The sequence below is a fragment of the Hyalella azteca genome, unplaced genomic scaffold (assembly GCF_000764305.2).
Source record: "Hyalella azteca isolate HAZT.00-mixed unplaced genomic scaffold, Hazt_2.0.2 contig2100, whole genome shotgun sequence".
NCBI lineage: Eukaryota > Metazoa > Arthropoda > Malacostraca > Amphipoda > Hyalellidae > Hyalella > Hyalella azteca.
The window spans coordinates 343,999-471,200 of record NW_025932387.1 but is presented as its reverse complement, the minus strand read 5'-3'; the positions used below and the strand labels follow the sequence as shown (position 1 = coordinate 471,200).

The window sequence follows — 127,202 nt, the reverse complement described above, 5'->3', positions numbered from 1 at the left end:
AAAGCTATGGAAAAATATATGTTCAGATTTGAAATGCCTAGCTCCTTATCGAACCCGGTGGAAGTCTAGTAGCTTCTTCAAACTATCGCCAGTCATGAAAAGATCCGGTCAAATGACACGAGTTTAGATCTATGAACAAGGCACGAAATAGAAAAGAATCGGCGACAGGCCACATCAGGCCTACACTTCAGAGCCGACATCACTATGTTATGTTTATGTTATGTTATTTACTAATTTGACTTCAACAGGTTAGACTAGTATTTGATCAGTCATGATGATATGTTATCATGACAAATGATTTTTTCAGTAAATTCCCTTGGACTCGGAAGGTGTAGGAATTACTTGAGTTACATTACTATAAAGTACTCCGCTCCAAGTTGTGTTAGGCAATATATTATTTTTTTGTGAGCGCTTGAAAGTTTTTGATAAATTATTAGGATGGACTTTTAATGTTCACCTTACTCTTGCAGTAACAACATCATCTTTCTAATGCAGAAATGAGTTTGCAATAAATCGATTTCATCGTTTGCGTATAAATATTCTACAGCCATTGCCATTAATTTCGCCACATTACTTTTGTCACCGGACTTCAAATAAATCGATCAATATTATCGATGAAATTAAGCCACAACTTTCTAGGGCTTTCTAGTTGTTAGGTGGCCATTTTCTTAATTAGGTGGCCTTTCTAATTTGGCCTTTTTCTATTGGTTCCATCTGGCAACCCTACCCTGGGACGTGGATACTGTTCCAGTGAACTCTAAACGTACAGTCCCATTACACCCCAAACCACCATTTTGGAATCATTTGGCCGTCATGTTAATATTGATATACCAACAGACATATTTGTTTTAATTAATTAATTTTGAAGGTATTATGCAGCAATCAATCACACAGAAAAGCATTAGCTCGCAAAGTAGGCTCACTTATCACATTAAATGCCCGAAGAAAAATATATTGTTTCCTCACCTCGAAACAGAATTTTTCTGACTTATGACTGCAGGACAGGACGACACGTCATTCTGCCACGTCAATCAAAGCACTAACTTTTAAGCTATTACCACCTTATGCTGCTGTTCAATATTATTTTTTATTATATAAAAGCCAATAAGTCCTATGTCTCACTGTGCCCCACTTTCCCCTATGGCCCTACATACTTATAACGCAGTTAATAAACCTAATACTTACATTCATGCACAAGTAAATGTTGAAAGAATTTAGTTCCATATAGTCCAGGCATGAACTATTGGGCAGGTGACAAAAAACACAAACACATTTTGATTTTTCCCTACTACATGGCTGGCTAACCGGTTTTTGTGTGTCAGCTGAGGCTTGTCACATCCAATAAAATAGGGTACGTTTAGTTTCCTCATGCACGGCTGCACGTAATAACTACAAATAAAATAATATTGTCCGGTATTGCTTATTTTCTTGCCCTATATATTAGCATTTCAGTCCATATTAGAACATACCTGTTTTCCTACTTGTCTTTTCCGGTATTGCTTATTTTCTTGCCCTATATATTAGCATTTCAGTCCATATATGAACATACCTGTTTGTCCTACTTGTGTCTTACGTCCTACTTTATCAAAACAGTTCTTTATAACTCTTCTACTTTCCTACCAATCCTCTCTCGTATCCACGTCTCAGAAGCCCGGGCAAACTTCGTAATTTGATGCCTGAGAGGCAGAGGGAAACAATAAAGTCAATTCTGAGAGGGCTATTACTACCGCTGCCCCTTGTTTACGTCTGTATTAACTTTCCCTCAACGCCCCGAGGTTCCTCTAAAGCTAACATGCAATATTGGGGCACACTTTACTATTATGGCAGGCACGCAAGTGCATTTGCGACTTGTATCCGTTTGCACAACAATTTCGTTTCAGAGGAATTTGCAATTTCTTAATTCAATTTCAGGGCGCAGGAACCTGGAGCAGAGAGAACAAATTTACGCATGTAGGATAAATAATTATTTAGTATCCCACCTAGAACTACAATATAGCCAGGATCATTATTACACATCATGTATTCCTTAAAAGTCCGCTCGAACGATTTATTTATACCGTTCACGACGATAATATTGATATTTTACTATCAGAAATAATTTTTCATGCATCCATGTATGCATGAACTGGTATTCATAATTTTCAATGACTAACCCACAATTTTTCCTGGATGGTCATAAGAAATGGTCTGATGATCATGTCGTCAACGTGAATTACTGAGCGTTGCTGAGCTAGAAACTGCGTCGCATTAATGCATTTCCGGTGCACAGGTCCGCATATAGAGCAACAGGACTGCATATCACAGTACATACGGCACAGGTCCGCATACGGAACAGGTCCGCATACGGCACAGGTCCGCATACGGCACAGGTCCGCATACGGCACAGGTCCGCATACGGCACAGGTCCGCATACGGCATTTCCGGTGCAGAGGTCCGCATATAGCAACGCTTCTGCACCGGGCGCTCCTTCGCGACCAGTGTTGGCTGCACCAGTGGTGGATGCACATTGTGCAGTGTACAATACACGCGGTGAAGGTGTATTGATGGGACGTGTGGTGGATGTACATTGTGCAGTGTACAATACACGCGGTGAAGGTGCATTGTTGGCACGTGTGGTGGATGTACATTGTGCAGTGTACAATACACACGGTGAAGGTGCATTGTTGGCACGTGTGGTGGATGCACAGTGTACAGTACACGCAGTGTAGGTACATTGTTCGGACATGTTGTGGATGTACAGTGTAGCACAAAAGCGCTACATGTAATATTGCTGCCAGTCATTCTCCATAGGAATAATATTGATATACATGACGTTAAAGAAGCCAGGTGCGGGTGGCTACCAAACACTGGGCAGAAGTGGTAGCTGTTTTTTCATCATTCCTTATTTGATATATCTATGGATTTTTCGAAAATTTTGACATTATGCAGTTTTAAAAGTTGATCCTCTAAATGAGTGTGATGTGTCTGTCATGCGGAAGAATGAGAGGAGTCGGAAAAACTTTTCGAAACGACAAAGACCAGTGAAAAGCCTATTGATGCTCATGCGGACGGTCGAGCTCAAAAATACTGGAAGAGATAGCAAGAGTTAAGAGTTGTTTGTGTGAGAACCAAGAATCTGCAAATTATGAAAGTATATAAAGTATAGTATAAATGAAAATTAATGTTTATTCGAAAAGTTATGATTTCTATAAGGAAATTTTTGCTATAAAATTAGAGGTATAGGGGAGAAAAATTATGAACAGGCTTTGGTACTCGGGTAAGTCATTGTATTGAATTTGGTTACGTTATCGTAGAGCTCGATTTGAGCAGTTCGCTTCTAGTTATTCGATTATATTCCAAAGCAGTTTATTCGATTATATTCCAAAAATTGTGTACTTTCATAATTGTGATGAGCCGGCTTACAAACAAAGTTTCAGGAAACGAAAGATCAGATTGGTACATCAAAATGAATATATCAGATACTTTACGTTTGTTGATGGGGATAATTTAAACTTATCTGTGGTAGGTCTAATGAATCATTTATTTTCGAATGAATTTATCCTTTGGATTGTATATATCCTGTTGCGTAAATATGTAGGGTCTGAATATTGTGTAATGTCGTCAGCAAATGCTGTGTAGTCTGTGTTGAGTAGTGGCGGTGGGAGGTTGTGGGTGTGTAAGTTGTAAAGGGTGGGTGAACGCATATGTGCAGTAGTATGCAGGAGCTACATATGTGGTTGCATATTATGATGGATGCTCTTCTGTTTTTGCAGTAGCCTGCCTATACTTTGTGAAAGATGGGCCGAGATTATGTAGCAAAAATTTGCATTGGAGCATGGTGTGTCAGACCTTGTCGAAGGTACGTGTACTATGTCTGCAGTGTGTCTAGCTTTGCACTCGGTGTCTGGTGAGTGTTAGTGGAATGTGGCAATTGCTGTTTGAGTCCCTCTGTGTTTCCATAAACCGTGTTGTCTTGTGTTGTGTGTATAGTGACTGGTGAGTTCTTCGCATGTTTATTAATTTCTCCAAGAGTTTCCCATGTACGTTAAATTGATAATTGTGTCTGTAGTTTCGGACTTGGCGTTGAGCTTAGGGAGGAATATCATTATGGCATATTTGAGCAAGTCTGATAATTATTTGGTCGCATTCGAGTACGTTTATATGTAGAACAGGTAATTTATCATTTTTAGGGGAGATGTTTGAGCTGGGAGGTTGTGATGCCAGATTGCCAGTGGAGCCCGGTGCTTTCTATCTGACTGTTTTCAAAGGGTGCTGAAGATCTCCAATAGTGTAAATGTGTCATTTTGTCGAGCAAGGCCACCACAATTATTGCATGGATATTTGATTCTGTATATTGTTTACGTGGTCTTGTACGGTGTAGATGTGTTTGATGTCAAATTCTTCGTTGTCTGTTTTGTCCTGAGTGAACATGTCGTGCCAGTGTTTGTTGAGGATGAATTCTTTCTGTTCTGTCGTGTTGTATATTTTGTGTTGTATATTTTTGTGTTTGCGGTATGAGACGGCTCGTTATATGTTGGAACCTTGCTGCGTGACGTGGCAGACGGCAGTAACTTCGCTTCTCCATAGTTTCAGCATGCATTTCGTGGAAGAAAGAACTCGGATCTTTTCTAGTTATCAAGCCATGTAATTTGAATTCCTAATCTTACAGCTACTGGTATTGTGCACATTAACCATTAACCACTTGATAACAAAATCTATAAATGTCATCTATCATCGCGGCTATCAAGAACATTGCTTTCATTTTACCATCTACCCTATTCGTATTGTTTGTGTTTTCTTAGGTATTTCGTTTTTTAAACTTTATTGCACCAGTGTGGCATTATTCGAGCATGCAGGACATTTTTAAATTTTCAATCAGAGAGCATCTCTTCTTGTTCTAACTCGATTTGAATTGTGTACCCAAGTGCACTCGAGTTGCAGTTGTTGGAATCAGTTTGATAGGGTGTCTGCTGATATTAGGGCCGTTAACCCTGAATAATATTTCATTCATGCTAAATCTCCTTGAATGAAAGCTCTAGAATTTTCATGAATGGATAAAATTCGCTTAGATTGCCAGCACTGTTCAAGACAATGCACCTAACTACCATGGCAGATACAGTGCAGTGTGAACTCAGAGGAGGACGTTGTTTTCGGACGCTTTTACTTAATGAAAGAAATCTTCCACTCAATTTCACACTGTTAGAAAAAACGGTGAAAAAATGGTCCACTGGCATTCTAGTGGCCGGTCGCCCCGTGAAAATAAACTGTTTCGCCGTTTTTATTAGATGTTTTACGGATTTATTGTGTTAAATTAGAATAAAAACGGCGACACGGTGTTTCTTATCACGTGGCGACCGGCCACTGAAACGCCGGTAATACCGTTAACGGTAAATTTTCTAACAGTGCATTCTGTACAAGACGCGTTTAACCAAATTAGTTTTTAAACTCTCCCGCAATAACCCTGGCGAATAATTGCACTCGTACAGCGGGATCCCTATAGTCTGTCGGGAAGCCGACGTTTACCTTGAATTCTGCCCCACATTGTTGCGGGATGCCATCATCAATATTATATTTCTTCTCATACGGAAGTGAGCTATAGGGTAGAGTAGTCTGTGAAATTGAGTGCTCAAACCCGTAGCACCGCAAGTCAAAATATTAGCCGTAAACCCATATACCCATATCGCCGTAACCACTTACTCAATGAATTGAAATTTCATCAATTTTCCCCCAGCTGTCATAAAATGTCAAGAACCCGAATAATTTTACCGTGGGTGTTTTTGGTGTGCATGTCACTCTTACCATGGACGTCACAGTCGCTCAGAGTCAAGTCGTCAACAGGTGATAATGTCTTGATCATTGCGAACACTTTCGTGCCAACCACGAATGACAGCAGTACGCGTGAAATTGAACGTATGTCAAACGGGACACACGAATCTTCGGAAAATCATACAGTCCCAAAATCAGCCCAAGCCGTGAATCTTCGACCTGTGATAGGTGGGAACTTTGAACTAGGTGTGATGTTCGTAGGTGAAATCCTGCGTTTGATCAAGTCAAAGTAATAGTATGAAAATATTTAGATGAATTATCTGAATTTTTTCTGAATTATTGAATCAATTTCCGGATTGATCGTATTTATATGATAATAGCTGCGCGTGCACAGACCGTTAACTTTTGTCTTATTTATCACAGGAATCTTGTCTCAAGAACCTAGTCGGTCTCTACAGCGAGCTCTGCAGAGACACAACATGAGCTCCTACACCTCGTACATCGCCGCCTCTTACGTGAAAACCGTAGAAGCAGCTGGGGCTAGGGTCGTCCCCATCATGTGAGAAAATTTGAGCTAGGTCTGGCCTTAAGAGCTGGAGTCTGGCCTCCGTCGGGTTATGAGCTAAGGTCTGGAATCCGTCGGGTGAGGAGCTAGGGCCTGGTCTCCGTCGGGTTAAGCGCTAGGGCCTGGTCCTTGTCGGCTAAGGAACTAGGTTTTAATCCAAATCTGATGAAGAGCTAGGGCCTGGGCACCGTCGGGTCAGGAGCAAGAGCTTGGTCTCCGCCAGGAGAGACGAGATGGCCTGGTCCTCGACATATGAGCAACTAGGGGCTCAATATGAATTTGATCGTGTCTGTTCGTTTTATGTTAATAATATGAATACATAATGACCACAGAATGTGGTCGCGTTTAGTCGTGTCTCCTCATTAATCTAGGATACATATAATGACCACGGAATGTAGGCGTGTGTGTTCGTGTCGCCTCTATAATATTGGATAGATATAATAACAACAGAATCTACTCGGGTGTGGTCGTGTCACCTCAATTACGATAACAATAATGACATTAGAATACGAGGCTGACAGACTCGGGACTAATATGCGTAGGATATACATACATATCTTACAGCTGGCCACTGGAGTGGACGGCGAAAACGAATCCCTTTGTTTGCTGCGACTTTCATTCATTATGCGTGTAAAAAAATGATTATATTTTATGATGCATCTATCCATCTTTGCAGGATAAACAAGGACGCCGAATATTATAAAAAGCTTGCAACTTCTCTCAATGGGTGAGTTTTTTGAATAATAATATAGTTTATTTCGAATAAATATTTTCTCATAATGTTCTATCGAAAAATTTTTTGAACAGCCATTCCGGAGAGACAATAATAAGAGACAATAATTAATTAGAGCCGGACAATTTCTCTTGTTTACCAATTGGCTAAGCAGATTAATTGTATCCACATTTTAACTGAGCATATTAACATCTAGCAAATATGTTGTTCATAGAACTCGAAACTTATGGGTTGCAGGCAAGTTAGGGGTATTCGCTCAGGTCCGTTAGCGATCGAATAAACAATACTGATTTATATCTACAATATTTTTAATCTCGTTTGTTAAATAAACTATATTGGTGTTACAATTAAATTCAATGGAAACTTTTCCTAAACACGACAGCCCTCAAATATAATATTTTCGTTGCTGAACATCAATAAATTTCCAGGATATTGTTCCCTGGCGGTGCCGTGAGTGTCACCAACTCGAGCGGCTACGGGGCAGCGGGTGACGCGCTCTACCAGGTACGAAATTCGAGGTCCCCGCCAAACTTTGTCAAAGTTCGAACATTTTTCAGGTTTAAATCTTTGACTTCACGTTATATAGTTTGTTTTTCGTATAGTGGCATAATTTAATTTCATTTGTAGCTGCAGTCCGTTGAATAAACAGTAATCTGTAACTGGTTGTTTTGAGCTGATCGCCGAATCATTGCCATTGTCCAGTTCGTTGGTATGACGATCATTGGCCTCTCCTAAAAATAAATATCAAGGTCTATAGGATAAATAGTCCCAGTATTATTGCCGTTACGAGATTAACAGTAGATGCAACCATTGGCAGATGGTTATGGCTTCGAACGCTCGAGGGCAGCCGATGCCGCTGTGGGCAACTTGTTTGGGTTTCGAAATGTTGGTCTACCTCGCGGCTGGCAGGAAGAATAATCTTCTAACCTCGTGTGCAGCAATCGACCGTGCCGTCCCTCTGCACCTGCAACCCGGTATGTCTTGACATTATATAACTTAACAATAACTTAATAATAACAATAACAATTGTATAACATTATCTAACTTAACAATAATAAGAGTAATAACAGAGTGTCGTAAGTGACAGGGGTTTGAAGTGGCAAATGTTGTAACAACAATGATACCAAAAACAGTGATAACAATACCATTGAAACAATAATAGTGATAGCAGCAGCAATGATGTATACCTTGTATCGGGTTGTGTGCGACGGTGGTGCATTTGTGATAATTGGCAATCGGCCGTTGCCACGACGGCAGCCACCTGTGCTAGACTGTACGTCGGATGATCCTTCTGCTGCTGAACGTGGACCTGTGTCTGCTCGCAGGCCTCATAACCTGCGCAGCGTCCATGTCGATCGTCACTCCGCGCAATCGTGTCGCCGGTTAATGTTCGGCAGCCTAAACATCCGTTCACTAAACAACAAAGTTGATGAGTTCCTTCACATCCGCCGCTCGCGCTCTCTGGATGTCGTCTTCTTGACCGAGACCTGGCATGATGCTGACTCGGTTTCCATCGCGCGTCTTCGGGCTGAGGGACTCCAAGTGGTCGAGCGTGCGCGGCCTCGCGCGCAGCCGAACACCCTAGCGACGAATCACGGCGGACTAGCGACCGTCGCCTGCGGCGTGAATCTGACCAGGCTCGACATCGGCTCCCGACCCACCACCTTTGAGCTGCTGTGTGTCACGGTCGCTTGCGGCTCGTTCGCATGTGTTGCTGTCGTCATCTATCGTCCCGGATCAGTTGCTGTCACACGTGATTTTTTTGTTGAATTAAGCGATGTTTTAACTAGACTTGTGACCCTCACCGGTCACGTTTTTATCACTGGTGATCTTAATGTTCGACTGGATCGTGCCGACGACCAATGGGCGCGTCAGCTGAACGATCTGCTGTCTGCCTTCGGCATGGTCTGTCACGTTACCTTACCAACCCATGATCTTGGCGGGTTGCTGGATGTTGTCATCACGCGTACCGACATTCAGTTGCTGCCCGTTGACATCATCGAAATCGTAATATCTGACCACCGACTACTCCAGTGGACGGTGCCATGTGTTCGCCCAGCGTTAACGTACAGATCCGTCACCTGTCGCCCGTGGCGCGATCTCGACGGCGATGTTTTGAGCAGGAGACTTCAGTCGTCCCGACTTGGTCGGCCGGACTCATGGTCGGAGCTGTCGGTGGATGATCTAGCAAAACTCTACGATATCGAATTGACATCTTTGCTCGACGACCTCATTCCTGCACGAACTGTTCGTGTCCCCCAGCGAGCCTCCGACCCGTNGTGTCGGATCTGCCTTCTAGAAGGCGACTGCGTTCCTCGTCGAAGGCTGACCTCGTCGTCCCGTCCTCACGTCTGTCCACCGTCGGCGACAGAGCGTTCCCGGTCGCTGCGGCCAGAACATGGAATGGTCTGCCAGCATCGGTGACATCTGCTTCTTCGCTGACGTTGTTTCGTCGATGCCTAAAAAAAGAACTTTTCCGTAGAGCCTTTGAATTTTAGTAATATCATGGATATTACTGGTTTAGCATAGGTGTTATTTGTTCTAATATAGACGTCATCAGTCTTGGCATATGTCCTCTGTTTTAGCATAGATGTCATCTGTTTTTATCATCTTGTGTTTTTTTAGCCGCTTGTAACGTGCCCTCGAAGTTCGATCTGAACGAGACGCCACGACAATCTCTTCGTGGAATAATAATAATAATAATCTTGTATACCTGCATTCCGGTGGGTGCGTTTAAATGTTTCTACAGCCTGGTATATGATCATGACATTGTATACCAGTAACCTGATGTGGGTGTGTTAACCTTCACCTTGTATACCTGCAGTCCGGTTGGTGTGTTGGTATATGATATACATACAGGACAGTTTATTTTTTTTGTGATATTTGGTGTCAGTTTCGGCAGCTCGCACAAACAAGTGTCGTAAATCGAGATCTAATTTTATTGATCGCCCAATTGAAGTTCCAGGTATTTATTTTTTCCACAACTCTAACTCTTTCCTGGAAGGCTGGCAAGAATCTAAGTTGTGGAAAGATGCATCGCCAGAGCTGCTACAGGCCGTGCAGTCCCAGAACATCACCTATAACTTCCACAAGTTCTGCGTTACTCCGGAGGCGAGTGTTCGGAAATTCAGAAACGAATGAGATTTGGATTAGGGACATTTTTTTCGCTTTAGAAATGGAAGCTACAATGGAAGCTTTTATTCTTTATTCAAGGATTCATTTATATGTTCATTCTTCATTGTGTTCGGAAATTGTTTTGCTCTGACGTTTGCCTTTATTTTTCTGTTACTAACGTTCTGAAGGAGTCAATCCATGCACCCAATGGATTTACTTCCAATAACCTGGATTTTTTCCCGCAGACGTTCCGGAAGCTCGACGTCAACGACTCGTATTACGTCTCGTCGTTGAACACCGACGACAACTCACTGCCGTACGTGTCCACGATAGAGCATAAGACGTATCCTATCTACGGCACTCAGTGGCATCCCGAGAAGAATTCCTACGAGTGGAGAAGCGATGCTAAGATACCTCACTCCCCTGTCGCTGTTGATCTGGAGCGCCACGTGTCCAAAGTCTTCGTACAAGAAGGTAATTTGTTTTGCAATATTTCAAAGGATAATTGACAAAAAGTTTTTATTTTTTTTTTTGAGGAAACTTAGATCGAGGCTCTTTGAATTAGTTTTAAGATGAGTTCTATCTGACAACTGAAGGGGGCTACTGATCTGCTACACTAGTCGCGCTGTAATGCATGATGACTGAATGTAGCCTTGAGATAGATAAACTGATGCGAACTCACATTAAGGCAATAGTGCAATGTACTTCTTTCTCATTGAAATTTTTGTGACGATAATTTGGCACCTATATGAGTCATCTATCGCAAAAATAGAGTCTGAAAATAAAACAGAAAAATATTTATCGTGTACGTTAGTCTTGTGGAAAAAATCCGCCAGAAAATAATTAAATGAATTACTTTCTGAAGTACAGAGAAGAAGAAGGTCAATTAGGAATTTTTTTGTATAGGTGGGGCTGGCAGGGCTTCCTGTGAATACATATTCTTCACAGAAATTTCTAATGTTTCTTCGGTCTGTACATCAGTGAACAAACTAGTGACATCCAGTGAAGCTAGTAGGCCGGAAGGGTTCGTGGCATGAAAAATTTCCAAGAAGTAATCTCTACTTCTAGATTTCAGAGAGTATTCTAAGGGATAGTATTTTTTAGGGTTTAATTATAGAGCGAATAAAAAAATCTGATCTTCCACTAAACTTGCGCAAAGGGAAGGAAGGCTTCAGCTGAATTACACCAATGTCCATGTTTTGGATGCATGTAAATGTGTACCACAAGATAGTAAAGCAATTCGTAGTGAAAGAAATTCGGTGTGCACAGTTATGTATATTATGAAACTCGGTTTTGTGAAATTGGCAAAATTTTTTTGAAACAAGTATCTCAAAAAATTATGACACTGATATTTAACTTTGCAGCTCGAAGTAACAACAACAGTTTCAACTCTGAAGCCGAGCTGGAGTCGTACTTGATATACAACTACAGCCCCGTGTACATGGCAAAGCTCTACAAGTCCTCCTTCCAACAGTGCTACCTCTTCAAATAATCTACCTCGTTCAGCGTGCCTCTACAGTGCCTTATCCTTAGTATTTGGATCGGACGTGTAGCAGTCCCAGGCCACGATTGATCGCCGCTTCTGACTATCGCGCATCCGCCCTCATTTGGGCCAGCTGATGCACGATGCTGTTGCTTGCTTCTCGCCGTTGGTAGTGGTGCAGGGGAGGTCGATCAGGGATTGTGCCCAGGAACAAGTCCAATCGTCTCCTGAAGGTCTCCAAGGTGATCTCTCCCTCTCTTAGATCCTTTTGTAGGACGTTAAGCAGCCGCGGCCCTGCCAAGGAAAGGGATCTTTCCAGCAGGGATTGAAATATGGCGGCAGATCTGTAACGCAGTGGGGGGATCCTGCACAGTTTCCCCCCTTCTTTCGTTATGGTATGTCACAATGCTGAAGGTCTCGCTTTCGAAGTTTGGTGCCATTCCGGTTATCATTTTCTATGTGTACGGAATGACATACCTCTCCCGTCTAATCTGCAGTGAGTACAGACTCAGTCGCTACAACCTCTCCTGTACTGTAGTTCAACTACTCCATCTCTCTGATCCTGGAAGGGAAGGTTCGTTGGACCTCTTCCAGTTGCCGCACTGCGCCGAGTGTGAACGTGGCCCAAAGCTGGCAGTAGTATTCAAGGATAGGTATTACAAGGGCTCTGAAGAGTGTAATCATCGGTTCCGCTTCTCTCGTTCTGAACGTCCGCCAGATCCATTCCATCTGTCGCCTACCTCTTGCGGTTATTGCCGCTATAAATTGCTGCTCCTAATCTTACTGTAATAACTTGAAACGAGTTTTTATTCAAGTCAGCGTTACATGTCACAATATGATTAAAACTACGCCCGTTTAATGATTATAGACTACGCCCCTTTAATTTAATAGAGTGAACCCTTTATAACAACACCTGAATACAAGTCAGTGAGTTCGACCTATCTCGGGAAGAAGGTCCTCTTGAGGTAAAGCTGGGGCCTATCGGCTACCTCGATCTCCTGTCCCAAGTATAGTTAGTAGTTAGCTCATGTCAAGCCTTTCCTAATTATCGACATATCCGCTATTTTGTCTTCTTTAAGCCAAATCCTTTACACTTCCTAATTTTTAGCTTGTAACGTGTTGCTTTTTTTCCGGGAAAGTGTTTACGGACACCTCAGTTGCGCTCGAGATATCATCCTTATTCGAATTATTTATTTTATTCCGGCTTTTTTAGATCCAATTTACCGATAATTTGTTTTGTTTCCTATTTAAAGACAAAAACCTGCAATTACGAGAGTATTTTTTTTAACCCTATGATTATTTTTTCATGTGGTTTCATTTTCTCAGATTTTTCTCATTTATCAAAATTTTTTACAAGAATTGCTAGCAAAAATTTGCTTATAAGTAAATATATCAATTATAAACACTGTCTTTCCAATTACCTGGGTTTACGGTGTTACTTTTAATCCAGTACAATTATTTTTTAATGGATCGAAATTAAAAAATATTCAATCAAATTGTGTTTAAAAAGTATGAAGTTATTTTTCTATGATGCTCCGCTCTTCTTCGTCGATTACTGTATGTAATAGTATACTATAGGATGTCCGTCAATCGTGAATAAGTTGCTCGAAGCTAGAGGATGCTCTTTAAGGATAATATGCTGGAGGATATTCTCCGTGGATTATTTGTTCGGAATTATCAGATTTTTTTTCTATTATGGGTTAAAATAACCATAATTTTTTTAAGAAATTATATATTCAAAGTCTCCATGATGCTCGTGACGGATTTTATGTTACTCATTTCAGCAGCAATTAACACCAAATGCATGACTAGAAACCGTTGATATGAAATCGAACTTCGATTATAAAATTTCCAGAGAAGTCTCCGACGAAAAAGCAGATTAATGTAAAGTTGTTGTCCTAATCAGACTTCCAACTTGGTGAAATTTATTTCAAATTTACTGCAAGGATCCTATATTGCAGTAACACTGTTCTACGGTCGTAAACGTCTACAAATTTTGACTAAGAAGGAATGAAATCTGCAAGAAACATCAAACCGTGATCTGGCAAGAGATTGCCATCCACGCTGGTACTTTTTAAGTTCATTATTATCATTGATATGTCTGCGTCTTGTTTTATTGTACTATCTGACGCCCGCCTGCAATAAATATAATTATATAAGGTTTTTATAATATTGAAGATTAAAAGCTAGTCAAATTTCCTGCGCTCATTACACCTATCACCATGCAGAATATTTAAATTTAATTAACTATGTAAACAACTTTTAGACTGTCAGTTGGAACCGGCCATGTTCATTATAATATTACAGTGACACCGTCAGCATCAGGAAATAAGGTAATGGTGAGTCTGCGCAATGAACGAAATAATGACTTTAATTGATAACTAATTAACTTATTTTCAGTGCATAATTAGCAGCTCTATAGAGCTATACCCAAGTCATGGCACTTCCAAAGCTGGCATCAAAGCCGCAGTCTTGCACATCACCGCTCCGTAGATTGCCTAGCAGCTCCAAACAAAAGGCCTCGGAGCGTCTTAACTCCACGGAGCGATACGCCGCTTATCGCGCTGCTTCAGGCTCTGACTGAGCTGGATAACAGCCTTTCAGTAACTCGCTGGGTCAGGATTAGATAGTTAATATCTTAATAACACAGTTTCGAAGCAACGTGTCTTATCCCAATAATAACCTTAGTTAATGAACCGATATCTGTTATGTAATTTCACTAACGTTATGTTGTATATATCCATATTGCAGCATAGGAAATTTATTCATGAAATTGAGTGCTCGCAATCCTTCGTTTTTTTTTTTCATTGCTGAAAATGTAGAATTTATTTCTTTTGATTTTGGATTTTCGTACTTAATTTCCGTACTACTTAATAACTGAAATGTTTACTAACTGAATTGTAACCGAATAAGAACACGCATAAAATAATATCGCCAGATGCAAGGCAATGAAGGCAAGTAACGATCGAATGGTGGTCTGCTTTTCGCTGATATTGGAGATTTTTTCATCCATATTGATTATATCAGGCAAATTTTTCTCCTAAAATGTTCCTGTAGGTTTCCAATTTCCAATAATTTCAATGTAAATATCTTTAATAACAAATGCTTTATTACAAAATTGAATTTTCTTATGTAAAAAAATTGAGGTTATCTCTCGTTGGTCTTGATGGAAAAATATTCAATTAACTCTGAAGTGCAACATCTATTAACTGCAGATTGTAGCTTAATTATTTAGGGTGAGTGTAAATATTTTTAGCGAACCTTTTGTTAGCTTAGTTTTTAATAGTATATTTTTTATGCGCTCCTACGATTTACTTGTTCATCAGACCTTTAGAGTGTAAAACCTAGTCAACGACGTATCAAATAGTTTCTTGTCAGATCAGTTGTTCGTAGCCCGCGTCAAAACTGCCCACAATATTTCGGTGCGTTGATTTATGCCTTTATATAACTTATTTATAGTTTTGATGATCATTTGTTATATCTGAATATTATAAGCATACTTTGAAGTATATAGGGTTAATATATTTATGTTTGTTCTTACAGATACAATTTTTCATTCAATAAAAAGGAAATTTGTTGTTGAAACCGTGGTTATCCTAAAACCTGAACGCGGACTTACGGCAACCCAAACTCAAAAACGGAAAGCGTTTTTACAGTGAGTATGCTGGTACTTGGGGTTTCTCAAGTGAGTGAACACGGCATGGTCTTACCGAAAGAAAAGCGGGATTTGTCCCGTCCTGTTTTACTCTTTTTACTTTATGCTTCCAACTCCCGAACTCCCTGATATGAGCGAATATTTCTGAGTTAAAGGTTGAAATGAGTCCACTCTATCAAATCATTCATTTAATTTTCATGTGTTTATAATAAATGGCCAGAAGGAAAGATCTTCATTGCCTTAGATTTTCTTTAATATAATTTCCAACGATTGAAATCATTTGTGATGGGAGATTCAGTTGCGAACTTCGAGTGCGTTTTGTTGATGAGCGCACGGCATAAAATAATCTTTCGTGCTCGAAGAATGAAGCAAAAAAATACATCTACCTCGTATACAATGAAAACTGTCTTTAAAAAATTTAAAAGTACGTCATTGCGGATGAATACATTCCCAAATTGCATTGTTTTTCTTCTGCTCCTCAATTTTGAAGGTTCGAAAAAGATATCATCATGAATATTACGTAATCGGTCAGTGGGTATAAATAAATCTGGACAGAACTGAAGCGGCAAGTACAAAACAACCTTATACAAAAACAGATCAACCAGCGCCTTCTTAGCCGCTGAGGCACGCAGGCCTGGGCTACGTATTTGGTTAAGACGCAGTGAGAAGAAAATAAATCCTATGTCATTGTAAATGACCGTGAACTTGAGGTGCAAGCTATATAGTAGCTTCTTCAGAACCTGCAATAAAAACTGTCCATAAATGCTTAATAAATTCTGGTACATACTAACATACTAACAAGAATTCATTTGATAAATTCTTGTTTAGATAGATCTCAAATATGATTTTTTTTTGTCGCATATGTATAAAACAGCTAAAAAACGTCTGAAAATTAGATGAAAAATCATCAGATTTTAAGACACTCATCGTAACGATTAAGAGTCACTGTGAAAATTTAACACCCTCCTAATTATCTTAAATATGCAAAACTCAGTTGATTTCATTAAATGGACGATTTTATGGAAACCTGGTGCAGAATTTGTTGCATCAAATCGTTGAGTTCGAAACCAGTTGAAACTTTTTTTCTGTGACTCAACACTGGAAGCGAAGTACGAGCTTTTTAACGTATATATTAATTCGGTGATAAATTCTAGTCAATAGAAATAGATTCTGTCACCCTGTACTTAGTGGACGGCTTCAAGCAGAGTTCGATGGACTAAACTTCAATATGGTTTCGCGACCACGACTATTTTTTGTCATTAAATGGTAAATTGTGTTAATGGGTTAGACAGCGGGTGGAAGAGGTCATTGACTCCGTGGTTAGAGTTGAAAGTACTAAATTGAAGTTATGGATGCGATCCAATCTAGTCAAACCGATTCTGGTCAAAATCAGCAATGTGGCGCGTGGTTAAGAACAGCGGGATCAGAGAAGGGGGTTATGGTCATATTGAACAAATAATATTTAACAAGTTGCACATATACGTGTTTTGTCGTGTCAAACTTGCTCAGGATGTCACAGACATGTGGAACAGCCTCCCCGATTACATCGTTGACGCTCCAAGTATGAACGCGTTCAAGAACAGACTAGATGTAGCTATGGAAAAATATATGTTCAGATTTGAAATGCCTAGCACCATATCTAACCCGGTGGATGTCGAGTAGCTACTTCAAACTATCGTCAGTCGTGAAAAACTCCGGTCAAAAGACTTTTTTTTAGTACCCCTCGGGACAAGTCACGGAAAGTACAAGAATCGGTGACAGGCCGAATCGGCGACTCTACTATGTTATGTTATGTTATGTTATGTTATGTTATGTTATGTTATGTTATTTTATGTTATGTTATGTTATGTTATGTTATGTTATGTTATGTTATGTTATGTTATGTTATGTTATGTTATGTTATGTTATGTTATGTTATGTTAAAATGGCCCACTCTTGGACAGAAAAGTGCGGGTCATCTTTTTATTGGGGCAAGTTGATTTTTATACTTAGCGAAGGCTCCCGTCAATATAATAATTATTTTCTGGAGCACAGTTCATTTTTTATAATATTAATGCCCTGACTATATTAAAAGAAAACGCAGTCAGAAAATTTCGAATGAACTTGATGTAATAACATAACATAGTGATCTCGGCGCTGAAGTGTAGGCCTGATGTGGCCTGTCGCCGACTCTTTTCCTTTTCGTGCCTTGTTCACAGAAGATCTAAAATCGTGTCATTTGACCGGATCTTTTTTTTATTAAATTTTCATTCAGTCCTGCACAGAAGTGAATCATCAGAAGCTGTATTGATGAAATGTCGCCAGTTTCCAGTACGCCCCATTTTATTTCTATGTGCCGAATGCCCTTAATAATACGCGTAATAATAGGTTTGCTGGAAATTTATAACAAATGATTATTCATATTATTGGAGCGTTTCTTTTTTAATTTCGGGCTAGCAGAACAAAATTAAACAAAAAACCACGGCCTAATCCACGGCCATTTAAGTAATATACTTATGTGAAGTTTGCATCGGAACGACAAATATTTAAGAATTTTTTTAACATTTTGTGGCGGTTCACCCATACAGTTCAGTCGAAGAGTTTCAGAGATCTTTCCTGCCTACGTTTGCCTTTTGGAGCCGCCACATGGAAATTCGGGTATCAATCAGGTCCCATACTTTCAAAAAAAGTTAAGAGATCGTAAGTTCATCAGCCAATTATTGACGGCCTTTCAAGCAAAATCCACCAATCATAGACAAGAAAATAAAGCGTAAGTACTTACGTTCACTATACTTTCAAAAAAAGTTAAGAGATCGTAAGTTCATCAGCCAATTATTGACGGCCTTTCAAGCAAAATCCACCAATCATAGACAAGAAAATAGAGCGTAAGTACTTACGTTCACTTAGCGAGTTTTGAAAGTATGGGCCCAGGACTGCAGGCAAATTGGACCTTTCTGCAGTCATCAGCAAGGCAGCTTGTATTGAACGCAAAAGAACGAAAAACTACGCAGGAGCTGCAGATATTCTTAGAGACCTAAAGTCAAATTAGCATGAATTATTATTATAAAGTTGGGTAAATTAAATAAACTTGTAAATAAATAAAAATGAACTTAAATAAAACTTGTAAATCAAATAAACTTGTAGTTAAAATTGTAAAATTCAAAAAATGATATTCGCAATGCGGTGGCGTTTTAGGATAATTTTTTTCCTCAAATATTTATTCTTGTGAATTACAGTCGGTAGTTTTCTCTTAAAAACAATTATTATTCGTTAAACTTGGCCTTTATTATGCAGAAATAAGGTCTCTAGTTAGCAAATCTTGTTCTACATGAATACTTCATTACATATTTATGCAATTTACTGTAGATTATCTGCAGTCTTAGAAATTTTTTTATTATTAAAAGTGTGGTTAAAGCTCAATTTTTCTGAAAGTCATTTCATTGCGTCAGAAGTAGTTTTTCGAAAATTTCTCAGTTCATTGAAAGTTCATTGACCGAATAATAGATTTGTTCGTGCATCCATGAATCAATATTACATTTTTATTCAGTCCTGAACAGAAGTGAATCAGCTGAAGCTGCATTCATTACATATAACCGGTTTCCAGATAGCGCCCCATTTTATCTCTATATGTGCTGAATTATTCATATACAAGTTTGCAGGAAACTTCCTAGGATGCACTCATTTTGTCTGCTCTTCCTCCCTGAACTGATGTCTAATAATAACAATGGCTCTATGAATAATCGAAGTTCTTAACTGGACAGTTGGAAAATAAAGCCTCCTACGTACGTATGTCCTGCATTCATTTTTCCACATATTTCGTGAAATATCACACTAGAAGTCGCCTGGCAATACAGCTCAGCTGAAAATAGTTTATTATTATTAATCCAGAAAGCGATTTTAAAACTATTGTTTGTTATTTGTTGTGATTCGTTAGTTTAATTTTTTTAAATTTTACGAAACCCATTTTGCTTCTCAGTCATTAATATTTTAAATTTGTTATCAAATTCCACATGCACACGTAATGCTGCTCCACTATTTGAAGCATTGCAAGCTCAGGTATATAAGACGCTGCTTTTGAGAGAATTTTGTACCACTCCAGCTATAGTTACTTATTTCCACAAAACATTTTAGACCGCCGAAGTCATTTTTTCTGCAGCTTCAAGAACTGCTCGTTATTTTCCCGTGTATCTCGAAGAATTTTTACGGAATTTTCTTGCCTCCTCCGTCAAGTTTAGTGTCCAGGAAGGGCTGGCGGTATGCAAACTTATTATAATACTTCACCCGTAAATGGGGCGCAGGGTTTCAGAAATTGATCTCCTGGGTCCATACTTTCAAAAAAAGTTAAGAAATAGTAAGTTCATCAGCCAATTATTGACGGCCTTTCAAGCAAAATCCCCCAATCATAGACAATAAAATAGAGCGTAAGTACTTACGTTCACTTAGCCAGTTTTGAAAGTATGGCCCCAGGACGGGCTGGCGGTATGCAAACTTATTATAATACTTCACCCGTAAATGGGGCGCAGGGTTTCAGAAATTGATCTCCTGATGGCGATCAAGTTTAAGGGCCTGGGGTCATACTTTCAAAACTCGCTAAGTGAACGTAAGTACTTACACTCTATTTTCTTGTCTATGATTGGTGGATTTTGCTTGAAAGGCCGTCAATGATTGGCTGATTGTACTTACGGTCTCTTAACTTTTTTTGAAAGTTTAAGGACGAGGTCGAAGGCCCTTGCATTGCAGCGACAACGACGTGTGTCTATTTCATGGAGACCTGAAATTCGTAAATAAAGTATTATTTTCTACAGATATGTACATGTCATATAAGCGAATAAAGTAGAATTTTCTACGGGAAAGTGGAATTCGTAAATAATGTGACATTTCATTCGTGATTTAAGGAGTAATTATCAATTATTGGAACATGAAATGAGTGGAGAACGTGCCATGTTCTACGGTAACGTATAATATGTGAATAAAGTTCAATTTCTACGATAACATAGAATAAGCGAATACTGTGCTTCATTCTGCAGTAACATGAAATGCATTAATAATATGAAACTTTTATCTATAATATTGAATACGTGAGTAATGGGCAATTTTTTGTGGAACAATGAATAGGTGAATAAATAATGAAGAATTTCCGACGGGAACATCGAAAAATTTTATTTACTTCTATAAAATTGTGATAGCGCATCCACTTATAGAAATAATTTGGAATTACACAAGTGTACAAATATGAGTATAGCCTTATAATTAAGCCTTGGAATATCTTTTATTTACATTCTAATTGGTCAGCATACCAATTCAAGTGAAATAAACATTAACAAACTAAGTAAGAAATACACCTTACACAAACGCACTCCCTTAACGCACATTTGCTGCTGATCGATTCATCGATTAGCCAGAAAAATTAATTTTTAATAAATCTAAATCATCATTATCTAATTAATTACATAAATTTCACCTTAATGATATAACAGCAAGTTAAACGTCCTCAATATAAAGCGGAGACTTCCACTTGGTATCCTTTTATAATGACAATCAGTCCTCACAGCATGACAGGGGGCCATTACTTTCAAAACTTGCTGAGTTACGTAAGTACTTACTTACGTTAACGTAAGTACTTACGCTCTATTTTCTTGTCTATGATTGGTGGATTTGGCTTGACAGGCCGTCAATGATTGGCTGATGAACTTACGATCTCTTAACTCTTTTTGAAAGTATAGGCCAGGGTCAGCAGGTCTGTATTATGGATCCTTCCCAGCCCTGACGATTGCTTCACAAACTCATTTATGAACTACAAATATTGGATGGCAGGGCCAGCGCGGCCTACGATCGATGTCGTTCATCAAATTAAGTTGCCTGCCATGCATTTCTGCGTCCCATTAACGCGCCTTTATTCTTTCTCTTTAGAATGTATATTATTTTGGAGTTAGAACCTTTTGACACCCATTGTTTGTGTCTGCATGTGCTATCGAAAAAATATAACTATGTACTCACTGCAGTGAGTGACAAAGAGCGCATTTTATCGTCGACGAAAACTTGAAGTCATGGACAGACGGACGGACAGACGGACATGACGAGCACGATAGCGTCTTTTCCCCATAAACGAGAAAATGCGCTAAAAATACTCGCAGTAGAAAATAAATTGTATGATAGCTGAATATTATTTGCGACATTAGTGCATAATTCGTCTCCGTCAAGTCCGAAACTTTTAAAAATGTTAATTATTTTCTTACCGCCATTCACGCTTGTCCAATGATGATCTTTTCCAAATTCAAATGATTAAAATTGAGTTTTTATTTTGTTCGTGGGAAACACGAATATTGTTAAGCTATTATCACAGTGAATTATAATTGGTCCCTATCAGTGCAATCTAATGCAATTGCTCGAATAATTTGTTGTCATTAAATATGAATATGCAAAGTACTATATGACCCTGTCTATTTAGAAAAAATTCCAGCATAATAATACATATTTTTTAGGTTCCATCACATTTATACCACATTTCATAAAAGCCCGACGAATTGCATCGACATTTTTTGGAGGACGATAAAATCACAATACTGAGTGGAACGATTTGCAGCAACGGTCTGAAGCAATGGCCAAGCCTAGCACATGCCCCGGAAAACAATCGTTGTCTGCAGATCAGCCCATCACACAGAAACAATTTGCTCTACGGACTTGTTTGTTCTGAAGATGAACAGGGCGCGTCATCAATAAAAATCGAGGCATCAATCATCGTCAGGCCCCTGAACAAACAAAGAATGCGTCATCGAGCTGCAGGAACCCAAGATTATTCTCATCGGGCCATCCAGCAAAATAAATTCAAAGCTGCTGATGTAAGACCGACGATTCATGGAGATTTCGAGATTTTATATCCTATGTAAAAATATTAGAAAAAGGGTATTGTGAAATCGTTTCTGTAAGCATTTCAAAACTTGGGTTTGATCGCCAGCTTATCAGTAATGGCTTCCAATAAGCTGGAAAATATTTGGGATAGGGCAGAGAATGGTTGGTGAATTGTGATTCCATTGTTCAGAGGAGACGATGAAGCGTGATAGGTAACGTTTCACTTCGTGTTAAATATCTCAGCTGCCGTTCCTGGACTTTACTACTTATTTGTTCTTCATAGAGATGAATTTATACGTTTTGGCAATAAATTTATACGTTTTAACAATCGCTAGGATTCTGATGATGATAAAATGTCATGAAATTTGACGTTGCTATTCTCAAACGTCTGCCTCATCGATTTATATCACCAGGTTTCTATCTCTAAGAAAGCAAAGTTTTTATTATCGAGCTTACGCCAGACTCGTCGCTGCGTTTCTGACCCTTGCAGTTCGAGGTGATGGACTTGTTGTAAGAAAAGACATTCTGTTCTCACTCAAATTCCAACTCTAAACGCTGAGGTTTAACTTGCTACACGACAACTACCCGCAATTTATATTATTAGTCTGCTTATATCGCAAGTTCACAAGGAATTTAAAAGCAAAGAAAACGCCAAGAAAATTCACCATATCGATATTGAAAACGTTTTCAATATCGATATGGTGAATTTTCTTGGCTTTTTCTTTGCTTTTAAATTCCTTCTACCCGCAATTGTTATGCTGCGGCTGACTTTGAAACGACGTTGCCCGTACGACGTTGTTCGATAAAGTGCGTTCAACACGAAGACGTTGAATTGTATCTGAATGATAGCACCATCATCCCAGCCTTCATATTGTACTGATTGATTGTATGAAAGGGCTGGAAAAGAACGTCGGTGTTCAAACAATCCAATTTATAATGTTGATTTGTTTCTAAAAAATTAGGTGGTGTGACTGAATACGAGCGTCGTTGTTCAATCACTTAAATTATTAATAATTTATACCGGGAAAATGTTGTGCTGAAGCTGAATATCAGCACCACCAACCAGTTTTTTTAGTTATTCAGTTTTGATGACGGGAAAATGTTGTGTTTTTCTTCATGAATACAAGGGCCTGCCATCCATCCTCCTATAATATTCATATTTTATGTTTGGAAATGTGGTTTTGTGATTGAATACAAGTATTGACGTTCAGCCTATTCTATTATTCATTTTTTGTAACAGGAAAATGTGGTTTGCGACTGGATACGAGTATTTTATTCATTTTAGAGATTTGGAAACTCTTGTCATTATTCGGCGGCCGCTGTCCTAACAAGCGCCGTTGCAACGAAGCAGAAGGCGATTCAAAAGCCACGCTCTTCAATGGATTTGCACAGAATAGTTTCGAAAATCTTGATGTTTCTAGGCATCCTTTTGGCTCTGAAAATTGAGCCGTAGAAGAGTTTCTTAGTATCGTGTAATGTAGCTTCATGCCATTAATTCTGAGATGTTTGTTTGTTATTTCCTATGCGTATAAAATTTCTATTTCTTCCTGAGATCGTTTACAGTGAGCAAAGACACTACGAACATTACGAATATTACTTCCTGAACATTACGAACATTCTTATTTATATTAACCTTATTTTCGAAAGAAAATAAATGCTCGAACGCCGGGTTACTGCCCCGGCTTCAGCTATGCATTCTATAACGTATTTATAAGACGGAGTGTGAATCAAATAAATTGTTCTGGTGCCTTTATACGCAAAAGGGAGAAGTGTTCTTAAACAACGTGGTCAGTGGGTGTTATTTATTTCCTGTCTGTAGATACCAGGAGGATGCAAGCGTTGATCTTCAATATTTTCCTATGAATAAAAAAACAGTAATGAAATGGAATAACATCAGTCATTATGAACATAAATTAATAAAGTTGAATTGATGATGCAGTAGAATTTAATTAATACCCAACTAACCTTTTTCGCAATCTATTCACATTTGGTATTATAAATAATTACAATTTATAAATTAAAACTATTTGATTGTGAAGATCAATTCATGAAAAAATCAATCATGCAATGAGGTAATTTCAATAGATTTATCAAATAATCGTATTAAATTAAACGTATGACAAATTAGAAATTAGGAGGTACGTTGTCTAAAATGGTTATCAACGTCGTGAAGAGCCTCTCAGATAAAGATATTTCATTTGTTATATAATAGTGAACTCTGTGTCGATGGTGAGATATAGGTTATCGATAATGGAAATTAAAACCTATTGCTTAGCAAAAAACGGGTGAAGATGTTACTAAATTAAGAGCAGCTTCTACGTGATAAAATCACGATCCACGTTCCAAAATATTTTTCAAAATTAAGATTAACGAATCCGGCATTTACAGTTTATTGTGTTGTGTATTAATAAAAGTAATTCCCTTTGAATTAAACATGTTATTGTGAAGGCTATTCTAGTAATTTTTACATTAGAACTAATCTTTGCAGTGGCTACAGAAGCTTCCCTCGACGCACACGGCTCTTCCAGCCCCCGAGTTTTAAATGAGTTCAATAAGCGATGCAGTTTTTCAAGCGTCCCTTTCAATTCTAAGGGCCATAAATAGCGAGGGTTGCACCGGCATTCCAAGAAACTGAGAGGGAGTTAGACGTGAATTTTTTCTCCGCTTATTCCCTCTTATCAGTGACAAAACAAACGAGCAAGCGAGGACGCCTTGTAGTGACACCCGTTCTTGTCAAGTGCCGGCACCCGCTCCTGCAATTTTTTAACGTCACCTACTAGCAACCGTTGGGACACGAGGGAGCTGCAGAGTGCAGAGGGCCTAGCCAAGCATGTGAGTATTGGATAATCTTAAGGTGGCCGCAAGGATTCTTCCAGAGCTAAGCTAGACCCAGAGGGATTCTTGGAGGTCCTGCTGGTCCTCTAAGGAGTCTTTGAAGACGAAAGCTTTTGGGAGTGACTCTTAATTGAAGTGCCTGGGTACACACTGTCTTGTAGAGTGGGTCGCATGAGTTTGTCTTAAAAGGCCAAGGCTCATGAGTACACACTGTCTTTTAAAGGGTGGCTCATGCAATTTCGAAAGATTAATGTGTCGTAGAATCTGTATTTATCCCGATTATTTTCATGGTTCTTAAGATCAAGTTAGCAATTTTTAATTAGTATACTGCATCTGAAACATTTATTAATAAGTAGATGTAAAATTTGGCAGAAGCGGTTTTCCAGGAAATAGTGAAAATATTTTGTACGTGAAAACTTATTTTGCGAATAAAATATCAGAGAAGTAAAACGGATCAAAATAAGTGAATAAAACAACCACAAAGCGACTCACGAGAAATGACGGGAAATATAAAAATGGAAAAGTAATAGCTGCAATTCAGAAATAATAAACGACGCTGAAAATCCAACAGAATTTATGGCACCTTAGTATAGGCGACCAATAAGAAACTAGTCAACAACATTAATGGTGCGTCCAATTGGAGGCCCCAGCCGTCGACTAACGTAAGCACACAGATGACAATCAACGGCGATTGCAGAGCCAGCAATTGGAACAAGGTCGTTACTTCTCGCAAATCTATTGGAGATCGAGTGAGTGAAACTCAACCTAAAATGATTGCGGTTCAGGCAAGGACAGCGGCGGCAACGGGCGCATCGATCCGTACATTCAAGAAAGTTGTCGGCATCTATTGTTGGTGCTCTGGCATCTATTGTTGGTGCTGTTGTGCCAGCCATTACCGAGTTTGCAGATCAAAGGCCAAAGCGCTGAAGTTGGCGACCTGGAGCCACTCTTGTGACTTCCACGAGGAGTTAGGCCCGTAAAATGCGAGCTTCCAATGCGGCGGTGCCTCCCGAAACCTTCACCGCAACAATTCCTTGTAAAATCTATTTTCCAAACTGAGGTAGGAATTTCATGAGTAGCTTGATGAGCTTTCACTCCGAATATGATTGATTTGTTCTGATCTGATTTGTTAAATCAATTCGAATTTAATTTGTTTAGTGGAGGGGTTCTTACTGATGTTTGAACTAAGCAATAGGCCTACATGGTATAATCGCAAACTAATCACTTGCAGCTAGAAGAAGCATTTGTTCCTAGCACTATATATAGTACACCTAGTTTAAAATTCTGTTCATCTTTATCAATGTGTTGACCATGCGTGCGTACCTAAGGGTCGATATTAAATCTGGAAAGATCGAAGACTAATTTGCCACGAGCAGTCAAAGGTTGGTCTGTCAGTTGCCCATAGGGTAAATCATTCAATCCGGGGTAACTTCAATCAAAACTTATCTGGACTTTGTAATTGGATTATTACTTAAATTGCTGCCACCACTGCACGGCAATTCAGAGTATTTACTGCCCACTGTAGTGCAACGTAGTTAACTGACATTGACGTCTTCTTTCATGAGATCCATTTATTTCCTGACCTGGTAATTATAGTTAGAGCCAATCGCAATGGATGTGAATTGTATTTGCTGAACAGTCACAATCCAATATCCCAGTGAAAATTTACAGTCGGTGCAGCTTCTGATTTGGATTACCAGAAGCTGGGGCGACTCTAAATTTTTTTAGGGAATGCTTATTGTATTAATTTTCCTCAATAACAGCATAATAAATTTCTGGTTTTACACTACACTATTGCTGCCGTAGAAAGACTGAACAGGCATCTCTATAATTTGAAAAATTGAAACATATTATTCATAATTTTGCAATATTGAAATATTTTATTCGTGATTCGGTCACAAAAAAAAGCTATCAATGTATACTGGATGTGGACCGACAGCTTTTGAAGGGGCATTGGACAAAAATTAACGGCTGGGAAAATGACGTCAGAAGCTCCGAATCAATGGCCATAATGAGACTAAAATATGTTTATTCATTAGACGCACATGTGTAGATGGGATGCGTAATAGCAAGGCCTGTGAGCTTCAAATAGGTATTGTTTTATAATTGTTCTCACCCTGTGTTATCTGTTATTCATCCTAAGTTATTTATTCGAAAGTTTCATATACTTCCTTATGCAGTTTCAAATGCTCCCATTCAATATTCATCTGATAATAATTTCAATCTGTTATTAATATTGAGAAGAATATTTAATTTCCGAAACATTCATTCAAGTAAATAAAAAATTCTTCAATTTTTCATCCTAATCTGATTACTATGGCGAAATATTCTCTTTATAAAATATGTTAGTTTTTTTGTCTATTTGATTGCTGTACTAAATACTTTGTCTTTTAATTGCTGTACTAAATACTTTGTCTTTCAATTGCTGTACTAAATACTTTGTCTTTCAATTGCTGTACTAAATACTTTGTCTGTCAATTGCTGTACTAAATACTTCGTCTTTCAATTGCTGTACTAAATACTTTGTCTTTTGATTGGTGTACTAAATACTTTGTCTTTTATTTAGTCCTGTGATAGTTGTATCGAAATTTGACTCGCACGAATACGAGACCAAAGAAGCTACAGAACAGAACACGGCGCTGGCTCGCAGGCTGACATTCGGAGTCTCATCGACGTATCGAGTTCGGCGGACGCGTTTGCTGATAGCGAAGAACTTCTTTCACGAAACTCGGGAAAACCTTTACAAAATGAAAACTGTTTCCACACGAAAAGGGTAATTTTTTGTGCTGTGTTTTCGTTGCTCTGATAGTTTGGTTGTATTGTTTCTCAACACAAATATATGAATAATGAGAAGTGAATTATGAAGGGAAAATCTTCGCAGAATTTTTTTTCCACGCGAAAAGGGTAATTTTTTTGTGCTGTGTTTTCGTTGCTCTGATAGTTTGGTTGTATTGTTTCTCAACACAAATATATGAATAATGAGAAGTGAATTATGAAGGGAAAATCTTCACAGAATCTTTTTCCCACACGAAAAGGGTGATTTTTTGTGCTGTATTGTCTGTTGCTCTGATAGTTTTGGTCGTATTGTTTCGCAGACCCATTACTTGAACAATGAGAATTAATAATTTATTAAAAATATTCAATTTAATTTGTCACTACGATCGTGTGTTTAAGAAAACTGCAGAAATTTTAGTAGAGTGATCATCTTGGATTATATAAAAATGAGAATCTGACAAATTATTTACTTTATCTTATATTTTCAATATAATTAATTCATTTGAGGTTATTAGTAATTTTTTTTAAAACGATGAATTGGTCACAAAGTGCCAGAACAAAACTCGAGATTTATAATAATTAGAAAGATTACCGCGTGAAGAAAATTATCTTCATCAACAGTCCACAACAATCTACGTGTGCCTCACCATGTATAGAGGGTCACAATACTCCATAATAAGTCCTCTATCAACAGTCCTCAGCATCCCACAACGCTCCACAAGTCCTCTATCAACAGTCCTTAACATCCCACAATGCACCACAAGTCCTCTATCAACAGTCCTCAACACTACACAAGACTCCAAAGTCCACGATCAACAGTCCTCAACATCCCACAACGCTCCACAAGTCCTCTATCAACAGTCCTCAGCATCCCACAACGCTCTACAAGTCCTCAACATCCTACAACGCTCCAAAGTCCTCTATCAACAGTCCTCAACATCCCACAACGATCCAAAGTCCTCTATCAACAGTCTTAACATCCCACAACGCTCTAAAAGTCCTCTATTAACAGTCCTCAACACCCCACAACGCTCTACAAGTCCTCAACATCCTACAACGCTCTACAAGTCCTCTATCAACAGTCCTCAACATCCCACAACGCTCCACAAGTCCTATATCAACAGTCCTCAACATCCCACAAGACTCTAGAAGTCCTCTATCAACAGTCCACAACATCCCACAACGTTCTACAAGTCCTCAACATCCTACAACGCTCTAAAAGTCCTCTATCAACAGTCCTCAAGACTCCACAAGACTCTAAGTCCACGATCATCTGCTGTATGGGTTGAAGCCGCGGCATTCGCCAGAGCATCTTTGGCTCGTAGTAACTTTGGCCGGAGTTCACACAGGTGATCCGGAGCAAGATCTCTGGCAGACTTAATGCGTCTCGCTAAGTCCAGAGTAATCTCCTCTAAGCCTGGTTTAACTTAATGAGCGATGCTGCCGGGGCGCGCGGGTTCAGGAAATAAACGTTTTTGCGTGGCAATCTTGGCCTGCTAGTAAGAGTGTTCTCGGCAGAATGAAATTGGATGAGGGATTTGGGCTTGAAATGCAGGGATTGATGAGGTTATGGTCCGAAACGAAGGAATTCTAAACCGTCGGGCTTGATTCAGTATTCGTGGTTTGCCGGGAAATGAATGGCTGTTCACTTTATATTGAATGAGATGAACTGCACTAGTGAAGAAATGTTTGATGAGCTCCTGACAATTTTATTTAGAAATGAAATCAACTTTGGTAATAATCATTATTATTTTTGTTGATTATCAGTAATCAAAAAAGGCTAGATTTTGCAAATTAAATTTGCGATGAGAGCTGTCCGAATATCTCAATAATTAATAAATATGTAACAGGTTATTTAACAATCAGCATTCTGAACAACTGTTATATAGGAAGTAAAGTTATTTAAAAATTTTTGGGTGTCGTTTTAATAACCTAACCTAACCTAATTCAGATTACGGAGTAAATTAATTAAGGCTTCTCAGTCAATCAAATCAATTGAATTTTAAATTTTTAAAAATACCATAAATGTGTAACTTTTTATCAGAGTCGAGACTTTAAAGTTTTTTCATATTCACTTTCGGGTTTAGGTTCCAACGTTAATCCAATAAACTAGAATGATGCTGCAGTCCTCTTCAAATTCCAATTGGACCTTCCTGTTCATTCGTTTCAACATCGTTTTCATTAGTTACGCCAAAATGCACACGTGCAACCAATTCAATTTCCATTCATCACTATTCACGAATTTTTCATCACTTTGTTTGTACGGGTAAAAAATATATCCATCAAACTTGTCATTTCTTCTGTTTCGACGAATTTATATATATTTCACTAATAGCTAATATTGGCTTGACAATACTTGCATTTTTTGCACCTAAAGATGCAGTCTTCATTCCCGTACTACCCTAATGATGCCGGATTCTAAAATCTCGGTCGTCGCAGCCTTAGGTCAAATACAGCTTGCGCTCAAACAGAGCGTCAAGTTTTCGGTTTTTGTTGGGTCCTCAATCATGTGATGAATTCCACCTTTCGTATGCAAATTCGTCTTGCTAGCGAGGCTCAGAGTTACCGGAGTTTAGTCGCAGAGATGTTGTCTTCTGAGTTTTTGCCACTTGTTGCGGATATTCTTTTAAGAACAACCATAAATCTCTCGAGATGAGAAAATGTTTCGTCCGATCTCCATCTCTTGAAAAGCTTTTGCTGTCCCTTCGTCACTCGACAAATTTTTCGCCAAAAAAAGAAAGACGATGTTCATTTGCATTCAGATTTCGCGATAAAAAAGTGTGAAACTTAGAAGTTGGCGCAATGAGTGTGCTTGAGAAATTTGACCGACTTGTTTGCAATTTTCAAATTTCAAGTTTAAACATATGAAGCTCTAATACTCAGTTATACTCATATACTTTTCTCTTTAAGCCATTTTCGATTCCAAAAATAAACTACACTTATACAAAGAAAATTTACTCAGATTAAAGCGTGCACTAAGTCATTTTGTCCATAATTACCTTTATTCTAACTTGTAACAATTCATAACCATGCAAATAAAATATAAAACTGAGCGTTTGTTTCGTTTGACAGTTGCTTGAAAAGAATATAACTGACTGTACACGCTGTTCATGGTCACACAGCGTTACATTAAATCGTTGTTTGCGTTCCAGTCGACACAACAGTACACGGTATATAGAGCAGCCTCTTGACGACGCTGGAGCTCAGTTAAATTGGAAATTGAGAATTTAAGACAAATTACCGTGATTTAGTGAACCATAAGTAATCCCAAAATCAGAGCTGCATGAATGTAATGCGAGCAAAGTGTTAACATACTTCATGGTGCTTTGATACGATCTGATTAAAGATAGATCATGGAAAGCTCTATTACGATGTGGCGTCAGCCTGGTGAACATGCAACGTGCTGGAGTGACGTGGTTTGAGCAACTAACACGACACACAAGAAACGTAATAAAACTCGCGCGATGATATGATTTTAGAAAACTAACATCACAAAACTATATTTTTTATATGTGAAAAGGGAATCAACTATTAATGATTTAACGTTCTGAGGAAATGCAAGCAATTCAGAATGAAATTACCCATTCGTAGGGTAAAAAAATGAAACGGAATACGCCATTTATAATGAAATAACCCATTCCGAAAGTAATGATATTATAAGGAATAAAAAAATGTACAAGAAAATTACTCATACGTACAGATATGAGGAAGAATAAGCAATGTACAAGGAGATTACCCATTCAAGATGGAATGACAGTATGAAGAATAAGCAATATACAAGAAGATTACCAATTCAAGATGGATCAACAGTATGAAGAATGAGCAATATACAAGGAGATTACCTATTCAAGATGGAATGACAGTATGAAGAATTAGCAATATACAAGAAGATTACCTATTCAAGATGGAATGACAGAATGAAGAATAAGCAATGCACAAAGACATTCTTGGCTCAGTGATACGCTGGAAATAATAGCCGCTATCTATCGCCACGGGATAATGGCCAGAAGTGGATGTATGGCGCCTCGCAATCGTAAAACAAGTCCCTGGAATATTGCCCCCGAGACCGTAGGGCTGAACGTCATGGCCGGACCAGGCACATCTATTGAACTTTCGGCCCAACCCACCACACATTTGACGTTGAATCGATGTTTAATTCAAAAATTTTTCGTTGAAATAACGCTGAATTTAACGTTTTTTTTTGTTGAAACAACGTCTAATTTAAAGTTTTAAGTCGAAACAACGTTGAATCAAGCGTTCTGTCGTTAAAATATCGTGAATTAAACGTTCTGGTGGGAAGCGTTTCCCTGATCCATTCCTTATCGAAGACAAATTACAATCTTAATCGGCCGGCCAGATACGCAGCACAATTTTGTATTCACAGATTTTATTGTGGGATTCATATAACACAATTCAGCCTCCTGATCACAGCAATTCCAAAAATGTTATCATTAAACTGATGATAATAAAACAGATCAACTAATCACGGCAGGGTTCGAAGGTGACAGAGTTATCATTCCCGTTCAAGGTGTTTGTTACTTCGATAGACAACTTCTGCATCACTTTCCAAAGGTATGAAAAAATTACAACCTGACACGTTTTTTCTTTTGTGCATTTTAAGAAATTATCTGGAGTAATCGAGCTCCGAATGCGAAGAAAAGGAAATCTTCAGACAAAGAGAGAGACTGCGGTTGTTCAAACTTTGATCTTTTTCTCTATTTACAGGAGTTTCAGCAGGGCCGGTGTTGCCATTCCGGTCCACACGTTCATTTGTTCGGGAGTCTACACAGCGCCGTCCCCAGGCGGTGTTGCTGTCTTTCTAGCGGTTTTCCCTCAAGGCTGCTGATAAATTTTCGTCTCCCTTCGAAGGCCGGCAATACCTAAATGAGCTAAGAACACTTGGATGCTCATTCCAGAGGGAAACTCGCCGTTTAATCTTTGTGCCTGACGGAGATGTTTGCAGGTGTGAAAAAGAATAAAATGCAAATGTTGAGAAAATGCTTTCTCGTGAGGTTATGCAAGGTAAGTGTTAGATCATTTATATTGATGCCTAATTCACGTAGTCAAATAATTATAGAAGTTTGCTTTTGTTCCATAGTTGACGCATCAGTGAGCTCATTTAAGATGCGGTAAACAAGGATGCCTCGACGAAAGTTGCTTTATTTTCCGTTAACCTCTCGTTATGCAAGACGGTCTGATTTCTTCTCATATTCTAATGAAGATGCCTTGATCGAAACGATATTGCAATTAATAATGAGTTCTTAGTTTTGTCATGATGTTTGCAGATGCGACACAAGATTCAGTACTATATTTTGAAATTGTGAATTACAGCGTTTTCCGTGCATTATTAGCGCATTTTCTCATTTATGAAAAAATTGCGCTATTGTGCTCGCCATGTCCGTCCGTCCGTGACTTCACATTTTCTTCGACAAGAAAATGCGCTCTGTGTCACTCACTGCAGTGAGTACTGAGTTATATTTTGGGACCATGCATTCGTCTGCAGGTACTTAGCAACGTGATTCGCCTCGCTGCTCGTTAGGCTTGATGACGCTGAAATTCAAGGCGGAGTGACGGGTTCCTGCGTAGCCACAGAAAACTTTCTGCTTTAGACACACAGTGAAAATTTCGCAGCAGCCTCAGATTATTGCGGGTCTCAAACACGCAATAATCAATCTCAATAATCAATCTCTAATCTCAAAGAAACCGGCTTTGTTCGTTGTGGCGTGGTGAAGTGAGTTTAGCGCAATTATACCCTGTACGCGACAGAAGTAAATGCGTTCATTACACTGTGTCCATATCTTAGCGTGTTCTTAGATATGTAGATGGGTAAAGGCGATAGGTTATAATTTATAGTTTTGATTGCAGTTTGATTGCATCTCTATCTGTTCATTAGAATAGAAGTAAGTTGTGACGGCCCCCCACAACCTGTGTTACAAATAATTTCATAAAATCATGAGACATTAATTATATAACCGACGGATTGTAGGCGCACAAAGGAACTTCAGACTATAACTGATTTTTCGATTGTAGCACGTTAGAGAATGGAAGTAAATGAATGCCCGGCATATTCTCAATATTCCCTAATGAATTAGGCATATTCAGTAATTTCATTCTCGAAAAATTCAGGAAATGAGCGATGCGTGCGATGATTTTGAGCCTGAGTCAATGTCTTGAAAATTTCGCTATAGGCTGAAAAGGCTTTTCAATCATCATATGGCAGCCTGATTAATGTAAGCGGAAAAATACATTTATTTCATGCCGCATTGAGAGCTTGAAATTATCTTCAACCGTCAGCAAAGTTCATCGTAGTTTCTTGAATCTAATGATTATGAATGAAATGAAAATTATTAACATGTAAAAGGAACATGAAATCCTTAATATAATATTAGGCGCGTGTTCATAAATATTTGTTGTACAAATTTTGGCAAAGGTAAGTCTGTCTACTCTTCATTTATTGCGGCACAGTTTCAAGGCATCTATTGCCGCAGTCAACCTCCGTTCAATGGCCAATCAGAGGCACAATAGCACGTCTACTCTCTATTCTATTAGTCTCCTAACTTCAGCGTGTACTTCGGGACTCTTTTTGTTATGCTTTATTTTGGAGACCGATGGTGGCCCAAGTGAAGAATTGGGAGGAGTTAGCTTTTTTTATATTCACACTTGGTATGTAAAATGACTTACGCCAATAAATCGTTTCGTTTCCATTCACGATCGTATCAACATTTCTAGAAAATAGGTTTGGTACTCAGAAGTTTCGCGCAAAAGTATTTTCGTCAGTAAATTAGAAGAGTATTTCTAAAAATTGTGATAATTTAGATTTCATATGATAATGATCTGCATCTAAAACTAAAAACATAGGAAGAGATTAATTGTCGTTACTGATTTAATGTTTTTCTGGCTCGTGTTGAAAGCGCTTTGCAGAAACTGGTCTAAATTTACAAGAAAACGATTATGCATTATGTAATAATTTGAATCCCGCTACTTGCTTGAAATAAATCACTTAGATTTAGACCTTTAGACCTTGTGCCAAATCCGACTTCTATGGGCTCCTGATCGGATCCCATAAGGCTCCTCAAATGAACCTAAAAGGTGCCTCATCAGACCCTAAAAAGTGCCTCATTGGCCCGGCCCTAGGAGGTACCTCATCCGACCCTAGATGACACCTCATTGGACCTAAGAAGGTGCTCCGTCCGACACGAGAAGGAGCATATTCTTGCCTGACAACGTGACTCCTCTCACTCGTGAATGTGTGGTAACCTACACGTTGCTTTTAATCAGACTCAGGGTTATATTTTCCTGACATCCGCGTTAATAATTTTTTCCGTACAGACTGGAAAAAATACATTTTACGTACATCACTGGGACAAAGCATGTCTTAAACCTCATCTCTCGCCATATGAGGTTGGTTTTGTCAACTTGAACTCCTAACAAATAGAATTTCAGATAGGCGCTAAGAAAAAAATTAAGGCCATATGTTGTGCAACAATATTGGAACACTGACTGATTTTCTCTGCATTAGTATTCATGATACCGCCATGCACCAGCGTCCGAAACTTGTGTGCGGATTATTGTGTTATCTCCCGAGAAACCGTGGCAGGCGTGGCCAGCGAGCGAACACTCCTGATGTGTTCCGACTTATGTTCCAGGGCCTATACTTTCAAAAGAAGTTAAGAGATCGTAAGTTCATCAGCCAATCATTGACGGCCTTTCAAGCAAAATCTACCAATCATAGACAAGAAAACAGAGCGTAAGTGCTTACCTTCACTTAGCGAGTTTTGAAAGTATGTTCCAGATTTCCTTTCCGGCCGAATGCGATGACCTAAACTTGAAATCTTTGGGATTGCGAGTTTAGACAATTCGTAAAGAATTTTTGATGTATATATAAGTTTCTTCTTAAATTGAAATATTCGAACTCTGTGATCAATGCACACTTTAGTCGAACGGCCCGTCGTGCGAGCACCACAATGAGTTACGGAATGTGTGTCTTGAATCGATTGGTGTAATTTCATATTCCTGGGCCAGCCAACTGTACTCTGCTAACATACTTCACTTTTACACACTTTATACCCAGAAAACATTGTGATAAGGAAGAACATCTATCGTGAAGAACACGATGATGGAGAACAATGTCTATAAATTTGTTCGAATTTATTCTATATTCAGTACATAGGCTATAGGATTAATTTTTTCAGTTAATTCATTATATCTCAAATTGCCTCGACAGAAATTGAATGGAGGATAATAATCATCTGTGGGCATCCGATTATCAATTTGATATCGTTTCAAGCTCAACTCCAATTCAGGACCGTGAATTCGTCTCTTCCATGTAATGAAAGGGCTTCAACAGACCCGATGGAAAAAAATAAACACTTTATATATAATCAATAACAATAAGAAGAACGTTATCACGTTAATATAAATGCAAATTTGTGCATGGTAATACAAAATTTCCATTGAGCCCGCTATTGTGATTTCACAATTTATGTAAAATATTGATATGATCCTGATTCGCCATTTCTACCTACCTCATGTTCGATCTCAATCACAGTCGAGAGTCCCGTCATCATTGTCCAGCGAACCCTCATGGATATATGTATCAATAATCACTATTATTTAATATCTCATGGCTACCCTCGGGTATTTTAGTATGCTTACTATATTTTCAGTTGGCTTTAATGCATAGTTCCCCTCAATCCCCTCTGTGACGCCCATCATTCACATCGACCCAATCACACGACGACTGAAGCCATAAAAACGGAATAGCTGGCGAGCGTACATTCATATTTCATTAGACGAGTACAGCGGATCCATACTCAGATTAAATGCACTTTTTTAGCATCATTCCGATTCGAGGGCATTGTCCCTCGGCATGAAGCTTTGTGGGTTATGCACGCTTACGGTTTCAATAAGTTAAAAATTACTGGAAAATTCGTATTTGGTTTTGCTGTGCTGATTATAACTGATAATCGATGGTTATTTTTTTTCAATAGATGCTAATTAATGTGCGTATAATAGTGGACGGAAATTTAGTGACAATTTAAAACAAGCGTCATTTGTTAATAAAAACAAGGTTTCCATCATATTTATATGAATAAATGTTGATTTCCCAGTAAAGATAACTTTATACTATTTGAAGTGATCGTTATTTTATGAGGGGTGATGTGGGCACCTCGAACTCTTCACTCAATCGTGCTACACTAAAGTCAGAATTAAGACTGTCTTTTGCTCAGTTCCAGTAACTTATTTTTGTTGGCGAGACGAATTTATAACTTTTTCATGGTTACTTAAAAATTTCACTTTAATGCTGCTCTAAAATACCTCGTTCACTTACATGATACCATCGCATTTTTCCTCGATTTTAAATCGGGTTTCGACTCTCAAAATTAAAACAATTTTTATCTAGCAGCAGCATAAATTTACCCCAGCAGCAACAGCATTTCTTTTCAGCTCTTTTCTTGCAGTGTTTTACTCCCACAAAGTATTTCAGATTCTGAAATACATTAAAATGAATCTGCCGAAAGCTTTCCAAACTATCGCACCTTTGTTATTCATCGAACTTTCTTTCAAGAGTTCGGCTGTCCCATCACAAATTAATGGGCCATTGAAATGATGGAGAACGTTCATAAATTCCATCATAGGACCCTGGCTTATCTCCACCGTGTCGTTCTGAGCTAATAGCCCTGCATGAATAAGAGATGAAACTTTGTAAAATCGTCTAATCGAGGCATGGAAGATCGAGCGCTTTATTGAGTCTACCCAATTGAATTTAATTGCAGAAGTAAAAGCCTAAAGCGCTAGATAGACGTCGGCTGCAACGGCTCCCTGTGGCGTGGGCGAGACGTTGAAATCTTTTAGCTTTATTATTGAAGCTGAATGTTAACATTTGTAGGGCAAAATCACTTGTCAAATATCGTTGAAAAAAATTTTGGGTGAACCTTGCTTGACTCGGGAGCCGAGGTTTACAAATAATGGCAGACGACTGAAAGACGTCTTGATTCAGACGACTGAATCAAGACGACTAAATAGGCACGTTAGAATTTCATCAGGACAATAAGTTAAGGAGGATAGGTAGTGGGATAGTTAGTAATAGCAGCTGCTAGTCTAGTTTAAATTGTATCAAATTATAATTAGTGTTGCAACGCTCACTATGATGACTCAACGGCGTTATTTTGTTAAGAAGCCATAAAGGAAAATGCATCATTCAGCTGCCTTTCATTCTCCTAGTAGCGCAAGTTTATGAAATCTTACCTGGAAAGAGAGCAGCTTGAAATGGTTTAAACATGGCCGGTTCTTTCAGGAATGCAAATCTGTTGACTAAATTCACTGATTATCAGATATTATGAAGAGAAATCACAGCTTAAAAAACAGAGATATGTTCACAACTATAAAACAATATAGATCATATTGCACACATTGTGGAAGTGCAACACATTTTAAAACTACAGCAGTGTTCCCGGCATCTCTTGCATTCAATTTGCATGAATTGATTCCTATTCCTTGCAGTTGGACGAACGTGTGTAATGTTTAATGCATCGCTGACCACGCTAACGGAATTCTTGGATTATTCAGGATTATGCGCATGTAAGGAAATAAATTATTTTAAGTCGACATTATTTGATTGGGATGAAATGGAGTTATGTTATTTCTTCATATAAATTTTTAGTGAAAAGAAATTACTTCATTACTGATCAGGCGTTCAAGAAATAAATCGATTCAAAATTATTTCCAATTCCTGAACTTGATTATTCGAAGCGGCTTTACAAGACTCTGAAATTCGGTAGTATCACTGCTGAAGTTATATTATTAAATAACATTAATGTTTAATTTTCAGATTATTATAATTGAATAGCCACAAGTAATTGCAGTTTTTGTGAACTCAATATTTTATTTTTAATTTCAGGGTCAAATAAGCGAATGGAGTTTGCTTTCTCTACAATAATTGCTTCCAAGAAGTGTACAGTAGCTTATAACTGCCTATAAAACGACAATTGAATTTAGAATTTAGTTTAATAATTTAATACTCCGCCTCATTTCTGTGTTACTCTATTGAATCATTCACTTCTTTCCATTCGTCGGTTGTATGTATGCATATGAACATAAAGTTTCTCAACTGCAAATTATCTAACGATAATCGTTTGCTTTTTTTTTCAATCATCGCTAACAATATAACCCAACACACGATTATAATATAACCCGACACAGTAAAGATATTCGTCAAAATACGTAAGAAAATAAGGGATTAAATGACCCCTTGGAATGACATCATTGATTGTAGCGGTTACTCGTAGAAGAGGTCAGCACGAGCTTAAATTGTAAAATTACTTGCATAAATATGCAAGCATTTCTTAATAATAACAAAATTGGTTCTGTCCTTATTTTAAGTTTTAAAATTTTCTGATGCACTCAACTTAAAATCAAGTCTAATTTCGCTCTGTTCCTGCACTACTTGAGCTTATCCAATAAACAATTTTTGAAGTTTGATTAATTCAGATTCAAGTTGCAAAACTAATTCAATGAATATTGCATAATTCATTCAATTGAGCAAACAATTCAATAATTCATAATTTAAGTCAAGTTCAAATGAAGTCATAACTTCAATAAAAATGTGTTGAAATTCTTTAGAAGATTCTCATGGTTCTTTTTGGTGCTCATAAAAGCCTGAATCATTTTTCTGGTTCTCATGGTTCTTTTTTGTGTTCATAAAAGATTGAATCATTTTTCTGGCAAAGTTTGAAAAAAATTACTCTTTCCATTGATAGGGTGAGTTTTTTCCTGGAAGCTCTGGAAAGTTCGTTAATAGCTCGACTATAACAGATTTCAATTTGAGGAACTGGTTCATTATTGCAATTGAATGAAACTTTTCCAACTGATGTGTGCCTATTTCTTGCTGACTAAGTTAAAAATTTTATAAGTAAATTTCATGTAATTTTCTCAAATGTTTTTATTTATGATATCAGTAGTGACGATGAGGATTAAGCAAAGTACAATACAAAAATAAGATTTATTTGAAACACTCACAGCGAGAGTACACAATGTACAAAGTACACAAATACAAGAATTATTACATCATGATCGTCATTCGTAGTTTTAATAAACAATGCGTTAGAAATTATGCTTCATTAGTTCGTATTTTTTACGCCTATGCTGAGAAATTTTTTGGACGTTCCGAGAGTTTTGATTTAAAAAGTATGGAATTGATTATTAATGAATAGTAAATAATGCATTTAATTAAATAGTAAATTTAACTTTCATTAACATATATGCATGCTATGCTAAAAAATGCATCCATAATCATGTGAATGCACGTGACCAGTCATAAATCAGGATACAACAGCAGTAATAATGTATCAAGTCTTTTTTTAACGAAAGCCAACTTTCTAACTAAGCTTTAAATGAATAACAAGCGCTCAGATTTATAACTGATCCGCGCGCTGCTTCTAATTCAGCAAAAACGCTGCGGACGCCGTTAAAATAATAGGATAATCACATGTTTAAAAAATCCAGTTGTTTTTTTTACGTGAAATTCTATGGTAGAATTCCAGTTATCTGAAAATGTCTGACTGTAGCGCCTTGTTCGTATATGTCTCGCGTTGGAGGCAATAATGAAGATAGGATCAAAAGAAGACTTGTATTCAAAAGTGAGTCGAGGGTGATAACTAGCAGACGATTCCGAACTATGGAGAGTGCGGAATGCGCGAATGGATTTTACACTTCGCCTCCGACACACCGATGATTCACCGATGATTCACCGATGACACAGTTAGGCCCCTATAGGCGTAACACTGACGGGTTTCAAAACCTTGGCAATATGACCTGTATTTTAGACTGTGAGTCAAAGGGTGGCTACAATTCCTTGCGAATAAGTCACATGACATTCAAGGTGCTCATATTTGTCAATATAATCTTCACAGTGAACACGGGAGAGCAAATGATTCAAGTAGTGAATCCATGAATATTGAATGAAGTACGAGTTAGTTTATATATTTACAGTCGAGCTGTGAGAAACGAATGAGCTATTTAATGTTCTTCGCAAATTGCCGAAAGGTAATTTTCACGACATAGACCTACCCAATCCTTCATTTTTGTAAGTAAGGAGCCGTTAAATAACGTCATCCGGTTTAGAATGAAGTTGTGATGGAATTATTATATATTGTCTTGCTTGTAAAATTTGTTTTGCACTATGTAAAATCTGAAGGACTGCCTGCAACTGGCTTAAAGTAAAGTCAAATTTAAACATATACTTGCAATAGCGATGCACTTGCGCTGTTTTTAGAATTTCATTCATTGCTCATATCGCCTATATGCTTTAGGCAGCTCAAATTCAATTACGTCAAGTCAAATTCAATTACGAATAATTTCGGAACTTTTAATAAACTGTTAAACACATATATTATCGTTATTAGAGAAAACATCGTTCCATTTAACTCCACTTTCAATTGACATTTCTTAAAAACACACGCAAAAAATGTATCTATGTACTTCGATTCGAGTTATAATTTCACTTTATGCTTAGTAAATATAGCTTCAACTTTTTCTCGCGGGAACTAACAGGCAGTAGAAGTACTGAAATATTACGATTTAATTGCATTAAAACCCATAAGCCGACATTATAGTTCACGTAAAGTGAGCTTCTAAATGCTCTAAAGTTCAATGTTAGTGGCATTTCATTTAGTTATGCATCTGGTTTTGATTTTAATGGGGTTATCTCATTAAAAATAATTCCCTGTATGTGATACAGGTTTTCCCAATACTTCACACGTAAAATCCTTCGTCGTAAGCGACTGGTTCGCTCCGTCATCCCAAACAACTGACGCGTGCTCATGTCTTTAATGATAGCACAAATAATCTCAGAAATATAGAAAAAATACACGGCTATAGAGGGCAAAGTTTCCATCGATAGGTAACACTTACGAAACATTTAGATCTTTGTAGTGAATTATATCTATTGCATATATGCAGCAGCACCGCGCTTATAGATGTCCTCGGCGCCAGTGGTAAAGACCGAGAAATAACCTGTTGGATAGAAACACGTGTTTTAGATTTCATTATGGAATTTATCAGGTTTTCGACTCATTGCATGAACTTGCATAATCATTTTTAATAATTAATTTGATGATTTATTCGAAATAAATGGTTATTGCTTCAATGTAATTTGTACTCGCACAAGCTCGATCACATGTTTTATTTTTGTTTGGTTCAATTACTGGGAGTTATAGAAATGAAAAAATCTTGCATTTATTCAAGAATTTACTGAGAATTGTGCTTTTAATATAAAAAAATGGCCCGACTTTAGTAATGAAAACAAATAATGTTTGGAAAAAATAAACGAAATCATTTTAATAAGAACTCAAAGTGAATAACATATCATATAGTTCCGAGGATCGCTTTCTTCATCTAATTTCTCGATAGTTTTTACTTCTTTTCTTCGGAAACTTTGATGGATAACAAGCGCTCAGATTTATAACTGCTCTGCGCGCTGCTTCTAATTGAGCAAAAACGCTCAATTAAAAACGCTCAAAAACGGACGCCACCAAAAAAATTTGTATTATGACTTGTTTTCAAAAGTCCAGTTGTTTTTTACGTTCAATTCTATGGTGGAATTAAAGTTACCTGAAATTGTGATTTGTTTGGTCATTATCAGCCAATTTTTGATATTTTTGAGCGTATTAAATAATTTTTTTTCTCGGACGGATAAATACGATTTAAAAGCCTGTATCAACATCGTTAGTATTGTAATAGTAAGACAAACTTAAACCAGTCGAGGAGCAACAACATATGAAGTCTTGTAACGCATATTGGCAGCGACTTCGTAATATGGAAGGCCTATTTCGAAACATGATAGCAACAAATTTCTTGATAATAATAAAGATAGAATTCAATTAAGTTATAAATAAAATAAAATATGCAAACCACATGATTAGCCATTATCGTGAATTTCGTCTGCCCAAAAGCTTTATGTTTGAACAAAAGCTCTGTGTCTGAACTAAAGCTCTGTGTCTGAACTAAAGCTCTGTGTCTGAACAAAAGCTCTGTGTCTGAACTAAAGCTCTATGTTTGAACATACATAGATCTCTAGATCTATGATCATAGATATCTATGTTTGAACTGATCTTACTTTTTTACTCAAATTCCATGCTTGAACCACATATACGTCCAAATTTTGACAAAAGTCTAAAATTTTTAATACTTACTAAGTATGAATGCCTAAATATTTCTTAAAATGAATTCAAGACAAAATTTGCAATCACCATTATTTTTAGGCGCTATTTTACTGACTTCTGCTGACTGATATAACAATTTAACTTCTTCAGACAACCACTTTGTAAAATTGACCTCTAGTCATGAAGCGTGAATGTTCAAGTTGATGAATTAGCATAATTTAATATCAACAGGTATTAAATGTATATTCAACTCACCCTGATAAGCTCTTAAGATACCAGCCTGCTCTTCTCCGGGACCCACGGTTTGCTGTGAGGAAAAATACTTGCTTTAATATTGTAAAAATAAAAATGATTATTTGTCTATCACGGTTTGCTGTGAGGAAAAATACTTTATTTAACATAATATTCTAATAATAATAAAAAATTATTAATTGTCTAAGAATACAGGAAATTCCATTTATTTTCTAATAAATAAACCCGAGCTAGCCTTCATACAGTCATGAATACACATAATGAAGGTTAAGCTGAGCCACGCAATGACTATATTAACCTAACTTGCACTTAGCTTGTCAGGAGAAATGATGCAAATGAATGATGTTAGGCTAGCTAAATGTTGATGATGTTGATGCAAATGAATGATGTCAGGCTAGCTAAAAGTTGATGATGTTGATGCAAAAGAATGATGTCAGGCTAGCTAAATGTTGATGATGTTGATGCAAAAGAATAATATCAGGCTAGTTAAATTTTTATGAGTTTGATGAGAGGAATGATGTGAGACTAATTAAATCTCTATAATGACATACAGTGCATCCAATGTATGGATACACGAAAGTCATTGCAAAACTTGGTTAACCAACGATACATTGATTTCCAACAGTTTAGTTATCCCTAGAGCACGCTGCCCACTGCAGAGCTAGTCACGACACAAGAGACCACATGTAACATGAAATACGTGTGTCATGTCTAGACGTGATATAGACATGAAACATGAAATGAGTGTCATGTGTCGCACGTTTGCGTGTCACGTATAGACGAGATAAGAGGCCACATGAAGCATGAGACACGTGTGTCATGTATGACACGTTTGTATGTCACGTATACACGAGATAAGAGGCCACATGAAGCATGAGACACGTGTGTCTTGTGTGACACGTTTGTATGTCACGTATACACGAGATAAGAGGCCACCAGAAGCATGAGACACGTGTGTCATGTATGGCAGGTTTGTATGTCACGTATACACGAGATAAGAGACCACCAGAAGCATGCGACACGTGTGTCATGTGTGACACGTTTGTATGTCACGTATACACGAGATAAGAGACCACCAGAAGCATGAGACACGTTTGTCTTGTGGGACACGTTTATGTGTCACGTTTACACGAGATAAAAGACCTTATGAAACATGAGATGCGTGTGTCTTATGGGACACGTTTATGCGTCACTTATACACGAGATAAAAGACAATATGAAACATGATATACATGTGTCATGAATGGCACGTCTGCGTGTCACGTATACACGAGATAAGAGGCCAGAGACAGGCGCACGTATCCCAGCAATGCATGCAGCCTACGGCGGATAGGCCAGCGAGACGCGACGCTTCCTTTGTGCTCAGCAAACACAGCCCGCCGCCCCAATATGCCTAAGAGGATCACTGAATGCCCCCTACATGTGCCCCCTTCACTTCAAGACTTTCGAGTAATGTTTTACGCTGATTTAAGATTGTAGAGATTACAGCAGCATCAAAAATTACGATAATCCAAAACTTTCAAGTAATAGTATACACTGATTTAAGATTGTTGAGATTGCAGCAGCACCAAAAATGACGATGAACCGAAAAAGTTTAAGATTTTCAAGCAATATTTTACGCTGATTCAAGATTACAAAGATTGCAGCAGCATCAAAAATGACGATGATCCGAAAAAGTTGTAAAATTTCAAGTAATGCAGGAATGTTTTACGCTGATTTAAGATTGTTGAGATTGCAGCAGCACCAAAAATGACGATGAACCGAAAAAGTTTAAGATTTTCAAGCAATATTTTACGCTGATTTAAGATTACAAAGATTACAGCAGCATCAAAAATGACGATGATCCGAAACTTTCAAGTAATATTATACACTGATTTAAGATTGTTGAGATTACAGCAGCATCAAAAATGATGATGAACCGAAAAAGTTTAAGATTTTCAAGCAACATTTTACGCTGATTTAAGATTGTAGAGATTGCAGCAACACCAAAAATTGTGATGATACGAAAAAGTTGTAGACTTTCAAGTAATGCAGTAATGTTTTACGCTGATTTAAGATTGTAGAGATTGCAGCAGCACCAAAAATTGTGATGATCCGAAAAAGTTGTAGACTTTCAAGTAATGCAGTAATGTTTTACGCTGATTTAAAATTGTAGAGATTGCAGCAGCACCAAAAATTGTGATGATCCGAAATAGTTTAAGACTTTCAAGTAATGTTTTACGCTGATTTAAGATTATAAAGATTGCTGTAGCACTGAAAATTACGATGATCAGAGAAAGTTGTAGGCTTTCAAGTAATATTTTTCGCTGATTTAAGATAACAAAGATTGCGGCAGCACCAAAAATTGCGATGACCCGAAAAAGTTGAAGATTTTCAGGTAATATTTTACGCTGATTTAAGATTGTAGAGATTGCAGCATCACCAAAAGTTATGATGATGCGAAAAAGTTGTAGACTTTCATGTAATACTATACACTGATTTAAGATTGTTGAGATTGCTGCAGCACCAAAAATGACGATGATCCGAAAAAGTTTCTTTGTAAAATCCTTGAGTTGATTGAGAGGTGAAACCTAAGATGTGTTCTATAAGATTTCGCTGAAAAGGAAAATAGCATGAGAAATGGGTGATATATTATTGAAAGTCATGAACATGACTGTGCTTTTTACGAAGTATTACTTCTGAATTGTTTCTATATGTAGTGTATCGTTTTGAAAGTGCTCAAAATTTTGATTATTGAAGTCGTTTAATTTAGTTAGTTGTTTTTTGGCATATACTTGCATGGACACAGAAACTCCTAAAATTATTCCAGTAATCGCAATTTAAATAAATGTAACTGATTTTTGTAAGAAAAATCGAAATCTAAAAGCAACATCACTTCCGATTTTTAATTTCCTCGTGGATTTCACCAAAAAACTATAAATCTTATGATTTTCTCACGTACACACAAATTCCTATGATGCACAATAAAGATGAAAGTATAGAGATGACTTACATGACCGAGTTGTATCACAATTCCCACCTGCACCGAAGAGGCCGGAGAAATCTGTTGAAATACAAAATTATTCTCTTTACGAGCTTGCCTGAATGAAAAACAATCTTGATAATGGGTAAAAATTAACGGTATAAAATAGCTGTTAACCTCTTTCGCTCATTGGCGTCTGATAATTATCTGAGGTCTAAAGACCTTTGGTAAAATTTCAAAAATTTTATGCTGATTACGAGCTGTCGACCATCGCAGTCCAATGCATCGCTCGTGATTACAATGCTAGAGGCATATTTGTGTAAAATTACAGCTTATTGCGATATAATTCAATTTCAGTTTATTACGACATAATTCAATTACAGTTTATTACGACATAATTCAATTAAAACTTATTACGACATAATTCAATTGCTGCTTTTTACGACATAAACAGACTGGTTATTAATAATTCCAGTTTGCTTTAAATCCAAGTCTGACATAAGTTTTTGTTACTCATTATTGAAAAACATTGAGGTCAGTAAACATGCAAATAAATCTACAAATTCTGCAAATAAATCTACAAATCTACGCTCTACAAATTGTAAAAACAAAACCTCCGTGCCTCTTTCGATCGAGCATTGATCTATAAAATATACTTCCTTAATGATTTTCGTGCTGGAATCCAATAACGTGCTACTACCCTGCATTTATTTCACATCATCAACCCTATGATCCCATTAGATGGATGTATTAAGAGGAGCTTTTTATTTAACGTTAAAGATTATCTCGAGAATATCAAAGCGAGTACCACAACTAATAATATAATATTATTCCGATGTTTTTGATAGATACGAAGATTGTGGCTGGGGGAACAGAAATGCGTTCACGTTTATTTGTGGACATCATATCCTGCTCGTCGATTTACTGATGCATCGCTGAGCTCGAGTTCGTATTTTTATATGCATTAATGCGAAACAAAATATGCTTCATATAATCAATCTGGTTTGCGCGCGCTGGATATTGGAAACCATGTTATTATATTTCCAACTTAGTTAAAGATGCTAATAATTATTGGAAATTCAACTATATTCAATCATTAGAAATTTAACATGATGATACTTTCTTATGTTCACGGGTACGGTATTTGCGTCGAGAAATGAATTATTAATGAATATTCACGATAGCATAGCATGAAATGAAATGAATAGCATAGCACCTTGTGTATAATTATACGTTTCATTTCTGATGCGTCGTGGTACAGACTTAATTCATGTTTATTTTTCTCCATAGCAGTATGAATAAATCTTTTTGTAGAGACAAGCGTTAGAGATAATGTCAGAAGACTATAGTATTCAGTATTTTATTCCGGACGAATAAATGATTAATGAAATTACCTTGCAATCAATACGTTAGAGACAAGACCCTGAACACATATTTGACTATCATTAATCCTTTATTTTGGACACAACGCGAAGAACATTTACTATGCATGCTACCGGGCTGAATAATAGAGAATGTTATGAGCCGCTCACGATGTTACAGATTTATCAATGTATTGATAATATCTAAGATTGTACTGGGTTCAGTGCTGGATGAGTAATTTATTCAGATATGAACGAAATTTATTCTTTAAAAACACAGTCTCAATTATTGCAGTCAAGGACCAGTGATGGCTCGTCACAATTTCTTCACATTACTTTCACTATCTTTTCTAATTTGGTCTCTAGGTGATCCTGAAGGCCTGTTCTAATAACATGAGATCTTATAGCAAAACATATTATTTGACTGTTATGGGAGCTGGGCTTATACAAGTTTCTGGAATAGAATGAATTTCTCATAAGAACGTCATTTCCAATATACTTAGTTGAGCATTACTACCGTCTTATGTGTCTTTTAATTACACGATCAATCTTCCCGACAGACTCCCGATGTTTTGCATGCCATTGTTTGGAATAACACTACCCCTTTCCCTCACCCAGCAGACAGGCCATGATGTTGTACACGCCAGTGTTTGCAATAATGCTACCCTTTCCTCACCTAGCAGACAGGCCACGATGTTGTACACGCCAGTGTTTGCAATAATGCTACCCTTTCCTCACCTAGCAGACAGGCCACGATGTTGTACACATCATTGTTTACAATAATGCTACCCTTTCCTCACCTAGCAGACTGGCGCCGGTGCTAGGTGCGTTGTTGGCCAGGTTGGAGGAGTGTCGTGGTCTGGGTGTGGTGGTGGTGGTTGTCGTGGTGGTGGTAGTGATGATAGGCAGATCTGTTGGAGCAAAATGCGTGTTATACCGTGCGATTAAAATATTTCATTGCATCATTGTTTTGCATCATGTTCACGTAATTAAATAAAGTTCGTAACTTCTGAAATTCCCTGGTTTTTTACCTCACGAACACCTCACTAATCTAGCAATCTCATCTATTGGCATCAAGATTGGCTTCACGAACCATAATTAAAAACATTTCATATTATTTTACTAATTATTTTGCAATAAGTTAGCTCAAATTGTTATTGATCATAAAACTCCAAAGAACTGACGTGGTGACAGCGTCCAAACAGTAAAAAAATTGTGTAAAAAAACTTTCGCGCCATATTATCATTAAATTAATTAAATCCCATTTAAAGAAATTAAATCCCATTTGAACGTGGGATGGGGTAACTGATTTAACTGTGCGGATATTATTGCCGTTAAGAGTAAATCAAATTACAATATTAGTCATCCGATTACAGCATATATTTTCCCAATAATGCATATAAGCACACGGTTGCCTTCTAAATTTGTATTAGAATTTCGATAAATTGCACAGACTAATATAGCTACGATTCCCCCGTCAAACATAAATGAAATAATTCTCGCTGTCTCTGGCCGTAAAGCGGAGCTTGCGTAACTGAAAGCCGCATTTTCTTTACTTTACGCCTCTATTCTCTTGTGGTATTGCTGCCAGCGGTTCTTTGAATTACCTCTGGTTAATTATCGTCTCTATTTCCATTGAGCCTGACTGAGCTTAGTTCTGAACGGTTCGCTCATCAAAGCCATTCACAGGAGATACAAAGAAGGCGGATAATTGGCCAATCGAGCGCCAATGCAGAGCACCAATGATGGCCTCTAATTTGTTGAGAGCCTTGCCAATATTTTATCTCAATTGAGGCATTGAGGCTATGATAGCTGTGATGGACGTTTATTTGATTAAATGGCTTCAAAGGTATTGTTCTCATCATCTCGAAATCTTTAGGGAATTTTTTTTAGCAGTATTCTGATGAATTCGTCTTACGAAGGATATGGCATGATAGAAGAAATGTATTGACTTACATCAAGGACAATTTCAATCATCAAGATAAGTTACATCAAAAACTGTTTCACACATCAAGCGGCAAAAAAAAGAAGAAACGAAGTATTTTTGGTCTGATATACAGTGAGTGCATGACAGGTATTCGCCTTCCATATGCTTTTCTCCTATTACTTACAATTTACTACATTATATGCATCATCATTAGATTCGATAATGGTAAAATTCTTTGTATACTTTTTTGTAATTAAGGAACACATCATTCTTAAGCTGCTCCCTCGAATCACAAATAAACTTTAATCAAAATGTATATCAATCATATTTATAATTTCTTTGTATTCTTATGGTTTAATTTTGAGGAACAAAAACCGCGAATCCATGCGGTTTTTGTCTCTTTATTTCGATATAATCTTAATTTAATTAATAACAGCAATATTGTGAATAATTTATGGCGCACAAGAGTAAATATTTGCTTACGAGTATACAAGTAAATACGAGTAACATACAGGTATATAGCTAAGTATGGTCATGTATTTTATACGACGCACTCACTGGGATCGTAGATTGTCTCGTGGATATCCCTATACTTGGTGAGCTGCACGGTAACGATGCAGCCCACCACGGTGTCGGGTGGGGTGCGGGCCCAGTCTATGAGACCCCACTCACCCACGTCCCACAACCCACCGCCTCGGGACGCTTCCATTCGGCCCACCGAGCCCACGTCCATCCTGGGACAAAAAAATATAACTCAGTACTCACTGCAGTGAGTGACAGAGAGTTCATTTTCTCGTCGACGAAAACATGAAATCACGGACGGACGGACGGATGGACGGACAGACGGACAGGCAGACGGTCAGACAGACGGACAGGCAGACGGACATGACGAGCACATTAGTGCATTTTTTCTATAAATGAGAAATTGCGCTAAAAAGACAACCTTTCAAATTAGCTAGGTATCGACTCTTACGAGGGAACAGTTTGAAGGTGGAGTATTAAAATCACTTGATTACTTAAATTGCAAGTTTGTCAAGAATTTGAAAGCAAAGAAAACAGCCGAAAAATTCACCATTTCTGAAGAATGAAAACGTTCTTCATTCTTAAGAAATGGTGATTTTTTGGGATGTTTTCTTTGCTTCTAAATTTTAGAAGAAGGAGAAAATACACCAGTGAAAGTACGACCAAGAATATAAAAATATGAAAAAGAATGCAGATTGTTTGAAAGCAAGAAGCACAATAAAGAACAGTCCGAGGAATGGCAACGTCAACGATATTTCACTTTACATATTTTTGCCTGTTATAATTATCCCTGATTGAGCGAGTTAGAAGTTAATAGGAATAGTGGCTCTTTATCGACATTGGCTTCCCATGATTGTGGAGCCTTGTTAAGGTTCTAAGCAATCAGAAGCCTTGTGGTCATGAAGCCATGGTCATGAACCATGGTCATGAAGCCTTGGGTTCATGGTCATAAACTTTTTTCATGAACTTTGTGGTTATGAACTTTCTGGTCATGAAGCCTTTGTGGTCATGAAGCCATGAGTCGTGAAATTATTTTTAGATAATTGCATGTTCTGTCCGTTATCGTGAGAAGAACATTTACACAAGTAAGTTTCAGCAAATTGATTCGCGGTTGGAAAAACTACCTGTAAACAGTAATATGGAAAATATTATTGGTAGCGTAATATATTCAAGAGCAGGTTCATATTCGTAGGTATCAGTTAGGAAGCACAACGGAGTGCATATAGTTTAGAAACATTTAAACCAAATAGTAAAATGAGTTGAAATTGTCAGTTTCATCGAACATCGGATGCCAGGACGACAGTTATGATACAATAGATGAATTTCTTGTTAAAACATACATATAATATTAGTTTTCATGATTACATGTAATGTGTCTGAAAACAAATAAACCTTTTTCTTTGCATTGTCTAAGTAATGCAGACAGAATCATCCGCCCAATATCTTTGGAGGTTTAGGGCGCTTCAGTTTTTTCTTTAAAAGAGTTTTGCCTGCCAGTAATGTTTTCCCTACTGCGAGAATATGCTTGGGGTCAAAATAAATTGCCTATATGTTAAAGTAAAACAATATCTGTTTCGTATTATGATTTTATTGTTGGTTGAAATAGTAATAGTATTACAATTTTGTCTAAACTGAATAATATGGACATTGCAACATGAACATAATATCACTATGGCATATTTATGCAGAAAACATAAAAAACTTTACTGCCTCAGAAATAAATATTCAAGATTTATCTTTAACAATTATCGAAAATTCGATCTGATAATTAGTTTAATTGAAGAAAAATTATTTTTTAAGACGCTTGCAGGAGAGTGGAGGTGATTTGAAGCGTGTAGAGGGCAAAGTCAGGCCACAACACTTCTAACACACCTGGTACGGTCAGGGTAGAGCGTGTAGAGGGTAAAGTCAGACCACAACACCTCTAACCCACCTGGTACGGTCAGGGTAGAGCGTGTAGAGGGTAAAGTCAGTCCACAACACCTCTAACACACCTGTTACGGTCAGGGTAGAGCGTGTAGAGGGTAAAGTCAGCCCACAACACCTCTAACACACCTGTTACGGTCAGGGTAGAGCGTGTAGAGGGTAAAGGTAGACCACAACACCTCTAACCCACCTGGTACGGTCAGGGTAGAGCGTGTAGAGGGTAAAGTAGACCACAGCACCTCTAACCCACCTGTTACGGTCAGGGGAGAGCGTGTAGAGGGTAAAGTCAGGCCACAACACCTCTAACACACCTGGTACGGTCAGGGTATAGCGTGTAGAGGGTAAAGGTAGGCCACAGCACCTCTAACCCACCTGTTACGGTCAGGGTAGAGCGTGTAGAGGGTAAAGTCAGACCACAGCTCCTCTAACACACCTGGTACGGTCAGGGTAGAGCGTGTAGAGGATAAAGGTAGACCACAGCACCTCTAACACACCTGTTACGGTCAGGGTATAGCGTGTAGAGGGTAAAGGTAGACCACAACACCTCTAACACACCTGTTACGGTCAGGGTAGAGCGTGTAGAGGGTAAAGGTAGACCACAACACCTCTAACACACCTGTTACGGTCAGGGTAGAGCGTGTAGAGGGTAAAATCAGGCCGCGGTGCAACGTTTCTTGCCACGCAGGTTACATTCACTTGAGTGGCCGACGTTCGCCAGTAGTGCACGCGTACGGATGACGATGGCACTGAAACGTAACCAAAAATTTTTTTCATTCATTTTGCAGAAATATTAATAGGTGTTTCAACACTGGTTCATGGTAATTGGTCAACGATCTCTACAAAAGTCAATATATTCTAATTTGAAGTCGTATTCCGCGGGGCTCTATTGTCCATTATTCTTCTAATATATTAATGCTAATGTTAATGTATTAATGTCTAATGTATTAATGTTTCTTCCATGCTCCGACAAACCACTTTTAATATATTTCTTTAACTCGACAGCCTAATTAGCTCAAAATGCATCCTATGATTAAACAAAATTAATAACGTGCGCAGCAAGCTCAATCAACGTCTGATAATCAGCAGTGAATCGTCGACTAAAAGCTCTGTGAATTATCGCTTTAATTATAAACGTTAAAAGTTTACCAAATTCCGTGAAGTTTTTGATGAAGAATTTATGATGGAGCTGCGTGGCGACCAAACGATTTCGCCAGAACTTTTTACTCGACTGAGCCTAATTTTTGGAGGGACCTTAATAATTAAGAACGAGCTAATGTCATCAGAGCGTCAATGCGTGGCTGGGTATCTTCATAATGGATATCACGCGACATAAAACGGAAGGCACTTCGGTAAATGTCAACGTTTTGTTCTGAGTTTGTCGTTGTGTCAGGGTGCGCTATAGTACTATAGTATTATTGATTCAAGAGGCTCAATTACAAGAGCGCTTTCTCTACAATGCGAAGCATTAGTTCATATTTCCTAATACCAATTAACATATTATCATACTCTTTTATCCTAAGAGAAACCACTTTTCATATATTTCTTTAACTCGAAACCCTAATTAGCTCAAAATGCATCCTATGATTAAATAAATAAATGTTTTGTTCTGAGTTTGTCGTTGTGTCAGAGTGCAGGAGAATATGAGTTTGATAATGAATCCATTCTGACTGACTCGAAAATATGAAAATAATTTGCCTCCGACAGTAATTATGACTTGATTCAAACTGAGAAAATGTTACAATAACTCGATCTGGACTGTAATAATGTGAAATTCAATGGGGATTTTAATGCAATAATGTAATAAAGACTTGATTACTACTCTGAAAATGTTATAATACTTTATTCTGACCATGGAAATGTGATATTGATTGACTTTGATTTTTAGTAATGTGATGGTAACTTGATTCTGACCGTAAAAATGTGGTGTTGACTTTTTTTATAGCTGTTACGTTGTGGATTTAAATTGTTGTTAAATTATTTAATTTTTCTGTATATGAGCGAGTTGGACGTGGCCTTAGCCGAACTTGCCAAGCTATATCAGTATTGCACGTGAGAACATTATATTTTTATTTAACTTTCAAAGTTAAAAATCAAAGGTTAGAAAAATTTTCCCAATTTTTGCCGCACAGCTTGGCTATCGAAATCAATGTAATTCACAGATAAGGAAAACTTTAGAATATTTACCAACTATCTGAACATTAATTGTAGTTCGCATCATTTTTCTTGTTTTATTCAACGAAAAAGGTTCTTTGAACGAGAATTTTTTCACACTTTCATCGAGTCTATGTGTGTGGTGACATTGATGGCACTGGGCCATAAACCTTCCATATTCGTGGGCACTACGAGGTGCCATAAGTGCACGACCAACAATCATGCACTCTTCGACCGACCACCCATCGTATGATTGCTTAGCTTGAATTCAAATCAGTGTACTTAAGACAAATTTAGCTAGCGCCTTGCGACCACTCATATAAGGAAGATATAAATCTTGAACTAAGACTTGCCCACTCAGTCATGCGTATTGATATGCTGAATAACTGGTATCACAACTACCGGGTCAGGCTGGAAAATTCTCCGTTTCTAATCAAATTGAGCCTCGATTAAGAATTATAACGATCATGCGTCAGTTGGTTAACTAGCTAGGCCAACGTGTTGAAATATAAAAATGTGAATGATATTTTTTTCTGACAAAGTCCACCATTGTGGTTTATTTTGTTTTATAAAAAGGTATATTATTTTACGCTCGGAGCAAGGCTATTCGAATATTTTAACATAACAGACCATCAAAACAATCCGACAATTTAATTTCAAAATGAGCTAGACCCAAGTATAGGCAGGGCAGATATGTAGTTCACTTGTGTGAACTACGAAGAGATCTTTGGTGCTAACTCTCATCTTTTCAACTACAGTTGTGATCGTCAAATTTAAATGAGAATTGTTAATATTGTACCTTTCTTTCAATTATTGCTCTACACGTCATTATAATGCTATTTCTTTAAGTACAATATATAACACCAAGAAATCATAACTTAATAATAACTTACAATAACACTATAAAAAATAACTTCAAGTACAATAACTTGATTTGGGTGCTTGCGTGTTCTTTAAGCACCCAATTTGAGTCAAGAAATCGGTTTCAAATCACGCAAGGCAATTATATAGCCATTCTGTTATTGTCACATTATAGATTATTTTTGAACATTATGACTAAAATTTGTTCAATTAAAATTAAATTTACCATTTCCTTACTATAAATTAATCAAGTAATGCAAATGGTTATAGATATTTAGTTATCAGCTAGATTACTATATATCTAGATTACTATATATCTAGATTACTATATATCTAGATTACTATATATCTTTATTTTCTCAATTAATAGTCACACGAAGAGTGTTTCTCAATTGTGAATGATACTCGCCAGCGAGGCATGAATAAAAAAATCGTGTCATGGTCGCAAATGATTTTCATTGCAATTACACGCCTTAATTAAGATTAACGAAGAAAGCGCTGCGGCGCCTACTCAGTGGCCTTGTGTAAAACCATTGCATGATTCTTAATAAGCCAAGATTGCTAACACGCCTGAGAATATCTGATTAAACTCGAAGCAATCTAAGAAACTTTTCGTCTTAAGAATTATGACCGGACTTTTTTTAGTGCTTACTAGAATAATAACAATCAATCATATTCGCTGAACTTTTTGTTCATAAGTTCCCGAAAGTTGATTATTTGTTCATGGTAATAATTTTCAAAAAGTGTTTGAGACAAAATTAGGGCAATTTTGGGGGGAATTTGAAATCTGTGGAGAAATAATTGTCTTGAATGAGTTTTTTTATGAAGATTATGAACGACAATACGGCAAGGTCTAGTAATGCATTACATTTCGTTGACGGATTGACTTCTAAGCCACAATCGTCGACCACGAGACGCTCTTTGGCGTGCATTTTTCATGTAAAATGAGCCTTAAATGTCATTAGAGCTTCCATTTATACGTGAGTGCTACTGCAAAGGCCGAGCAATGTAGGTTATAAAGAGCTCAATCGAAGGCTTATTGATGCCAGACAGATAATGTGAATAATCGAATGATTGAGGAAGCCTGAGGAGCGCAGCACCTTTACAAATGTCGACTTAAATTTTTTGGAATGCAAGCCTGGTAGAGTGCGTTACAGTTCAAACCCGCTGCGGCCATGAATTTTGATTAAATATATGAGTGATTTTATTACAATTCGCTGAAAAATTTCCTAAATGCGGATCACAGAATGAACTTTAATTAAAAAAATCCTTTTTCTTTTAACTTAGAAGTATTAACGAGTAGAGGGGAGGTAAATGAGCATAAAGAGTAAACAAAAATCGAATTATATGTATTATTATGGGTGGGAACAAATGTTCCTTATTTATTCATAAGGAATAATTTTAAAAACATCTGCATTTATTTCTACGCACGTGAGTGGGTGTTCGGAAATCATTTACAAGCGGTTACAAGAAAAACCATAATGAGGGCCTGTCGCCAAGACAACATTGCTCTATGTAAATAATATCCTCATGCTCATACAATTATAATATAAATTACCCTTATTTGATTTGTAATTATTTTCAGCGGAATTTGGTTCCGAGGCTGCGAAGCACTTTAACTAAATCAGCATGTTTAGTTAAATCCCAAATTATTTTTATGTTGCCAAGAAACTTAATGATATTCTGCAAGTACGGAAATTCTACCCCAGAAAAGAAGTTCTGTACAATTTACCCCAGACAAGAAAAGGCGCTGTAATATTTAGCACAGTCAAGAAAAGGCGCTGTACTATTTACCCGAGACAAATAAAAAGTTGCTCCAATATTTATCCCAGACAAGTAGAGGTGCTCCAATATTTTCCCCAAACAAGTTGCGGTGCTCCAGGAATATTTACCCCAGACAAGTAGAGGCGCTGTAATATTTACCCCAGACAAGTAGAGGCGCTGTAATATTTACCCCAGACAAGTAGAGGCGCTGTAATATTTACCCCAGACAAGTAGAGGCGCTGTAATATTTACCCCAGACAAGTAGAGGCGCTGTAATATTTACCCCAGACAAGAAGCTGTGCTCTAATATTTACGCCAGATAAGTAGAGGCGCTGTAATAATTTCCCCAGACAAGAAGAGGCACTCATATTTACCCCAGACAAGTAGAGGCGCTGTAATATTTACCCCAGACAAGAAGAGGCACTCATATTTACCCCAGACTAGTAGAGGCGCTGTGCTGGTGTCCTCGTCCTCATAAGTGCTGACGGTGCAGGAATAATCACCGGACAAGGTCGGGTCTAACTTCGTTATTCTGATGGCCCTGTACTCGGCCCACCACTCTCGCGCGGCCTTGTAGCTGGTGTCCACCCTGTCACTGAGCAGACCCAGCGCCTGGGGCTTCTGGGGGGGTATCCACTGGTAGACCAGGTGGACCATGTCAACGTACCTGAGAATGGTTGCCATTATATTAAAATCTGAGGATAAATGTGTCCACCCTGTCACTGAGCAGACCCAGCGCCTGGGGCTTTTGGGGGGTTATCCACTGGTAGACCAGGTGAACCATGTCAACGTACCTGAGAATGGTTGCCATTATATTAAAATATGAGGATAAAATAGAAAAAATATAAAATGAAGTAAATATCATAATTTCAGTCAGATGGGAAACGTGGGTCAATATTCTTACAAATATTCTTAATAACACGTAACCGCGTAGAGACTACAAACATTATTACCTATACAGTCTCATTTCAACAACGTAACCACATATCTACTTGTTTAAATTAAGTGAAAAGGCAAGAGTCGGCAAGATAGAAATTAAAACATGTAAATTTAAAATTAAAGTTTTATTATTGGTTAGTAAATAGTTTAACTGAGCTGATCTCTAAATAAGGTAAATGGTTTCTGATCAATAGGCCGAATGCATATTTACTATAGGCTCAATGCTACTAAGCACTCAAATATAGAAAGCTTCTTTGTTAATAATTTTTTAATAAACAAGAAAGATGCTTAAGTTTGAATTACTATAATGCAGTAAGGAACAGTTGATTACTTAATTATTAATAGTGTTAGCTATGTGTCAGCATGTCGTTTCACAGGCGTGGTTATTAAGAAAGTAGCAGTAAAAAATATTTTGAAATGAATGATGAAAATTATAAGTCAGCTTGTCATATCACTCGCGCTCTAATTCAAAATGTGGCAGCGTTAATTATTTTATCATAAGTCTTAAAATACGTTGGAGCTCATCATACAACATTGAACGTCGGTTGCTGGCGCAAAACCAGTCTGCAAAGTCATTATTCTCGCGCCCTTCCGGCTGACTTCACCGTCCTTCAAAATGTCCGATTTTTGCGCGGAAAATATTTTCAGCCTGCTGGGACTTCATTCGTTTGCGTGATCCCACAAATCCTTCTAAGAGGAAAACAAAATCTCGAACTCTTTGGCTTGTTATTGTTCGATGAAAACAAGGAACTATTGTTCCCAGCTGGAATACGTTAGTAAAAATAAGAATGCATTGAGCGCGGAACCGACGCAAAATTTCGTATTTGTGGTTAAAAAGACCTATAGTGCTGGAGATGAGCTTTAGTCTAACAGAAAAATGAACATAGAGCATTCATGAGATTCATTTGTTTTTACTTGGAGCTCTCTAGCCCAAAAGTTTTTATTAAAGTGCTCCCTGAATGCTAGGCTTTATTGAGAGGACAACAGCTTCTAAAAACAAGCCAAAAACAACTACTGATTTTGCAGAAAAAAATTCAAAGACTCTCAATTATGTATTTAACTAATCAGAGCGTAATTACAACTGTCTTTCGTTGCATCGAAAAATAAATACATATAAACAGTGGTTGATTCGGCTTGCTTTATCTTCAATCTAATCTAAACTCTACTGGAAGTTTACAGCTTTTGCGACATGGAAGCTTCGTAGTTTTTATACTGGTAAATTCTGAGTCTGAACATTTTTGATTATGCATGAATGCGAAATCATTTTGATAAACTATCCGAATGAATTATGAGACTGACATCGAACTGGACATCTTATTAGGTGGAGGTCGTTTAACCCGCGGCAGTAGTTCAGGAGCCCAAAGACATTTTCAAAGATCAAAATGAGATGTCTTTTTATCGAAATGTGATAAAATTCGTATATATTGAAATTGGTATTGAAAATTGATGATGAAAAAAAATTTCATCATAAAAATATTATGATGAAATTGGTATTGAAATGAAGAAAATTCGAATCAAAATGAGATTAAATTCGTGTTAAAATGAGATGCCTTCGGTAACAAAACCCGTTCATATTCTCAATAATTTTGTTTTAATACCGATTTGCGAATTGCGTTCTGTAGATCACGTAGGCTCATTGTTCAAAGCGGGAAAAGTGAGATTATTCTCTACTCCATATTGAGTTCCAGGACAATTTTCTGCATGAAAACACGAGGAATTTGAAAGTGAAAATATGTTGTTGAGATCTGTATGAAGACGCACGACAATTTCTTTGAAGGTTACTCAGGTCAAAATCATTAAATTTGTTGAACGTGAATGATTTCCATATAAATATGAAAACTTTTAGTAGATATCTATATCTACAAAAAAATGCAGCCTGAGATTAATGAGAGATTGAGATTAAATTTGTGTTAAAACGAAATGCCTTCGGTACCAAAACACGTTCATATTCTCAATGATATTGTTTTAATACCGATTTGCGAATTGCGTTCTGTAGATCACGTAGGCTCATTGAAAAGTGAGTAATTCTCTACTCCATTGAGTTCCAGGACAATTTTTTGCATGAAAACACGAGGAATTTGAAAGTGAAAATATGCTTTTGAGATATGTATGAAGACGCACGACAATTTCTTTGAAGGTTACTGAGGCCAAAGTCATTAAATTTGTTGAACCTGAATGATTTCCATATAAATACGAAAACTTTTAGTAGATATCTACATAAAAATGCAGCCAGTTTCAGCTAATAAACATGAGGGTCTCAGCATTTCTAAGCCTTCTCCTTTGTAGCTCTGAATAAGGATAATTTTTTTCATGATCGACTTCTCTGGAAGAACCGCGGCTTCAAGTTGTGGCAAAAATTTCGAGGTTTTGAATTATACCCGAGACCTCGGAGCGTCTCGACCCAGCGGAAGATTTATACTGACTTGTGAAAAACGTCGTCATACGAATTTATTGGCAATAACTGTAGTGGTCATTGGACTGTGAACGATGGAGTTCTTTGCTGCCCGCTCGTAGACCGAGACTTCCCGGATTATTTCGACCTGTAGCTCAAAAGATGAGATGATTATTTTGAACGAAAATACTAAAATAAAAACAGTTTGGTAGCTCGTTTGGACACCGTAAGAAGCAAAATACCCCTGAGGATACATCTGAAACGAAATGAGACAAATAACTTTTATTTGACTTGTTTGCCGTCAAAAAGAACAAGTCTTCGGAGAACTTTTCCTAACTCTCAAACATCTTTTAAAAACTTCAACAGTTCCATTAGACTTATAAAAAAAGAGCTCAAAGAGAACATTAACTTTCGTTTGCATCGGAGACAAACTCAATCATCGCTTTAAAACAAACCGGCAGAATACAGAGTAAAAATTGACCATAAATGGCTTCGTTGACACAATATGCATCAAATTGTATCACCTGAGAAAAAGTAATTCATTTGTTGAACAATAATTTTTTCATCTTAATTAAAAATTACTAAACATATCGTTCGTCATAAAATAAATGAATCCGCGGCCCCGAATGATTTATCTTTAAATTTAAACCAAACGATCCGAAAATCTATCGTTTCTGTTCCGCAATTTACCGTTAGATGGAACCAAGAAAAATCGAATTGGAAAAACAAATAAGGTTTTGCTTCCTTTGAAATATCTAAATACTTTCATGTAATAGTTCAAAATGTTTATGGTCATACCTAAATGAGAAAATTCAATTTCTTCACTTTCAAAAGTCAAGGTAAAACATTTGAAAGACTTAATAGTGGAGTCAGCCCATAGAAATTAATTTTTTTTAATGAAAAACAAAGATTTCCTATCCGAGAGTAATTTTATTCCCAGTTAGTGGAAAATATAATACCTAATGGGCGCTGAGAACGTTATAGCATTTCGTTTGAACATGAACATCTGCTACAAACGTTGTGTACGAAAGGCATAAATTTTTAAAGGTTCCTAGTGAAATATGTTCTAAGTAACTTTTCTTTTCGCTTAAATAAAGAATGGTTCCAGAAACATTCTGAGCGAAAGAAATATTTTAAAGTTTCCTAGAGAAGGCACTGAGTGCTTATATAATATCATTCAAACAGTGAAAGGTGCGGGAAAACTTTATGTATGAAAGGAATCTATTTTTAAAGGTTCATGGAGGAGGCGCTGAGTAACTTTATCATTTCATTTAAGCAATGAAAGGTGCGGGAAAAGCTTCTTATAATCTCTGACGCACCACGTCTCTGTAGCTGCTGGTATTCCTGATAAAAATCTTAGATTTAAGTCTCTGTCGCGCGTCTTATAATCTCTGGCGTACCACGTCTCTGCAGCTGCTGGTATTCCTGATAAAAATCTTAGATTTAAGTCTCTGTCGCGCGTCTAATAATTTATTTTACACCAAGTCTTGGCAGCTGAGCGTCTTTAAGGGCACCAGGTCAATAATATATATAGTTTCGTACATACATTGAACATGAAACATTCACAATCTACACACAATATATTTTTGACCAAGTGCACTAATTTTCCTTCACTATTTTCTATAGCGCAGAAAACGTTCATATATGAAGCTGTTCATCTCCTAGCGGAGGTACATTGTCTGCATTATTTTATAATATTTCTTAACTCTACAATATCGTGGCAGCTGCACGACGAGGTGCTGTTTTTCATTATTTTAATATATTTTTCACTCAGACACTTCCATAAAATAGTGCTCACCACACGACGACCAAACGCAGTCTACCATTAATAGTACTACCATAATACTACCATAGTACTACCATAGTACTACCATAATACTGCCATAGTACTACCATAACACTGCTATAGTGTTACCATAGTACTACAATAGTACAACCTATAGTACTTCAATAAATAACACTACCATAACACTACCACAGAAGCACTCACCACTTGACCACGAGCCCCAGTCGCTGCTGGTCTGGCACGGTGTAGACGCAGTCCATGGTCACCGAGGACGTGTTGGCGAGCACAGTTCTGGGCACCGACAGTCTGGTGATGGTCACACCACCCACTCCTCCTGTTGTTAAATTAAAATCTTTGAAATTTAATCTGTTATACTACATACATATATTTAAATAAGATTATTACTGAAATTATATTACTATTTTAGCTTCAATTCTGGGATTGCCCATTCCTTCATTTGTTTAGTAAGCCTCATATATGTGGAGTCAAGGTATTATTGACAGTAATATGTGATTCAGTCAACTTTTGCCTACTAAGGGTAATCCTAATTACCAGGACGCTAGGTAGGTTGGTATTGACGACAGCTCATGTCGTCACGTGCGAGTATTATAAAATAATTACAATTATTTGATAACCTATAAATCACACAAACTATTAATAAAATAATAACATTGATTGATGTTATGGCGTCATGGTTGGCTCGTTATAATTTTCTCGCAACAAACTGTAGCAATAAAGTATCACACTTGAAATATTGGGCTAATATAGTATGTGCGTCAAATGGAAAGCTTGAGTGTAATAAGTTCACAAGCGCACATAAAATTTTCTCATCTTCTTGATGTTGAACATCAACAAATTTTTCTGAATTTTTCTAACATTAATTTCTAGTTTCAAATTATTTATGAAGACATTTCATTAATTCACAATTCATTCAATAATTCATTTGCCTCTCGTCATTCAGCTATTGCAGCTTAACGACCATTAATGGGGGCAAAGTCTTTAAATTAGTCATGGATTTCTGTCGGTGATTATTCCAACGATTATAAATACCAACTAATATAATTATAACGTGCCTTCAATTCCATATGAAAGAATGTGTAGCCAATGAATTATTTTGCTAAAAAGTAAAGCCCGGAAAAATTCATCTATATTGTATTCGCCTAGGGTTGCGATCAAGACATAATATTTTTCCTCTCTCTTCAGCCATGCGAAGATCAACCATGCAGCGGACAATAAAAAATATCCCAACGTAAAATTCAGCTTAAGAAATATATATGTAAATGAATAGCTCTCAATAATTTATGATATTTCAATGAGGAAAGTAGCGCGCGATTCAAGTATAAATTGAAGATATAAAATATTCTGATATGAATCATGAAAGCGAAATGACGTGCAGTGTAGTGAAGTTTGAATGATTTATTGAATAATTCCGGCAAGGGTCATTCGTGCCATTGAATAATTCAGTTAAGATTCATTAAGCATTTCTCGAATTTTTCTTTCTCGTTTTTTAGAATATGGAAGCAAATGCAAACGATAATTTTCTAAACGATGAATATTAATTCATCAATCTTGAGCAGTAATTCATGAATGCGCAAGGGAACGTACACTGCGAATGTGTGAATCTCAGGAAAATACGAAAGCGGGGGAAATAATTCACCCAATAAGCAAATAATATCTATGAAGTATATTATAATATATTTTAAAATAATAAATTTAAATGCGTAGGGGCCAAAAATAGGTACATAAAATTTTGTTAATTATATATCATCAGTACAGTGATAATTTCAGCAACCAATTTGTACGTTAATTATCCTTCATATATTCGAGTGCAACCTATTTCTAATAATTTAGACTTTTTTAATGACTCGCATATGGGAATGTTTATTAGCCAATATTTACAGCTCGTGTTTGGTTTTTAAAACTTTATGCTATCAAGCTGATGATTTCAATGATAATGATTGGCAGGCGTTGATGTCGCTGCCGAACGGTCACTGTTAAAGAAAACGTTATTAAAGTAGCATAGATGTCCCGCACGCATATACAGTCTGTAGTCGCATTAAACTTACCCTCTAATTGAGAGAAAGTAGGGATTACGTGACGGTATGGGATTGTTACGTGACTGGCTATATACTGGACACGAACACGGAAATAAGTTTGACGGGATTGGAAGAGAGTGGGTTTCAAAAGTTCTTACCGAAAGCACACCGCAAAGATAAGAAAATTCAGTTAAATTGTATGACACATCGACAAAGCAGAGGATAAAATCCACAATTCAACTTTGAACTTTATCGTAATATAGCTTGCGTTAATAATCGAAATCATTCTTCCTGCACGACAAGCGCGAAGAACTTCAATTTCCAGTGACATATAAATATCCGGCGACGCCTCCACCTGTTCTGTTCCGCAGAGCCGCCTCGGGTCCACTCCGGCCCCGCTACAAGCGACTGACGCAAACCGTCTAACTGATGTTTAAATTACTAACTGAACAAATGAATTTTCCACCCAATTCTCGTGATCGATTTCCAGGTTATGACAAAATTATTTGTCATTTTAGCAATATAACATTAGGTAATAATTTTAGAAATGATTAATAAAGAAAAAGTGATGAAATATTCCTTTAATAAACTTTCGGGTGGGTCTATAGATACTTCGAGCATGAAATTTTAACGTTGTAATATAAACTTTCAAATGCAATCATTTCCCCCTGTTCTTTGTACTGTTTCTTTTTGTCTGACTTGTTTTGTATTATTTTCACGGAGCCAAAATTCACAACTCTTATTTCATAACTGAAATTCAATTCTTACTTTCATACACAAGTATTTCATCAAGTAATATATTTTAGGTCTAGTCATTTATTGCTAATTACTGATCGTTAAAGCTCCTACTAATTTTTTAAAGGGCAATAATTTTGTCTATAAAGTATGCTGGTGACTTTCACTCCTTCGCTAACGTTTTTAGAGTCTCACATTAAAATTTTTTTACGACAGGTTTTAAAGAAATCTTGTCAACAAAAAGTTGTTGTACTGGAGCAGGTGGGGAAACACACGATAAATTTATGTGTAGGTGCCGCGTAATGCATGTTACTGTAAGAAGTAATATAGATCTAACAGAACTGCGTGATGCATGTTACTGTGAGAAGTAATAGATCTAACAGAACTGCGTGATGCATGTTACTGTGAGATGTAAGAGATGTAACAGCACTGCGTGATGCATGTTACTGTGAGATGTAAGAGATGTAACAGTACTGCGTGATGCATGTTACTGTGAGATGTAAGAGATGTAATAGGAAGTCATAATCGTAAAAGGGTTTGTATAGTTAATGACTTTAGAATAATTTTTAATTCTTCAAATGATTTACATACATGACAATAAATGATGACCATACTCGTATGGAAAGAAAATATAACGGCAAAAATAATTATACCAAAAAATTGTCACTGAAATTCCTATATTGATTTTACAAATGGAAAAAAGAAATCATTATATTTTGAAAACTTATTAACGTCATTGTCGTAAAAGATTAGAGTCAAAGAACATATAAGCTTCCTTTGTATAATAGCTGTATATATAAATATATTGGCCCAAATAGCCGCTGCAAATTCAAAGTGGATTATTTCATTCATTATTACAGGGAATGTGGAGGAATCTAGCAAAAAGTGAATATTTTTGTGCGGAAGACACATTTGGCAACATTTTTGTCAAGCTATTTCATTTTCGAAGATTCAAAGCGTGATCGATTCAATCGTGATTTTTGTTTATCTTTTTATAATTTTACGTCTCGTGGGCAATATTTTTACTAATTTCGTCTTGTCATTAAAATTTTGATTTTCCATCAAACCCTGAGATGTTGGGTTTCTTTAAACCTACCAAATCAAGGATTGTCTTCCCAAGCAAATTCCTGCAATTTTTATTCGTGTTTAGCATCCATCTCGTCAAAAAAATCTTGAATTTCTGTAACACACAATAAACCATTCGTCGATTTTCTTCTTCATTCAGTGAATATATATGATTGCTACTAATGTCAAATCTCCTTTCAGTTCAGAGGGGCGACTTTTAATGTCTTGAACAAACAGAGCTTGAAGAGAAAATTATTTAAATGTTTGCACATTTTTACCATCCGTTATGCAAAATTATTATGAAATTTCTGTACTATTAGTCAATTTTTAATGTCATTCGCCGAATAATTCGCATTTAAAGTCTGCGTTTAATTTGAGTGCAGCCCGTGGCCCTGGATTAGAGCGGCGGCACCTAATGTCTTGAACAAACAGAGCTTGAAGAGAAAATTATTTAAAATTTTGCACGCATTTTTACCGTCCATTTTGCCAAAGTATTATGAAATTTCTGTACTATTCGTCATTTTTTAATATAATTCACAATATAATTAACAATTGAATCTTGGGTTTAATTTGAGTGCAGAGCGTGGTCCTGGGTTAGAGCAGCGGCACCTAATATCTTGAACAAACAGAACCGTCGATAAGTCTGCTATTTCAGAGGGAGTTTCTAACCATTAATGTGACCAGAGCGGACGCTTCAAATGAAGCTTTGTTTCACGCCTGAAGAATGGCGCCAAATTATTGACATTTCTTGCAATAAAAGTAAATAAAGTTCGCTTCGTTCATGGATCTCGCTTGAACCTTACTTATTTTCATTTTTTGTGGAAAAATAAATGGAAGTATTTAATTTTGGTACGAAAATACTTCTTTGTAAGGTTTTTATAATGAAAGTGAAGGTTATGCTTTAATTGAATGGAAACGTTGGATTGCGAAAACTGTTAGTTGATATTTTCATGAAGCAAGACATCGTTAAATGCTGGATGTGGTCCTGTATTGAACTACCAGCTATCAATACCCAAAGACTGGTCCATATTGATGGTAAAATTAAGATCAATTAGCTCTTGAGTTTAAAGAACTTTATTTCAGTGCCTATGTTTCATAAATAATGTTTCAGATATAATGTTTGTTGTTATAATGTTTAACTATTATATTTGATATAATAGTTAAATATTTATAATCTGGCGTTAGGTTTTGAGTTTAATTAATTAACATTCAACCCAGGTTTGACTATCTTCTCACATCTGAGGATTAGAGTGACGAGAGTGTGGCGTCAGGCTGGCCGGCGCTGCGTTGCAGCCAATATTGCCCCCAACTCCATTACCATATTTGAACGCGATCACAGCGCCATCTTCTGCCCTGCGGCGCCGTCCGCAATTTGCGTGAGATCTCAACCGTAATTACTTAATCGATACTCCTCCAGTGAAGTCCTTTGCTAAACCGCTGAATTTAAATAACTTTTGAAGTGTGGTGCTTCCACGGTGCTTTTTCGTGCTATATTTAATTAAGCTTATAAGATTAAAGGATCGCTGTGTGCTTCCAGAAGACATGCACATTGCACAATAATTTAATTAAAATATATTATCAGGTTCATAATCGCCGGCAGAACAATATAACGTGTATTTATATCATTACTTTTCCCAAGTTGCAAGCTAAGCAAGAATTCGAATAAAAGTAAAATACCAAATAAATTTTTATTTTTTTTTCGTTGAAAATGTTTCGGAGGCCAGTTCCATCGTCAGATCTGAAGATTCAAAACGGCAAATAAAATCAAACAAAAGTTATTCAGAAAAGATGAAAATCTAGATACCGAATAAAAAACGAAGGAACATGCAAACGGATCGTTTAACAATTTCAAACACATATGAAGTTAGGAACTGTAAGTGTTGTTTAGATAAACTTACATTTTTAAATGTGCAGCGATTCCGAAATCCTCAAATCGGATGCAGAGATGTAACCTACAACTTTTAAACCGTGCGCAGACACCGAAAAGCTGGTGATTCCTTGTTTATTTACTTCCCAGTTAACAAAATTTCGGATAATTTATTTATTATACCCTGCACAATTTTCTTTCCCTGTACAAATAATTCACGCCCAGCGATCTGGATTCAGCAAGAAATATATTTTCGATAACGTAAATCTTTTCACAACTCACGAATCAGTATTTCGTTCCACATCCGTACATCGTTCCACGTTGGAAAAGTCAGGCTAATAAATGTGAGTCTGTGAAGTAAATGGTGCAACGACAATAGATAGCCAGAATTTCGGTAATCATTGGAATTTCGGTAATCAATCAATTATACTGTGTCAATGTAGGAAAAATCAAGAGAAAATTTAACGTTTCGCTGGAATTTCTTCAGCAACTTTAATCCAGACAATTCAAGGCACAAGATGTCATTAGACTTTTTGTTCCATTTTGTGGGAATATTAGCTAAAATTTTGTTCCTAATATTTTCGAAATTTGAACTCAACTGTTTTATGATTAAATTGACGCGAGAATTGCTCTGTGTGTTTAACCATGCAGTCTACCGACTTTCATAACTAATGCCAAGTAACGCATAAGTGGCGTGACGAGGTCAGATTAAAAAATCGGCTAAGCCTTCACAAAAACATGAATGAACAAAATAAACATAATTTTATTCAAGTAAAAATTATTTAAAACAAAATTTCCCATTATAAGATGAGTTCCAGAATATTAAGATTTAGAGATTTTGCTGTATCGTAAATCATGACTTTTTCTGATCAACCATAAAAATCTTCTATTCAAGCCCGTATAACTGTTTGCACTGTTGCTGTATGAAATTTTACTGTTGTTTTCTTAAATCGACAAGATATGGCGAATCTACTTTACAGATTACGATTTCAAGTCAATAATTTATCTAAGGCGACACATGAAAGCAAGAAAGTATAACAATTCTGATTAAGAATTTAACTTAGACACGCTCGACACTCATCAACCATAAACGTTCTAACAAAATAATTACCTTACCCGCGAGAATAGTCTTCATTGCAAGCTCATCAACTGACTTGAAAATTATCAATCTATTGATATGTATCTATTAATATATAACCGTGAATATTATCTTAAATATCGTATATTTACGATAATATTCACGGTAAATATTATCATATTCACGGTAATCTACTATATGAAACAATAGATTGGGTGCAAAGAATGATCTATCTATTGATGTGCATCTCTTGATAATTTGCCGTGAATATTATCTTTTTATAGCATTTTTACGATAATATTCACGGTAAATATTATTACATTCATGGTAATCTACTATATAAAACAATAGATCGGGTGCAAAGAATGTATAAAAGAAGCTGCAATCAGTTCTGTATACGAGGTAAGGTCTCTTGATCGATGCACGTCACAGGCTTCGCAGAGCCTATGTTTATCTTAAAAATCGTATTTTTACGATAATATTCACGGTAAATATTATTACATTCACGGTAATCTACTATATAAAACAATAGATCGGGTGCAAAGAATGTATACAAGAAGCTCCAATCAGTTCTGTACGAGGTACGGTCTCTTGATCGATGCACGTCACAGGCTTCGCTATGACACGTGCGTGCTGACTAAGTAGCAATCAAAGAACGTCTTGTACAGACAAGATCCGATATTTGTTGAAGACGTTATACTTGACGTCGTTCGAAGCGTTCAAATCTAATTTCTGGAGATTTCACGGTAAGGAGAATTCTTTTTTAAATGAAATTTCGTTAAATTCGTTTTGACTAAAGTGTACGTTATTTGTTCGTATAGTTGAAATGACCTTGAAAATACAAAGACTAAAGTTAAAAAGTTATAACTTATAGTTAAAGTTATTATAAATAGTTAAAGTTATTGAAGTTACAGTTAAAGTTATAATGTGAAAATACTAGATATGATTTCCACATTAGTGGGTTTCGCGAGCTGCCTGTAACCGTGTTGACGGTCCATGTAGACAAGATTTACGACAATAAATTAAGTAGGAAACGATCAATCACAATAATGCGGCACTGAATAATTAAGAAATGCAAAGCAAGTGCCTGAGCAATAAATCGTGCATGCAACTTATAAATGCATCATTATTCAAGATGCGCTAAAATACAGCATTAATTATGATTATCGATTAATTTCATTAGTATGCTTTATATTCAAATTAACGCATGAACCGAATCAAGGCGACTAATCATTTATGATTTGGATGTAACAGGGAAGAAAAAAATACCTTCAGAAATAAACGGTACCATTCAGAAACGCAGCGATATTATATGTCCCTGCGCAAGTCAAAAATAATGCGTATCTGCGTTTCACATGAACTGATAAAATGCTGGCTGGTGAAAAAAAAGCTCTTCTGAAGACGAAGTTTCAAAGTGGTTCATGAACACATTTTAAAACTGAATTTCCTCATCACCTATTAAAAACTTAACTTGAGGTTTTCGAGTTTAGTGTAGAATAGGGTTGAATATTTGCTCACGAACTCGATAAGAACGTTCCTTCAATTCAGCGACGAGCACAAAAAAAAATGCAACTGAAAATTATTAGAATTTCCTAGTCTTGTTCTACTACTTAATTTACATTTTGGATTGACTTGTGGAAAATTAGTATCCACGATAGCTGTATAGGGACCGTTGTAAGTCAGTTAAAATGCCAGGTATAGTCACGAGTTGCAGTGCATTGCAGAATTCTGCTTTACCAACAGTAGAGCGCTGCAGAGTAGAGTGCATGTATCACACCAATGACCAATACTCCCACAAACTACACATTGCAGTCACTCTAAACAAATAACATGTTTAACAATGTAAATAATTGAGACTACCCGCTGTAGAATGAGTAATTGGGATCAAATCGCTACCTACAGCTATGGCCAGGAGTCAGTGGTCAAGCAGTAGGCAGACCACACCGAATACTGCAACGTTGAGCGCTCCACTAAAGTGGCCCATGAAGAGAAATTAGCCTTACTTGCGCCTATCAAACACCGTTGCTAAGTTTATGCTCTTCGTGGGCACCCGCTCAGGGGATGCAACTGCGAATGAAATACCCCTAACTTACTCAACTGCCGGCCATACACCGTTAAGATCTCTTAAGACTTAAGCCAATGTCCCGTGGACCGTTGGGAGTGAATCGTTCTTGTTGTTAACTCTTTACCAACGCATGCTGTCCGAATCTGCTGCAGTGGACACAAAGTTTGAGCAACAGGAACTGTAATAGCGGCGTCAGCAGAATGGCTTTGGGTATACACCTATAACAATGTTGAACAAGTTAGTCAACATTGAATATAATATGAAGATTTGAGCGCAGCCTTTATACTGCTTGGATATTATCAATCGCCTCCAGTGAAGGCCTCGTACGGAACAGGAATCACCGAATCACACACGATCTTCGTTATACTTGATTGCTGTTGTGTAAAAAATTAAATTCAATAATATCCTAGACTGTAATTGAGTAAGTCATTCTAAATTTGATGAATCAATTCATTAACAGAAGTTGATCGTGGGAAGGAAATATCTTACCAGCTGCTCTAGCTGCGGTACTTTAAAATGACTCGTGCATGATAAGAATGTGGAACCACAAGCGGCCAAAGTTTAGCCTCTCCCTCTCCTCACCAATCTTCAAGAAATAAAATACACCAACGCAAAGTTCAGCTAAGTAAAGCTTAAATGAAATTATTGCATATGTATGAATAAAATGAATATGGTATTTTTATTTGGTCATTTTGAACCTTGGGTAAATCTTCGATATAGGTCAAGGTGGAAGGCGTGCTGACATTCAAGAGGAATGAAGATGTATCTAACGTTTTCTGGAGTCTTCCATGTGAGCACATTCTCGGCCTAAAGCACCAGGCGATATTTTCATTCAATATTATCTCATTCTGTTCAATTAACTAATTTAGTCTTTTAACCGTTCAATTGATTCTTCTTCAATTTTCCAATTTACTCACAATCAACCCTTCACATCGATGATGATTTCTATCTGATTTACAAGTTCAGTAGTGTTTTTGATAGAGAGTGGTGCTACGCTAGTCCCATATCGAGAAACATATCTGCATATTATTTTGCTTTTTACTCATCGCGTACTCTGGTAGTATAGACTACTGGAGTGCAGGTGAGTTAGGTGTAACAGACGTAGAAATTATTGTAGACGTTGAAGGGAGATAGTAAGGCGCCTTGCTTTAGAGGTTACACGATGCCGGGTCTTACTTGGACCTTGCATAAGGAGTTAGTAATGTCCTAACGTGCACATTTCCTAACGCTCTAGAGTCTAGAGGCACTTAATTACAGTTTCACGGGGAATGGACTCCAGAACCCAATAAAGTCGTACCCCTTCATGGCTTGTACTTCGGTTAGGCATTCGAAGTTCCTGTTGGTGTCCGATCGTCGTAAATGATGGTTAATGTCTGTAGTAACTTGATGTTGGTACTGAAGATCAAGCAACTTCTTCTTTAACGGTCTTAAAGAAATGTTCAGTCACTTTCGAACAGTCACTGGAGCAAGTCACACTTGCTTCTGGAGTCTCCTGATCAAGATATTAGGCAACCGTTCTCTCATAGAGAAGAGGATTTTTCTAGAACGCTTTATGTTGTCGTGACAAAGCCGTACTGTAAACATGAAAGATTTTTTAATGTCTTTGTCTCCGTCTCTCTAAATGCGCATTTAAAATATACAACAGGCATCGAAGTTAGCCTGTAAAGTGAATATCTAAATTACCACGATGCTAAAAAGAACCAACATTAATGGAATGATGCACCGGGCTTTTCACTGAAGTGACAGGTGATCAACCAAGTGACCCAATTAAGTATATAATATTGTAGAAGATGTATCGCTGTCTCAATAAACTTTATAACAGCATATAAAAATTGATTCTGATAAATTGCAAACTTGTTAGGAGAACACACTAAGAGCTATGAATTTATTGATTCATTTTAAAGTTATCACAGAGTTGAGCAACACATGAAGATAGTTTATTCTTTCTTTTGGGAATTCATATCTCAAAGCTAAAGCTCACTGTCACTTCAAGAGTAATACTTAAAACATCATTGTAAGGATCTTAGGTACGATTCCTTCGTTTCAGTCGTGCAAGTGATCGAGTTTCCATCTCTCCATTGTTAAGGATACAAATCCTTCACAAAGCAGGTTAATTCTATTTCGATTGGGCATAGATATTTCAATTGGGCACAGATTTCGATTTATACGTGTATGTTCTGTTTGATTACACTACAACTAATATCACTGTTTCGTCGTTTTTCTTTTTTCTATTCAGTAGTTTTCACCGAAAACAAGAGCAATTGTCATTTGAATATTTTTCTGGCACTCGCTGATCCAGCTAGAGAAAGGCCAAATGTCGACTTATCACGCTCACTCATCATCCACTTCCGTAGGGTTTCGACTGCTGCATTCTAAAGCAGAATAATTGATCTACCATCACGTGAATGACAGAATGAATCACTGCCTCAAGATAGAAAAATTAATTTGGATGACAGGAATGAAAAAAGTGACAGAAATGAAGGATGACAACTGCATTCTTGATATCATACCAAAGGTAACATAAGCAAGCTGAAGAGGAGACCTTAACGTAAATTTTGACGACAAATGTTATCTAACCAACGCTTGACTGTTACGCGTAATCGGTCAATGTTTGAGATATGCGGTTGCCTATTTAGGTTTTAAATGCTGCACTATGGGATAATATTTTGAAATGCTCCCCATACCTACGAGGAAGAAGCGTAGCTCAATACAATTGGGGAAGAGTAGAAGCTCAATACAGTTGGGGAAGAAAAGTAGCTCAATACAGTTGGGAAGAGACGTAGCTCAATACAGTTGGGGAAGAGAAGTAGCTCAATACAGTTGGGAAGAGACGTAGCTCAATAAAGTTGGGAAGGGAAGTAGCTCAATACAGTTGGGGAAGAGGTGTAGCTCAATACAGTTGGGGAAGAGGAGTAGTTCAATACAGTTGGGGAAGAGATGTAGCTCAACACAGTTTGGAAAGAGAAGTAGCTCAATACAGTTGGGGAAGAGGTGTAGCTCAATACAGTTGGGGAAGAGGAGTAGTTCAATACAGTTGGGGAAGAGGAGTAGCTCAATACAGTTGGGGAAGAGATGTAGCTCAATACAGTTGGGGAAGAGAAGTAGCTCAATACAGTTGGGTAAGAGGTGTAGCTCAATACAGCTGGGGAAGAGAAGTAGCTCAATACAGTTGGGAAGAGACGTAGCGCAATACAGTTGGGGAAAATGTGTAGCTCAATACAGTTGGGGAAGAGGTGTAGCTCAATACAGTTGGGGAAGAGGCGTAGCTCAATACAGTTGGGGAAGAGGTGTAGCTCAATACAGGTGGGGAAGAGGTGTAGCTCAATACAGTTGGGGAATTAGTTTAGCTCAATACAGTTGGGGGATAGGAGTAGCTCAATACAGTTGGGGAAGAGGTGTAGCTCAATACAGTTGGGGAATTAGTGTAGCTCAATACTGTTGGGGAAGAGGAGTAGCTCAATACAGTTGGGGAATTAGTGTAGCTCAATACAGTTGGGGAAGAGGCGTAGCTCAAAACAGTTGGGGATGAGGAGTAGCTCAATACAGTTGGGGAAGAGGAGTAGCTCAATACAGTTGGGGAAGAGGTGTAGCTCAATACAGTTGGGGAAGAAGCGTAGCTCAATACAGTTGGGGAAGAGGCGTAGCTCAATACAGTTGGGGAAGAGGCGTAGCTCTGTCTCTTGTAGCTCAATACAGTTGGGGAAGAGGCGTAGCTCAATACAGTTGGGGAAGAGACGTAGCTCAATACAGCAAATACAAGAAGCCTTTACAGAAGGGAAGAGCAATGGCCGCTCAGAGGCATCTGACCATCGTAAAAAGATCTAAAATGCAAGACGTCATGAACGCGGTCCACACCCTAGAGACATAAAAGAGGGAGAGAGAAAACACGCGCTGTAAAAACACCAACAGCGAGAGACATAAAAACGCATAGGAAAAGTTAACAAGTAAAAGTGGCCGAGAAAGGAATTATGAGCTCAAAGGAATACTTCGAAGAATATATTGGCAGATTTTAAGTTCGTTGAAATATTTTACAAACGGACAGATCTGGAGAAGAAGCGTTTCGTACTAGAATTAAATTAAATGGGTTCTATATGTATACAAATTAAGGCAATGTGTTCTTTACGTAGCACTTTAGAGCAAAATAAACTCATAAGAGCTCGCTAGAAATATTCCATCGAGAGAATATTTTTGTTGTGAACTACTTATTTTTTATTTCGGCAAGTAATTAAAAGCAAGTATTGTGACCCATGAAGAACGCTTTGCAGAGGATGTCGTTGATACAGAGTTACAAATATTTATCAATAACAGTTCCCTGTGTAGGCAGGTAAAACTCTTTCACTTTCGTTCTTATTAATGACTTACCGTTCATTTACGAAGAAATATTTTGATGACAAACTTGTAGTGGATTTTCCACGTTCGATTTTCATTTGCATGCGTCCATTTTACATTGCTATCTTAATTATATCGATAATCATTTTTTAAATTTTTTATCATAATTAATTTCTTAATTTTGACATGATACGTTCCTGATTTATCAGCACCATATAACTTCGTGGTGACTCGATCGTCTGTCTCTAAGTTGTTTATTTCAGTAAAGTTTATTATTATATAATAATATCATATAATAATTATATAATATATAATTATTGTATAATAATAATATAATATAATTATATAGACTCGATTATAGTCACTTACACATCATGCCTTTGCTCACGTGTTTGAAGGCTGTTGAACTACAGCTTGGTTTACCATAGTAGTATTCTTAGTTGCGAAAAATAATGTATTTATATGTTTATGTGATTTTCGCTGGCAATTTAAACCAAATTTATGCTCCAGGTAAGTTATTGAAGTACGATTTAAAATAAAATCTGAAATAATTGCCTCTTAAAACTTTACAGTTGCATGAACAATGAAAATAAATCATTCAACTCGTCGGTTATGGTTACCATGGTTACGCGCTTAAACATGAGGTTTCCAATCTGTACGCTTAACAATAATGGCATCCGCTGTGCTTAATGGGCGTGAAAGTAATTGTTTGGAATCAATCCACCAACGGACATTGAATTTTTTTAATCTGGCTGCGCGGTGATAAAACAAAGGGTAAATGTTAATTGAAAAGTTTACTGATTATGATCGAAATCTTCATCATCAGGCTGGGATAAATAACAAACCAACAAATCAAATTCGCTTCTTACAACTCTAATGTATCAATGCTTTTATATATTGAAGGAAAAACGAAGTATGGCTTCAGGAGGGCAAATTTGATAGGAAAATTTATTGAGATTCAGTAGTGCCAAAATATTTCGTTGTTGAATTTTCTTTTGGATAGAATATCAGCGCACAGGACATGGATGCAGCGCACAGGGCATGGATGCAGCGTACAGGACATGGATGCAGCGTACAGGACATGGATGCAGCGTACAGGACATGGATGCAGCGCACAGGACATGGATGCAGCGCACAGGGCATGGATGCAGCGCACAGGACATGGATGCAGCGCACAGGACATGGATGCATGAGGCGCTGTAGCATCCATGGTAATTTTATTGCAGGACAATGCAAGACTAATTGAATATATGGAGATGAGCTGAGTTGTGCGGTGCTGCTGTGTTCCTGCCGCATGTGTGGTGTCTGTGTGCTGTGACTGTGTACTGTGCACAGCGTAACAAACTCGTGAATGGCGTCACCAAATGTTTGAAGATATTGCTATTGTTCTTCAACTTCAATACAAATAACAAATTTTGGATCCAATGGAACATTTGGTAGACTCCAAACTTCTGACCTGATTTTGTTGTAATTCAACGCTACTCTGCATTTTATTTCATATCTCTCTATCATCATTTTATTTAACTTAACTTAATAATAAATTAACGTTGGCGAGAACCAATTAAGCTGAATATCATCACGACGATTTTCTTTTATTGAAATAAGGTAATGAGATCTACAGTCTCAATATATTGTAATATGACTCAACTCACTATGAACAAAAGCACAATCGCTAACAGTGAAATAGTGACATGGTAATGACATTGAAATGAAAATGAAGAAAACCTAATACATTAAAATTTATTTTGTTACTTACACCGCCAATTTTTTTTTTCCAATGAAACAAAAAATTTTAAATTTTTGTATAACTTTAATTACTTAACGGAAAATGGCGCAAAAAATGGGAAAGCTTCGAAACCATCAGTTGTTCATGCGTGAACATGTTGAACATTTCGTGAACATGTTAAAAATGTAAAAATATGAATACCTTAAACTTGTAAATACGTGCATGCGGTCATGTAAATAGTGAGAATATTTAATTAACTACTCGCAATTTACATAAAATCACTTGAAATTCGAGCACTAGTTTCAATTACTTTTTGAAGGTTGTTTAGTTTTAATCAAAATGTCGACTATGGATAAGTAATATAATAATAAATAATAATAAATTATTCGCCGCCATAATGTATTCGTTTTCGCAGCCTTTCTTTGGTGCAGTTATCCTACAAAGTACAGCGAATAATTAATAACTCGTCTCGCCCTGCAACAATTTTGAATCCCAGATTCTAATGTTAAAAATCCCGTCCAGAAGTGTAATAATGCGAAATTTTAAACAGTGCATTGGAGTAGCAGCTTTAAACAGTGCATTGGAGTAGCAGTTAGTAAAGTGAGTAAGCGTACATGGGCATTAGAACTGAGATGTCGTCCAAGTCATCAGCTCACGCTTTTAACTTTGGAAAATAAAATAGATTCGAAATGGAAAGAAAATCGTTTCCAATCTCGTCATAGATGTTATCACTCATTCTGTAGAACAGCGTTATGTGCATAAGCGTAATGTACATTAGTTACACATCATAAATAGCGTTATTGTTCAAGAGTTACACATCATAAAAGTTACATATGTACACGAGTTACACATCATAAAAGTTATGTACACAAGTTACACATCATAAACGTTATGTACACGAGTTACACATCATAAATCAAACACATCTGAATGTTCAATACATCTTGAAAAGTCTCATTGAACGAGCGAGCGTTCCTGTTCCCATCGAATTCCTCGTCGCGTGACTACGAATGACGTCAAATGAACGTATATTTCAACCCCTATTAAAGTTGTGATGGTTTGTAGCGCCGCTGAGCATGAATGGCATTTACATGGCCGCTCGTAAGCCCGTGATGACATATATCATTTGTACGACGCGACGTCGATATTTATTGGTAGTAAATATCGGCTACGATGCAGCCGTGACAGCTACGTAAACGTATCAAATCTGTAGTGGAAATATGTCTTGCTCGTCTGCCTTTGTTTGACGTGTTTTGACGAAAATATTGCACTTGGATTTGAATTGGTACAGATGTGTCACTCATGCATGATGAGGTCATGCATGATGAGGTCATGTACGATGAGGTCATGCATGATGAGGTCATGCATGATGAGGTCATGCATGATGAGGTCATGCATGATGAGGAGATGCATGATGAGGTCACGTATGATGAGATCATGCATGATAATGCCATGTATTATGCGATTTGACGTAACTTTTAACGTTAGTTAATCACCTTAATTTTATAGTTTATTCTCCATTCATTTTACCAAGAATAAAGTTCCCAAAATCAAATTTAAGTAATGAACGTTTTAAATAAATTACCGTTATGTTCTACGTGCATTCTTTAGAGTCACAATATGTACAGTCACAATATGTACAGTCGCAACATGTACAGTCACAATATGTACAGTCACAATATGTACAGTCACAACATGTACAGTCACAATATGTACAGTCACAATATGTTTAGTCACAATATGTACAGTCACAATATGTAAAGTCACAATATGCACAGTCACAATACGTACAGTCGCAATATGTACAGTCACAATATGTACAGTCACAATATGTAAAGACACAACATGTACAGTCATATATGCACAGTGACAATATGTAAAGTCACAATATTTCTTGTGATTATATTTTTCTATGGGCGTAACTCAATATGACAAATAATTAATCTTCTTTCGGCGATTTCAAACTATTGAATTGAAATCATTTTATTTCCCTTTTGTGTAATTAATTCTCTTATTCGTCTACTAACATTATCCCTTTCACCAATAAATCATTTGAACATGTATTCTTTTTGGTATCCATTTAACATTGATCCTTACTTGTCCAGCACTTTCGTGTCAAAGCTAAATTAAGTGTACAATATTACAGCACATGCCACGACCGCCACACAAATGCAAGCCCTCAATATCAATATCATTAAAAGTCATATGGACATATCCGAGCATTGATTATTTTCATGGGATTCCTGTACCGAACTTAATTATTGAGCCTTTAAACAGAGCCAGCAGGATCACCAGCAGCACCAGCAGCACCAGCAGCACCAGCAGCACCAGTCACCAGCACCACCACCACCAGCAGCACCAGCAGCACCAGCACGGAGTTCATCGTGCGCCGTGTCTTGATTTACGCGTTTTTTACTCTTATATCTCATTTATTGGAAGGCACGCATGTTTCTAAGCGTTCAGTGTCACAGCTTCGCTTTTATGTATGATTATCGAGTCTTTTATCCGAAGTTGAATTGCTACGTTTATGGATTCAACTCCCATATTGGACATTGAAATCAAATTATTATTGTAGGCAATTCATTCATTCGTGGACATCCCGGAAATTCAATTTAGTATGATCGACTGTCCATAGGGTGACTTAAAAATTTTTGTATGTACGTCGTCATGAAATAATATTTAATTAGAAGGTCCATCGCCTGTTATTTCAAGTTCGATTCATCTCGCGCAGTACAAGCACGAGGAAAAGAGCATATGAATTGACGATTATGAATTGTGAAATGACGAGGGCGCTGAGAAACGCGTCAGTGTTTCATTTTTATGTTCAGGATTTGTGCATAGAAGTCCTAATGCTGAAATAGTACTATCACCTACAGCAGTGAACACCATCACCTGTAGCTATTCGCAAAATTAAAAACAGTTAAATGAATTTGAGGTAGACAATTTTTTGCTACCCATCCAAGTTCTAACAAGTGCTTTTCCATAACATTTCTTTACATTATATCCAATTCAAAATGTGCAATGAAACATTTGAGTGAAGAACTGCTATAAGAATTTTATGGCACAGCACAAACAGACGATGTAGCTTCGAGTACTCTTCGTCTATAGCGAATAATAATTTGTAAGAGACAATGACAGGTTATATCGAGTAATAACCACCCTCGCGAGACTATGAATCTTCGAGACAAAGCGCAGTATCAAAATATCTTTGTTGAATAAAATTATTATTCGTGATATTCCATTCGAGATGCGGGGGTGATTCACTCATACTACTACAATTACATTGATTTATTTATACAATTAAGAATTTAGACGAAATATGGATAGGGAGAATCCTGCCTAACTTGAGCAGTATCAAGATATATTCATTAAATAAATTGATTAATCGAGTCATTCCATTTGAGAAACTGGTATGATTTACTCGTATACAATTAAGAACTCAGCCGAAATTTGGATAGGGAGAATCCTGCCCACTTGACTTGAGCGGTGTCAAGATATATTCATTAAATAAATTGATTAATCGTGCCATTCTAATTGAAAAGCTGGTATGATTTACTCGCATAATTAAGAACTCAATCGAAATTTTGATAGGGAGAACCGTGCCCAACTTGAGCAGTATCAATATATATTTATTAAATACATTGATTAATCGTGCCATTGATTTATTGATTAATTAAGCGTGCAGGTATGATTTACTGGTACAAAACTAGCTGCTGGTAATTGATTAATCGTACTGGTATAATTTAGAACTCAGCCGAAATTTGGATAAGGAGAACCGTGCCCCGGCTGAGCAGGAATTATGCGAGTGCGCCACGCCGCCCAGTTAGCCAGGGCCTATACTTTCAAAAAAAGTTAAGAGATCGTAAGTTCATCAGCCAATCATTGACGGCCTTTCTAGCAAAATTCACCAATCATAGACAAGAAAATAGAGCGTAAGTACTTACGTTCACTTAGCGAGTTTTGAAAGTATGACCCCAGCTGGCACATTAGTGCGCCACGCCGCCCAGTTAGCCGGCTGGCACATTAGTGTCGACGATACAGGCGGTAATTGCCACTTATTAAGATCTCATGCCTAATTCGCTCAAGGACATAATTAGTGGACCATAAAAACGGCTGAAAATGCCCTGTCAGCACCTTGTTTTTCCTTAATTAGAAGAGCTTCATAATTTATTGGACAATACTCGTTGCTGTTAGAATGGATGCTACGTATTAATTTATTTTCAGAGCGGATGTGAGAGTAAATTGGTTCAAAATTTTCATGTTATACATCAGTAGTTTATTTATCATTGGTTATTGATTTAAAAAAAGGTAAAGAATTGAAAGTCAATAGCAATTGGATGAATCATTGTACACACGAAAAAATTAATGGGTCGCATTATCCAAATAGTGACATACTTTCTGCAAGTAGTACCAACAAACCGTTATGCCCGGTTAAACTGAGTCAAAATGACCTACACATGAAACAAATGTTTGGACAAGTTTCAGTAATTATTTTTAGTATAGAATATCTGAAAAACCGTGTATCTAAAAAAAAACAGAAGATATTATAGATAGCAGAGTGCAATAAAGTTTCATAAGTAGCAAATGTTAGCAGGGCATTACAGTTGTTCTAATAACAAATACCCACCTTAAATAATTTATGAACACACAGATACCGTCACGACACACTCCTCTGTTACCCGCCTTACCCAGTTAATGAACACCCAGATACCGTCACGACAGACTCCTCCGTTACCCACCTTACCCAGTTAATGAACACCCAGATACCCCCACGAAACACTCCTCCGTTACCCGCCTTACCCAGTTAATGAACACCCATATACCCTCACGACACACTTCTTCGTTACCCACCTTACCCAGTTAATGAACACCCAGATACCCCCACGAAACACTTTTCCGTTTTTCTTATAGCACCGTTGATGCACTAATTAAGCCGCACTCAATTAATATTAAATGACCAGGCATGAGATGCTATCACTCAATTTAGTCCTATTGTAAGGCGGTTTCGGTGTATGGTTTCGCTTGTCAGCTGCTGTTCGCGGTTTCGCTTCTCGGCTTGAAAAAAAAAATGAAAAACCAAGCGCGCAATCTCCAGATAAATTCTGCATGACGAATGGCCAGCGTTACCGAAATTTCAAATTTTAAATCGCGACAAGCTGAACTGACAACGGTTGCAAAGCAGATGAACAGGTCCTACAGAATAGATCGTGCAAAATATCATCAAAAGTCATGCAGTGCCCCAATGCTACAGGACCGAAGCTCTCGTCAACATGGATTTAAAACAATCTCATTTGTCAGGACATTGAAACTATTACAGAGTAACTTTATTTGAGATTTAATATTAAATTTTATCCACAATACCCAAAATTCTTACTTAGCGCATTTAAATTTTAAGCATTGTGAAAGCTTTACTTTGCATGTTAATGAATATTTTAAATGAGATACGTCGTACCACTAAAAAGAAGACGTTTGTTCATAACTTAGCCAAATTGTACCGATTTTATAGTTCACAATAAAAATTATTCACTGAAATTGAAAGAAATGATAATGTAAGTTTGCATAGTGCTTAAGCTGAATGGATTTAGATGATATCTACGATATTATGAGATCAATTATCCGAAACAAATATAATTTTCAGTGTTGCTATCCACGAGTAAGATGTAATGTATAAAAATATAATTTTTATGAGACAAGATGGCGAGCTATTTTCCGTTCCTGGACTTAGAACTAAATCTCTGTATCACATTACAGCGCAGTCCTACATTCTCGACTTCATAATAATACACGTGGAGTACTGTCGGCATTGAATTTTTTTATCTAATTTGTATTTCATTTTTCCATGTTTTCTAACCAAACAATAATGCGCCACGAGCAACGTATTTTTTGTAAGTTCCGTCAACCAGAAATCGTTTTGAATGCGTGAAAGTTCTTTCTCCAATATGGCGTACAAGTTTCGTATTTCAAAGCCATGTCAGAAGTCGAAGGCTTTTGATCGTAAACGGCTAGGCCATATAAGTTGCGTAATAGGCGCTCGAGCTCCGTTGTTTGTAACCTTACATCTCAAACGCTGGATTGTCGAGGCGATTTAAGAACGAATACGTATTTTTGAAATCAAATATTAGAGATTTATATCAATTTTCTTTGCCCACAGCAAAAAAAATAAAATGATGCCATCAATATGGTTGTACTTTGTAACAAAAAGGAATGACTACTATGCGTCGTGGATGCGTCCAATCATCATGTGGATGCGTCGTGGAAAAAGATGATTGATAGAAGTCTAAGATAATCCTGTTAAAAGTGATCAGAACTTAAGAGCTTTGACGCACAACTTTATTAAAAACGGCTTACTGGGTTAGGTTATATGAAAGATGTAATTGATTTAATTCATGCAATCAGTTATACATAAATGAAAATATTTCTACAAGATAACCGAACGATTAAGTAATCCTACCGATATCCCGCAAATCATTAGAGTTTCGAAACAACAAATGAAAATGGGACGTATTTTAGTTCACTTTTCAGGACGGCAATGAGTGGACGGTACATGGCAGTAGCTATACGTCCACTTCTTAATGCTTTGCCATTAAAAACTTAAAAGCAAAGAAAACTCCACAAAACTACTAATGTTTTTCGTTTTCTTTGCTTTTAAGTTTTTAGTGAATTTGCGATTCAAGCAAACCAGTGACATTATTACTTATATGCTTTGCTATTGTTTTAAATGGAATTGAAAATAACGAATTATGCTCTAATGTGAACCAAGATATATTGGTATGCAGATCAAGTTTAGTTTGCATGTAAAATTCGAAAAATTGTTTTTAAATCAATATTTTAACTTTTCGGTTGATATAGTAAGAATAGGTCAACCTAATCATAGACGTACATAGATTTTATTGGCTGCAAACATCAGTACGGGATGTCGTTAATAAATTCCCAAATCGTGTGCTTGAGATACGTAAATTGTATTCTACTCAATGAATTTATTTCATATTCGTATAAATTCCCCTCAATTACTGTCAATTTCATGAACAGAATTATTTTTAATAATATGTTCATGTTTTCTTTATTACATATTCATGCTTCCATGAATTCGTTATTAACCAAAATTACAATGCTATGAAATTAGCTGCTTTATTCATTTGGAAAAGCGGATATGAAGCACGAAGATATAAATTTATAAACTATGTCATCAACGAGTAAAAATAATAACTTAATTAAAATATCCATTATATTATATTATATTATATTATATTATATTATATTATATTATATTATATTATATTATATTATTTTATATTATTATATTATAAACTCACCGCCATATAGAAGCATCAGAGTGAGGCACTGGATAAACATCATCATGATGAAATGTTTGAAGTTGATGCCGCAGGTGTAGTTTCCTAATTTATATAATTTCTTAGAATAAAAATCACCGAAAATTTTCAAAGTTTAGTCCTAAAACACGTCGCCCAATTTGCATGGGTCACAATGATCAAATATCCATATCTCATTTTATATAAATTTGCCCGTGTGACTTACTTCATTTAACTTAGAATAAGTTCCTCTTAGATATTAAATTTGATGAAATCATATAACAAAAAATAAAAGCTTCAAAAATGTGTATCAATAAAATCAGAACACATAAATAAATAACATTTCTTCTGAATTGCTCTAATTATTCACGGTCTATTTACTTATAGCAACGAACAGAAGTAGATCCCTACAAGATTTTCTTTTATTTTAATTCAAATTTGTTTGGACAAATTTAGCGAAACAAATTCAGAAGCAAACTTCCACTCAATTGTATATAGATGATGGCAAAAAGTTTTCGGCACACAAATACTCTTCGGTATTAATATGCATAAAAAGCTTTCTTAAACTTTTAATTAGATTGTCGTGAATCAAACTGGCAGATAGAATATTGGCTTTAGATAATTCACTGCATGTGCGAAAAAATTCCGTATTGTAAAGGTCGTTCGTTGTCACGTGGAAGTGGTCGGCTTTGGGCCGTCTGGGAGTATGCCACAGAGCTGCATTAAGATGGGGTCTGAAAAGAAAAAATGAAATACATTATTGTCGCTTCAGGTATTATGTTCATGGGCTTTTACTATTTATTTATTAAGTACTTGGATTTAGAAGCCGATCTATTATCTCGGCACATTAACAGTCATTTCTAATATAACAAATTTTAAAGCTGAGTAACAATGAAAAAATCTGGAAAGCTGGTCAAAAAACGAAAAATATGTTTGAAAATATTATTTGAAGACAAAAATCATGTTAAATTACAAATTATTTATACGTTTCGTTCTTCAACTAACATTTTAAGTGGTTTCTCAATTCTATCAGTTGTTGAAAAAGATGTTTCAATTAGAAAGTTCATCTGTTATCATCGGCAATGTCAAAAATATTATGAGTAGCTGAAAAATTTTCCTTTTGGAATTAATTTCATCTTCGGGAATGTTTAAGATATTGAAAGTAGGTTAAAAATTTAATTCTTAATATCCTTTTAATTATCGGCAATTTTGAAAGAAAGTGAGTGGCTAAGAGTCGTTGCCTTTGCTACATCATCTTTATCATAGACAGTTTTTAAAGTATTATGATCACTTTGAGAATATCCTCTGTTACTTAATTTTACTCGTAGAAGAGGTTCAAAAAGATTATAACTGAAATAGAAAAGCCATATGAGAGACTTAATAAATTGTTAATTTTGTTTGAATACTAAATAACTGAAGGGTCCATCTCATCATACTGAACCTGCTCTTGTGCTTCATATTTGATCCGTTGCTAGGGCAGCGTGCAAAAGCTGATGCAAAAAAGGCGGTTGTGTGTTTCTTGCAATATTATTTTATATGATTCACATCTGCACATACATTATTGTCAAATGCCTTATTATTTTGCTGATGACACCTGCTATTTTTAATTACTATGTGACAGTATTTCGGAACTCTCAGAGAAATGTGAAGATCACTGATTTTTTATTCCTTTATCAAAAATTTTTTTAGCTATTTGCAGGCTATTTTTTATTTCTCGCCTTTAGCAAAATTTTCTGCTATTGACTGTCTGCAAAGTAACCAGTCATCAGGTTTATTGTTAACGAACGGCAGTCTATGGCAAGAGCCACCACTCTATTTATTTCGAAATATACACACAAATTAAATTATATGATCCACCAAAAGATTTTAAATTTGATGAAGCCTACAAAATTCAACGATTGAAGTTCATGATTCACTTCCGTCTCTTAAATCCGTCTTAAATTGCTCCCCTTATTTTCTTGTGGTTTCATATGATGCTCGGAAATTGCGCTTCGATTTGCTCCGCTCACTGAAAAATCTAAGTAGCGAGACAGATTTTCAATTTATAAATTATTTTGATGGATTTCCGAGTGCATCTAAGAAAATAGCGAAATTTGTTGGGACACAACTTTTGAAATTTAATTTCACCCTGAATTCAATTTAGCGCCTGTGTTTGATCATTTTAGTCAGCCTTTTTTACTGCCTGAGAAGCTTATACGCTTCGAAAAATTTGCGACACGTCAGCTCCATTGATTTTAGTTACTCTATTTTTTTTGCGCTTTCTTTGAAAAATGAACATCAAGTGAAACCTATTGGACAAAATAAATGTTTCAGCCATATTGAGTTGAATGTATGACGTGTTGCTTTGGTAACCAGCCATGTTCCTGCCATGAGGTTACCGCCATGTGGAGCATGCAATGGCCCAAGACGTTGTTTTCCACAGCCTTGGTGCAGCAAACTACAACACTGCGGTTTTCTCGTGTTCAAAAGAAAGTCGTTTAATGAAATGAAGCAATTGCAGGAGGTTATAAAATTAGGCTTACGGGCCAACTGAAAAACAAGTTCTCAGATTTCCCCTTTCTCTGGCTAGCTCTCGTGGATATTTTTGCTCTTCATATCGGGACAATTGTAGTGCAAGTTTGGAAGTTTGGCCAGGCGAGCGGATTCCGGGTGCTGCGGCCAACGTTTTGTTTCGCTGATAGAAACCGAGTTGATTGATCTACATCATTTCATATGCAAAACCCCGGACATGTACTTTCTCGATGAATATATAGAAAAAGATCTTCCAATATTAAGGTCGTTGTAGATGTAGGATACTTATTTTGCCTTTCAAAACGAGTGAAAACTTTTTTCTTAAAGATTTTAAATTCAAAAACTTCTTTTGGATTGCCTGCGTTTAAAATGAAATGACTTTTCCAATGTTAAGCTTAGATCTGCTTTCAATAATTAAAGTTGATATCAGCAAGAACAAACTATCTCACCGCATTTCAACTCATACTTATTACTGTTGACGATCTTTAAAACAATAAGGTCAGAGAAATTCTATCATTTCAAACTACTTAAACCTACGTCGTAGTTATTGCTGTATAATCAATGAGAAATTATGCATTATGCAACGCTCTAAGTAGAATATATGAGCCAGGATGTGAGAATAATGACGAAGTAAAACGCATAATATGTTAATTTTTATTATTTACATTTATAAAATTGGTGTGCATAATGTATATATAACTCATACGTACATTTGCGTCTTGCCATACCCACATCCTCTCTATATTAAAGCTCAAACCATACGTTCTCATGATGAGGATTATAAACATAACTCCACCAGGTACTGTACATAACATAACATAGTGATGTCGGCGGTGAAGCGTAGGCCTGATATGGCCTGTCGCCGATTCTTTTCCTTTTTTCGTGCCTTGTTCATAGATCTAAAATCGTGTCATTTGACCGGATCTTTTCATGACTGACGATAGTTTGAAATAGCTACTAGACTTCCACCGGGTTCGATAAGGAGCTAGGCATTTCAAATCTGAACATATATTTTTCCATAGCCCTATCTACTCTGTTCTTGAACGCGTTCATACTTGGAAAGCCAAGCCCTCTGTTCTCGATAATCTTCACACATATATTCTAACGACCTTTTACGAATTCTATTGAGTCATCAAACACGCACACAATCTGCAGATCACAAAAGTAGGAAGTCATTTTAATGTTACCCTTTGCGGCGGTGGGAGTCAGTAAAGGCATCGGCGATATGTGGCTGGACGGCTTCTTTCATAAGAGCCATGTTGACCGGCCTCTCGAGAGTAATGGCGGCTCAAACACAAGGCTTTCCTTTTGTCTTGCTCAAAACTCAGTCTCGATGCAGGGGGACAAAAGAGGGGAAGGTGGATGAGGGACAGAGCAAATTACGGCAAAACTTCAGAGACGTCCAAAACTGGCACCAGTCTTGGCTTACGTATGGTCCGCGTGAAATGTGTTTAGCTTGTGCTACGAGAATTTGGTGTAATAAACATGGTGGACGCAAAAAAAATAATGTCTTGAACCTGTTCCGTGTGGATTATTTCATGAAAACGGTGATCAATAGTTGCAATTATTAATAGGGAAATCGCGTCAAATATTCACATTTATATATTGTCTTTACCTTGATTGTTACACTTATGATAATAATAATTCACAACTTTAAACTGTCCGAGTTGATTAGAGAGGAGTAGCAAAAGCAGCCGTAGGATGATTGATTTCTATGAGAAAGACGAACTGTTTGGAACGGCAATCAAAGGGATGGCTGCATAGCAACATTTCTAAATCATTGGGCATGAAACAGACGCCATATATGAATTAAAACGCGCTTCTAATAGGAGCGGAGATGCTTTATGAACAGGCCTATGCTATTGGTGACAGAATAGTTCAAAGATAAATGAATTAATAAAAAAGAGTAGGCAGAGTAATGGCTTTTTAGAATTGAAAGGAAGAGAACTGAATTTTCAGGAACAGAATAAGTTCGGCATTGCAGCAGGCAGATCCAGCAAGCTAAAGAAAGAACTACATATGTGTGCAAGCAAAAGTAAAGTTCTTTATAACAGAACGGAATATAGTTAACAACTGTAATTAACACAATTATTATTAATGAACTGTACTAAATTGTGGTCGTAAAAGGACGTGTATTACACTGCAGAGAGGGGATAGATGCGCACAATACAACAGAGAGCAGCAGTGTCTTCTCATGCAGGAAGAAGTGTTCACGTTTCGCAAGGCCTGTCTCAGGTTCCGTGCTGACATCTGCTCATACAAATATTGACGGTAGACGATGGCCCGAGCTTTTCTTATTGACACAGTTCGAGACCTGCTCTTATAGGATCGGCGCTGCGCCCTAGATAGAAACGAAACCTAATGAAGAACAAGAAAAATTTTCAGTCTAACGGCAAGAATATCTTGAATATCTAGATTTGAATTTTCGTATAACACTTTTTCACATATATCTGATCGTTAATTTCTGAATCAATATGCAAGTTCATTTTATACGCAAAATTTTGAGCTTATTTGGCGATTTTGCAATAGGCTAATTTTTTATTTTACCGTGTAGACACATTACGAGAATTTGGTCCATCTTTTGTTTTATATGAAAATGCTTCTTCAATTTGGTAATGTGCATCATGAAACTGAATGCAAATTTCACTGATGAGTCACCATGGATATCAAAAAGTTTTGCGGTCATAATAGCCATTACTTTTCCAGTGTACGCGAAAGGATGGTCAGATAAAACACATGTTTACCCCAACCAACATGATACGTTGATACGTTATACGTACGTGTGTGATACGATATTGCTGTACGTGTGTGATACGATATTGCTGTACGTGTGTGATACGATATTGCTGTATATTATATGTATGTGTGTGATACGATATTGCTGGACGTCCCAGTTTCGTGGATGTAATCTGTCATCTCGTATTAATGGCACGATTCTGATTAAATTTATTAATAATAATATAAACATTTGATGATTCAGTCATTAGTTATTTCACGTGATTGCAAAATTAAATAATGATATACACATTGGATGATTCAGTCATTAGTTATTTCACGTGATTGAATATATTTCCAAAGTTACAGATATCGGAAGTGTTATGAACTGTTCTCACTTCCTAAAGGTTATTTGGTCTGCTCAGAGGGACGTCGCACTTGAATATTTCAGACAGAGAAGGGCAAGTTGTAGCCTTGAATGATCATAGCCCACAAATAGTCTGGTAGATGGCCAATCTTTTTAATTTTTGCATTTGTCTATTCGGAATTTTGCATACACAAAATCTTTGTAAGTATTCGACCACTTTTGAGTATGAAGCAATTTTTCAGAAGCAATTTGTAAGATATCATCTTCCCATATTATTCATAAATGGCAACGTAAAGTGCCCAATTTAATACAAATGAAAATGAACAAATTCTCGAGCTTCCATGAACCTACATGTTATATCCAACTTCTTATATTCATTTTTGGACATTTGTGAATGTGCTTCTGTGAGACTGGCTTTTTAATTATATATTGAGGCGCGCATCTAGGATACTTAGTGTGTAGGGATATCACCTGGGCTTGAAAATTTATTCTTTAGGGGAGAATAGTGAAGCATCGTAAAACTGAGGGGAAAAATTTAAAATTGATTTTTAAACAGGCATGTATTTTTTAAAATTTATTTTCAAAGACGCATACATAATTTTTATATTTTTAAAAGAGACTTAAATGGGGTTTCATATTCAAAGTAAAATGTGTGTTTCAAAGCGTTTTTTTTAAAAAGCATGCAATGACTTGTTTATCATTGACTAAGTTTGAGATAATTAGATTCCGTAATTTCAGGTATCATCGTTCCGATCGAGCAAACGCTGGCTAACTTGCACTAAATAATAAATATTATTTATGATGAAATGCTACAAACATCTCATCAACAAAATGTATCGACGAACCACATTACCTTAATAAATTTCAACCAAAGAATAGTTAGGTATATAAATACAATTTAATTTCCCTAATTATTAAATATTTGTGACTTTCATGTCATTTTTTCTGCAAAATAAACGTGAATATTTATGTGCGCTTCTAACGCATGTTTCGCGTACAGTAAAATTCATTATTATCAAAAGCCTTCTGATCAGGGGAAAAACTCCCCTTTGTACGACATAATTTTTATCGCAATATTTTTTATAATCAAGCTTATTCGATGGATATAGGTGCTCGCTTGTAATCCGGGATTAATTAATTAAATTTTCAAGTCATAATTGAACATAGCGGCAGCAAATTCTATAAGCGGTAATGCGTTCACAAAAATTCTAGCGAGGCTGTTAGCAAATCTAATTCCGTTGCATATTTTGTTATTCGCCATTCGTGTTAAAACCTTTTTTTAATTCGCTGAAAATTTTTTCGGTACTTTTTGACAATGATAAAGTGTGTTTAAATCTAATTGGAAATTATTCTATAATCAACAATAACAGACTATGCTTCGAGAAGAAGAACTAATACTTATTTGCAATAACTTGTAAGATATTTTAATTTATTTAGATACAAATTTGCTTGTCTGGTACACTCTATAGGCTAAATAATGGCACGTTCTTTTGCAATAACCCGGCGTATTTTAATCCGGGATTTCCAACCCCTGCATAAATAACGAGTTGGCTCTTATCCTGGGGTTCGTAATCAGGAATAAAGGAGGTTATTAATGCAGGTAGTTTATCCTGAGATTGCGGCGTGTCTGGCAAAGGGATGTTTGCAACGCACAATCCTTTGCTTGATTAGCGTGATTTGGCAGCTGAGCAAAAATATGAAGCTCAAGTTGGCAACCTTCATAAGGAATGAGGATATCATGCGAATACTGGTTTTGGTGTGGAAATGTAGCGGCGATTGACATCATAAATATTCTGGCGCCAGTTGTATGTTATATCGTTGTTATATGTTGTGTTTAATATACCAATATTGTCACGGGGCCAGTGCAAACTGGGCGTAACACGATTCTATAATTTATCCGTAATAATCCATCAGGTCCAGTTGTATGTTATGTCGTTATTATATGCTGTGTTTAATATACCTATGTTGTCACGGGGCCTTTATAAACTGGGAGTAACACGAGTCTAAAATTTATCCGTAATAATCAATCATGTCCAGTTGTATGTTATATCGTTATTATATGCTGTGTTTATTATACCTATGTTGCCACGGGGCCTGTATAAACTGTGCGTAACACGAGTCTAAAATTTATCCGTAATAATCCATCATGTCCAGTTGTATGTTATATCGTTATTATATGTTGTGTTTAATATACCTATGTTGTCACGGGGTCTGTATAAACTGGGAGTAACACGAGACTATACGTTTTCCACCAAAATTCATCAGATTCATCATACTTCTTGAGATTTAACGCCAGCAGGAAGTAAAGACGACCGCACATTACTCTTTCATTCAACAACGCAAGTCAAAGCAGTGTGTGTGGGAGTAGAAGCAACATGTCTTAACTTCGGCGGTCTCTCTACACTAGAGATGAAACTAATTATTGCTAGATTCTACAAATGTTTCGTTCATAAAACGCACAATAAAACTTGATAAGATTTCCGGTCACCAAAAATCCTGAAATTATAACAGATTCAATTTTACTCAATCAACATTCCAGGTCAGGTCATAAAACACAAAGGTATTAGTCCTGCGTCAAATATCAACTAATCGAGTAGCTATAGTACACACATGTTCACTAGTGGCGCTAGACTAATGACAATAATGATGATAATAATAATGACTATGGGCAACTTCTCTGCACCTAGGGCATGATCCGGCAACATAGCGCCAACGTCTGACTCTTTTTGGTTACAATATTTACATATCAATATATGAAACATATACAAAATGTATATTTCCCTCCTCTGCAAAACTAGCAGTCATATACCATAATAATACGTAGAGGCTGTGGTCTTAGAGGTCTGCAGTAGACGTAGAGGTCTGCATACGTAGAGGTCTGCAGCACAACTTGGATCTAGTTGTGCTGCTACGCATGTAATGAGTTCCTAACATTAATAATCCAAGCATAGATTGTTGCTTGGTGGTTTAATTTTCAATTTCCACGGTCCATTTTGGACGTTTTTAGGACTGGGAATTTGTATCGCAGGATAATTGTCTGTTTATCTCACAACAATTTTCAACAATGTATTGGTTAATCAAACCTCTGGTTTGGTACGCACCGTGAAAATATATGCATTAGGAATTTACACTAGACCTCGACCGTATAAGACTGTGGCAAGAATTCTTTATTGCAAAAGAATTCGAAAAAATTTTTCTCTCGATGTTTGAATGACATCTGACACCAAAGGTTAGGATATTTTCGATTTTTTAAGTTCAGTAGAATGCCCGAAGAAATTTCACTCAAGGTTCAAGTTAAAAAAAACGTAAAACAATATTAAAAGAACACAAGTGTTCAACTGCACAGAAGTTAGATTTATTCAGCTGCTGCATTATTCAGCTCCCTAGAGGCATCTTTCAGAGTTTCCTGTGAAAAGCATTTTTCGGAGCCCGCAGTATTTTAAATCGCACATTTTTCGCTGAAGGGGAAAGGAGCTCCGTGCAAATTATCGTCGCTCTGCTATTTTTTATAACGCGTGAGAGAACTCCAAGGGCATTTTGCTGATGATATTTTAAGAGATGCAGAAATTCCGGACTTGGAATTTAGCACGTCTGACTTTGTTTCGGGCGTCCGTGTACAGGTTTGGGGCTCGTGAGCGACTCACTCTTGCGCGTCGTGTCAAGAATTTTTTTCGTTCATGGGACGCTGGCGTGGCGTAATTTCCGAAACCGAACGTATGTTTTAGCTTCATTCCTGCTCAATATGGCGGAACTCGTTTTTCTTTGGGCTTGAAAAAAAACGAAATGAATGTTTACGCTGGAAAATTTATTTGCGACGTTCACATTGACAAAAAAAACATACCGCAAAAGTTTCATTTCCACGCTCTGGAGCAGTAATCGATAGCTTATAAAAGATTTTAATGCTCATTTACTGTCGAAGGACATGCTTTTGTGTCAATCCTGAAGATTTGATCTTGAAAACTGAACAAGAAACTTCTCGTGGCAGCTGAAACTAACTCTCTGTAAGTATAATTTGCTTATTTGAGCAAGAAAAGCAGGAAGTGATGCGCCAGCCACTCTGCGTACACTTTCAGAGTGAATAATTTTAGCTCCAGCGATACAGAGGCAAGGAGCTACATCATCACTCACATAAAGAACGTGTCGCCTGGCAATATTTTCACTATACATTATTTAGCTCCTGAACGCGGGCAGGGTAAAGGATTGTGTGGCACTATACTTATTTCCAAGGTGTGGCATCCGTTGACACTGTCAGGGTGTGTAATTTCATTACGAGAGTCAGCGGCAGGGTGGATGAGTCCGCCACTCACAGCCAAGGCATGTCATCCATTAACACTATCAGGGTTCATTTTTTCATCGTGATTGTCGCTCTCAGAACCGCCCGACTCTCAAATTTCTGTTGCGGAGACCGACACCGCGACGCTCGATCAACAGCTCGGACCCAACGACACGAGGCTCGGGAGTCGTCGAGACGAAATATTCAAAAATTTTACACGAAGTTTCCTGGAACCTAGGAGACATAATAGTTTGTTGTCGGATATGTTTATTATTCAAGCCATGTATTATTTCGGAAGTGCGGCATTTCTTTCGTTAGGCATTAAAAATTATGATCCTTTGTGAATGCTGGAATATCGTTCACTATCTTTTTAGCGCATTTTCTCATTTATGGAAAAAAGGCGCTATTGTGCTCGTCATGTCCGTTCATCCGTCTGTCCGTTCATCCGTCTGTCCGTCTGTCCGTGACTTCACGGACGGACGGACGAGAAAATGCGCTCTCTGTCACTCACTGCAGTGAGTACTGATTTCATTTTTTTCTTGTTTGTCTTGTTTTTAGTTTTGTTGGAATTGTATTTACCAGTTAAATGGAATGTTTAATGAAATCAGATGCGCGGCATTTGCTTCTGGACTATAATTATTGGAAAGCTTGTCTCAGAGCGAGGTGTAGTGGGTGCTCTCATTTTGTCGATGAATCAGTTGTGTTCTGCGAGCCGATAAGCCGAGTTAATTATTGATCTGCAGGCCTGTAAAACGATAGCAACCATTTGCTGCAGTTCTTGTTTACGTCTTTTGTCTCTTGTATTGCGCCCTCTCCCTGACTGGGCTGAGAGCTCTCTCCACCTTAAGTACTTCCTTACGAATGGAACAGTTTTAAGTTTCGATTTTAAGTGCCCTTCTATTTCTATTTCTTCAACTTCTTCAACGCCAACGGCCTATTTCTTCAACACCGACACTTCTATTCTATTCTAATTTGACGGAATAAATAATTTCAAGTCCACACTGAACTGGAAAACAGTGCCTTCCATGGCCAATCGTTTAGTGACTGTCAATAAGTTAGTATCTGACGATCTGCCTTAGTATCTGCCTGCCATCATTGACGATAAGAACGTGAACACACTATTCGAATAAGCTTTTGTCTCATTTTTCCACAACATTTTCAGTGAGATTTAAACGCTAATTTCAAGTGCGATATAATTGTTAATAAGAAATATACTGCACAAATTTCCCTAAAAATCCACAAATGAAAGTATTATGAATGACAGTGAGGTTTTGAGGAAATAACACAAGAAGACAAATTTCATTGTGAAATTTGTCTATTTGTGTTATACTGTTGAATAAACAAAGATTGAACTCCTAATTTTGGCCATAAACATAAGTAGTATGTAGTATCGACTTGTATAGATACGGTTTTATGACTCATGACGACTTGTTATATGGCTTTATCTACACCTACAGTTTTGCTGCAGTTCATTAGGAGAGAATTTCTTATTGATATTTCATGACCCTGGCTGAATTTGAAATTAATGATCATGCATTTACAGGTTGTTTTTGGTGACAATCTGCGCTCGGGAATATATTAATGAACCAGAAACTAGCAAATTAAGAATAAAAATGCAAAATACATCAGCTGCTGTTGATGAATTCTTTGCTCGGCCATTGTCAATATCACAGAGATAGTGGATTTGTATAAAAATTATATCAGTACTGACTGCAGTGAGTGACAGAGAGCGCTTTTTCTCACGTCACGGACGGACGTCACGGATGGACAAACATGACGAGCACAATAGCTCCTCTTTAGCGCATTTTCTCATTTATGGAAAAAAGGCGCTATTGTGCTCGCCATGCCCGTCCGTCTGTCTGTCATCTGTCTGTCTGTCCGTCCGTGACTTCGCGTTTTCGTCGACAGAAAATGTGCTCTGTCACTCACTGCAGTGAGTACTGAGTTATATTTTTCCCATAAATGAGAAAATGCGCTTAAAATAACCGGATCACAAAGATCTTGTAAAATATATATATGTTTCGTCAAATGGCACGGAGAACACATGACGAGCGCAAGTTTTTAGTTGATAACTTACAGAGACCTACGCCGCCCTCCAAGTTCGTAATATTGGAATAATTAATCAAGCTACAAATGACGCGCAAACTAGGAGCTAATGAATGTTCCTGTACATACTTAATCAATAAAACATATTCTCTGGTCTTCAATGAAACTTGCTTATATGCCTTATAATGTATCTGTAATGATTCATTCGTTGTCTCCATCGAAATATGCGACTAAAAAATTGCTTAATCTGCTTCGGTTCTTATTGTGTAGAGTGGCAGAGAGGACGACAGTTAAGTGATGAAGAGATGGCATTAGCATAAATGGAAGTGAGGGGAGATAACGAACACAAAGGCAAGGCACAGCAGATAAGAGACTACGAGCGACGCCCTCGGTCACTAGAATTGACGTCTCCAACAGGCTTGTGTGAGGACATTCGTACTCACATTCCTTAAAATCCGTGGCTTATAATGTGATAAAAGCTTTTGAAGGGCAAAATGGCTTACCGAAAATACAGTTGCTAGATTTAATTTTTCGTTATGTGAGTGAGTTCCTCGGTCACTAGAGTCGGCGTCCACAACAGGCTTGTGTGAGGATTTTCGTACTCACATTCCTCAAAATCCCTGGCTTTTAATGTGATAAAAGCTATCGAAGGGCAAAAGGTTTACTAAAAATCTAGTTGCTTGATTTAATTTTTATTTATTTATTATGTGAGTGTGTCGCTCGGTAACTAGAGTCGACGTCCATGGCAGGCTTGTGTGAGGACATTCGTACTCACATTCCTCAAAATCCCTGGCTTATAATGTGATAAAAGCTATCGATTGGCTAAAGGTTTACTGAAAATGTAGTTGCTTGAATAAATTCTTTATTTATTATGTGAGTGAGTCGCTCGGTCACTAGAGTCGACGTCCATGGTAGGCTTGGGTGAGGACATTCGTCCTCAGATTCGTCAAAATCCGTAGCTTATAATGTGATAAAAGCTTTCGAAGGGCAAATAGTTTTATGGAACACTGGTTGGTTGATTTAATTTTTTGTTAGTTTTTATTTATTATGCGAGGTCACTGAAATCGACGTCCCTAGCAGACTTGGGTGAGGACATTTGTACTCACATTCATCAAAATCCGCGGCTCGTTGCTCTTATCGGGCGATAAAAGCGTCCGGGAAAAGAGAGGGGCGGAATGTTCTTGTTTGAAAACAGGATGTTGTATTCACTTTTTATTCGTTTTTATATATGATGCTCTAGGTAAAAAATTTAATTTAAATTCGTAATTTGAAAAATAATTTGAAATAGCAGATTAAATAGCCAATATCAATGAAATTGCACCTAATTTATTTCAAAGATTTTAACTCTCGCATTCCTGCAATTTATGTAATATGAAGTAGTTAAAATAATAGAATTTGAAAAATTGTTATTTATAATAGTTAACCTTCATTCGTCATCCTATTAGCCACTTGTGCCATGTTTAGTGGTTTATAAATGGTCCATATTCAAGTTTGAATGCATGATAAATTCATCAAATTAACTGTGACGAAAACGAGTCGTTCCATAGGCATGGCCTCCTCTATTCATGAGGCGAAACGACTGCCTCGTTTCACGGTCAATTCAAATGAGAAACGACATTCCTGCCCTCTAGTAAATGGCTCGGATCTCTATTACCTAATATCTTCCCGAATACAGCGGAAAATATTATGAACCGCCCACTGTTGCAGACGACGAATCCAAGAAAACATCAGTTGACAACTGCTTCCTTTGTCTGGCGTGAGAAGATGAGGGTCTGTAGCCCTTATACGTAAAAGAAAGTCCTCTTGTATAGGCCTTGACAAGCAAGTTCAACCTGTAGCCCTTATACGTAAAAGAAAGTCCTCTTGTATAGGCCTTGACAAGCAAGTTCAACCTGCAGCCCTTAAACGTAAAAGAAAGTCCTCTAGTATAGGCCTTGAAAAGCAAGTTCAATCTGCAGCCCGTATACGTAAAAGAAAGTCCTCTTGTATAGGCCTTGACAAGCAAGTTCAACCTGTAGCCCGTATACGTAAAAGAAAGTCCTCTTATATAGGCCTTGACAAGCAAGTTCAACAGCCCGTGAAAGAAGATCTTTTGTTCGCTCGAGGTTCAGGAAGACGCAACTTTTCCATATTACTATAGATGGAACCAATAATATTTGTCTCAATGCCCGGGGGGAAAGAATGATCGAGCAATCTTGCCAAAATCGTTTCCCGGAATCCGTTTGTTCCGACGCAAAGAAAAAAACGCGGTTGAATTAAAAAGCACAGTTTTTAGTCGAGGCGTGATAAGAAGATGTAATTTACGTCGATGAACTTAGTTGATAATAATTCTTTTGAAATAATTTTAATTATCGAAATTATTTTCGATAACTAAAAATTTTTCTTTTTGAAATAATTTTAAGTTCATTCAGGAATATTGGATTTATTTTCTGCACGTTAAATAGTTGGTTGATACAAATATGTGAGCCAATTCAATAAACAATAATTTATTGCGTTGATGAAAATATTGATACCCTAATCAACCTGAAACGTTAAAATTTAACACTATTCTTGATGTTTATTAAACGTGTCGGACTATGGGAATTGATGTGCTTGTAACTATAATAAATCATAATAATAATAGTTAAGTTACAAACTCTTAATGTAATTTTTTAAAGTTTTTCAACTATTCGCAGCCACAAAGCGTGAGTCATGTTTGAAATCGTTCTGTAATTATGAACTTATGAGTCACTATGGAAATGTTATTAATTTTAACTTGTTATAACATTTATATAACATCAAACAGCTCTTCTGTGCCGGCTGAAAATTTTGATTTAGTGACCAGTAGCATGCAAAATAAGTTATTGAAAAATGAAACAGTCATGTAAAATGTCATTGCAAAGTGCTCGGTGTCTTAGTAGTCAAACACCATTTGAAAACTCAAACCGACAAACTGGCTCAACCAGCTTGGAAAACTCATCCCGACAAGCCTTAAAACATTCAAAATATTCAATATAAATTTATATGACCTCTTTGTCCATATCGATTTGTGAGATGTCACATTTGACTTGGAATTAAGTTGCAAAAAAATGTGTGCCAAAGTTCCTAAGTTCAGTGAATGAGTTGGTATCTGGCCACGGATCTCGATGGCCGGTCTCGTTGTGGCGGCTTTTGTTGATCCTCCCGCAGCGCCGTCTAATGGGACGCTATCTTCACTAATCCCCGAGGGAGGCTGCCATGAGCACCGTCATGCCAAGGCTACACCCTCCTTCCCACTCCTAGTAATCTCGCGAGACTCGACGCTCCATGCAATTTACGTCTCGTCCTCCACTCCCAACACGCAAGCGAGACTCGACGCTCCATGCGCACCTCGTCTCGCTCCGCACTTTCAACAAACACACGAGACTCTACACTGCAGAGATGAGACACATATGCAGCGTCTCGCCATCTCATTTCCAAACCTTATGTTTTCTGAATGTCCTACAACATTCCTCCAAGTCTACGATTTATCTATACAGTCTACTCTCTCAACGTACACGAGCAGCATTCTTTCAAGTACACGTCACGTTATCACTCTTGTCTCTCAACATACACGCGCAGCATTCCTTCAAGAACACGTCACGTTATCACTCTCGTCTCTCAACATACACGCGCAGCATTCCTTCAAGTCCGCGTCACGTTATCACTCTCGTCTCTCAACATACGCGCGCAGCAGTCCTTGAAGTCCGCGTCACGTTATCACTCTCGTCTCTCAACATACGCGCGCAGCATTCCTTGAAGTCCGCGTCACGTTATCACTCTCGTCTCTCAACATACACGCGCAACATTCCTTCAAGTCCGCGTCACGTTATCACTCTCGTCTCTCAACATACACGCGCAGCATTCCTTCAAGAACAAGTCACGTTATCACTCTCGTCTCTCAACATACGCGCGCAGCATTCCTTCAAGTACGCGTCACGTTATCACTCTCGTCTCTCAACATACACGAGCAGCATTCCTTCACGTACACATAACGTTATCACTCTCGTCTCTCAACATACGCGCGCAACATTCCTTCAAGTACACGTCACGTTATCACTCTCGTCTCTCAACATACAGGAGCAACATTCCTTCAAGTCCACGTCACTCCTCCTAAACCGCGACGATATATCATGTCCTCGCAAGTGCTGTGATAAATCATTTTAAGAGAGCAGGGATGCACTGTTGCGGTTGTGGTGTGCTTCGCTTCTACGCACTTTATGCCACAGGCTTCTGTTTAACTGCGTAGCAACTGTTGTTGTGCGCACCGGAGACGCTTAGTTGAAGTGCTTTCTGTGCGCAGTATCTATTTGTATGAACGCACTGAGTGCACATATTTTTTTTTGGTGTTCATATGAAGCCTAGCTTATGTTCGGACGCACAGATTTAAGTAACTAATGGCAGCAAACTACCTGACGACGTGTCAAAATATTTTTCATATTCTATCACGTAAGTATTCTTAGTGGAACTCTCTTGTTCTGGTAAGTTTTGTAATGAGTTTGGTAAGTTTTGTAATGTTCCCTGCCAGGTGCATTCACATGTTCAGTTCAGTCACGGTCCGTTCCCTGCCAGGTGCATTCACATGTTCAGTTCAGTCACGGTTCGTTCCCTGCCAGGTGCATTCACATGTTCAGTTCAGTCACGGTTCGTCCTCACTTCAGTTCCTCTCGTATCACGTGTCATGCCAGTCACACAGCGCTGACAACTGGTATATTTCCATACCAGATTTAGGAAATTTGGTATATTGAGATGGTGTCTGGTATATTTGCTAAATCTGCGCCTATACTTTCAAAAAAAGTTAGGAGATTGTAAGTTTATCAGCCAATCATTGACAGCCTTTCAAGCCAAATCAACCAATCATAGACAAGAAAATAGAGCGTAAGTACTTACGTTCACTCAGCGAGTTTTGAAAGTATGGCCCCTGGTGTGTTGAGCTGGCAATCTGGTATACTCGACAAAAGAATAGTTGGCAACGCTGCAGTCACATCCCTGTGAAAATTTTTTTGCTTTGATTATGGCTGAACCGTGGCTGGCATGGCGGCTGCCTTGCACGGCTGGTATGAATGCTTCAATCGAAATGCATCAAAAAATGTTGGACCGGACCGTGACCGGCACATGCCCGGCAGTATGGTGTGAACCATGTATAATTGTGATGCAATATGGCTATTTTTTACTCCATCATACTGATGATTTTCGTTGTTGAAACATTAAAAATCTAACGTCGCATTGTATCGTAATGTATTCTTGATTATATAAGCATTTTGAATATTATATTAATTAAGATAACTATAGTATAAGTAAAATTAATATGATTAAAATATTCTTCCTCAGCGATGGATGAGGCTCTGTTCAATTATGCGGGCAATGTGCCATCGTTAAAAATATGGAAAACGTTCATTTTTATACCCAATTCATATGCTTCTAGCCCCAGTACTTCCTATGGTGGATTTTTCTTTTTACCAATTAAAATGCGTGAATTTCTTTACCCGCGTATGATGTGAAAATGCCGGGCAAAAAGAGCGCAGTTACACTCTCATTACAGCCATGTGGCAGCCATAAAAGGCTGCTAATGTCTTCAGAACTTACGCGTCGTGTGCTCAACTTTGAGTTTTTGTCTCGTAATGCCTCCAAAAAACCATAGCGGGCTATTGTAAACGTATTATCAGGAATGGAACATTAACGAATACATACTCAACATACGAATCAACTCAATGCAAAATATTGAAGTTTATAGAGTTTTTGCGCGATGTGAGCACAGGCATGAACCTTACACGCGTTTTTAGCATCTATGAATGCTAAAAAATTTGGTTTAGAAATTTATGTTTATAGTTGTATAATTCATTCTTCAATTATAAATTAAATAACAATTTGAGAGCCGAATAAATTCAAAATATTTTATTCGATAAATCGTTGATGACCAGTACGGTTATCAGGTAAAGAAATCATGCTACCTCTTTGAGTCCGGTAAGGTTGGCACTAAAATGGATGGATGGGACAAATATGACGACGGATGGGCTTCATGAGATGGACGGGACTGATGGGACAGATGAAACGAATGAACGGATTGGATGGACGGAACGGACGGGTCAGATGGGATATACAAGACGAATAGGACGGATGATACGGATAGGACGGATGATACGGATAGGACGGATGATACGGATAGGACGGATAAGGATAGGACGGATGATACGGATAGGACGGATGATACGGATAGGACGGATGATACGGATGGGACGGATTTGCGAAGTCGCCATCATATTTTTCAATATCTGGTGGGATGGTTGGAGCTGGGCTGACCTGGCAATTGCAGGCATGTGATAGATCAATAGATCGAGCTGCTCCAATTCCATGGCTCAAACAGATCAGGCGCTCCTGCAGTCCAGTCATAATATTGCTTCTTCCACTCCTCAAAGGCAATGCAGCCACCTTTTTTATCAGACAATCAACGCTGGACTAGAAAAAATATTAGAACTTGACAGAATTCAGGACTAGTGAATTCTGGTATGAGTATGGCGATTTATTGTCATATAATGTCATGAATTCGTATGCTGGTACTTGCTCATAAAAATATTGTACCTATAGTCAGGTGACATTAGAAGCTGTTTATGATTTCTTGTCTATGGCAATTAAAGGTCAACTTATGAAGAATTCAGGTAGAATGATCCACCTATATTTCTGGAACTATGTTTGAATTATTGCTGGTAGAATCATGAATTGAAGCCAGGTTTTATAGCGACCGCAATATCACGGCCAGGGGCCATACTTTCAAAACTCGCTAAGTGAACGTAGGTACTTGCGCTCTATTTTCTTGTCTGTGATTGGTGAATTTTGCTTGAAAGGCCGTCAATGATAGGCGGATAAACTTACGATCTCGTAACTTTTTTTAAAGTATGGCCCAAGAAAACAAAGGTTAGCTTGACTCTCTAAGCTTAACTCCCTACATAGCGATACGCTGGGGAGTGATTAACCCGTAGATATTGTGCCGCTATTGTTCCTCTGCTGAACTCTTGATTGCAGGTCTTTGTTCTCGACTCGTCGCTTGAAAGCTTCATTATATTCACGATTAATTCATCCGAGTTGATTTTATATTGCATGAAGCTTGAATCTTTAAGCGTATGGCGAGCCTCCAGTTTTGATTTTTGAACCCATCCCAATGGGGAATTTTTGATAAAAAATCGAAAATAAATTCGCTCTTAATAATAAATTGCGATAATGCAAGGATGAAATTAAAATTTGGATAAAAATTCTCGCAGCGGATCTTCTGAATTTTTAAATGGTGTGGTATAGAAGGCAAACGAGAACTGGCAAATTATAATGATCAGGTAGACTTATCGAAAAATGTTACATCTTAGTTAACCTGTTTGCATGCTCCATTTCTAAAAAAATTAAGGCTGCACGAAATGTTGCCATTAGCTCACCAGCATGAAGATAGAGGGAAATTAAGAAATAATTTCTGCGTAGCATGGCTCACTCGAGTAACGTGGATGAATAAAATTTTGCCATTAACTCACTTGCATGAAGATGGAGGGAAATTAAGAAATAATTTCTGTGTAGTATGGCTCACTCGAGAACCGTGGAAGACCCAAACAACGCCTGACAAAGGGCGGGACTTGCGAGGGACGTGAACAAAAGGTTTCGCTGCCTGAAACAAAGAGGCGCAATCCCTCACAATGCAATCGAACGAGCAGGGAGATGGATTGATTGCTGCGCTGATTGCTTTACCGGGAAAACGAGAAAAATGTTTGAGTTTATTATGCAGCAGGAATAAATATAAGGAATAATTTTGCAATTGGTTTGCTGGTGAAAAGTTTAGGAATTTAAAGTAAATTTCAATCGGGGATGAATAATGAAGTGATAAACCAAATGCGAAAGAATTAGGATGTTTTTTTTTAATTTTTTAAGTGATATACAATGTAACATTGAGATGTCCCCGCATTTCCAATCTGATAAATTTCCAGTTTTTTAGTGACTTCTGTGGGAATGAGTAAGCTTTTTCCAGGAGTTAATCTGAATTGTATTCAGGTAATGAATAACATGACTCGATCGTAACGTGAGACAAGATTGGCTCCGATTGATTTAATATTCATATAAATCAGTTCTGATCGCTTGTTGTCGTGTTATGCTGTAAATTCTCGTGTAACTAGAATGCTTCCAACGATTTAGACATGAAAGCAACGTATATTTTTGTAAGTAATTAAATACGTTGTATTCCTTCATGTAGGTTTGAAATATTTATCTAGCAAATTGAGTGAAAAAGAATTTATTGAGTAATTTTGCAACTTTGGCCACGCTTTTCTTTGTTTAATACTGAGAAGATTTGGAAATATTTTTCCTCGTAAAATCAGGAACCCGGCAGAAAAACCCATACAAAAATTTGTGTATTCATCGAACTTGAAATCTGAAGCGTACCTTTGAATTTATTACAGTAGAATATCAGGGATTCTGACGACGGCTGTTGCTATTCATTCATGCTCAATTCATCGAAGGATGAATTCATCGAAGGAACTTGCCGACGGTCATCATCGGAAATTCTTTAGAAAAGAACTTACATTGAAGCTCTTTCTGAACTGACAGACTCACAAATATGGGCGATTTGCTGCCCTGAAAAATAAGCGATTTTATGTGTGAGAGAGATTTGCACCCATACATAAGAAATATCATTTTATGTATCGATATTGTCATGAAATGTTTTCCCTTTAATTGATATATTCAAGATAATATAACAGATTTTTATGTTTGTTATTGTTGTTATTTATAGCCCATTTAAATAGCGAAAAATTTGTAAAATAATGATATGAAGTCACACGGAAAATAATCTGCTGCTCTATGATTACAATCAGCACGAAGAAACAGTCTAAGCTTAGAATATTCATGTAATTATTTATAATTAATTACAATCAGAAAAGGTAAGAAAGTGAATAAGATGCAACTCGGATTGAATTTTGGCAGTTTCTATGTTCATATTTTCCAGAGCAAAAGAAAGGGAAGCTCTTATTCAACTGAGTGCTATTGAACTGGTAAACAGCCCGGAGTCGCATGAGGGTTCGAGGGCTTACCTTCTTTTGAGTCTTGGAGCTCGAATAGCAAATTAGGGAAATCTTTTGAGCATTGCTTGGGCTATTTCTGTTCTCAGTCAAGTGGAAAACACGTGAACGTTTTTTTACATTTATTTAAATAGCATTTGAACATTTTTGAACAGTTATTTTCAGTGTCATCAAAAAACTTTAATTGGACTTCAATGTAAATTTGTAGTAGCTAAATATTTTCTTTTTATCATATGTAAAATTTTCAGTTATAATCGCTCCTAGTTTAGTTCAAATCAAGCAGTTTTTGCGTCTGCTACCTCAAAAATTGCGATACTTACTTGTAATTTTGCATAGTCGCATTCTGGTGACAATTTTCTCAAAATAATTCTTTCCGTCGCCTATTTATAATTTTCTACTCGAAGTTTCCATTTTTATAACTTACTTTATATTCTTCCTCTATTCCAGTCGCTTATTTATAGATGATTATCTATAGATTATCTACTGATTATAGATTATCACCGTCATACACTCAATTCCTATCATTTCTGGGGGATCAATACTAACGATCACTGTCATTTACGGTTTTAATTAAGTCACCTCGTTTAGCCGCACCCTGCCTCAGCATTGCTTTATCATCCAAAAACCAGTGACATGTTAATGTGTAATTAGTTTGATTATATTTGTGATCGTCATGAGCTTGTATGTAAATTCAGCGTTGTTCGTATAGGGTAACGTGGGGCAGCGCGCCCCCCACTTTTTTCAAACTAAATTTTTGATGAAATTTTAATTGATACGAGATGGTTTTTTGTTTTGTTTAAAGGTGCAACTAATGAGGAATGTATTAAAAACTTTATTTAGCGGCAAAAAAATTTTTATCTAGACTAAAACAGTTATTCGCAAATAACTTAATAACGCAAACACTTAGCAAAACGTAAATCCGTACACTTCATCCCAGTGAAACTGTCGACCGGCGGTAGAGAACACGGACCAATATCTGCCATACTTAGCGAGAAACCCGCTATGGGCCCATGACCCGCAGTGGGCTCGCTGCCCCATGTTACCCTACTTAGCGTGAAATTTATTGCGTATATTTCTTCATTTGTATGGTATTCCGTTTAGGTTGCATAGCTTTAGCTAGGTATCACTAGTTCTCATTTCTTGTTTATATGTACATTACAGAAAAGCTATGGTGTCTGAATTTAAAACAATTCGTGCGATGAGTTAATTAACTTTGAAGACTAAAAGAGATCTCACTATTTATTTTTAGTATACGAAGTTCTATCATTTATGTCTATATTTATCATTATAGAGGTCTTGGATGGAACGTCATTTTATTGTTAGGTATTAGTCTTTTAGTAAATAAATGTGTTGTCAATTTAGAATTATTCAGTGTCGGAATTGTAAGAATGTTTTAGAGAGTATCGAAATCGTGGTCAGAGATTGCGGATTGGAAAATATAGCAGGAGGAACGTAGTCTTGAAGGCAGCGTCTTGTGGTTTGTGAAGCTTGTCCTAGTAAACTGAAAGCTAATCGCTGCCTATTTGTTAAGCCGTGAACGGGAACAATTGCTACAGTTCTCATGTTTGAGGAAAACTTTTAATGGAATGTGATATAGTGCGCAATTAAGTATTTTGCTATAGCCATGGTTCAATGAACACTTAACCTGCCACTATACCTCGTGCATCAATTTAATTCATCTTTTTAGCGCATTTTCTCATTTATGGAAAAAATGCCCTATTGTGCTCGTCAGGTCCGTCCGTCTGTCCGTCCGTCCATCTGTCTGTCCGTCCGTCCATCTGTCTGTCCGTGATTTCACGTTTTCGTCGACAAAAAAATGCGCTCTCTGTCCCTCACTGCAATGAGTACAGAATTATAATTTTTAACAATCATCGGGTTAATGCTTAGTTTCCCCAAACGCTTTATTCTATAATCATTGAATTGTCTCCAAAAGAGTTATGCTGTCTTTTTTGCCTTTCTAGTCACTTCCTATTCATTTCTTCTTTCGATTGCACTTCAGCCGATTTGCAGCCAAGTTCGGCCGCATTCCCTTAGCTTTTGGGAACTGCTTGCTCGGGCCTGGCGATCGATGCCCAGTAGCACCTGTTGCTCGGCGCCGACCCGCGCGCCTCCGACGCAAAAATGTGAGCCTTGGGCCATACTTTCAAAGCTCGCTAAGTGAACGTAAACGCTCTATTTTCTTGTCTATGATTGGTGGATTTTGCTTGAAAGGCCGTCAATGATTGGCTGATGAACTTACGATCTCTTAACTTTTTTTGAAAGTATGACCCACTTGTTAGCCCACGGCAGAGGCGACTTGTTAGCTAGATTATCAAATTCATCTCCCTTCTACATTTTGAATTATTGCACAATTATAGGTGTTATTTATTGTTGTATGGTGATCCAGTGATTAATTTTTCTTTTCCGATATTAATTTAGTTTTTGCTAATATGGCCGGTTTTACAAACGCCCTGCGAGTAGTTATTTTTTTCTGTATATATTGATATATTCTCCAAACAAATAATGTAAAATTTCAGTGGCAAATATCAAACATATTATTTGCAAAATAAATTTCGAAGTAAAATTTGCAATGCACTCATGTGTTTAGATAGTTAACAAGTTAATCCCATTAATACGCTAAAGAAACCTATAATGTTTACAAATTCAGTCAAGAAACATTCTCTATAGTCCCTCTTACGTAGCAGAGACCTGCCTAGACATACACATAGCTACAGATTGATCATGACACGTTCAAGTCCTCAACTGTCCCAGTACGACCTTATCTGAAAATATGTTGCATTTTTATTTATTTATTGAAGATACAAGCATGGTTGATCTATGTATATATGCTAGTTCAAACATTAGATATAAGCCGCTCACTGTAATATCCGACCGTACGGAAGTTTTTCTTATATTCAATGATCCGCTCTTACATCATCATCGATTTGCACGCCACATCCTCTTCATCTGCATCGACACTCCCCCTGTTTTCGTCGATGAATGCTTCTAAAATTTAGAAACTTTATGAAGAATGTTCTATGCTTCTGGGAATGATGATTTTTTCTCTCCCATCAAACTTTCTTGGAGATGAACAGGGTTCAGCATTACGTTTCCAGGCTGCAATTGTAGTCTGCCAAGTCCTTTTCATTAATCTCAAGCTGCAGAGATATAACATGAAAATTTGAAAATTTTACTTAAGCTTCACTGGCGTCGTCATTTATCTCATGGCGTTATTACGCTTCCAGCTAATTGTTTTGACTGCCTTTTTGTGCGCTATGAAAGTGAAATTTCTCAGACATCCGTTAACTGAAACTTCCCAGATTCGAAAAAACTGGTCATGTATGTAAAATCAAAGTTAAAAACTTCGTAACGAAATGAGAGTAATGAACCTACAATGAATGTAAATAATGGTCACTATTTTATCGGGCCAATCAGCGCATTGTTATAAATCATCAATTTTTATCAAATTGAAAACTTGAGTTGAAAAGTTGAATGCGAAAGTTGAATGCCAGTGAACTCATTCGCAATAGCATAGGATTTAGGAAATTCTGATGAACAAATTAATCAAATTGATTCATCTAAGGCAATTAATCAAATTCAGTCTGACAGTTGAATGGTACGATTGTACGGGAAATGCCAAACAAATAGGGCACATCGTAAAAAACTTTGTAAATATTACTATTATAAATAAGCATTATAATAATTTTTATTGGAAATTTTCCATTTTACCCTTACAGGGATAGCAATTAAAAGAGGAACAACTCAATATATATTTCTTATTGTGTCGTTTTGGATTGAGTTTTAGATCTCGACTGACTAATTTAGCTATTTTTGTTGAAACGGAATCGATAAATTGAGTGACGGAATTTAAAGCTTTGCTTTGCTCGAATATGGATCGTCTCTTGCATATTAGATACATGCTGACGACTTAACGTCGCACTGAAGCGCCTGCTTCATGCAACTTCAATAGGAGCAGTTTTAGCTACTGAAAATTTCACCGTTTCCTGCATAAGATCAAGGACCAATTGATTTATTTGTTTCATTGGTAATCCTACTTGCATTATAAATGAGTACAGCAGCAAAGAATTCAAAGAAGGAATTTCTATCTCCATGAATGTTCGTGGGTTTTTGAAATGAATAATTGAATATGCAGTTGCCCAAAAAAATTCTGGAGCCTTACTGTGGTGTTTAATATTGCCAGAGACATCGAAATTGCGGCGAGATTTTGTGTCCGTACTCGCACACTACAGATTTGTGAACTATGTCGTCATACATAATGTATGACGTCATACATGATGCATGACGTTAGGTGCATAAACTGACTGGGACTGAGTCGTATTTTTTTCAGTGAATTATGAATGCTGTGGTGTACACTGCACATCAGCAGTCATTGTTCTAAGAATATTGTATGGTCTTATTCGTAAAGAGATAGAATTGTAACACGTGTTTTACATGGCAAGCAAAAAGCCATGATGTAATGGATTTTAGGTTCTTAGAGAATGCTCATGTTACTACAGTTTTCGGTGGAAACTTTTTTATGTAAGCGGATCATGCGGAGTAATTTTCAAGTAATGGAATTCTCCATTGAAAATAATTGCTTCATGTAGTTCAAATGTGAACATGGGGCCTCATGTTAATGTTGAAATTGAAATTGCATTTGAGAGCAATTAGTCGGTCGGACCTGGAGATCGGTCATTCATGCGATTGCCGATTAATTATTTACTCTTGAAGAAGGACCAAATAAAGAAACGTTTCTCTAATGCTCTTTTCTAAAACATTCAGCCAAAAAGGTCTTCATAAAAATATCCTAAGAGAATAAAATATATCCAATTAAAAAGAAAAAATCTACGTAATATGTTGCCTAAGATCTGGTCTCTCTCACTAACGTTTTTCTATGATATGCAAAATGAAATCATCTTCTGAATTCGAATACTTATAATGAGAAGATTGGAGAATAACAAATAATAAAAATTTGCTGGAAAAATTCATTAAAATCGATTCAATGACGCTGAGGTGTAAACAGAAATCTTTTGTGTGTTCTGAATTTTTTAATGTAATTACAAGCGTGCGTGTTTGGAGAGCATGCATAATGCTTGTTGAAACATGCGATCTGAGCAGACAAGCTTGCAGGCACTCCAGCAGGGGCCATACCTTCAAAACTAGCTAAGTGAACGTAAGTACTTACGCTCTATTTTCTTGTCTATGATTGGTGGATTTTGCTTGAAAGGCCGTCAATGATTGGCTGCCGAACTTACGATCTCATAACTTTTTTTGAAAGCATGGGTCCAGGCTCGCTTTGTTCTGCTGCAAGACCATTACTTGTAATGCTCTCAAGTGCAGATAGAACATCAATCAGTCCTAACAGCTGCTCGATAATAATCACATTGATAACTTCCAGAGATTTATAAAAATTAATCCCCTGTTTAATTCCGCTCCTGTTTAATTATAAACTATAAAGTAAATTTCGCTCCTGTTTAATTATAAACTATAAAGTAAATTTCGCCCCTGTTTAATTATAAACTATAAAGTAAATTTCGCCCCTGTTTAATTCCGCCCCAGTATATAAATTAAGCGATAATTGTGAAATTTGCGTCAATGTAATTAAATATACATGAGTTTTTTAAAATGTAGTACGAGGGAGTGATTGAAGACGTGAGCCTATAGCCGTCGCGCTTTACTCGAATCAAATACTTCACAAATATTTTCTGGCAAATTTTTGTGATAGAATTCACGAATTTAACGGTTTTAAAGATTTCAGGTACATCTTTTTAATTGTGGTGCATAGGGTATTTGTTGGCGAGCGGTTTACAATTGAGAATGCGTGTTGCTTTCAAGCGCTGTTCACATGCAAGAAGAGCAAACTGGTTACTAATGGTGAAATTGAATAATATTTCCTATTATATATGTGAAGCGTTTACTATGCCCTGATAAAAAGATGGTAGAAGTTAAAGATAACTTAGTTGATTAAAATGAACCAACATTTCTCCCTCGAGTTGAATAGATAACATTATACTAACTTTTTAGGTTGATAGGTACAAGCAGCAGCAATGACAGGCTAGTCGGAAGAAAGAATCAGCGGGCATGATGTGAAATCCAAATTACAAATTCAACCGCTACAAAGTTTCAAAAGTTTATACACAATCTTGTTCAATACGCAACTGGTTTGATTTTATGAAAAATAATAGTTAGTATATTACGCTTAAATTTGCAGCCTTCACAGCCCAATCACAGTTGGGATTAGTTTAATCACTTTTCTGTCTTCAGAAACTTATTGTAATTGAACACAGTTTTGAAAGCACAAAAAGCTATAAAAGTGTTTTATTGAAGGCCCAAGGTTCTTGCATTCCAAAGCGCACGACAGAACTTCTCTATTCGTTCATACATTCATTGAAATTAGTTTTTATTGACCGAGCTGCATTAGAAGCTTCATAAAGAATCATAATTTGTACAATTATAACGATGTCGATGTGAATCCAGGCCACTTCTATTGGAATTAGAGACATGAATCTGTCACACAGCAGAGGGCAGATCGAGGGGAGCAGCAGTGCAGTCAAACTAGTCGAGGGAGACGCTCTAGGGGACATTTCGTCATAGTAGTATAGTATAGTATAGTATATTCGGCATTAAATAAATAGGCCTGGATAGGCCTGTCGCCGATGCAAATGCATAATGCATAATGCATAATGCAACATATACGCTTTAAGTTTGATGAGCTAATTTGATTAATCGAGTTAGACCAGAATCTTCAGTGGTGAATTGAAAACGTTCCTACGTAACTCCTTTGATGACGTTATCCATCAAACATTTCATTTGTTACTGAAATCTTGTTATCTGTTTCTGCTCAAATCATGAAATGCCGATACAAATCACATGCACGATGAATAAATCTCTAATAAATTGATTGTTTAGTATTTTAAAACGCCGGCAACAACTATAGAAATCTGAAGCAATTGAACGAATATTATTCCTATTGTAGAGATATGACAACAACACTATTGTTATTTTCATGCGATTTACATCACTAGTGGTTTTTGAATTTCAGCTGTTTAACCTTTGCATGTGCGATAAATCAGAAACAAAAAAATTAGTATCTGTACCTGACATTTGTTCTTTGTTCTACATGCAGCACCTGACCCGCACATACGAACAAGTAGGATTGCCCTGGAAAGTCTCGTAGACGCACTAAGACTTTTCCTCCGTTCTGAGTAAAGTATTTCGTTAGCTTGAAAATTGTTGTTGCTTTTCAGCCGTCCACACGCTTCTCTGCATACGTGAAATACAAAAGAAAACTGTAACTCCCAGCCTCGATTATTATATGATATTGAAGAACAGAAAGAATGCCATTCCAATCGCAAGTGATCCTCGTCGAACGCGCAAAGAATTAAAACAGACTTTATTTCTCATCAAAAAATGGCGCTCTACTGAAATGGATCCAATTTTTTTCATTAAAATAGAGCACAACGATTAGCAGGATTCACAACCCATTAAAACTTTGCAAGAGACAAAATTTTAGTATATTTAATTTCTAGTTTATCCCCTGGGAAACGCTTGGTTCCTCGTCGCCGAAAACTCATCAGCGAAACTCAAAATAAAAGTGCGTCTTTGCGCAGAAAGACGCGCGACCCAACGAGGGTTGCAGCAGAGATGAAGTGGTGCTGGTCAAAGGAGCAACTGAATGGTATGGCAGGAGAAGAGAAGAAGAGAACAGTATGATTGTTGTATTCCAACATTAGCAATGACAAATCTTAATTTCATAATGATTGCCTGACTTATGGAATTCATCGTATGAGAAAAAAGGGACATGTGGAGAACTGCAGAAAAGGGATAGAGATATAATATTTAGGTTTACGTGAGAGCTAATGAAATCATGGGAGGCAAACAAAGCAAAAATAACACTTTCCACATTTTTTAATTCTACTCGGTCTCCTGAAATCAATACCAATAGTAAAGATTTTTGATGCAAATCCGTGTGAAAAGCCAGACGATGATTCAAAATTTTTTTTCTCGTCACCGAGGGAATAGACGAATCGCAAATGTTTTTGACCAAAAATATTGACGAGCCTAGCTGATACCGATCCCATAGGACTATTTTCCATCAAATATCCAAAATTTAAACGCTTGGAAATAGGCACGTACCTCATCCGGAATATCTTAAAATTCATTCGCAAAAGCGAAATTCTTATCCACCCTGTAAATTTTTCTCATCTAGCCGAAATAATCAAGGGACTTGGGACTTCAAAACCACACACAGCAAAGCGCTTCTCTTTTCAGCAGACGAAACGTCAGTCATCATTGCGGAGCTGATCAGCCAGAAGCAACAGGTGTGCTCTGTGGTGTACACTTCGCATGGTTTAGTTCAGTTGGTTTTTGTGCTTTATACGCACACAAACTTTATACACATACGAACTTTGTACACATACGTACTTTATACACATACGAACTTTATACACATACGAATTTTGTACACATACGAACTTTATACACGTACGAACTTTATACACATACGAACTTTACACACATGCGAACTTTATACACATACGAACTTTATACATATACTAACTTTATACACATACGAACATTGTACACATACGAACTTTGTACACATACGAACTTTTTACACATACGAACTTCATACACATACAAACTTTATACACATACGAACTTTATACACATACGAACTTTATACATATACAAACTTTATACACATACAAACTTTATACGCATACGAACTTTATACACATACGAACTTTATACACATAAAAACTTAATACACATACAAACTCTATACAGATACAAATTTTATACACACACAAACTTTATACATATACAAACTTTATACACATGCAAACTTTATACACATACGAAATTTATACACATGCAAATTTTATACACATAAAAACTTTATACACATACAAACTTTATACACATACGAACTTTATACATATACAAACTTTATACACATGCAAACTTCATACACATACGAACTTTATACACATGCAAACTTTATACATATACAAACTTTATACACATGCAAACTTTATACACATACAAACTTTATACACATGCAAACTTCATACACATACGAACTTTATAAACATGCAAACTTTATACATATACAAACTTTATACGCACGCAAACTTTATACACATACAAACATTATACACATACAAACTTTATACACATACGAACTTTATACACATGCAAACCTTATACACATAAAAACTTTATACACATAGAAACTATATACACGCAAAAACATGGGCTCAAGCGGCATAGGCAAATTATCATTCATCATATCGTTTCTTAATAATTTTAACATGCATTTACATGAAAAAATGGTTTTGCGTTACTTCTAGAGATGTCAAATCCCCGATGGGCCCCCAATTTTCGAAATGCGCTTCAAATCATAGTAGGGCATTCTAAGTGACAAGAAAAAGAGTATTTTCATTATGAATATTTTCATCCCACTAACTCGGCTGTACGATATCTAGATTCTGCAATACCACTTTCCAATTAAGTTGGTCTGATTTTCCAGTTTATTGAAGTATTATTAACAATGCAGCATAAACTTGCTAAAATATCGGATCTGCCCCAATAACAATATAAGCTAACGCAGCCGAAAGAAGACTACTGCAATCTCATTTAATCCATTTTTTCCACAACGGGACAAGTGTCACACACACGCTTTCGTATCATTAATTCAAATGTTCTCTACAATGCTAGTTTACATTATCGTAAAAAACTTCCTATATCCTTTAAAGGAAGGATATAGGAATATATATCCTTTATCCCCCACAGGGGGGACTTCTGACGTGTGTCTGTGCTCGTCAGAAGTCCTATGGTATATTTCGCGCTCCTATGGGGATTGTTCCTGCGTGAGCGCCCTACCGTTGAGCTCGCGGTGTCTGACTGCAGGTCTCAGTTGTGGGGTTAAGTTATTATGTAGGCAGGATTCCTTACATTTCCCTTCTCTGTCTCTCTCGTGCGGGTGGCCGACGTCCCATGTAAGCGACTTCTTGCTTGAGTGTCTTCGTTTCTGTTACTTTTCCCCTGTCCCTCCTTGTCACTTTGTCTTTGAGATGCTAACGCTGCTCCCTTCGAGCCAGCTTCAGCGGGCTGGACAACTGAGACCTTCCTCCCCTTGTGGGTGATGATTAATTTGAGACCGAAAAATTGAAACCTTCCGCCTCGCTGGCGATGTTAACTTTTGACCTCCGGTTCGAAATAGCTTGAAAGCTGAAGCGCTAGTAAACCATTCTACTACTCACTTACTATCCTTTAAAGGATCAAGACATAGACAAATTAATGCCCCATCTAAACCCCACAATATGAATGAAAGTTACATCAATAACTTAGTGTACTAATTTTGAGATGCTCAATTAACTTGACCCTGTATCATGGCGACCGTTCTAGGGCGGCGTGCGCGGCAATAAGAAGAAGTATTGAGTCCGGCGCAGGCCTTGCGTGTCAGTACAATCTGGCGCAGAGAGGGTCGGCAACATATGTTGAAGTTCACCATCATCAAGGGGACACTACAGCAAAATGCGAAATTTGTCATTTGATTTAATAGTGTTACAGTTCAGCGATCATGTCTTAATATTGTTAATCAAAAAAGGCATTTGAAAAACAGTTAAAAAGGTATCGGAATTTTTAAAGAATTTCTAGTTTGAATTTCTATTATCGACGATCATCAGGAAATATTGTAAATAAATTGAGGTTACCGCTTACAACGTTCTATTAAAATCACTTATTGGATACCTACTAAAAAACTCGAGCTGTTTTTTTCCTTTCAAAACAGTGGTACACTTTGTCATATTTATTTTTATGTTCGCATATAACAGTGTTATACGCAAATTTCCCTGCCGCGTACCGAAATTTACAGTAGATACCTAAATACCCAAGAGGGATTTAAAAAAATTAACACTTACAAAGTTATTTATGATACCTATATAATAACTTAGCAATAATTGCTAATTCAGGCAGTATGAATTCAGGGTAGCTCTTTTGAATCAAGTTGAAGACCTTTCTAGCCTTCTGTTTCCGTCTTCACAGTTAAGGGTCATAAATAGATTATTGGCCTCAAAATATTTACTGAAAAAGGATGATTAGTCTATTCCAGTTCAAAAACAATTGTAATCAGCCTATTACGATATTTTATCTAATATTTTTTGGACTTTGATCAAGCTAAAGTAATTTATTTATGGCTACTCATTTTCAACGAATTCCGATTATTGCACTTGATAAACTCTCAAGTTGTTGGTAAGTACCTTCAAACCAATTCCGTGAGGTAATATATATGTATAAGACGGAACTTAGATCAGTTCGCAATTCTGGGACTATATAGACGAAAACCTAGATTTCAAGTAAATTAATAATCTTGCTCAATTTAGTTTTGAATTGTATGGTAATGGATGCCCAGGTTTCGGTAATATGGGGCATTAAATGACATCATTGGGAGACATGTCTAAATGAAATTTTAGCATATTAGGTTCGAAAGCATTTCGATCGAATTCGAATTGATCGAACTCATAAGTGAAACTAATTGTTTCACATATTCTAAATTGATTACAGCTGTAAAGAATTTTATAAACAACGAAGCACCGTTTAAGAGCTGGAATCTTTTAATATTCGCATAAGCGTTATGATAATAAATGGTTTCAGAATATATAGTTTTATGCCACAGTATTAATTTTTTGCTATTATATACCTAATCCTTTGTGCATTGCAATTTAATGTGAATGAAGATCCTAATAATTGAGTAGGATAAGCTCTACTAGATGCACAAATCGTGGAAATACTAAATATATTTCCTTTTAATTCAAAAATTTCTTTTGAAAGTTGTCAAAAACATGGCAATTAAATTGAAACTAGTAGAAAAAAAATTTTTTTGATGATTCACGAAGTTTGAACATAAATTACTTATGCAATTTTTCACTTCGAAAAAAGCGCATATAAAATGGCAATATGGTGCTTGAATAATCTGAAGGTGCTATAGGTAGGAGGTCAGCTCCCTTAGATTACCCCTTGAATGATTTGCAAATCATTATTAAATCTTGAATTATTGTTCTGCAGGATTTACCCGACCTCAGTTCCGGCGTTCGCAAAATTTAAGTTAAACCCTTTTGACTGATTGATTTTGATCTGACTCCATAAGATATCAAAATAATAATTAGTCAGTCGTCAGGTATACATAACTGATTTATACTAATTATTTCTTTTATTTCCATCAACTCGTCATCTTCGTTAAAAGTTGACCAACGAATTAATTATAATCGCTTTCAATGCTAAATTTTGCCATCATGAAAATCTATTTCGATTTGAAAAAAGAACTACAGGCGGTAAACTGCGAAAACGCATTGCAATTGAAAATTTAGAGCTTACTAGTGAATCATTTTATAATGCCAAAATATCAAAAATAAAGTAGAACATCCAAATTCTAAAAATTTGAACAACTGAAATCTTACAGAAGGATCTGAGGCTTTCTTTTTACCGACAATACTTCATTTTTTTCAGTTCTTCATCCGTTACAATGCAGCTGTTTGTTAAAAAATATAACAATAATAAAAAATTCAAAATGTCACTTTTGATTAAGCTTGATCATAAATGGTCAATATCTGTCTCAAATTTGGTGTCTTAAAAAAATTAACATACCAAATTTTTTCTAGAGATTAATAAAACATATGATGCTCAAAATTATTTGTCACCTTAAACTTATTTACAATGATAGAAATTATTTATTTCTTACTGTTCATTTTTTTTCATCCGGTTCAACTATCCCCATAATATATTCGCGAGTCTACCATTTTAAAAAGTACGATACGCGACAAGATATTCATATTTCACCGTTATTCTGAGGTCATTTCTCTAGCGTCTCATGTAATATGAGGCGTTTTGAAGACGTTGCTCCTTCAATCAGCAATATTCGAGCTTAGCGAAGCATTTTTGGAGCTAACGCACAGGAGATTGCAGGCTCATGAAAGGCTTGTAAATTACCTTCACAGACTCAGAGACGTCGTTGCCAGGCGCGGAGGCGCTGTCTCATTCCGACTACACTTTAAAGTCTTTCCACAGTTTGCCAACATCTCAGATGAATACAAGTTACTTGGTATAGTATGGACGAACATAGTCAGTGATTTAAAATTATAGAATTTGAATTTTAAATGGTAATTTACGTTTTCTGTTAACATTACAAATACTTCAAAGTTTGACATTATTCATCCATCCCAGAGTATTAAAGTTCAATCAACTGTGAAATCTGACGTGAAAGAAACGTGGATTGTGTATACGATTAATTATGGGTAAAAAATGAACATTATTGAAGAAATGGTATACATTTTCTTCTGAAAGGATCGTAGACTTTAATTGCTTCTTTACAACCCCATTGAAATTCAAAGGCGAATGTGATGAGGTTGAATACCAAATACCGTGTCATTAATTGGATGACGTGATAATGAACATTTAATTGAGTATCAATCAGGTAGGGCCGGTCGGGACCCCTGGCCCAATGATTAGCCATCTAATTGAGGTCTGATGCTTGTGGGAGACAGAAGCTTACAAAGAAAGATATCAATCAGTTGAGAAAGCTAAAGAAAACAAAGAAAATACCTATGAACGAATGACAAGCTTTTAGGATGGAAATAACTGCAGCTCCCAAGTGAATACTAAGCCAGATTACATTTAACTGGAAAAAACAGTACCCACTTCTAGCTTGCGAAACGTGCGTTGAATTGGACTAAAAATAATTATCCTCAGCTTCATGCAAAGGTCGCTTTCTCTTTACGAACAAAGCCTCAGTGCGAATGTGATTCAAAATCCCCTCAGGAGCTCCCTGATTGAAGGAAAAATACGTCAAGCTCAGCGAGTTACAGCAGGATCCCATTGTTGCAGGCTGTAATTTGCTGCCATTCTATTGTCACTGACAGTTTCATGAGACAATCCTGATGCACATGCCGATGCGAAAGGGGCAGAGCTCATTGAGCAGGGATGAATAAGACCATTTATCATATCGCTTATTTTCGGAGGTAAGCGCACGGAAATGAAATTTCTTAGCGCATGAACTTGAAATTGAAGACGATCGTATTCATCATTTAAATTGACTGGAGACGATTAGATATCGAGATAGCGCAACCTGAGATTCTGAAGCTGTGATTGTGTATGGAAGCCGAGAGGGTTGCTGTAGATAAATTTTTGGCATTACATAAGCCAGATTTGAGAAAATTCCACATACATTTCTATTCTTGTCCGCGATAGAGCATTTGGGCCGCAAGGATCCCACAGACCTAGAAAAGTTAACCAATTTTTGCGGGATTTGCTGAACCAAAATCAAAGTTCAGGTCCGGTATCTGCATTGCCGACCGGTGTCGTGTATCATGTATACGGTGTTTCAGTCAGTGAGGCTCGTTGAGCCGCAAAAAAATAATGTGTTCTGGCTTTGAGTGTGCACAATCTGATTTAAATGAAACTTGGATTGTGAATACGATTAATTCTAGGTAAATAATGGAAAATTATTGAAGAAAATGGCATACATTTTCTTGATTTTTTAAGAAATAATAATGCATAATAGATTTTTTTGGTTTTCAAGGTACTTCATCTAACGCGATGGACAAACAAAAAGTGAGTCTAATGAGAAATTTTGCATAGCCCATAGATTGTCTTCAATAATGTGAAAGACGAAAGCGACTATCGGTAGCTCGCAAAAGTTTAGTAAAAATCGAAAACTTTCGAAATTATGTGCCCGGTTAAAGGAAATTTCTGAGAATATGTAAATGGCATATCCATATTTTGAAGACCTGAACTCGGACGCAGAAAGTTCGAATTACGAATATTACTTCAACTTAAAGTATTTTTTACCTAAAAGTCACGAAGCAATTTGGATATGAAAAATCATTCAACGCAATTGTTTTGGGCACTGATGATGCAATGAGGAACTTGATAGTGCACTGAAGATTCACCACTCTGACAATTTGGTAAAATGAAATTGAGTGAGCTCTCTGCTTCAACTGATGGAAAAATTCGGGTAAAATGCAATCAATGCGCTGGGCATTTGTACCCTAGAACTGACTAAATAAATCTCATGTTGAAAAATCATTTCTGAATTTAGTTGAGTACTGAAAAATATTCCGCTCATTTCCAGACGACGTGAATTTAGTTGTATACTGAAAAATATTCCGCTCATTTCCAGCCGACGAGCCATCAATTCAGTATCCAGTGGGTGTCCGGATTGGAATTGATTGTTGCGTGATTGCTGCTCTGAACAAAGTGTCAAATTGCGTACAAATTATTATCTAGTGTCTCAGCTGTGCCCTCCAATCGACCAACAATCGACTCGTCCATCGGTCTATAATCACACATCGCTCATCTATCGGCCAGCCAATAATAACTTACATGAAATTTTTCCCGATGTTCAGTATTCTGCGTGGCAATCCATCATTCGCCAACCGATGATGTAGCTCATTCAATTTCTCCTAATGCAAATAAAAGTGAACGTTGTTTTTTGACGCTTTCAATTAGCCGCGTATAATTGAATTTCTAAGCTCTCACCATTTTTTTAGCGTACGATAGCTTTTCCATGGCACGCGGGCGGGAAATCTATCAATGTAGTGGCTGTCCAGTGGCATATTCTGATGGCGGCAGGCGTGCCGGCGCTGCTAAAGCGCACGAGATATCTTCACTAACGTCTCTCTTTGTCTATATTTTATCAGGCGAAACTGATAAATGCTATAATGAGGGAGATTATCAGTTTATTGGGCGAAAATATTGTCAAAGAACGACTTAGAGTAATAAGTACTTTGGTTATGAGCTCTTAAAAATATTTTTGAATTTACACTCCACTTTTCACCTACCATGTAGGGAATGAAAAACAAGCATTTCATTTTTTTCGTTATCAAGACTCCCATGCAAAATTAATTCAAGTAAATATGATTGCTGCAAACTATAGGCAATCAAATGCTATTTACAACTCCTGATAGACATTGATCGTAAAAATAACACAGCTGCCGGACCATGTTATTTACCTACGACGATCTGAAAAGCTACGAAAATAATGTGAGTCATACCGTCTTAAAACGAATGTAATTGAATAGTCTGAAATTATACTGAATCATTTCCCTGCTATCTTGATCTCAAAACATGCAAACAAATATATTCTTCTGGCCCAGTACAATATTACACCAGTACAATATTATATATATATTTCCATGATAGTCTACGGTATCAGAGCGTAAGATTTAAGTAACTGTGATGAAATTGACACAATACCTAAGGCCAAAAAAAATATCATTCAATAAAGGTTCGTGCAGCTCATGATTTCGTGGTGCTGATGTTTATTTTCTTTGTTTGAAGAATTAAAAATCATATTTCTTTTATAACTACTAACAGAAATTGGAGTCAAATAGTTTTTTTAACGGAAGCAATCCTTGTAATTAGGTGCAATACCCCTTATAAACGCAATATTATGTTATTGTCGATATTACCCCTATTTGGTGTGATTTGTGCCATTTTTGCAAATCACCATGCCAGAATATCTGTTATACATGCCAGAATATCAACCTAAAACAAATTGTAGATTTTTATTTGCATGAATGAATAGCACCAACACTTTCATAAACACTAGAAACAAGCATTTCCGTTCTCAACGGACAAAAGGCGAAATAAATCGCATTGGCTAGTCGTGGTTCAGCACTCTGAAGTTCTTAGGATCTTTAGACTGGCATCTGTTATCTCTCAGTGTCTTACATCCAGGACCATGTGAACATCGTATACAGTCCCATACTGTCGGTCCCAGGCCACATATAGTTATTAGGACGTTGAGTTACCTAGTATATCATAATGCGAACCTACCAGGCTTCTAACACCAGGTCTTTCTATCTACACTCTACACATTGTCTTGCCAGCCTACATAAGTTCTACCAGCGCTGTTGTTTATCTTACAGCTCATGTATGACCCTAGATAATTTATTAGCAAGTGTTTGAGGTTTGAAGTTTTTCCTGTTTGAGGTTTTTCAAGTGTTTGAGGTTTGAAGTTTTTTTTTTCTCAAGGCAACATGTATTTCCCTCTTTACGGAGAGTCCAAATTCTCATGTGGAATTTGTTTTTATAAATTCTTAACGGTTAATGCTATTTCACGGTTGGTGCTATGTCGCGGTTAGTGCTATCTAACGGTAGTACTGTCTAACGGTTGGTGCTATGTAACGGTTAGTACTATCTAACGGTTAGTACTGTCTAACGGTTAGTTCTAACGGTTTGTGCTATCTAACGGTTAGTGCTATGTATCGGTTAGTGCTATTAAGGTGAGCGTATGTTTCGTAGCTCTGCGCAACAATGACAGCCTCTTTCAGCTGTGCTTCGAGGTGGATAAGTATTCAGTCAGTCATAACTGAGGATTAATCTTGAAACTACATTCAGTGCCGTTGCTTTATTCAGAGCTCAGGTTTTTGGCTATAACGCATAGCTGCAGCGAAGCATGAAACTCTCGACATGTCGTAGTTTCATCGGAAACTTTGCGACATCAGAATTCTTGCTTTCTTATTTTGAATTCTAATTCTTACTTTGGCTCGGGATAAACTTTACGTGCTCGTGGGGACATTTTTCCCGAGTTGTCTTCGTTTCATTGCAAATTTTTTATGACGTTTGGTAACCTTGCATCTATAGTTTCCTGATCTATATTTTCATTTTTTTTTTGTCCCAGCAGGATAATGTAAATAATTTTGATACGCTGGAATATTTGAAGCTGATAATATAATTTCGTCAAATATTCTGAAATATTTGTAAAAAAATATTTGTAAAAAGAATATTTGTAAAAAAAATTTTGTAATACTAGAACGAAGCTCTAAAGGTAGCTCTGCGATAATCTATATATAAAGCGTAGGGTTATCCTGCTGGTGTGTGAATAGTACTTAGTGCAGCAAATAAATTAAATTAATTAAAGCCGATTGAATTCTCGATTCAGGTAGGAATAGCGTTGCTGGGGAGTGATTGGCGTCAGGAACCTGCGTGAGTGCTGATGCACTGACGTGGCTCGTCATTTAAAACAGTCACCCCCGTAATTATCAACTGTCAGAATGGCCGAAATTCTGCTTAAAAATTCACACTAATGATCAGATTTTTCGATTTTAACGAAATTGATTTTTTATTTCTAATTTCGGCATTGAAAAATTATAATTGACAGTCGAACAATTTAATTTAAAAAGGAGAAGATATGTAAAGTTTTAGAAACGCAATGCGATACATTTTCATCTTTAAACATTAAACTTTTGGCTGGCATATAAACCTCTTCTTAATTGCCTGAAAAATTAGTCTTAAAGGAACACGGACTATAAATTGCGATTAAAAATGAGCGATAAATCACTCCATCTCAGCAATCCTCACCATTTCAGTCAAAAAAATACAGAGAAAATCCTTATATCAACTGACACTAAGTAAGGGGGCTCATTACGACTTGATACTTAAGGATATTTTTCGCCTTAAATGGTAAAATGTCGGTGATCTGTGCGCTCCATGCTTCGTCACCTGTTAATAAGCATTCGCTTACAAAGCTTTTTTACGTGTGACGTCAATACGAGTCGAAATATTCAACAGTGGAATAGTGAATCCTGAGGTTTTCTGGGCGTTATTTCGTTTTTTTTACAAAAGAATAGACATAAGCTCTATGTGTTGAGAGACAAATTCTAGGAAATAAAGTCTATTAAATAAAGTATAAGTGGAATAAAAGACACAAACGTCTAATATAAAATTAGTATCGTAATTAGTTTCAATAGGTTTCATAGTTTTAACATTATTATGGAGAGAGATAATTTTCTGGTTATTGATTCCGTTGTTGCCTCCTTTCAGGTGCTTAATTCGATAACCATAATTACTGACTGGGTGAACATTAAATTATACCAATTTTTATATTTTTATTAAAAACGACATGCATTTACCGTCGCTCTCTCCGTTAAATATTAAGAAAAATGGCATGAATACATTTTGGTTTTATAAATGCGAGCCACGCGAGTCAAACATTTTCCGAAAAAGTTATTAAAAAGTTGCGACATAGAGAATTAAAGTTCACCTACAATTTGTTTCATATACGAATGAACAACATCATTAACCTATTGTTCCTGTAGAACTTCAGGAATTTTGAAGGGTAGAAATTTGATAAAAAATCGCGTGCACAGATTGTGAACTTGAAAAGATAATTTACCAAATCTTGGACATGGACCGAGACATCAACATACTGTACACAATCACTTGAAGTTAAAGTAAAATTATCATCGTAAGTAAGATAATTCATTAAAGAAATGAGCATGACTTCACGGTAAGGCTCACGATAATTCTTGTCTTTTACAGACCATCATTTATTGTATCAAAGATAATTAATTAAGCGTGAAGATAAGGGACCAAGTTACTTCAGTAATTACCTTAGCTAATTAGTGAGCACCGCAATCCATGAAGACAAAGTGTTGTCGAAATTATACATTATTTTGTATATACTGTAGAAATAAAATTTAAAATTTAAAGGTGATTTATTGTTTAAAATTAATACACATAGTATGAATAATGAGTCAACTGTGAATATTTTTACGATCTAGTATAAAACCTTATGATTTTGAAATAATTTCATTATCAATTTAGATTAACATAATTAAAGAATACTTTTCGCGCTATCTAATGTAGTAAAGTTCACCGCCAACGCTTTTTAGATTCCGTAGAGAGAATGAGAATATTTTTAAGTTTAGCCAAACTTGTAGAGTTGAAACTTCTGCATAATTCAAGTGGGCCTTAGTTATAATGAGTATTAGTTATTACCCGCATGAAGCACGTTATATTCTCCGTAGTCTCGAACCTCAATTGATCAGGCACTGTCTTATTAATACTTTGAGTATTTTAGTTATTAAAAAAACCGAGCTGCTCTCTGAAAAAATGGTGATCTTTTAAAAGTATTACTGCAGTGCAACAGTCAAATTAAGTTTTTTCTTGATACAAAAGGTTGTTATTGGATTAAATTGTAAATAAGAAATTATTGACGAAGCCCAACAATATAAGCTCGTTTTTAGCGCATTTTCTCATTTATGGAAAAAATGCACTATTGTGCTCGCCATGTCTGTCCGTCCGTCCGTCTGTCCGTGACCTCAAGTTTTCGTCGACGAGAAAATGCGCTCTCTGTCACTCACTTCTGCGAGTACTGAGTTATATTTTTTGGGGAAACTCTAGTAATCCTCGTTGAAGAACATTCTTTCGTCAGATTAAATTGACTCAGAATGAACCACACGAGGTTAAAAACTGCATCGCAATTTGGACAGAGTCTTATAATTTATTAATGAATATCAACACATTATCTTTCGTCAAGTCATAAGAAATGTATAAATGATTTGATGCCGCATGCATTTGGTTTATCATAATGCTCTCATATTTTCATACCTAAATTCTCAGACTATAGCTCCATTTACCTGGTTCAGTGATTCATGTCAACGATGAGATCAACATTGCAGATCTTGAAGCACGAACATATTCTTAAGCGATGATATTTTATTGTTTAATTCACAATTCCAATTTCAGGTTCACGTCGAATTTCTGTTATCGTATGATAGCACCAAATCTTTCTTTTTTAGTAAACAAATACCACATTTTTCATAGTAAGTAATTTATGCAATTCGCTCTTCTTAATTTTTTTTCTGGCAGTGATCACTTTCCCGCTGTTTTTTGCATTTTATTGTTTGTTCTTAGGATTTACGGAACGAGTATTTCAGAATTTTCATTCCATTTGCATTACAAAATCTTTTAAAAAATGAACTCTGTCAATTATGCTTCGTAAAAATTCTAACATAAACGAAGAAAGTTGGGGTTAAATGGGCGCTAAAGCGATATGTTTATAAAAGACTCATTTCATTCATTTAAACTAGAATTTCTGAATTAATTAAACTAATATCTTCAGAACACAGAACTCGAGGGCAGTGCTCTGGGTGACACGCCAGAGAGACAAGCACAACCTCACTCGGCAGCTGCGCGTAGCACACTGAAGCAAAGTCAGGCACTGCTGAGGGCTGAGCTCCCCTCGGCCATGAACGACATCTTAAACTTTTATTCGCTCGATGTTTTGATGGCTTCAGCCGCTTGTTGTGGAAATAAACTTGGATAAGATTAACAAGCAAAATGTTTTAATGCGATTATTTTCTTTTGTTTTCATTGCTTGAAATGTGATCTATTTCGTATAAAAAATTCATCACGTGACTTATTTTCGCGGCAAATTTATGTATAATATTATATTGATAAATGTTGGGGTATTTATTATATTATTAAGTACAGATCTCATCAAGCGTCCCCGTCATTGCTATGCTCGTAATCACCCATCTTTCCCCACATCCCTCTACACACGAGGCTGTGAATATATCAAAACTTCTGCATGTAAATACCTCTTGTATGTATAATACATCGTTAATACGTCTGCCTCTATATTATATCAACCCACCTTTCCCTTCTTTCACAACCCTTTTTAGCGCATTTTCTCATTTGTGGAAAAAAATGCACTATTGTGCTCGCCATGTTCGTCTGTCCGTCCGTCTGTCTGTCCGTGACTTCACGTTTTCATCGACGAGAAAATGCGCTGTCTGTCGATCACTGCAGTGAGTACTGAGTTTTATTTTTTTCCTTTTACTCCACACCGCCTCACTAATGTCCACCTTCCTACGTTCGTCCACTTATCCTTCCTCTTTACTACTCCTACTTCACTATCTTGATCCTACACTCAATGAAATGAATGGGCCATTTTATACAAAACATGAGACACAATCTTACCAATAGCACGAGCAGACAGCGGACGTAGCACTGATACGCTCTCTTGCCGAGACAAAGTGGGTCAAAATGACGCACGTAGGTGTACAAATACGCACTCCTTCCACTCCCTCCTGCGCGACACTCCCTCCTGCACGACACTCCCTCCACTCCCTCCTGCGCGACACTCCCTCCTGCACGACACTCCCTCCACTCCCTCCTGCGCGACACTCCCTCCTGCACGACACTCCCTCCTCACTCCCTCCACTCCCTCCTGCACTACACTCCCTCCACTCCCTCCTGCCCGACACTCCCTCCACTCCCCTCCTGCACAACTCTCCCTCCACTCCCTCCTGCACGACACTCCCTCCACTCCCTCCTGCACGACATTCCCACCATTCCCTCCTGCAAGACACTCCCTCCACTACCCTCCTGCGCGACACTCCCCTCCTGCACGACACTCCCTCCTGCACGACACTCCTTATAATCCCTCCACTCCCTCCTTCACTCCCTCCCCTGCCAGACACAACGTTAATCATTAAGCAGGAGGTCGGCGTGGGCAAAACGCAGGA

General features: G+C 37.0%; 2 protein-coding genes across 3 annotated transcripts; one reads left to right on the top strand and one right to left on the bottom strand.

Annotated features, from left to right (window-relative positions):
• Window positions 1-5,716: 5,716 nt before the first annotated feature.
• On the top strand, window positions 5,717-11,802 carry LOC108675247 (gamma-glutamyl hydrolase). Its single transcript, XM_018163241.2, has 8 exons — window positions 5,717-5,973; window positions 6,169-6,304; window positions 6,987-7,037; window positions 7,472-7,547; window positions 7,861-8,017; window positions 10,048-10,154; window positions 10,403-10,631; window positions 11,522-11,802. The coding sequence occupies exons 1-8, from the start codon at window positions 5,721-5,723 to the stop codon at window positions 11,647-11,649; spliced, it is 1,137 nt and encodes a 378-aa protein (XP_018018730.2). The 5' UTR covers window positions 5,717-5,720; the 3' UTR covers window positions 11,650-11,802.
• A 27,913-nt stretch (window positions 11,803-39,715) lies between these two features.
• LOC108675241 lies at window positions 39,716-84,256 on the bottom strand. 2 transcript variants are annotated; one of them, XM_047885143.1, is made up of 9 exons: window positions 83,952-84,256; window positions 61,942-62,071; window positions 57,055-57,287; window positions 52,461-52,590; window positions 49,955-50,130; window positions 48,270-48,380; window positions 46,166-46,189; window positions 43,150-43,201; window positions 39,716-41,746 (listed from the first exon to the last, which is right to left on the bottom strand). In XM_047885143.1, exons 1-9 carry the CDS (start codon window positions 83,995-83,997, stop codon window positions 41,704-41,706), a joined length of 945 nt encoding a protein of 314 aa, XP_047741099.1. In that variant the 5' UTR covers window positions 83,998-84,256; the 3' UTR covers window positions 39,716-41,703. The 2 variants fall into 2 exon arrangements, with proteins under 2 accessions (XP_047741099.1, XP_047741101.1); XM_047885145.1 differs by lacking the exon at window positions 83,952-84,256 and having other exon boundaries at window positions 57,055-57,414; window positions 61,942-62,002.
• Between the last annotated feature and the right edge of the window lie 42,946 nt (window positions 84,257-127,202).

What these genes read in the sequence shown, in the direction of transcription:
- LOC108675247 (XM_018163241.2), top strand. Translation starts at nt 5,721, where the DNA reads ATGTCAAGAACCCGAATAATTTTACCGTGGGTGTTTTTGGTGTGCATG. An exon ending in CTTGCAACTTCTCTCAATGG is followed by an intron (nt 7,038 to 7,471) that starts GTGAGTTTTTTG and finishes ATAAATTTCCAG; the next exon opens with GATATTGTTCCCTGGCGGTG. An exon ending in CCCTCTGCACCTGCAACCCG is followed by an intron (nt 8,018 to 10,047) that starts GTATGTCTTGAC and finishes CTTTCCTGGAAG; the next exon opens with GCTGGCAAGAATCTAAGTTG.
- LOC108675241 (XM_047885143.1), bottom strand. Translation starts at nt 83,997, where the DNA reads ATGATGATGTTTATCCAGTGCCTCACTCTGATGCTTCTATATGGCG. An exon ending in TCTGATGCTTCTATATGGCG is followed by an intron (nt 62,072 to 83,951) that starts GTGAGTTTATAA and finishes ATTTAACAACAG; the next exon opens with GAGGAGTGGGTGGTGTGACC. An exon ending in CACCGGCGCCAGTCTGCTAG is followed by an intron (nt 46,190 to 48,269) that starts GTGAGGAAAGGG and finishes GTATTTCAACAG; the next exon opens with ATTTCTCCGGCCTCTTCGGT.